Source organism: Plutella xylostella, chromosome 5 (genome assembly GCF_932276165.1).
Source record: "Plutella xylostella chromosome 5, ilPluXylo3.1, whole genome shotgun sequence".
NCBI classification, from domain to species: Eukaryota; Metazoa; Arthropoda; class Insecta; order Lepidoptera; family Plutellidae; genus Plutella; species Plutella xylostella.
In genome coordinates, this window is record NC_063985.1 from 11,850,829 (window position 1) to 11,971,320 (window position 120,492).

Sequence of the window (120,492 nt, forward strand, 5' to 3'; positions counted from 1 at the left end):
CTGAATGGTGAAAGTTCTAAGAACATGAACACTGAATGACCTAAGTATTGTATCTGTTAGTTACGGGACTAAAGATGTGCTTCACTTCGATTTAACTTTCACTTTTACTGTAGGAAATGGGCTTCAGAGTAAATGCAGGTAGGGCATCTAATCTAGACAAACCATAGAGCAACATACCTTTCACCGAGTAAGTTAGTAACTAGGTAAGTACTTAGTATAACTTTATTGTAGTACCTATAGGTTTAATTAAGTTTTATTTGACAGATCAGATACAAGCTAAAATTCAAATGAATTAATCGATATAAGTCAATGATCGATATAATTAATTTGTATTGTAATATCAAAAGCATGACAAAGATTTTCTAGACCGTTGCCCGCACTACAATAAAATTGCCTGGACCATAATTAAGTAGGAAGTTCCAGAAGCTACCGAAGTTTCTTTGTTTACAGTCCACATCTACCTGCTGCAATTATAAGCTAGAAAATTATACCCATTAGCGACATAATGCAGAAGATGACGTGGTACATTCCAGAACTAACAATCGACGATCGATGCACCAACCACCACCAGGTAGTGTAGGCCTGTGTCTGTGCTCGCCCTCCCCCCGCGGGCGCCCTGTGTGAGGTGAGCGAGGGGGGCGGGGCAGGCCCAGCCTGGCTGACGTCACCAAGACCAGTTTACCGCATACGACGTAGCACTAACACGCCAAGCCTCCGTCAATACGAAATCATAAACACTTCAAGCAAAGGTCGACTGCGAGTGAGTGCCGCACTGTTGGCTTACCGACCACCAGGCTACAGTGACCCCGGGCCGTGGTACCGACCCGCACCTTCACTTGTTTTGAAGAGAAACAGCTTCCAGAAGACTATTGGATTTTCAAGTACTTACAAACATTTACGTCAGCCGAGCGTCTAGCAAGCTAGCTGTTTCAAAACCAACCCTAACACCTGGTGCGAAGACTCAGGGCACCTAGGCATTACAGAGTTGTTTTCAACGTTGATGTCACCATCTGAAGCCTAGATCTGGGGGTGTGACCTACAGATATGAAGTGTTTTGTTGATATGTTAAATTGTGAACGTTTAAAATGTTTTTGTATGCGATCTTGACGCACCTCTGTTTGTATCGCTTATTTTACTACTCATCGCTCATAATATTATTATAGCAACACAACGAGCCTAAGAAAGAAAAACATACGATTGCGTTAGTGTTTCTAAGGGAGATAGTGAATGAAAACAGTCGCTATCTTGCTACTGTGGGGGTATTCTAAGTCCCCAAGGCGATAAGTACAAGTATCGATTAGCATACGTATGTGTATGCGCGTGTGACCGTAATATTCGCAACTTGTGTCGTCAGATGTGCAATAAACACTATGTTTTGTTTATATACAATAATTTACAGATATAATTTCGTAATTCGCTTTTATTGATTGGTTAAGTAGGTACTAGAGGCATTACTTACATGTTTATAGCACTTAATCGTGATAGTGTGATAAAACCTATATAACATGATTGTCTATTATATATCTAAGTACATGTATGTATACTATGTATGCATGGAAGATGGAATTAGCCATATAATCTAACTATCCATGCAATTTCGAAACCCTTTCGACATTCAGCAAAAGTTAAATTCAATGGTAAAGATAAAATGTCAAACGATGGTAAATAAATGGTTTGATAGCTTGGTATTGGCACATCGATAGCTTCGTATAGTACCTACACTCACGGGCAATGAAAAGGTTCCAAAGGTTGCAAAGGAAAAGTACTAATTACTCCTAAACAGAAAATTAAGGGTAGCTTAATGACGCCGTCTGCAACATTGAACTACATTTAAAAGAGCATCAGGATATTACTAACTAAAAACAATCATATTTGGTTCAAAGTTTAAATTAGAAGTTGGAAAAAATTGGGGTCGCTTGTTGTCGGCATTTTGTGAGAGGAACTTTTTGCCCGTGAGCTTGTACTAGTTATTATTCTGTGCCCTGAGTGTAGGTTCAGGTTCAGTAGTAGATTCAAAAAGAAATTGTGGATCCTGGTGTCAAGAAACTGTCCCCCCCCTTCTACTCCTCTTGGTCGAATTTCGACCACGGCGGCCGATCACAGATCGAACCCGGGACCTTCTCGTGATTATTTTAGCATTTTTTTTATAAAACGAATGAACTATTATTAGTATTGGTTATTTAATTACCTAAATATTACATTGTTCGTAATTATCTACTTAGGAATCTAATTTTAAACCAGATTAGGTACCTAAAATGCTATCAGAACACGATTTTGGTTCGTGGTTTGAGCGGGGTTATCACGAAATGGATGTGAAATACGATTCTAATCAGTTCTCCGATTTACTGACTCATCTACCAACAAAATATTACTAGTACAAATAAATTGTACAATACGTTTTATATTGCTTGTATAGTATAGTACGAATTGTTAGAAAAAACAAGTGACTAGTAGTTATCGGACGACGTTTTTCGTAAATCTTACAGGAAATGACAAATGCACAGACCAGCCTATGTTTATAGGATTGCTAGGTAGTGTACATGGTACCCCATAACTTTTCGTAAGTTCGATCCTCTAAGGACGGCAAAACGTATTTATATAGGACGGTAACTGCTGGTTGATTATGGAATGTTTATGGTTGTTCTGAGTGTTAATGTTACTTATATTTTTTTTTCGAAAACCGTCGTTTTTTTACTTAAATTAATGAACCGCAGTACTTAGTAAATTACGGAAATACTTTTGCGTTTGTGATGTTAACGATATGATTAGCTATTTAAGTTTTTCCAATTAGGTACAAAGGTTAATTATCTGAAAATAGATAGCTAAGTAGGTATAAGGTAGAATGCTAAACGATTCAGTTTTTGCTGTGTCAAAACAATAATAAAGTGATTTGAGTAAGACCGTAATTTAATTATTATAATTTTGTAATCACTAGAAAATATTGATGTAGGTGATTTAAGTATTAATTAAAGTGACTATGAAGTAGGTAGGTACTAAACCTAAGTAGCTAACTAATTTTAATCAGAGTCTGTTTTAACTTATAAGTTCCTTCCCTGTAACTGCAACCTAACCCAAGCATGTAATCCTCAATTTCAAACTTTTAACCGAACAGTTGTTAACCAAAAAGGTAGACCAGAAGGCACAGGCATAAAGTTCGAAATTCTTAACACCCCTACTTTCTACGTCGGTGGTTAGAATCCGCACGACGACGGCAGAGAGTAAATAAAACAGGTGATTAACAACTTGAAGCAAGTAGCGACTGCAATTCTAGATAAGTTGATAAGCAAAGGTAGAGAGATAGCCAGATATAGGAATGTTACTGCAAGGAGACGATAAGAAAAGAAACAATCATTCAACCTCACTCCTATCAAGGGGGTCACTTTATATATAAGTATACTAAGTATATTGACAAAAAACTAAGTTTCAGAGTAAACTAAGTTTGAGCGAGCCACGACTCTATCTCGTTTTATTAAACGTGGCGATAGCAAGGCAGCAGACAACTCTCGTTCGTTCGTTTTTCATCAGTGTAGGTAGAGTAACCCTCTAGCCTACCTGTATACCTATTGCAGCAAAGAAGTTAGGTAGTTATAACCCACCCACGTCTAAAATTAATTATATTGGTTCAGCTGAATAAACGATGTAAGTGTAATGGTTCTAGATGCCTATTTAGTATCATGATATATGGTCCCTAGGAACTGACTAACTATTATGTCTGTGTCCATCAACTTACCTGCCTAGCAACAGACAGTAAAATTGTTAACAAAGAATGTTAGGTGCCTACAGATAATAAAAGTAAATACAATATAATATATTATGGTTAGGTTATTTAAGTAGGTATATTAGTTGTAAGATTTGCTAAAACAAATGTTAAGAGCGCGTCACGCCAACAAACTGTTGTACAGTTTGGCGTTTTTGTTTTTTGTTAAGTGTGTTTATTTCTACTGAATAAATAACTATTTAAAAAAAAAAAAAAATTCGCGACTCAGACTGAAATTACAGCCGGTTACAGCAAGGTTATTTCACTTAGCTATTTTGTAGGTATTTCAGAATAGTAGCGGTGGCGGGCATGTAGTATCTTTAGAGATAAGTATTTGGGAAACCCTTAGCCATTAAAGAGTAGCGTATTCAGAAGCGTTATTATCCCTTAATATGGCATATGACTACTTCAAATATTTTTTCACGGGTTTTCGTCCTTAACTCGATGGGATAAAGTTCCAAGACCATGACTGTGTGATCCATAATAAAATACTTTTAGATAGGGTAAGCTTGTATTAGGTACAAATGTTACCGACAGGGTCGCTTATCAAGATGTCATACAAGTTCCGGTGAACCGCTTATCGACAACCTATCGACAGGTGGATCGTATCACGAATAACTGGTATTCCTTGATACTTGATTCATGCCGATACGGTGACAAATTATTCGGAATCTAAAGTATTTAAGTAGATAACAATGCTTATGTGCCACCAAATTATAGAATAAAACAAAACAAGTCACGTCAAAATTCCTCATTTAAAATATTGAACACCTGTAAGGGTGCTTACATAAAGAATTGGGTTCCCTGTATCTACCCGTACCGGTATCTTGATTAGGTAGCGCTCACTGAGAGATTTAAAACCGGGTAATGCTCTAGCGTACTCGCAGAAAGATAAACAGCAGGTTACCGGTACGGGTAGATACAGGGAACCCAGTCTCTCTATGTAAGCACCCTAAAACTTATGCATGCAATAAACGACTGAGTATTGAGTCTTATTCCTAAATAATCGCTAAAACTCAGTCTATAGCTCTGGATTGCTCTCGCAGGACGAAAATAGCTTAGCTGTGCATTATTATGCCATCAGATTATGTATTACGATGATATTGCGGGTGCGTATTTACCTAGTTACTCGTATGTATCTGCTAATACCTATATATGAGTCTTCCCTTACACCGCGAATGTTATGTCAACCCAGACTGCGTAGGTAGCCTAGATAGAGCTCGTGTTCTAGTCGAATTTCAAAATGAAACTGTGGTTACTGACCTAACGTCAATAATACTCGTAGCATTCACATGAGAGTCTCATCATGAATTATTCAGCAAGTAAGTAACTATTGATAAGTAAGTGAAAATCGAAACCGAAACCATATCAAAATCAATCATGCAAGTAAGTTGGTATACTTATACATAATTTCACAAAGTAGGTACCTACTTACTTAAGTGATACATCGCCCATAATTTCGTTCTAGATACAACCCCAATCCCAGCACAAACGACCTAAGTGACTATGCCTTACCTAGGTACGCTAGAAGTCTGCAGTGGATCGATGCGTCTTCTACGCTTCATTTCGGCGCTCGGCACAAAGTTCGATCGTATTTAGGGTTGTCACTCGGCCAAGAGCGAAAGGGAAACCAGGTGGCGTGTTGTTGACACCACCGAATTGTGCCTAGAGTTTTCGCAACTTCTATGCAGTGAATGTTGTTTTCTACACGCTATGGTATGGGAGTCGATAGGTACTTACTACATCTCTCTCGTTGCCATGTGTGTCAGATAAACACTGCGCATATAAAATTAGAGACTGATCTATCAGAGGATAAAATCGTACTGTCACTAAAAGTTACAGACAGCCTTCGGGCATTTGTAAATTAATGCTATGCAAGTACATATGTAGGTACTTTATTTATCACATTGATAAGTACTGTCATTGAAATGCCCACCCTTTTTTAATTATAAAAAGAGAATTAAAAATATCTGATAACAAGAGACATTTGCAGCATATTTTTAGATTGAGATTAACACGAGTTCAGTCTTATCAATCACGATTAACCCAATCCAGTGAAACATATTCAAGCAATAGGTAAGTAAGTAAATAGATTATTTGGTCTTCTAGAAGAGTTCTCTCCGTGAAGATCATGGCGGATCTCCATCTGGCTCCGGTCCGCTGGACAAGTGGATAGACCATACATGATGCAGGTATATTACATTAGTCTATCGGACACACCCTCCTACATACATAATTAATTAGGCATGTAGCTGGAAAGATGCCCGATGAAAATTCTGTTCCTAGTTTTAGAATGTAATGTCGTAATTTTAGATTATTACTGATCATCAGTTGAAAACATCTGGACTATTGGCAAATACCATGCCATAGCAGCAGTTACTCAGTAGCCCATAATAGCAGGGACCAACATCAGGAAATACCATAGCCAGATCGATACTGTGTGGCGTTTTTCCATTTCCTAGAATTACTAAGCAATTATTACCTCAGTTATTTAACATTGAATTAACGACTTTAATAACTCCCAGCTAAGTACTTTTGTTGCATCATCCGCTTAGCCCCTTTTAGTGTGTAAACTAGAAATTTCTACATAACAAGTTTTTCCATTTATTTCATTTGACCTTATCCTTCACCAAATGTGTTGATATTGTATTGCATAATTTACAATGTAATGAAAGTTTTGCCGTCTAGATTTAATACACTCAAGTACCTACATATTATGTACATTGTTCGTCCATAAAATATAAGTAATAATAAGGTTTAACAACATCGGTAAATACTAACATCCTATTCGTCATGTAGAATAATATTATGAATAAATGTCGATGATTCTCAGAGGTGTGGAAGGCGTCACAGGTCTGTTCAACACTGCCATGTTATGTGTTTATCCTGATACTCAACCAGGAAGTTATCTTTATGACTGGTAACTAGTTGAACTCTTTCATTGTCTATTCAATTGTGTTGAAATATTTCGCAACCTCAATTAGATATTAGATAATAACAACGTGCTCAATCATTACAACTGATCATCGCCTCTGTTGAATCCTAATCACTGTACGCTACTGTGCAAGATCTGATAACCGAACGGCCATTGACTAACCTCAGGAAGGAACGTAAAAGAAACCAAGTGAATTAAAAAGAAAAATTAAATTTATTAAATTAAATAGCTTGCAATTAACTTACGACGCCCCCTCGCGGCCGGCCGCGTATCCTATATGTACAGCTCGGGCCGCTACCACTATATGTACACCCGCGGGGAGGTCAGGCTCGAAGGACGGGGTCGGGGGCGCGGGCTAGACGGGCGCGCCCACCTCGGCCTGGTAGTGCCGCGTGAGCGTGGCGGCGGCGGCGGTGAGCTGCTGCAGCGAGCGGCGCAGCCCGCGCAGGTGGCGGCGGCACGCGGCGGCGGCGCGCGCTGCTGACTCACGCTCGTCTTCTCCTTCAATGCCGGAGTCTCCCGCCGCGCTTGACACCTCGCTCTCCGTATCACTGACATCGGACACCCTCCTGCCCCGCTCCACTCGCTCCTCCTCCCCGGTGGACCACAGCAGCTCGGTCTTCAGGTCGTTGAGCATGGCGTAGAGGCTGAAGGGGTCGTCGTCGCCCTCCTGCGGCAGGTCCATGAGGCGGCTCGGCACCAGCACGGTCTCGTCCATGGACGTCACGGTCTTCACGAACTTCTCCATGTCGTTGAGGATGCTCTGCTTCGAGAACTCCGTGTCGTCGTGCCGCGCGATCCTTCGCAGGCTGTTTCTGTAACAATAGAGAGTGGATGTTAGTTAAGTGGATTTTTTTACTTGGCTAAGCTATACATATGATATACAGCTGTTAGACTTTGTCTAGACTTTGGCTAGACTGTAGTTATTTTGGTCATTTCACAAATTGTGGAACGTTTAAACAATTCCTCTCATTTTAGTTAAAATAGTACCAAATATTCTAACCATGAATATTATCTACAATAATTATCATACGGAATTACCTCTCATGTGTTATGTTTATGTATGACTGAGGAATGCCAATGAATAAATACAAATGAACCCAGCGGAGGCCATCATAATATAGATTAACAATACTTTAACTCAATTATTTTCTTTGTGAGCTGTTAATGACCCTGTGTTTTAAGAGGCAAGTACAATGGGTCAGCATTGTTCATTATGAATATGTTGGCCCTTGCTCACCAGCCATTGTCAGTTCACAGGAATATTCATGATATGCTAATAAACAGAACCAGAAGGGCAAAATGGCCAATAATCTTGAACCAACAACCATTTAATGCACATTATCAATTAAACTAAGTGTTTATACTATCATCTTGTGTGATGTATGTTGTTGTATGAATAGGTCAGTTCTTGTTTACCCCGTGCCAATACAGAGATTCTTTACATCATCATGACATGAAAACATTGGTACATGAACATGGTAGTGCTAAGTTCAGTCAGATTAAAAAATGTTAGTTCAGCCAAACCTTTAAAGGTATTTATTTTGTTACATGATTGAATCAAGTAATGTTCACATTGAATTGAAATTTTATGTTTAACATCAATCAGTTAATTTAAAAGAAAGGTTTTATTTGAATTTCATAAACTAATTCCTACAAACCTAACTCATAGTAACCGACAGAAGGAAAACTAGTAAGGTTTCCTTTACAGGGTCATTGTATCGACCATGAATCAGTGACCCTGCGACCAAGTCACCCTAATACCAGGATGGCATAACAATACCACAGCTGATTGAGTCATGATTATCACTTGATAACCAGCTTTGTGACTCAAACACTGATAATATGTATATTTATCACTGCGAGCAGGTACTTAGGCTTTTACCTGGTAACTACAATAATAATGCACTAGAGAGGTCATTGTTTGTTATGACCTGTGTACATACATCATACTATTGTAGTAAATCAGTTTTGTACCCATACAATGAAAAGTTATGTAGTTATTTTACAATAACAGTTCAATCATCCATTTCATGACATAGTTTTAATTCTCAAATCAATTGAAATCAAGTTATGACAATGAACATAATGTTGCATCTTTATTTGATATTTTAGATTCCATACTAGGTACTTTGATTCAGCATAAACTTCAACTCACTCCTACTTTTAATGAATTTCATAATAGGGTAAGTCGAACCAGCTGAGAATTTAACATTGAGATTGACCAACTTTTGACTGACCTCGATAGGCCGGGAGGCAGAACATGAACTTTTATTTGGATCACATGTAATGTATGTAATGTAATGTATGTCAGGTGAAATTAATATTTAAACTATTTCCTGACCTTACTCAGTTCAACTAACAATACTTTACACAGTCACACTCTATTTACTGTTAGTTATGTTTTAAATCTTAAGAAACAATGTTTCATAATATCAGACTATCAGACTGATGTAATAATCTCATGCTCATGAATATCATGACTATTATGTGAGAGATTTTATTTAAACCAAGATTAAGTTTTACAGGTAAGTACAACAATAGCCCATTTGATGGTCAACTTTGCAATAAGAAAGCTTCTACAAACTACCTACATTACACAGTATAAAAAGTGAGAGGTAGTAAAGCAATTTTCTCAATAAATCTCAACTTTATGTTCACATCAAATCTCGGATTTGCTTATGTAAGTGCAAGCCTAGATTCAGACATTGTGAAATAGTTAGCAGGCACATAAAGTATGCTCGAGGTTGTTTTAAACGAAATTCAAGGTGGGCAGTTGATTGAGAATTCACACCAGTATCACTTCAAATTTTTGAGAGTGAGTCACTTGGAGTGGAGGCAGGCACGCCCTCGCCTGCACGCGGTGCCGTGATGTTGGCGGCTGGCGGGGCGCAGGGACCCCGGGGCACAAAAACTAACGAGCGTGTTCGATTATTCTCAGCAACTGACGCCACAAATCCTTGGATTTCATTCAAACACGATGCGCTCGTGACGTGACAATCCAATCATGCGTTTTACAATCCAAATGCAACGTGGCTATAAACGAAGTGCACTTCTTAAAATAGGAGCCCTCGTGGCCCAAATAATAAAGAAACACGTTCACATTTCACAATGTCCGAGGGGCTAGGCGGCGATAGAAAATCATCGGCCATTGGGACAATCCGTACCTGCTGCTCTCCAGTGTGGATGAAATATCTGTGTTGAACGCCATTTTCTTGTGTTATTTAATTTGCTAAATATCACTGAACACACACGTTTCAATTTATTATAACAATGTCACTAACTAAAACTGACGAAAGCAATAAATCGCGGAATACGAAACGAACGTACAAACGACCGTACACGACAACGAGTTTTGACGTTTTGAAGAGGTGGGGAGCGTTCCGCCGCTTTTATATGACGCGATCATACGATGTCCAAGCGTTCATCAAATTTTATCAGTTTACTATGAAATGTTTACTCTTATGACCACGACAATGATCGTGAATGGAAGGAATTAGCAAATAGATTTTTTATAAAGTATTGACTATTGTAAACAAATACAGTTTATCTTACAAAAATGCGATGCGACAGAAACACTTGAACACTTCTTTTCTTTTCGTGTTGCGGCTAGCCAACAGGAACGTCCCCTAGAAGTCACACCACAATCGGGGCCCATGATTGGCTACGTTTCAATGCTGCGATGGTGTTATTGGACATAGGATTGAAGGGGTAATTTCTCTTTGCGCGCCTAAATTCAAAGAAGTTTCAGTTTATTTGAAAACTTGGTGGGCCGGTCCATGTGGTATTTGAATGTATGTTATGTAGTAAGTACATACCAAACCTAACTGGTAATTGGGTAATATTATATTTAAGGTCCCATGAAATTAGGATCCAATTAACGTACCTCTACCTACTCATTTAGGTACATTAATCGACTTTCTTTATTCCCTGCTGACGTACGAATTTACGTAGGTAGGAACTTAACTTAAGTAGGTGTGTACTATAGGTTTTTTATACATTTAAGCAATTAATTAATTTTCTGAATAATGTTCCACTCCAGTTCAGAGGTCGGCCCGATTCTATTGTATTTAAATTGTGACCGATTGATCTTTTATTCCCACTTTTACATTAGCTTATTAAAGTTGTTTTCTAGCAACAGCGATAGTTTATGCAAGTAGAAAGGTAAGGAAAGTACCTAACTACATAGGTATAAGAAGGTACTTACTTACTTACTCCGCTGGCTCAGCGACCCGAAGTGGATCTTGGCCTCAGACACAAGAAGTCGCCACTGGTCTCTATCTATAAGAAGGTACTTACTAATAAAATTTATAGTATATACATTTATTTATTGAGGAAACTTTCTGTATGTAGGTGTACCTTTGTACTTACCTAGCTTACACATAACCAAATCAAGCCAGTGCTACAACAATCTAATACTTTTAAATATTTATCGTTTCTGAGTCTGACAAGAGTGTACCTATATTCTTTATTTCTTTTGACTTTGGAGATTATAAACATCGCCATATATGTATATACCTACAAAGACTATGTAAAACTCATAGGTAGGTATCTTTTTTTTTTTCAATTTTTCCATAAGTTCATACTATTCACTTAAGTACCTAAATCAGGGGTCGGCAAGTAGTTTTAGGTAGAGTCCGGATATTGGTCGAAAATTTTTAAAAGGTCCAGAAAAAAAAACAACTGATAATAATTAAGTAAGTACAGCTATTTATTACTAAAATTAGTGAGAAAAATTGCATCGGCGGTCTTGAGCCAGGTTTTTATAGTTTGGTTCTCGTGAAGAACAGCAAATTCGAAGAGTGTCTTTTAAGTGAGCGTCTGGTAATCTCAAACGATATTTGTTTTTCGAAAAATTCTGAAAATTTTGTAAAACATGTTGGCAGATAGATTATTTCCATTTCATGTGACGCCTTTGGAAATAACTTGGCAGCAAGGTTTTTTGCTTGGCAGCCACATCTGTCCATTCGGCGGCTGCATCAACTTCATAGGGTAACAGAGATAGCTTGCCCATCTCTGCAAAGTCTTGGAACCTTGTGGCGTATGCGTTGCTAAGATCGGCCAAAAATTTTGTAAACACTGCAATGTCTTCTTCAGAGTTCTCCTTATAATTATTATGATCGTTATAAGTTCCTATGAACAGAGCGCGGGCGGCGCGGCAGCGCGATGTTTTCGATCGATATGGATGTTGTAAAACAGATTAATTAGATTAGGTAGGTGCTAAGTTAGATTGGTTCAAAATATTACGTATTTATTTTTACTTGACATGAATACATTACAATATTTGGCGGTCCGTGGTTCAACCTTTCGCGGTCCGCAAACGGACCGCGGTCCGCCTGTTGCCGACCAACGACCTAAATGATTGGAACTTGGAATGGTAAATAATACTTCATCTCAACAATACCTACTCGTCGCCGCCTCCGGTCGAAGGATCCCAGGAGTAATTTTGATCATTATTTATCGAAGAACACTGACACTTACCTACAAGATCTACAGTGAAGAGATGGAGACCAGAAGACCAGAATCAGGGAAGTCTAGGGATGCCTCCCGGCGGCATAAGTACAGGGCCAATGACCTTTGTCAGGTAGCTGGGAGAGGTTGAAACTGGAAGAGGTCGAGAGGATATTTTATAGTGATGTGAAAAGTGAAATGTAAATGTACCTCTGCCTATCTTGTAAGGGTGTATACTGAAGAGTGGTTGTAATCAAATAATAATACTATGTAAATTTTAATTAAAAGTTATTGTTTATCTCGAAATACCGCCTCTAACCAACGACAAGTAGTGACATCTACTTTAGATTTTATAGAACTACAATTAAAAATGCATCTAAACGCCATCTACTAGTAATTATAAGCAACTTGATCATTTACTTATTTGGTGTACTGAAAAGATAGTGGTGTATAAATAAATATATAGATGGCGCTACTATTGCGTTAATTTTAGGTTTTTAAAACTAAAATGAAGATGGCGCCACAGTGATATTTAGTTTCAGCATATTGTGGGCTTGAGAGTAGGACGACGGCGCGGCGACGCGACGTACACACATTGTTTCAAAAAATAACTTTTTGAAATCGGTAATCATTAGCTTTTAGCTATTTAAATGGAGAAAAGGTATTTAGATTTTCGACATTGACAAAAGCTCTTGCGAGTTTTTGTTGATGTTACAGTCGTACTTACAATTTTTTTTTGTAAGTTTTGTCACCCTTTGGACTATACCTAACTGTTTTAATTGTGCTTTTCGAAGTGGCAAAGAGCAATCGCATGATTAGTTACTATAGCATATGTGTATTATAGATAGATACTGATACAGACGCTCACCATCAACAACCGTATGAAAAAAAAAAAAAAAAAAAAAAAAAATGAAAAAATGTTTATTAAGCCAAAATATTTACACAGGTTATCTTAATAAATGTTAAGGATATAAAACAGTTATAAATTATTTGGACCAGATTAATAAAACTATGGTAGCTGGGGTTCTCACACTAGGCTAAGCCTGTGCCGTGAGTAACCAGTAGGCAGACTGTAACATTTGAGAACAGGTGGCTTGTTGTCAACATTTTGAGTAAGATTAGGGTGAAAGTAGTATATTTGGTTAGCATTTAAGATACAAATCATATGGTAGAAAATTAAAAGTAAGTAAAAACAAAACTAAAATAACTTAAATAACTAAGTAAAATAAAAATTTAAACATAACATAAAATCCGTCAATGGTTAACAAAAACAATGTAATTTTATATAATAGTATAAAATACCTATACGTATGTAGATCCTATGAAATAGGTAGAATATAAAGTTCTTTGTAGTGTGTAGTGTTGAAATAGATACTAAGTAGAAAAATGAAAATATACATATAAATATGAGAATATATAATATTAGTAAATAAGTTAAAAATGTACAAATACTTAAATATAATAATATATTGTTATGTAGGTAACTATTTAGGGATGCATAGAATGTTTTCTGTTTCTTCGTAATCTAGAGTAAGTAGCCAGTTAAAAATAGTTATTTTTGCTTCTTTCTTATTGAGGTCTTTCAGGTTGCACTGTTTATATATTTTGTTGTATATATAGGGATGTAGGAAAGGTGCGAATCTTTGAGCGAAGACTGTTCTAGCGGTGATAGGAACTAATCTAAATACTCTTTGGCTTGTCATCTGGCTGTAGGTTGGCAAGTTCATAATTTGTTGGTGTTGGGAAAGTGATACTTGGAAGATAAATAGTTTTCTGATAGTTAGGACATTGATTTCTTTGTAAAGGGCTGTGGTAGGGTATCGAAAAGGTTTCTTAAGCATTACTTTTAAAATTGATCTTTGCGCTCTTTCTAACGCAATCATGTTAGTTTTATGTGAACCTCCCCAGCATCTAATGCAATATGAGAGTATTGATTGGCATAAACTGGTATATACTAGCTGCAAGGTATCTTTAGTCGCCGAATTCCTAAGTAAGCGCATGATGTTTATAAGTCTGCGTCCTCTGCCAGAGAGACTTTGAATGTGTTTTTGAAATGAAAGTCTGTCATCAATAATGATTCCTAAATACTTAATGGATTCAGCTTTATCTATGGTTGGACAAGAACAAGAGGTTAAGAGAGGTGAGACGTGATCACAGTTATGAATATGGATTGGGATGTTAAGGTCAAGTTGAGAAGCAGCAGTTTTATGAAAGCAAAGATATTTGGTTTTGTCAGTGTTGAGGGTAAGCAAATTTTTAGAGAGCCATTTAGAAATTTCAGATAATCCTGTTGAAGTTCGTGTTAAAGCAGACTTCCAAGAAACACCGTTAAATATGATTGCAGTATCGTCTGCATAGCAAATGATGTCAGCCTCAACATTTGAAGGAAGAGCTGTCGAAATATCATTGAGATAGACTAGAAAGAGTGTAGGACCCAGTATACTGCCCTGTGGTACTCCGTATTTAATTTCCATGGGATTGCTGACAACTTCACCAATTTTCGTGACTTGTTCTCTGTCAGATAAATAACTCGAAAACCAGTCTAAGGCCACGCCTCTGATACCAACATTTTGAAGTTTTTGTAGAAGAATTTTACTAGAAACGGTATCAAAGGCTTTGGCCAAGTCAAGGAAGGCTCCTACGCAGCAGTTTCCTTTATCTAGATGTTGGGAGACAGAATTAATTAGGAGAGATACCGCATCTTCGGTTGATTTTCCATGACGGAAACCAAACTGAGTGTGAGAGAGAATATTGTGAGATTCCAAATATTTTACAAGTCTAGAGTTAACGATTTTTTCTAGTAGTTTTGATAGAACAGAGAGCAAAGAAATAGGCCTATAGTTAGAAGGGTTCTCTTTATTACCAGCTTTATGAATTGGTGTAACAGCTGCCATTTTCCAGATCTTTGGGAATATTCCATTTGAAAGACTGAGATTGCAGATGTGTGCAAAGGGTTTCAATATGTAAGGGGCTAAATGTTTTATTAATGTGTTTTTGTGACCGTCAAGACCAGGTGCACTGTCATTTTTAAGTTGTCTGATGTAGTCTAAGATTTCAGTTTCATCAGTAGGGAGCATGAAGAAGGAATGTGATGGTGTAATGTGTGATTTGGCTAAATTAGCAAGGTTAATTTCGGTTTCATTTTGTTTTTCTAGGATATCGTTTGCTAACTTAGCCCCTATAGTAGTGAAGTACTCATTACATTTATTAGCCGACTCTTTAGAGGTTGGGCAAGAGTTAAGTAGTTCGGTTGAAGAGGTGGCTTTGGATTTCGAGAAGTCACAAACTTCACGAATAGCATTCCAGAGTTTCTTTGTATCGTTCTTACCTTCTGATAGTATTTTGTTTTCGTATTCTGTTTTAACTTTGAAGGATTAACTTTTAAAGAAGATTTGACTTTGAGGAAACCTGAAAGGATTTCCGTGTTTGTATTGTATTTGTTTGATTCAAAGTTGAACGGCGGCGGCGAGTAGGTAGGTAGGTACTCGTACTTGGGTTGTGGCCGGTGATCAAATTAAGCTGACCGGCAGGATAGACGCGAGCACGCGAGCCTCCACGGTGTGGAAAATGACCCCTTTTTTACCCTAACCCGTTGAGTTAATGCCTGAAACCATTTTAAAAATAACAATTTTTCTGTGAAAAAGCAACAATATGCAATATGCAAAAGTACATAAAACAACTGAAGTTTCTAATTAGGTAAATGATCACAAAAATAGAAGCAACATTATAAAATAAATAGTCTGTATATCATTAGTTACATGGATACCCATGTCACTGGCTAGCGTATTCTCAAATAAGTAACTGATCAATCTACATTACCTAATGTAATATTTCCGTGTAACCTGTGTATAAACCCCAATTTCTCCATAGTCGATTATCTAACTGACCAGGGATTGGTTTTTCAATATACGTCATCTCCATATAAAAATCTTGAGAGATGTGTCAAAAGTCAACCACTAATACCTGGTTATGCTTTAACCGACTATGGAGAAATTAGCACTAAGTAAATAAATAATTTATCTATCTATCTATTAATCCGATAGTATTAAAAGTAATAAAAGCGTGTTCTTCACTAGCCCAGCCGGGATCCGCGTGGAGAGCGGCGCAGTATGAACGAGTCGGCAAACAGCCGGCGGGTTAAATATCCACCAGCATTACGGTAAGTAATTAAATCTCAGCCAAATCAACATCCCGCACAGCAGGTAATACGGACCCAATGGTTTATGCATAGTGAATGGTTGAACCATATTCGAACGTAAAGTTTCATTAACCGACTTTAAAAAAAGGAGGAGATTCTCAATTAAAGTAAATGCAACTATTGAACTTTTTAGAAAAAATAATTAAAGTCACATTAACCTCTTTTTATATTCAATGTCTTGCATTGTATCCTAATAAAGTAGATTATGTACAGTATTTACTAATACTTCTACAAAGTTTTCAGAACAATCTTGTCTGGCGTTTCAGTAAACATAATCACAAACTAAATCTATTACTTTCGAAATTTTCCACCGAAATACAATAAGAATAAGAAGAAAATTAATTTAAACGGTTCACCGGCCACAAGCAGTTATAAGAAGAGCCCCTTAAGTCAGCTTAAACCCAGCTAGAATGAAATAGTCCCAAGAAAGGGTTTCGTTTTAATGCCCATCAGAAAATAAATGCCCAAAGACAATAATGGCGGATTCAGAGATATAAATTGTGAAAAAATATAACCGAGACGAGAACGGGGTTATAGGGATGTTATTGATAAAGCGAGCATGTCGATGAATTGAGATTATTGAATGGAACGGTGACGACACAGTGTTGTGGTGCTGCTTGGGAGAGGCCTATGTCCAGCAGTGGACGACTACGGGCTGATGTTGAAGATTGTGAGGACAGATGCAGAATATTGTCATGCTTGAAGGGACTTGTCAGCAGTGGCGATTAAAGGCGATGGAAGGGCGTTAAAGATTGATGGTTATATTATTTAGTTATAAAAAAATACCTTAATATGATTTACGCTCATAAAATCGAGCAGCGCTGAATTTGTGCTTTCAGAATCGACATCATTTGTTTGGTTATAATTATAACTTAAAATAAAATCCATCGATACTTTTTTCTGTGAAAACTTGTACCCCATCACTATCGACAAAGACGGTCGACTAGCGAAACAACATAAACGCGGGATGTACAAATAAATGAGCCGCCCGATCGCTGTTACAAAACAAAGTAATACCCGCTCGTACAGTGGAGGACGAGTCACACCGAGGCGGAAAAATACGAGGGTTATACGTTTGTAAAGGTGAGGTAATACTGTTACACACACTTTACACAGTCGCAGCTGCTTGCTTAACAATGTGTCTTATATTGAACGAATAAACATTTTATTGTTATTGATAATAATGATTGATTTTATAGGTAGTAGTGATTACATGTTATTTATAACGATAGCTAACCTGGTGAGTATAGTAAAGTTTTTAGGTGGCTATAGAAATGAGAACATTAAGTATGTGAGCTGCGGATTCCCACAGGAAGAGCTTTTTACACGATAAGCTCATGGAAAAAAAAAACAAGTTTACGTGTAAACAAAAATATTATATAAGACCACTTAAGTATAGCTTTTATCCTCAGACTTATTGATTCGGATATATCTTTACCTTATGTTTAAGAGGATAGATAGATACTAAAATATGCACGAGTCAATATCATACATACATTTCTGGGAAAATATTTCACTTCAGTATTTATTCATAATGATATCGATGTGAGACTGTGACTAGGAGATGGTTTAACTCAGCAAAGTGTTTCGCTTCTGTCTAGCGCTGTCGTCATCCATGCGTCTCCAGCCACTTGTCTGATGTCATCAGCTCAGGGCTGGTAAGGTCTTCCTCGCTTCATTTTACCACATGGACCGCACCATTCAGTTATTTCTTTTGTCCATCTGTTATCAGTAAGTCTTGAGATATGTCCTGCCCATTTCCATTTTAGTCTTAAGTCTGATCAGTATTTTTGGATATACATATCTATACACGTAAACACGGATAAGGACTTAATTACAAATTATGAATCAAACGACACAAAAATGATCTCCGTGGCAAATCAAACAGACGCAATCTTCAAAAAGATTACACAGGCAATTAGAATGCGCTTCCAATTATAGAAAAAAAAACGCGTCACGTGCGCGTTCCCGGCAAGAAAAACTGTCGTCCCCCGGGAATGAGAAAAATGTTGTTGACACAGCTAAGTAGCGCTCTCATTTGAATACTGCCTAATCCCAGTTATGAATAAAGAAACGTCTCCCCCGCCTAATGAACGGAACGGGCCGGGATTAAAACCCGCAGACCTCTCCACGTTACACTTTTAATTTGAAAGAATCTTATTATTTCCTTTTGTTGATTTAAGCCAAGGCGGAAGACGTGACCTGCAGTGGAAAAATGCGATTGCCATCCAAAGCCAACCGTTCAAATGTACGAGATTGGGGCTTAAAAAGTATAATGGACGCGGAGGGGGGGGGATCGGCGATCTCGGGGGGCAAGATGGCCGATTTGCGATTGAGATGAGTCCCCCCCCGACCGCTCGAGCGGCATAATTAAATCGACAGTTACGTAAGTAGCGAGCGCCAACGCGAAATGAAGCGGACATTCAAATGTACTGGATGTTATTGTTACAAATTCTACATTTGTGTACATTTTCTTGCGTTTGGTCGAATATAATATATTATACTCGTATGACCGGTAAGCAACATAAGTAATAAAGAACTTTAACTGTGCAAGATTCGTAACAAAGGATTTTAGCTACGCGAAATTCGTAGCCAAAGCTCTAGCTACGACGCCGCTACGGATGCTCGTAGCATTCGTAGCGCGTAGTGTGCTACGGCGCGGCGTAGGCGGTACCTGCGCTTTTCTCCCTGTAAAAAGACTGATCCTGGCTGTTATATATTCAAGGTACAAGTTCCAGCTTTAAGCCATTCGCCGTCTTGCAGGAGGAGCTTTGAACCTAGGTTCTGTGCAAAACAACCTATCAACCGCGACACTTACATCCAAATGTCATCCTTAATGGCTTCTTTTAAGGTTGGTATTGGGGTGGGTTGTTAGAAAGATATAAATAAAGGTGGTTGGCGGTTTGCTGGAGACAAACCTGATCTGGTCACGTAATGAAAAATGACAAAACTGGTCGCTATCTCCCGCCGGATCTGCCGAGTAAGCCTTATGTAGCCGCCCTGGTGTTTTTTACATTATTACTCGTATGTAATATGGTCGGTTTATTGGTGATATATAACAGTTTAAAGTATTATATGCGTTATTTACTCTAGTGCAAGACAGAAAATAAATAAACAATAACTCATTAAATAAACAAAATTTACAGAAAATATAAATACGATAATTATTTATCTTTGAACTAAACCGATGACTGAAAAACAAACCGACGAGCCACGAGCGTGCCTTTGAGCGCTAACCGAAGGAAAAGTTACAAAGTATCGGGGGGTGACCGCAACCCCCCAAAAAATACCCCATAAAACGGGGGGGTAAGAAATTTCCAGCACACTCCGAAACCTATAATCCTTAATAATCACCTTTACAAAGCAAAGATTAAAACGTTTTTAGACCCTCCCCTAAGGGGGGTGTTTGATATGCGCGACGACGCAAAGTGAGATTAAGTCATTATTTTTCTTAAGCTCCTCTCTTGGTTTTTCTGAGGAGTTTTTCCTTTGGACTTTTGATGCGAGGTTCAAAGACTTGTGTTGGAATTTACATAACATTCTTAAATAAATTGCGGCGGGCATCCTCCGGGCTTATACAGACTGCTTATTTATTGAGCAGGACTCAGACTCGTACTTGTGTAAATTTGCAATATTTTTGAAACGCCGTGTCGGCGTGGCGTTTTTCAGTTCATGCATCTGAGCAAAGGAGTAGGGGTTACCGTTTGGCCTGAAATGGACGATAATGGACTGTATCTGTGTGTTTGTTAATGCGTTAGTCATAATTATAGTTCGGTGCGGTCATTCCTGATAGCTGTAAATAAGTTTTTTTTTCAATCTACATACGTACGATGTACTCTCGAAGTTTTTGTCACTAAAAGAGACGTTGTAAATAAAAAACACACACACACACACTCACGCCTTGTACTAATGTATTCCCTTGCTGTAAATAAAAAGAGATAAGTAATAAGTATGTAGGTGTGTGTACATTTTAACAAAACATCTTCCAACCCAATTAAAACCGTTTGATATCTTTACAAACGGAATATATTTGAACTTATTAGTAAAGTCAAGACAAAGTATAATAATTATTAGGCGTTAATTAGCAAAGTAATACAAAATCTACCTAAAATAAGAAAGAAAAGTTTTGACATTGCTGTTATAACAGGCTTAACAATTAAAAAGTAAGTAGGTACCTAGGAATCTGGATAAGTGGGAGCTGGATGGGTATTTGGAACATTACTTGACTTGTGAGACAAACGGATCCCACCACAACCTCATTTGGAACTTATGTTGAGGTGCCGGCACTTCAGAAATACCTCTTAATTTTTCCTCATGCGACTATTAACCACTATAATTTTTATCGAAACTTAACCGAGTTTATCGACGTCGATAACAGACCCGTGAAGAGGCAGCAGGTGTTAACATCCACCCTACTGTATATCTACAATATCCTATATATCGGCAACGATGATCTCACCTGCGCAAGTACACACTTCAGCTGAACACACCTGAAACATATTACTTATATGTTAAGCCGCATTTGTGTTTAGTTAAGGTAGAGCATAGCTTAAGGCCCTCTGTATGCCAGTGAAATACAGAAATCGTTACAGCGATGTCACTTAGGAAATTGCCGAACATTATTACCTGAGAGTCAAACTTAGAACCTAAAATTTTACCTTTATTTTACGTTTGTAAACCATAAAACTTAAATGAATTATTTTATGTAATTGTTTCTTGAACATTCTAAACATGAGCTTATTTTACATTCTTTGTATGAACGGCCATGGCAGGTGAAAATTTTTCATTGCTCACGAATCTTATTAAAACAGCAACATACACATACAGTGAACTCACTGAGGGTTATCTTGTGCTCTGCAATATTCCTGAGAAACTGTTTGATTGTTTAAGGTTAGGGACAGAGCATGTGAAATACGGGCCTAGTAAAGCACAGCCAAGTCGACTTGCGGTTAACACATTGCGTCCTTTGAATACGGAGCTAAGGATTATTGACTTAGTGCCAATTTCTCCATTGTCCGTTAGAGCATAACCAGAGAGTAGTGGTTGACTTTTGACACATCTGTTATGAATTTTATATGGAGATGACGTTTAATTTATAAATCAATCCCTGTCGGTTAGATAACCGACTATGGATAAATTGGCACTTTGAGTGACTTTTAAATTAAAGTACTACTTTTAATTAAATTAACACTCAAATTTTAAATATATTTTGTGCTAACAGTTTAATGCTCTGTTCCTGTCAAACTTCTACTGCCTGTCATCTCTAATGATCCGTTGGTTTACTCTTTACTGGAAACCCATGCATAAAAACATAAATAAGTAAATGAAATGAGTAATAACATGGTTATACTGTAAGGCATTTCCAATAATTGCTTGTTATACGTACTAGAATAGGTTTACCGCTTGTCTACCGGCAAGACGTGACGTCACTTCCGGTGTGGCTCAAAAACCAGCGGAAACAGCTTTAGCGGATGCTCCCAGGAAAATCACATTTAGAAAAATAACGCGCGGTTCTAGATTCAAAAGGGAAGAGCTACCTATATGCAGATGTAGAGGCATACACCCCACTGATGGACCACTAAAATCAGAAAAATATTTCTAGTACTTTTGCCTATTGTGCCTCTTATTTTGTAATGTAATTATGTTGTGTGTTTTTCAATAACGTCATATTGAATTGTATAGTGAATACACCCTTAAAAAAATACGCCAAATTTTTTTGTACCTCGGATTTTATATCCCAGTATGCACCTCCCGAATCTAACAAATAAAATCAAGGAATGTGAGCAATACATCTTCCAAAGATATAAAACTTTTACACCGGTCTACTAAGAACAATATTGCAAATTGGTTAGGTCTATATTGCTACAGGCGAATATATTACGTATGCATTTTATTCACTTGCCTATAAATTATAACAATACGCAACACACAGTACCTACAATACAAGGGGGACATGTATCAGTGACCGAGCTGCAAATTGACAATAATTACTTTCGTAAATATTATTTCGTTTTGACTTCGCGATGAGGCCCTAGCGATTTATACCAACCCATAACCCCGTTAAGTTAGCAGACGCCATCAAACTACTTCTATTTACAACGAGATAGGTGTACCATTGTTGTCATTAGCACCGACGTAGCTACACACGCGGGTTGGTCGTTAACTGTAACGTGGTAAGGGATAGATCAGTGTGACTGGAGTCGTGGTGTAAGTGGTCGGTGGATGTCCGGTCCGGTGTCTGATGTCTGCCCGCTGTGCGGACAGTGGGCTGAATCGCTGCTGTGTTTATCTGTTCCTTCGATATTCTAGTGCTAGGCTGCTGGCTGCACAAGGTGATTGTTATTAATAATAATAATAATAAATCCATTTATTGCAGGCATCAAGGGCCCATTATTGTTAGCTATCTTTTTAATAGAGTTGTGGTGGCGTATTATTAACTTTAACGCAATCATCTGCACTTTAGGTATATAATACTTACTGTTTCCGCGAAAATGATAAAATAAAATAAATAAATTTATTGAAATACTATTGGTGCATTTATGTAAATTGCAAATTATAATTTTTTCATAATAATTACATAATATCATGTTCATGTTCTATAACACCTTTTTACATTGATGACCGTGATGCTGAAAATACAAAAAAAACGGAGCCACCGAACTCGAGGACATAAAAAACCGTTAAGTTTTCATTAAGAAGCTACTCTCAAAAGCGACAGAGAATTATCATAATAAATCTACCACGCACCATCAATCAACGCAGATGACTTTACTCAAAAGGTTTCTAAGCCCTGGCTTTCATTCGGACTTTTGTACGCGATTTCCCTTAACATAATTATGTTTGTTAATTTTCTTTTCCACTGTATTTTTTGGCATTGTTGTGGAACGGCAAGGACCTTTCGGAGTAAGACTTTGAGGATGATAAATGTAACGTTTTGTCCTTTCTCTACCTTTAAATATACTTCCGACTTCCATGATCTATAAGTACATAATTACAATAACTAGGCCAGTTACATAGTTCTAAATTATTTACATAATTATCATGATCACCATCGCCACCCAATCATTTCGAAAACTTATTTTCTATAGTTCTCCATGGACATGATGAAAAAAGAGCTTTACCCCGTATTTTCGAAACATACCTACCTATTGTAGAAATGAAATACTCAAGATGTCATGCAAAATACTCTATCCCAGACAATGCCTAAATGAGCTGACTCAGTCAGTAGCATTTTAGTCGAGCAGATCTCGCAACTCTCTGTGAATAAAGCCGAAAATGCTTTTTGCTACAAATTAATTTCAGGAAAGCTAAGATGTTTCGCTCCCGGCTGCTGCAGGCTCATTTATGTAGTTTTAATTCTGCCATTCTTTAGATGGAGTCCGACGGATCTTCTTCCATTAGGCGTCTGGGGGGGTCACTCTATGTGACGAAAAACTAAGTTTGGAGGTCTGCTGCGCGAGCCATGACTCTATCCCGTTGTATTAAAAGTGGCGATGGTACGACAGCTCTCGTTCGTTCGTTTTTCGTCAGTATAGAGTAACCCTCCTGTTTCGAGTACGGGCTGGGCAGGCTCTTCCTTATTGGGTAGCTCGACTGTGGAACCATTCGCGTGATAAAGGTTCTTTTAAGTTCTCTTAGTAACTTACAGAAAATTTACCTCGATCGTTACGATTCAGATCGAAGTAAATTTAGTATTTTATATCCATTTTAAATTAAGGTCAGAGGTTAAAAACTCCAGTTTTTTATTAAGTAATTTGCACATACAAAACATAACCAAACATATTATTATGTCACCCATCTTTAAGGCCTTGGTCTCCTATTTACGCCGTGTGTCGCGTCCAGCGTCACGCCGTAGGCCGCGTCACGATGCTCACTATAGAAATGTACTGATGCGGTCTCCCTCACACGCCGACGTTGGCGCGTAGACGTAGTGAGCATTGTGACGCGGCCTACGGCGTGACGCTGGACGCGACCTACGGAGTAAATAGGAGACCCGGGCCTTACAGGCGGTGTCCGTGGTTGAATGTCGCGTCAGGAGTGGCCCGCAGTGGCTGCTCAAACTCAAAAGAGGCACAGTTGCAGTCTTCATTTCAGGAGTGGGTCATTTGCCAACTCATTTTATCTGCTCATATATTTATATACAGGGTGTTTCTAAAGTCGTTCACTAAGCCGAAACGGGGAGTCTTATTTTTTTCTTTCGTGAATTTCAAAAAGTAGTAGATCAAAAATGTTTAGAATGAACGTATCCGTGTATAACAACATATTATAATTTAAACTACATGCGTTATCAGAAAAAAAAAATGCTATACCTACCAGAAAATATGTACTCATATGTATTACAGCCATCACAGAAGCCATATGTAGGTATGTATAGAATATCATTGAAGCTATCAACAATCTGAATACCATCTAGTAGAGAAAAAAAAACTGTGAAACTCTTATATAAAAATATCATTTAGATTTAAGTCGACTTGGATCGTTTTTCACTGGACCCACAGAATTATACATACCTACATGTTTCTTAAGACTGATGGTATATTGTTATAATGTTAAACGGTATTTAAATGAAACGAAAAGGTCCTTAAATTTTATTTTGATCATCATTGTTGACTTCCTTCTTTTTTGATTGATAGTACTGTTAATTAAGAGTTTTTTACTCCTGCTTTGATGAATGTTGTAGAATTTGGCTGTAATTAATTAACTTTGTGAGAAATATAGAAACATAATAAGTATAATAGGTAATAATAATTATATTATTCTAATATCTGTGTATTTTTCTGACTACATAGACAAACTTATAATACTAATATGTTCACGCTTGAAGGCAAAGAAGTAGTGTAGGTAAATACATTTTTTTTTTTTTTTTAAGATTTTATTAGGACTCCACAGACTTTATGTCCGTGCCTTTTTGAGAGATCAATATATTGTGAGAGTTTGGTTGTTTTTTGTCTTCATCTTTTAACTACTCACTACTCAATGTGGAAGCTTATAATATAAATATTTTATCTTTTATATATATATAGGTAAATACATTCACGTGCAATGAAACAGTTCCATTTTCAGAATGCAGACAACAAATGGTAACATTTTTTTAACATTTAATATGAATATTGCAGAAGGCGTCACTAAGTTAGTTTTCTCCGTTTAGGAGTACCTAATTGGGTGTTTTCTCAATGGAACTTATTCATTGCCCGTGAGTGTAAGTATGGCAACAACTGCTCTTTATTATGTAGGTATACCGAAACACTCTCTTTTAAGAAGAAGAATAGACAGCCGGGGATTGAAGTTATTATGACTGGATAAAGTGGATAATCTTGTCACCACGGTGACCAGCTCTAGCCCAGCTCTAGTGTTGTTAGAATAAGATGAAGGAGACAGACCATTATTGGTTATATCTTGAGTGTTATTCGAAAGACACCGTTCTAAATTCCTCTCTCCTTTTTACGATTGCGAATAAATAGGGTGGCTTATTTATTTATTCATTTATGGTCGGTTAATTCGCCGAATCCATATAATTACAGTCAGCATTAAGATGATTCTCCAGTTTTGCGAACAGAGCAGAGAGACCAAGTAATACTTTCATAAAGGCTTGGCCATATTAAACGGCGTAGTTTTCTATGCGATTTTGCGATTATTAACTTTCACACTGGGGTTCCGCTCATCTCGCATAATCTTTATTGACCAAAACTCATTTCGCATAACTCGTATGGTCTAAACTTTTTTGGCCGAACCATCACTTTGCCAAGACTTATGTGGCATAAGGCTCGTTTCGTCTAAAACTCTTTAGGCACAATCTTTAAACACCTATGTTTCGTTTGCTCAAATTTATGTTCGTCTATACCTATGTATAATCTTGTTTCTCCTAATGTTATCTTAATAAATAATATATTAAGTATGTAGTAAATGTACAAATGTACAAATGTAGGAGAAAAATTGTGGTATTTTTCTCCTACATCCCGAAAATCACGATATTGTATGATTAAAAAATCGAAAGTTAACTACCAATATAATTATTACAAACCCCATGAGATCGAAACCTAAAAATAGGTGCGACGACGAGCAAAGCGAGCAGGAGCGTGTTAGGTGCACATGTTCATCAAAACCAAAGCGGAGCGCAGCGAAGCGGAGCGGAGCGTTTTCCAAACAGCGGAAACAATACAAGGCACCAGTTTGCGTTGTGTAGGGAGACGCTCGGTCAAAGTTAAAGCCAAACGAAAATTATTACTTTGTATAAATCTATGCCATAGCATTATTAGGCTATTCAAGATTTGCCCATACCATTATTAGGCTAAACAATGTTATGCGAAATAACTTTTTACGAAACGAGATTTATGCCATACGATTTTCGGCGTAACGAGACTTTGACCAAACGTTACTATGCAATACGAGATTAGGGAAATAAATCTTATGCCAAAAAAGGTAGAACCTTCACACTGCCATTAAATGTCAAATAAGTATTTCTTTATCTTTATCTTTACAAGGTTTTCCCGCTATGGAAAAGGATAAAAGGCAGCGTATTATTTTTTGCATAAAAAAACGATCTTGTTTTTGATTTGAGTTAAGAATGCCCGAGTGCTCCGTAGCCAAATAGCGAAAACGGTTGCCTTATACTTTCGTCATGTCTGCCGGTCCGTCTGTTCGTCCGTATGTCACAGACGCTTTATTCCAAAAGCTTGGTAGATTGTAGCACTCTAAGGGCCAGTTTTTTGATCCCTAGTTAACTCAACCATTGGTCAAAAATGGCTACCATTAGTTAAAATCCAACAAAATTCGTATGCAGCTGTCATGTTTGACAAGTGACTTGAGTAAGGCTAAAGTCGACTACGGATCAAAAAACTCGGCCTAAGCCTGTTTCCCCGTAAAAACGGTGATTACGGCTGGCGAACTATCACGTGAGTATAAATGTACAGCGAAAAGCGGGTGACTCGGGGATTACAGTCATGAGCATATTATATTATGAACATTATGTATGTAAGCCAGTTTCCTACTTATCTCGGGGTAAAAATAAAATCGCAAAATTGCAACACCCGATGTGACTGTACGTCGCCGCTCAAATAAGTACTTTAAAATGGTTTAAACTTTCAAATGTTCGGACGCTGGCAGCTTTAATGGCTTTGGCATAATTAGAATTACTCACTTTTGCCTCCCGATTTCGTTTTTGTGAGAAACGTAGCATAAGAATAAGTACATAGTAATATTAAATGCTTTTAGCGTTAAGTCCGCCTTTTGGTCACTTGTTATTATAATATGTATAAAAGGAGAAACTGAATGACTGACTGACATATGAACACACAGCCTAAACGGCTAAACACAGGCATTGTGTGGGGTGATGCAGCTGATGCTGATAAAATTTTTAAGAAACAAAAAAGAGCTCTTCGTTTTATTGCTGGGACTCCCTGGGATCATCACGCAAGATAATTGTTTGTAAAGTATAAAATACTAACTGCACCATGTCTCTATAATATATATTAGAGTATATTAGTGCAATAAATAAATAAAAAAACTAAACTATGGGAAAGAACTTTATAGTTCAGGGTAGAAAAAATACATAACTACTTGCCGATTCATATGTTAAATAAATAAACTACCTATGTAAAAAAAATACTTTATTTTATTACACTACTGTAATGTTAATGGTAGGATTTTTTATTGATAGGTGAGGGACTATATGCCTATATTATAATAAATAGTTAGCCCGGCAGGATAAACGGCGGTGTATTGCAATATATAATGTGTAAATAAAATCTCTCATTTTTCAGCTGTGGTCGGATGAAAAGAAGCTTCACTCAGTATGAAAAGACTTCCCATGAAAGGAAATAGTCCTGGTGACATTAAAATGAGAAATATATAATATTATCGTTAGCAAATCGTTAGCCATCGCCGGCGAGGCCCCGCTTCCTATCAATCGAGCAAACAGCTCATGTAATGACTACTGCACTAGGGCTGCCAATTATTTATTTAATACTTTGTAACAAAAATATAAACATAAGTTAACACTCTCTCGGCACAAGCTAGCTTGTGTTAGGGTCCACCAACCCGCACTAGGCCAGCGTGGTGGACCCTCCCTTCATTGGAAGAAGACTCATCCCAGCAGTGGGGACGTAAAGATTGTGATGATGATATATTAGGCAAAAAAAATAATGTTTTGTACGTTTTTGCATTACAATACATCGCCTTAGCACACTCTCACATTTACAATATCGTTAAAAACGAACTCAACCGAAAAATTCAGTACCCATTTTAATTTAATTCGTTGCATTCGTAATCCATAAAAAGAGGTTAAATCATGTCAAAAGGGTAAAAAAAGATGGAATAGAATAGAATACTTCTTTATCGACAAATATATAACAACAATTACAAATAACAAATAACAATTCATAATACAGTGGAAACAACGCAATAGGCGGCCTTATCGCTAATATATCGCTGTAAGATATATTTTTTTAACCAAATATCCGAAAGTCAACAGTCAACCCTCAAATGCGCAGCTCATTTAGTCGTCTGCAAGTCCCGCGGCCCCGCGATTAATATCAAGATGTACGTCTCGAAGCAAGATAATTTAATAAGCGACGTATTTAGTGCGTTCCTTCAAAGAGCATCGCGTATTTATTGACATTATTGCCCCGATCAGGGCTGATGGCCGGGAAATAAGGCTTTTAGGACGGGTTTTATGGGTTTCGGTGCTCAGTATTGTAATGGGGTTCAAGTTAGGGAATAACACCGCTGATTCGTGTTTTACTTCGTTAGAAATTCCTTACATGTAAAGTTTTATACAATTTGGGGCATTTTTTTAATGTACACATTCATGTGTTCAAATCAGTAGTCTAAACCGTCTGCTCTTTTCGAAACAGTCTGAACTGGCCAAATTTTGTTCTACAATATTTGGCATTTGAAAAATCCTCGGTTCTCTCGAAGTGACCTTATACGTAATCCGTACAAATACACATTAAATTTATTACATATATACTTTATAATAAGACTATCCCTTATAAAAGTCTATAATCAATATTCAAAACAAAATATAAACTCAAAGCATAAGGTTATTTGTATTCTAAATTTCATTACACATTTCTCTCATAAACCGCGGGGAAAATCCGACACACACCTGAATTTCATTTACGATTATTATTTCCACTCGTATCATCTACAGAGACAGTGTACGGGGTGGAGTTTTATTAGTGAACGACCCAAGAAGTCTGGTATTATGGACCGATTGGATAATAATATGGATATTCCGTGAATAAGTAAAATACACACTTATAAAAGATCGCGAGCTCCAATTTCGCCCCAAAAAGTTTTTTTTTATTCAGGGCTCAGAATATATAATAGTATATGTTTTATTTAATCCAGACTTTCAGCTTAATTTAATCAAAAGTGGTGCAGTAATTTGCCCAAGATAGAGTAACAACCATCTATCTATGCATCTATACTTGCAAACTTTTACGTTCATAATATTAATGCGATAGGTGGGTGGATCACTAATAAAACTCACCTCTAAATAGACAGTGTATAATAGCACCGTTTCTATTCAGTTTGTTCACGTGGTCTGGGAGACGCCGCTCCGAGTTTTATCCAAACGTTTAAATGTTGCAATAAATATACACAACATGCTTAATAAATACACACATGTTTATTTCGTGTACATTCGCGGGCGCCGCGTGTGGAGGGGCCTTTAGAACTTGCTACTTTATTAAAGTAATTAGAGCTTTTAATTTAACGATGATAACGAACGTAATTTTAAATCTAAAATAACTGCTCTTAACTATGGGTTGCCAAAGTTAATTTACCTAGGAAAATAAAAAAAAAAGCTACAAAAAATTAAATAAAAAAATCTTTAGCGTGTATTTTTTTTAAAACCAGCCAAAAAAGGTAGTAACACCGAAGACTGTAAAAGCCTTATAGAAGACGTCTCCCAGCATTGAGCGGTGCGACCAATATTGCACAGACTGGGACACCGTATCGATTCCACGTCGAGTGTAGTACGGGCACTGTCGCTTGACAAGGTATGGTATAAGTGCATGAAATGTCACCGCAAATGTCGCCATTTTTTCATAACCTTTAATTTAAAATTACGACAAAATAGTCTCAATTCATTGCACACGAGTGTACCTTTGCAACACGCTAAGAAGAAGAAAAATCTGACTAGTAATGCCCTACTGTTTGCCGATTAATAAAAGTGAGATTACATATTAAATCAATAATAATTTATGTTATTTACCATCGAATTTTACATTTTACAGTCATTTAGTTATCGCTTTACTTTACGCAGTTATGTTTTTCAATAAAATTAATAAGGATCTTTATTTATAAGTACAGTATTGTGCAAATTAATGTGAACACGAGTGAAAATTTGAAAAAAATACATTTATTAGTTCTAAAATAAAAAAAACTGATTTATATTAATACAATTTAAGTTATTTTAATAGAAAATGGGTCCTCCCTGGCTTTTATAACTTCTTCAACACGTTTTGGCATAGAATCGACATGATTTTAACAGTTTTCTGATATTTACTGGTCTAAAAAACTTGTATGAATTACAGCCTCAATCATTTTAGTTTTTCTTGTACAATCCGTTTTACGAAGTCTGACTTTCATGATGGCCCACTTATTTTCAATGGGATTAAGTGCCGGTGAGTTCTCTGGCCATCCAAAGGCATGATATTTTGTTGTCCTTGAAATATTTAAGCATAATCGTGGACACGTGGAATGGAGCCGAATTTTGTTGAAAAACTTATTGACCGTTAGCATGAACTTTTCTTAGTTTGGGGCTGTTTTTCTTATATAGGTACCGAATGACTTGTGCCCATCGAAAGGGTGATGGACTCGCTAAAATACAGTGACTTGCTAGAACGGAGATTAGAAGTTTAACTAAGAAAATTTAATGATAACGGTCAATAAGTTTTTCAACAAAATTCGGCTCCATTCCACGTGTCCACGATTATGCTTAAATATTTCAAGGACATCAAAATATCATGCCTTTGGATGGCCAGAGAACTCACCGGCACTTAATCCCATTGAAAATAAGTGGGCCATCATGAAAGTCAGACTTCGTAAAACGGATTGTACAAGAAAAACTAAAATGATTGAGGCTGTAATTCATACAAGTTTTTTAGACCAGTAAATATCAGAAAACTATTAAAGCCTTGTCGATTCTATGCCAAAACGTGTTGAAGAAGTTATAAAAACCAGGGAGGACACATTTTCTATTAAAACAACTTAAATTGTATTAATATACCTCTGTTTTTTTATTTTAGAACTAATAAATGTATTTTTTTCAAATTTTCACTCGTGTTCACATTAATTTGCACAATACTGTACTTACATAGTGAATAAAACTATTTTCTATAGCTATATTTATGTTCGGTCATAGTACATACAGTATGTATACAGACACAAAGACACAGACCCAAAACACGTACTTTTTAGGGTTCCGTAGCCAAAATGGCAAAAACGGAACCCTTATTTTTCGATATATGTATGTTTGACGTAAATAAATCTCCTCCGACCACTGTATAACGCACGGACTGTACGGCGACGCATCTGGCTCGGAGTCGGTCTATATGCTGTTACTTAGTGTATATCTGTATATTTATGGAGTATACCATCGAGAGAAACGCGTTAAAATAAAATAAACATTCGTATGGATTGAAATAAAAACAATAAAAAGCTCGGTAATTCTTTGGCAAACAGATACATCTGTTTTATTACGTACTTGGGCGTAGATTGTATGATTAAGTAAGGAATAATTATTAAGGTGGTAGGTACCTACGGTGAATTCTATGAAATATGAAAAGGACTTCTATATATGTATTTATGTACTGCGGAAGAGCCATATTGTATGTCCCCATTGGATTAAAAGAGTAAAGGATTTCAGTCTGGATAAAACAGCCAGGTTATACTCACTAGTCTAACAGTTAGGAAATTTCCCATAGAGTCCCTTGATAGCAAAGGTTTGGTTTGCCCTATTTAAATAAAATTACATTTCGGCTGCTCTTAGGTAAATGTACCTATACAGAAAACAAATGAGTTTCTTTTGTACACACAAGACATAAAATGATTTATTGCCTCATTTTTGTTCCGACTTGCAGAACAAAAGAGTATGTTTATAGAAACAAAATTTTATTAACACAGATGGGAAAAGTGCTTAGTCCACAAGTCGGGCTAGATTCATATTTTCCGATCTAGGAGGCATGGCTCGTTGGTCTAGGGGTATGATTCTCGCTTTGGGTGCGAGAGGTCCCGGGTTCAAATCCCGGACGAGCCCAACTTTTTACCTAAAAAGCTGTGTTCGTGGATACACTTTCGAGCAAAAAAAAAGTTCCATCAACAAAATGCCTGGACCAAAAATGTCACCAAAAAAAATTTAATACAATATTTACATTGTTGGTAATAACCGACCGAATGGCGTAGTGGTTAGTGACCCTGACTACTGAGCCGATGGTCCCGGGTTCGATTCCCGGCTGGGGCAGATATTTGTTTAAACACAGATATTTGTCTATTGTTATTCTCAGGTCTTGGATGTGCCCGTAAAATGGCAATAGGCCCGCCCCCTATTACATTGGGACTAACATAACACTGGCGAAAAGTGGGTGCAGCAATGCACCTCTGCCTACCCCGCAAGGGAGTACATTAGTACAAGGCGTGAGCGCGTGTGTTTATTTTTGTTTTTGGTAATATTCAGGGCGAAGCGTCCGTAGTCGAGATAGCTTTAGTAATTGTAACTTGTAACTGATCACTTTAAGCTCACATGGCACGGTCAGCCATTGGATGGGTGTCCGATTTCAAGTGGTTGTTTTCTGGACGCTTCCGTCATTCGGACGGCACGTTAAGCAGTTGTTCCCGTTTGCTGTTTCGGCAGAAGTCGTTAAGCCTAGTAAGCGCCTTTGGCCAGCTTGAAAACATGTGACAGTCGGGTTGACCACTTACCCGACAACTCTCTCAGCACAAGCTTGCTTGTGTTGGGGTCCACCAACCCACACTAGGCCAGCGTGGTGGACTAGGCCTAAAACCCTTCCTTCATTGAAAGGAGACCCGTGCCCCAGCAGAGGGGACGTGATGGGTCGTGGTGAAGAATATTGATGATGGCTGGAAAATATTGCGAAATCAAAAAGAAGTACCTTCTAACATTGTAGTAATTAGTGTCAAGGTTAAAATTTTACGTCTAGTGTCATAAAATAAAGGAAGAACGATAGGATTCGTGTTAAATATTCAACTCTCGATTTATTATATATTGATGCTGTCGTTTCTAAAAGACAAATTCTAATTTTAAAACTGTCTGTGCTGTCAAAACTTTAAAATCTTTGTTTAAAGAAGATAATGTACTACTTTTTCTATGAACTATCCAGAAATCACACCAAAGATGAAGACAAAATGATCTAAATTCTACCGATTCCGGATTTAATTGGTGTTTATTTTGGGCAAGGCTTGGTCCTGTGAAATGGCGGATCAACAATAACATGCGCTTGCGACCCTCCGACCGAATAGCAAGTCATAGTTGCATAGACCTTCATGTTTGTAGACAGAGCACTGATTATTACAAAGAATATAGTTAGAAGTAGTACTTCACTCCTTCTTCCATGTTAAATAGTTATAATTATGTTTTTAGATTTGTACAGTGGTTTTTGTAAAAAAATAATTAGAAAATATTCGTTTATAGAAGAAAAAAACCTTTTTTAAGGCATCTTATACAACTCTGGCGTACCAATGGTATTTCAATTTTCAATTTTATGATTATTTACTCATTTATACACATTTTGAAAAATGTATCCTTTATGTTATCATTGAAAAATTGCTGTGCTTACTTACTTCCTTATGTCACTTCTATCCAGTTCCTACTTCACTCGTCAATACAGAGTCAGGTATTGAAGCGCGCCGAATTTCCCGGAATCCGGCAATGATCTGGCGCATACAGAACAATACACCACCACCATTAGCAAACAACAACACCAAACAAACCCTAACACTTACAGCATAAGCCAGAAACTCCTACAACCAGATTAAAGACACTTACGACGTTTTTAAATAGAAAAGGATAAGATTGATCGAGTGAGGTGAGGTTGAGAGATAATCTTTGGCCGAGATATAAAAAAAATAGTGACTTGTCAAATTCTAAGCATACTGTGAACGGATTTTGGGGATCGATCGATTTAGTTTGAGATATAGGAATACTTCATTCTGGCTATGCATGCAGGTAATAATAATATGATTCATGATTAGTCTCATAATAATTTATATTACCTATGAGTTTTATTATTTTCATGCCATCTGAGAAATCAATTCAGGTCCGATTTTACGAGACGGTTGAATGTGCGGGCATGTTCTTCTTTCTTTCTTTCTATAGCGAGACTAGGGTATGTTACTAGAGATGGTCTAGATTAGCCACTCAGCAAATTTCGTGAAATATTTCGCTTAGATCAAGACGTACTTTACGACAGTAAAAGTCCACAGATACAGTTCTCAGGTAGACCAGGCATGTCACCTGTCTCTGCTCAACTATTAATCATAATCCGGGAAGGAGTTTGAAGTGGTTTGAACCTTCCACTTTTTTGCTTAAGCTCATCCTTCTCAGCGGGCGATGATACTTGTAAAGTAAGCAACATTTAGTGCCAATTTCTCCATAGTTGGTTAGAGCATAACCAGGTATTAGTGGTTGACTTTTGATACATCTGCCAAGAATTTTATATGGAGATAACGTATAATTGATCAACAATTCCGTGGTTACGATTTAACCGACTATTGTGAAATTGGAGCTAAAGCTTTTAAAAAGCTGTAGGTGTGTAACGTAGTGGTAAGTTGATCTTGGCTAATCCTCCAAGTCTGAAGACTCCCTCCGGCCCGCTGGACCGACGACCTTAGACAGGTAAGTGGTGGCTGGATGAGGAAGACCAAGAACAGATAGATACATAGAATATTATTTATTTGTACACAAACAGAAAATAAATTACAAAACTTATACACTAACACATAGGTACAAAAATGGTGGTCTTATCGCTTAAAGCGATTTTTTCAAGACAGTCATCTTAGCCAACAGTATTGTGGCGTTGCTTGGGAGAGGCATATGTCCAGCAGTGGACGGCTACGGGCTGATGATGAAGTCAAAGGTGTTCAACCAGTGCGTCCTGTCGGTGATGAGTTGATGTATGGTTCAGAAACGTGGAAACTAACGGTCGATGATGAGAGGTGTGTTATTAAAACACAGAATAATTGTATTTATAGAGTATGGCTCCCATTAGTCTAATATACACTACCAAGCTTGGTAGAATTAAAATACAAAACTAAACTTATCATACTTGAGTATTATAACTTACAGTATTTGCAAACAAAACATACATGTTATATGCTTGAAGACCCGCGCTCAACAAGATATTTAATCTAAGTACCTTCCCACGCAGCAGTTAGCAATGAAACAAACACGTAAAGAAATGATTTTCTTCAACTTAAAAAACGTAGTCTGGGCATCCAACGGACGAATCTGATACCTATTCCATGCCAATAAGACTTATCTGCTTAATTCGCGTTGTTCGTCACGCGAATTAGTCGCCGTCATATAACTTGGTAGGAGATAACAACCCCCCCTGCCCCCACTTCAGTTACCCCCCCGCGTCTGTGACCTTCAGCTGTTTGGAGATTATTTCTGAAGGAAAAAATAAATATGCTTAACTGTGGTTTGGGTACAAATTTTGGAATAAAAATGGTTCGAATTCAACCTTTGACTGAAAAGGGTTGTTATAAGTTTGGCCTTATCTACACTAAGTAATAAGCACTTAGGTATTAAGTTTGCACTATTTTCGGATAAAAGGTTCATTTCATACAAGATCTCAGACATAAAACCACAAATGTGTTACAGAATCTCGCACTGCATCCACAGCCCATACATTCAAACTTCCATACTAGCACCAGCGTCTAACAGAACTGTCACACAACCCAACAAAACCATAGACAAGCCACGTAACATAAAGCCACGTTTCCACTCCGCACGGATGACACACAGATAAGCGAGCGATCGAGCGGTGGGCGTGGCGGGACCCCGCCCCGCTAGAAAGAGACGTATAATCTGCGGGTTAGCGGATAACCCTAGCCGCGCATTGGCTCGGCCCACGCGAATGCAGATTAGAGGAGGATAACTGTAGTCTTATGTACGGAGGAGGTTGTAGGAATGAGGTTACATAGCGCAGTAAGGTACATAAAGTCTTGGTGTAGTTTTTCCCTGTGTAAGCTGTCTTTAAGGTTACGTAGTAAACGTATGGTATTGTCATACCAAATGTTATCACTTTCTTATATCTTTGGTCTGACATGCAAGATAGATATTTTTTACCAATTATTTTTTTATGACGTCATGTAAAAGTGACCACAGTGTTAATAAAACCTACAGGTATACCTACCTAGCTGTAAATTTATTTTAATTTTACTTGTATTCGTAATTTGTTTTGCAAATAGGCCAACAAATCGTCCAACTCTGATTTCAATAAGCACTGAAAGAACCTTCACAATGGAAACGGCAGTGTATGGCGTATTGTAGGTTATGTAAGGGAGGGGGGGGGGACGTCAGTCTATTGTTTTAAGCTTCAGTAGTTTCCTTGCTCTGACCCAGTTTAAGACTGAATCGCAGCTTTGAGATAACGATTTTTAACCCATCCCAGCCACTTGAAGGTGTTATAAGTGACAGATAATTATGTTTGTGGAAATGGGTATACCTAAGTAGGTACTTTAGATACGTGTATTGTAACGTAGTTAATTACTTGTTAGGTTTTCTAAAGATTGTAGGTGCGTATTCGGATCTATAATTGCACTTACACACAAACTTATGACACCTTTTATGTCGGCAGGTCGGCGGTTAAGAATGTACTGTACACACTAGAGCTGATTATTCATACCAAAGAGTTCCGAGCACTAATCAAAAACGTACACTCACCTTTAAACAAAGATTATGTAAACGCCACTTAGAAGTACAGTGAATGCTATGTCACCGATAGACACTCTCAACTTAATATAGCTCTTACAGCGCTCGAATTACGATCGATTCCTAACTAAATTGGTACACGGAATAAGTCATCCACTATATGAACCTATACCTTTTGTAACCAACTTCTATTTATCGGTCCATCCATTTATCTTGGCATTTTGGACTTTAAATATTGCTTTATAAGACGAAAAAGTAGAATAGATATAGGTACGTAAATTCGAAGAAGTGTCAAAGCTATTTCGGGTTTATTTAAAGTGCGTGAGTTGTCACTAAAAGTAGAACTTGTTAATGAGATAAAAGATTTTATTTTGGGTGCTAATAGGCACATCTGTTGACATTGTATGTAAGTACAAACATGTCATGTACAGTGAGGTACATGGTGTAAAAATCTCTATCTATAATGGTCCTTGTGGACCATTGTCATAAGCCATGATACTCAAATACTGTTAAACTGTTAAATACCAAAAAAACAGCTGTGTGTGTCATTTAATATTATTTCATTACAGTATTTAACTTTATTATAAGAACAGCGACCGAATGGCGTAGTGGTTAGTGACGCTGACTACTGAGCCGAAGGTCCCGGGTTCGATTCCCGGCTGGGGCAGATATTTGTTTAAATACAGATATTTGTTCTCGGGTCTTGGATGTGCCCGCAAAATGGCAATAGGCCCGCCCCCTTATTACATTAGTACAAGGCGTGAGTGTGTGTGTGTTTTTTTTTGTTATAAGAACAGCCGGATTTTTGAGTAGATTTCAGAGTAGGTCCAGTATAATGGGAATAATGAAAGTTCTTTAGTCAGAGTTGCTGGCAGTACCTACTTCAGACATACAGAGCTAATACTGGAATGACAGATATAATGCAAATTCAGATCGTTATTGACCCCTTTCTTAGGACTTCATAGGTATATAAGTGGTTTACGACGCATTCCCAGATTTACGGAAATATACAAAAATTCTGAAATGTCATGTGACCATGAGAATTTATATTGACGAAATAACATTATTGAAAACGGAAATCGCACATTATTCATTGAAACTTTCAGTGAACTCACAACAAACCGACCTGACGAATAAATCCACCGACACCACAATTACATGGACCTTAATGACAAAAAACCTCCCACCTAAAAAGCTTAGCGAAGGAACATCGTAATATCCCTAAATCACGAGTAAAAAGCTGCTAAAATTAAGACAAATTAAGTACTTAACGGAAGCGCGAAATAAGGTAATATTGTGCCCTGGGTATGAGTCTAAGGGCACGTACAAAATTATGGCAAGCCGTGACATTTTTTTTGCCAAGCTTTCGGTGTGAAACTCGTTGGACCACGGCATTGGTTTCACTTTATTTTTGTTTTAACATAAAATTGGAAAAAAATATTAATGGTTATGTCGGTTGTGAGAACTTAGTTAGCGAATGTTGTGTCGAACCTGCAATGGACAAAGTTAACATGAAATTAGTGTAAAGTTATGAAATGATTTGAGTACTTTGTGACAACATTTGAAGAAAAAAGTGGTCTACAATTTTATAAGTACCTATATGATACGCAGGAAGTAGGCTAATAATATTTATATAGTCTTGTGTAAGAAAATGTGAATTTTTCAATAGGTTGAGTTTGATACGACACATCTTTTAAGAAGAAGTATTGTTGCTAACGAAATAATGAAGTACTAAGCCCACTTAACACGTTTGCTAACAGTAAAATTTTCAGATATTAAATTTGAAGAAGAAAAAGAAATGCTGAGCTCCTATGAGTTTAAGCCCATACGGAAGCTGCTATGATTTATATAATGAATAAAAATGTTTTCGTGCCGCCATTTTACAACAAGCCAGGATACGGCTATTAGTCTGTGATGCGATAACTTTTTTTAATTACACTATTAGAGAGTGTTTCCGTTAATTGACGTTCGATATTCAAATTTTAGCGTGAGTTAGTGTTATGGTCTGTGAGTCATCGTGAGTGGAATCTATGGTAAGAGGAAGTTTATCGGTTTTCTGCGATGCTTAATTTTAATACGTATCTATAATAATTATCATTTCATTCTACGACCACCGAATGGCGTAGTGGTTAGTGACCCTGACTACTGAGCCGAAGGTCCGGGATTCGATTCCTGGCTGGGGCAGATATTTGTTTAAACACAGATATTTTTTCTCGGGTCTTGGATGTGCCCGTAAAATGGCAATAGGCCCGCCCCCTATTACATTGGGACTAACATAAACACTGGCGAAAAGTGGGTGCAGCAATGCACCTCTGCCTACCCCGCAAGGTAGTACATTAGTATATTAGTAAGGTGCAGATAAACCTGACTCCCCTCAGAAGCATTGTTAGTATGAGAGGGGGGTCAGGTTTCTTTGCACCTGACCGTACAAGGTGTGAGTGTTTATATTTTATATGTATATTTCATTCTATTTACTAATTTTGTACCAAATTAGTAAATAGATTGTAATGCAATAATTATGTAGCCAATTTAATTTAGAGAGGCACCTTTAAAAATGCATATGGACTCGCTTTTAAGTTATGAGGCACCAGTCTTCCAGTCCATCCTTGCAAATCTTTCGAAATTAGAGTACCATCGCATACATACATTACAAGATTTACATAAAATATACCAAAAAACTAATTTATTTTACATTTAAGCAGACAAACGTAAGCATCTAAACCATAAAGATTGCCCAACAACAAAGTAAACACACAGACGGACCAGCAACAATAACACGACACAACAAATTAAGACGCTCTCAGACGCTAGCCCAGCAAATTACAAGTGTAAATAATCTAGAGGCCGCCCAACCGCCGGCGTGGGATGGGCTCTGAAAGCGAAAAAAAAAGAAAACTCGTTAAAAATAGCGGCTTAAAAAGAAAAGCGCTGAAACGGGCGAGATCGGGGGAGTTCGGTGGGGTTCGGGTGTCGTCGGGCGGTGGGACGACTGCCGAGAGCTGGGCGGGGCCTCGGCCAGTGCCGCGCCGCCGGTCGGCCCGATCTGACGTGTGTCCCGTTGTCGCGTCATGTTCTGTGACACTTCGGCATGTTAATGTGATCAACATGGACTTCCAGAGTGCAATGGAGACCTTCGCTGAAGCATGGGCGGCCGCCAACACGGTCAAGACGGAGGCGGCGGAGCTGGTTCAGGTCAGTGCTAGTGGCAATCGGGGGTAGTTTTAGAGAAAAGTTTGTTTACATTGCGTAATTTTTATGGGGTGTTGTGATGGACGGTGGTGATGTTGGGTAGGTATAAGTTTTTTTTATATTAAGTGTAAGTACTATGTATAATTTAAGTACTATTTTTTTTACTATGTAGGTGATAACAACTATAATAATGTACATGTACCCTACATGTGGTTGCTGAAAATTCAGGAAAATTAAAATTTTATATTGAGGTAATAATTAAAAACCGGCAAATGTTAAACAATAATTTGTTACCCTAAATAAAAATAACATACACATTACCCACTATTGTTCGTTAAATACTTAACACCTTCGCTGCCGGTATGGCCGGTATACCTACCAGATTTTTTAAACATAATTATGTGTCCATAGAGTGCCCCCCCAAATATAAATAAAAAATCCATAGTTTCTAACATAAATTTAATATAGCAAAAATTTTATTATTATAAAAGTACCTTTACAAATGTCACAATTTACAATTTTTCTTATCTCCAGTTTCTAAGAAAGTCCAAGTCAATAAAGTATTTTTATTCAATGTAGGTAGGTAGATTTTATTCTTATTGAAGTGCAAATGCAATTTGAAGACCAACTGGTTTAGACTGAGATAGGTATTTGTTAATATGTAATATATTGATTAAATCATTAGCTATGTTGTGGTTTCTTTGCGAATTATTACATTAAGTTTTATCTCATTCCAAATAATTATGTTCATTAAATCTCTTGACATAATATCTTCATCTTTTAAATTATTGATTTACACTAATGACATAAACAATCTTAAGTTTTTTTGCATTTTTTTCTTAACGAGATGCTACTTAGTTCTTAGAATTATTAATTAATATTTAAATATAACCCACAGTTCAATGTTATGAACAAATATCTCAATAATTAATGAAGGTTGATTTTTCAAATGATTGAACATGAGTAAAATACATATTAAGTACTATATCGAAATTTAATTAGAAAGAAACACGTTATGAAAAATAAGTAAATTTTCTTAATCAGTAATTTTTTTGAATTTATATCTAACACTTCGGTACCTACATAGATACTTAATAAAATTTATAAATCTAACAAGGGCACAATCAATCGAGTTGCACAAATTGCGTTTTGATACGTGCACAATCCGATAAAAATCCATAAATTGAAGTTTGTTCAGATTATCGCGTCGGTGCTTGAGAGCGCCGTGTAATCCGTTATCGCCGGATTATGTTAGCCTCCGATAAGCCATATTGGTTACCTCGTGATTGATATGCAACGCTTGCGCCTAGCACTGATTTATACAATTTGAATGAAATTTTATATTTGGAATTTTATACGTTGTCACGTGAATAGACGTTATAGACACAAAACAGTAGATATAGGGTACCTATTCTGAATATTATATGCAATCTGTAGGAAACTATATGAGATGATAGCTAATTGTAATCTATCGGTGATCATAATGTAATGAATCTTAAGCATAAAGGACATTGCCTCTGGTGATTTAAGATTTTATGAAAGGGTTAGTTACGATTACAATGTAAGGTAATTCCTCTGTATAAAATTAGTAAGAAATAGCGAATTATAAACATTTATATCATTTTAAATTTATTTATTTATTTATTATTTACTTATTTATTTCAACATAAATTTAACAACAAAAAAACAATGGATTCAAATAACAGAGCCGTTGTGTTAAGTGTTAACACATTTTCAGCTCGAAGTGGGAGTGAGCCCAATTAAACCGTTATCAAGACGGTGTTTTTTGATCATTCAACTCATAATTTTTTAGCACACCTTGTTTGTAATAACCTGGTACACGTAAGTAGGTCACACAAACTACATCAGTGCGGCTGGTAATAAGTTTTTTTTTGTTTAGACAAATCATGCGCTGTCTTGATTAAATGTTTAGAGCTTAATAAATAGACTAAACTAACAATAACTTGATGAAAACTTACCTAATCAATAAAAACATAAACTAGATATTTAATGTTAACTGCATAAATTTATCGAAAAATTAAACGTAAAGCCTATGTACGCTAATTATTTACAAAATAATAGGTAGGTACATTACACACAGTAAAATAGTGCTATCAGGTACTTGATTAAAGAAAATGTTGAATTGTGTTTAGGATTGTGCTTACAATGATCGTTTAAAAACTCGGCCAATAATATTCCTTATTATCTCTACCGTTACACATTCCGAAGCGTAGTAGGAAAAAAACTCTGTATTAGTTATATTCGGCATATTGATAGAAAGTTGGCTCGTGCCGCGCCGACAAAAACTCTCATCCGACAGCTTATGGCCTATCAAACTACAGAATAAAACCTCCAGCAGACTATACTACGTAACAATCAAATGCAAAACCGATTTTAAATTGTCACGTGCTTTCTAACCGTCACAAAGTGGCATAGAGAAGATAGATTGTGAGCTCGATTGAACAGGTTCGAAAATCGAACGGCGTGTTCCAATATGATTTTATAAGGTGTGAAGGCGGTGCACGGATACAATAATCCGTGCTATTACACACGTACTGTGGTGAAATATTCTCGGTCCAATTTGTGGTGGGTTCCTCGACAATGGAGGTTTGGGACCTCATCAGCGGACGCGTGCCGCCCGCTTTATGACGGCTGAGTGTCGGATAGCTGAGTAGGTACTAGGACAGTTCCGTTATCTCAATTTTCATCTGTTTTTTGGACATCGTGTAGTTTGAAAGCTTGGTTTGGAGAGTTTATCTCTGACCATGAAGTATTTTAAAAGATAATAGTACCTACCTGTTTACTTAATTATTTTTAAATCATGTACCTACTTGTACTCAAAATTAAATTATTGATTACTTTTGAATAAATTTAAATGAAATTTATTTGAATCCATGTAAGCCCAAGTACCTATTATTATTTACTTCTAAACAATCGATTTCGATTAAACTTATATAAAACCACCGTTGTCCAATCCACGTTCACTATTGTTAAATGCAATAACCCAAATGAGATCGCTTCTAACAAGTTACTTACTTTGACGTTTTAATACAACATACCTGAAAAAAAGAAACGATTAAAAAAGCTAATTATAATGTCTCTACGTGTCGGCATGTGAGGCTAAACTGAGATTAATTTGGGCTCCTATTGTTAACCGTTCTCGCAACTTGACCGAATTTCGATTAGTGGCAGTGAACGTGTTAACAAAATTACTAAACATAGCTTTGGAATAATAAATTGTTGTCCTTGTAATTGTTATTTCAACTAGTAATTTTTACTATTGCAACAATACCTCTAACCGTGAATAAATTTAAAAAAAAGTTAGCGCAGAATGGAATTCACATTTCTTGGAGCCGTAGCCCGCAACTTTGATCAACCATAACTGATAGTCTGGTTATTGCGGGTTCAGTTTTTTGGAGGAAAATGATTAATATGAGGGATCAGCGGCAGGAGCAGTAGCCGGGGGTCCGTGACCGCAGCCTCCTCACGAAAACTCACAGTATTGCCACACTGAAATATTATTTACCATAAATTCTACATCATTGTAAAAATTAATTACCTCTAATGGCCAATTAGACCGAAGAGGAGGTAAAAAAAATAAAAAAAAACGCATGCTTCGATCAAATCAAACAATTTAATAATGGCTCCTAAATTTCGAACCTAAAGAATTTCCGATCTTAATCTCGCAATGCAATCTCCAATCGATCCAAATATCGATTCCAGATACAAAACCTTTATTACCTCCGAACAATCTAATAACAAGTCGAATTACCCTAAAAATGCGCAATATTTGCGCTGGCAGCCCTAAAAAGCGGCTTGCCCGCATCGCGCGGCCGAAAACTAACCATAAATTACTGGCCACTTGCTCCGGCTGATGACACCACGCTTTTTTCATCGCATCCCGGTGTTGCCACAAAGAAAAATGCGATACGAGATTTTAACGAGCCATTCTTAATACAACATTCATTAGTGTATTATCCCGATTCTTTGCTCGTACATTGTAATATACCGCGGGGTTTTAATTGAAATTGGTTGGGTAACGCTCGACTTTTTGCCTATTTAGATAAGATTGTAGGCGAATTCAGAAATTGTTGTAACTATGTGAAACATGTTGGCATATCTGGAGTTAATTATACGTGCGTTATGCACGCATCAAGTCATGAGATCAAACAAACACCCTCTAGATAAATTCGGTTCGTTAAAAAAGATAATGAGCTAGCAGGTAGGTATTCAAATACTAAGTACATACTTATAACTATCTCGTTATAAATCTGAGTATATGAAGCATTTAAATGATCTAAACAAAAACTATCAAAAACTCACACTTCGCCGTAAACGCCACTTTTAAACTCCAAAAAAATCAGTCTTACCATAAACATACAGGCAGCATGAAATCTAAAAATCTGAATTACCGAGGGCAGTGGTTGCTCAGTGGCTTTTCGGTTAATAAGTGGTGTTCCGATCCCGAGACCCGCGTTCAGTAGCCGCGGGCGGGTAGACACGGATTAGTGACGTGGAGGAAGCTGCTTGGGATGTGAATAAATTGACTCATTCTTGTAGGGAAGAGTGACGGAGTTTTAGTTTTGCTACCTTTTGAATGGGAAATTTTGTCGGTGCTGTTGGTCAAGGTATTTTTGTCCATTTGCAGGAATTATAATAATACTATGCGTTTTTAATAAGTAGGTAAGTACATTAATAAATTAAAATATGAAATAACCTCTTTGTGATGCGGTTACAGCTGAATATGATGTCCTTCGTAATATGCGTATTAAATGATAGCTACGCACATTCTGCAAGCAATTAAAAATATTAATTACGCGACAACAACACGCGAAACCATAAAAAAAACAATTAAACCATAATTCAGTTGCGTTAAAAACGTCAGTTATAGATACCGATAGCCGACACGACAAGACGCGTAAAAATAAAACGTTTCCATAATAACAGAAAAATACTGGCAGCTTTTTACATATTCATCATTATACAACATACCTTTCTCCGGGTAGGCTCTACGATTATGTTGTTTTTTTTTTAATTTTTTGCCCCCCTAATTATGCAGATTGATTCGAAAAAGGAATAAATTTAATAAGTTGCGTTGGTGCACGCGTTATCTGCGCACTTGGCTGATAATCTGCGGCGCTCGGTCGGCGTAATTGCGCGGCGCGGGCGCACCGAGGGATGTATTTTATGCCGTTTTAATTTTTCAATTTCGCTACTTTACCTATAAACAGGAGTGGAAGTAATGTGTCAAGGAATTTGAGGGGTGTTTGTGGAATCAGCTGATCTGTATCTTTTGCTGTGAAAGGAAGAATGCGGCGGCGGTATGAGTGTCAATTTCAAACAGATTTGTGTTTCTGTAAAACAAAAAATATTTTATAATATACCTCAACATAAAAAAAACTCATAACGGCTGAACCGTTTTGAATGAAACATGCCGTGATCACTATTAACACGTCATTTGCTTAAACGTACACGACTACCGTACTATTACGATACCTAAGCATAATTATTTTGAATACGTAGGTACTGCGACTAATGTTAATCAAAGTGGGTATATTAGTTTCTTTGTTAACTAAATAATAGGCTGGTTTATTGCGGTACAGATTTCTTTAGATTAGTTTGAAATCGTTTCTGTTATTAGTTTTGTGGTGTAGTTTACTTTAATTAAACTTGCAAACATGTTAGTATTACATAATTATAATTAATTATCTACATGTTATGTAGTATTTACTCCATTGAAACTTCAGGTGTTCTGCCAAGTTTTTCAGCATATAGTATTAAATATTTTTCACCATGAGGTAAAATTTCATAACGTAACTTTCGATTACATGTTGATTTATATTTATGATTTAATTTTCAACTCATTTTCCCCAAGTAGAATAGTAAACGAACACATCTAATTCTAAGCTACCCAAGAATTCACTGCAGTAGGTACATTCAACAATCCGCTCGAGCGCAAAATTTAAACCAAGTCTTAACTAAATCGGCACTTAGCGGAATCGGGTAACATTAGTGGGTGTCTCTGCTGTGTGTATGTATGTATGTAGGTATGTTCGCCGACAGTTTTGCGGAGTGCTAAGAAGGATCATCTGAACACCTGGAGTAATACAATTAATAATGCATTATGGGATCTCGGCCCGATGATGTTGTCTCGGGAGAATTAGTTGAAGTGTGTTTTATGGGACCTCCGCAGCAACTGAATTAAACAAACGTTTGGGTTAACTACGCAATTATGTCGGGTTATACGGTGTTATTGAATTTCGAAGTTGGATAGGTTTGTTTCCTAGTTTTAGAGTTTAATTTATGTTTTTTTTTAAGTAGAATAAGTTGTAATTTTAGTAGTGTAGTTTGTAGTAACATTCACGAAGAATGTACTGATGTAGACTGAAAACCCGAAACATGAAACCTTATAACGCACCCACCATTTCACCGCGTTCATGTATCCTCAAATACGAGTAGTTACATAATAATACGTGAAGAATTATCACGACTTGCGTCTTCGTGAGGGCGATTACTTGCGCGGGGGGGGGGGGGGGGGGGGGGCTTGGATCAGGTTGAAAACAGCCAAAAACTGGCCCCGTCTTAGCCTTGAATGGTTTAGCCCTGGGACATGAGCAAATAGCTGACGAGGCCTGAGGCCCGCGCGCCCTGCATACAGAGCATGCGAGCCAGGGAGTAGAGACTCCGTGGAGAATGTTAGGGCAAAAAATGTTTTTTGGAAAGGAAGTTTTGGATTGCGGTACGATAAACATATGAATGCAATCAGTTAGTACATTCATTTTATAGTATTGATTTGCAGATATCCATTAATATTTGTCTGAATTAGTCTAACTTTGTTTTAATCGAACCTATGAAAATTTTACCCATAGGTACTACCTCAACCTAATCATAAATTAATATAGGTAGGTATGTTATAACCGCATATACCTACTGATAACCTGTACTGCCTTTTATTTAATTGGAAACTTAAATTAACAATGTAATCATTAAAATAACAAGTTTTAAAATAACTTATTTAACAGACCCCTAAATTCCAATTAAAAAAGACTACTGTACTGAAATCTGCAAAATGACATAACACACAAAACAGATAAGTAATTTAAGATTTTTTAACTCAATTCGTCTCCACCGCACCCCTACTCCGGACTTGCAATGGAGTATTTCGTATTTGCCTCATTTTTTATTTTTTGCCAGTTCGATTACTTGAACGCGATCTCGTTGCGGCGAAATTCGGGAGCGTTCGCCGCCGAGATATTAATTATTGATTGACGTCCGCGCGCGGACGCGTGTACGCGTATAAACGTGATCGAGATTATAGGGAGCATAGGCCTCGGCTCATTACGTCGGGATACTGCGGGAGAGACAAGCCAGGCGTGGTTCCTTGCTTGGCCAAAAATTCGGACTTTTGCCTGTCAAGAATGAGTAGTACGTAATGTTTTTATTCATCACGACCCATCACGTCTCCACTGAAATGAAGGAAGGGTTTTAGGCCTAGTCCACCACACTGGCCTAGTGCGGGTTGGTGGTCACTGGAGAAGGTATTCATAGGTGTTTGTTGTGGAAAAATTGTATGCCTGGCTCTAGTTAGTCTAAAATAAGTATAATTATGATGTCATAAATCGACCAATAGTTGTTTTTCTGGTTCACTTTCAGTAGTTTGACCGTTGTTGTCTATTCTAGAGGAATACTCCATACGCTAACCATGAGTTCATACACACAACAATTAATGTGATTTCATTGTAAGCTCACTGGTTGCGTCCAAACTGGACGTGTGTGTAACTCGCGTGATTCGCGCGTGATCGTAATTTCGTGTAGCTCGGTTACTTTGTGGATTAACATTTTTTTTCTTTTCGTGTGTAATTTGGGCGCTGTCTGCTCCTGACGATGGGTGGGAATTGGGGTGCTCCTTCTTTACAGGAGTTGTTTTTTTAAAGAATGTAATAGAAGATATATACTTACAATGTTTCTTACAATAAAAAATAAACAACCTAAACAATACGGAAACATCACGGGAATGTTGTCATCGAAACTGACTATGATGCTCGCAGCATTAATTTCCACACTGAACATTGTCTAGGTTAGACAAATACAAAATAAGTAGATTCAAACCAAATTAAACAATACCTACGTTCACAAGCCCAGCCACCAACATAATAAATGAATTGTCAGTTTTTTCGAACAATACCATCGCTTAAAACTCAACCCTTAAGTAACATAAAGCGGTGGTTACAATAGAAGCATCGCCCAATCGCGTTTTATATTTTTAGCGTCGCGATAGCGAGTTCAGATAGGAATCAAACAATATTAATATTATAAAGTTTAGAACAAAGCTTTTGTTAATTACTCTAGAGCTAAGGGCGTCAGCTGCTGGCTGGAGAGCTCGGACAAAACTACTTCAAACCCCATTTTTAATCCACGCTTAGTGCTGCGGCTGCTAAAACTTAGAACAACGTAATTCGCTTGTTTGCAGTACAATTTTTAGGTTTGGCCAAAGTAACAATTTTTTTTAAAAGTATGCGTTAATATACAAAAAAAATATTATGAATTTTATAAGGTTAAAAAAAAACAGTTATTTTCTCCAGTTTTGGTAAGATATTTTGTGTTATCATTATCAAAGACCACTTATTCCAAAACATTTATAGTGCAATCACTATCATAATTATGGTCATTTAAAATTTCGTATAAGCAAAACCAGAAGAAAAAAATAAGTTTCCTTTGAATTTTAAAGGTAAAAAAAAATTGGTACGAATAATACGCATTCGGCAATGTTTTTTCTGACGCAAGTTCACAGTTTACGCGGTATAGGCTCTGCACTCTGCACCGCGTATTGTCCCAAAAACAAAGCGTCGTGCGCACCACTTGAGCTTAATTTGTGAGTGCGAGTTAGTTGTGTACGCGGCCTTAATCGTCGACTAACAATGTCGGCAGTGGTGCGTGGAAACCCGCCCTTAGCCGAGCCATGTGGCCCTGCGACCAAATTTTGAAAACGAATTCTGACGAAACGGGGAAAGGGTAACCGATATAATGATTAGATGATTACCTATAAACCGAATTTAAAAATACAGGGAGATGGTTGATTTTAACTTTATCGTGATATAAAAGCAAGAACGCTAGTTCGTGAAAAATGTGTAGTGTTACAAAAAAGTTATCCATTGTTATAACATTATTGTAGTTCTTTGTAACGACCTTACGAACTTAATACTTTGTATTTATAATACAGCCATAATTTAAACGACCTGCTATGACATCGCGACTAACGGCCAAGCAGTACGAGTAGTACACTGCATGCAAATAGCCTATAACTAGCTCCACACTCCCTACAGCGACCTGACTGAAACAAACAACGAGCAAAAACACTATGTCTCAAAACAAAACCCATCAATAGGCAACCCTCACATTCCAGCGAACTGTTAACATGCATTTATTCATCTTTCCACGGCAATAGCTGGTGCGTTCAACCCTACCCTGCGTTAGTAGATTATCGTCAAATGTATGAAAAAGTTGGCTATAGTTGTATGTAAATTGTATGAGAAATGGTGACCCGTGGGGGGGTGAGTGATGCGCAACGCGTGAGCAATCATCGCGATCGACGACTGCGCAGGCGCAGGGCTGGCGCAGGGCTGGGACACCTGCCGCCGGGGTCGCCAAGTTTACGTGACAGATACAGATAATCGATTTAGAATTGTGAATCATGATACGTAAGTGTCTAATCCTTAGACATAAATCTTTACAGTTTAATAAAAATATAGCATATAGGCGAACTTGCAATACTCGTAGCATTCTCTTCCATCTTAGCCTTGGGCGTTGTGCAGAAAGTGTAGATGTAGTATGTATCATAGGAACAATAAAAATATTAAAATAAATTGTGAGAAGTCCTGCTGTAATTCAAATACCGAAGTCCGAAGTGGCAACCCTGATGGACGCACCAACTGTCGTTTTCACATTGACAGAAACCCACACAGGCATACACTCCGGTTGACGAAACGATTGTTAGAGTGCTGCCAGTTTTTAGGAAGACCCCATTGCTGGATACGGAATTTAAACTTGCACAAACCAACTCACTGCTACAGTTTTTAATCTGCAATGTGCCGGTAATGGCGAGCCAGAGCCATGCGTGTGCACAATAAGGATGGTGGTATGATAAGCTCGTAATAAATTAAAATATAAATGTGTAAAGTTAAACCGGAGAAAGTCTAAAACGCACTGGCATTGTGGCGGAGGGCAAAAACTGGTGCGTCCGCACTCGCATATTTTTACAGAAGGCGTTATCGCAAGCGAAATTTTTAATTCGCCGCATAATTTCGTAAAGATTACGGAGATAAAGCACAATTATTAAAACCGTACGAAAAAATTGCGCATACATTAGCGTAAATACATGTAGTGCAAATATATGCGCGCGCGCATTCTCACGCACACACCGAGATCATATTTCGATCGTAAATAATTGTTTCGTGGAGGAAGTTGCGGATTCTAGTCAACGGAACGGTCTCCGTTTCGGCGCACGCATTGGGGGGGTGAAGGGGTACTAAATAAACTATAAGTTTAATATTGTCATGAATTTACTGTATTGAATCAGAACAGTCGCTAATTATTAATATATAAGCGTATGTGTACGAGTTTGCTGTTGATGACGAAGACTAGCTTGAGACTAGTTTAAACTTTGTTTAGAGTGAGCACAGAGCTTACGAGCTTACGAATGTTCCAGGTAGATATTTCAAATTGGCCTAGACTGAAAGAAATCTACTAAATAAAAATAAAATATTAACCAAGACGGGACGTCGCCGTTTTCGGGAAGAGGACACAAGAGAATGATTGTATGCCATGACATCCCTCTCTGCTATATGGCGATGCTCATAAGGCCTAACACAAGAAGTAACAAAAGTTTTGCGTCGCGCTAACTCACATCGCGTGCCTTGGAGAGCGAGTGCGACGGATAACTAAGTCTTGACGTGCATGTCTTGAGTCCTGTGCTAGAAAGGTACTACTAGCACAGGACTCAAGACATGCACTTCAAGACTTAGTTTATGGAAATTCCACGCTATACTCGTAAATGAAATCTTTCAGGTAGCTAGCTGCGTTGATTACGGCTTGAGAAAATACTATCGAAAATACTATCTTTTGTCAAACAAAAAACTAATTACCCCTGTAATGCTGCGTGCACGCATGTACCAGTTATGTATTTAGTAATTAATGTGTTTAGTAAACTATCTGCCGACGATCTTTTACATATTATGTACATACAATCTGTATGATATTATACTGTATACTTAGGTAAATGTTGAACTAAAATAAATATAATTATTGTCTAATGGACAAAATGAAAGTCATATTATAATTGGGAAGTTGGACCCCATAAAATTTCCTCCGTATCATTATATTATGTAACCTTTATCAATTTAGGGTATAAGTACCTAAGTACCTACATTACTAAAATAGAATTTTGTGCTTTTGAAGCTTGCAACCAATATTACTTTTATTTAAATATTTACACGTAAAAAACACACCGTATGATCATGTGAACCATGAGGCATACCTTTTTCATAATCATCAACACCATTAGATCAATGGTCTGCATCATCCCTTTACTATTCACCCCATGAAAACTGCATTCGCGTAGCTCGATTACGTAAAGAAAGAAATCAAATGAAAGATTCGCAACTGGTTGGGAAACTCGTCACAGTCGCGCAACTCGTTTATCGATCTATCGGCGGATGCGTCGAGTCGATTAGCATCACCACGCTGACCGTTACGCGCCAACTTTTTTGAGAGAAAAAACCATAATTATAATCGTGCGTCCTAGTATGGGCTACCTGCACTTGTATATGCAAATACTGTGACTAATTAGGAGGGAAAACTAAAAAAAACTAGTCGTTTTGCGTTCAACAGTTCATTGTCGTGTTGGTATCACATTGTGAGAGTCTCCCGCGATTCTTTTAAAATACTTAGCCGGTACAAATCCGTTGTTTGTCAAAGTGCTGGAGTTTTTAAGCAGCTTAACCCTGAATAGGGGTCGGGAAGTGAAGGAAAGGGTTCTTATAGAATGCCGGCAATCGTAATTTTAATCTCGGCGAGCAAATTGGGATTAATTGAACTTTTTTCGTTTTGGAACTCCTTCGTCTTTGTGTCTGTGCGTAAGCGCGGTACGTGTCACTCTTGTAATTATATAGAGCTATTTATAGAACCCCTAATTCAGTTTTTCCGCTCAACTATTAAAGTTACTAAGAGCATTTCACCAAAAATGCTTCGCAGTCATCCGTGACTATCTTTTCGGAGGTGATAGACTTTCAGCTCCCCATTTCACATTGCATACAGATTCGAGGACACTGATTCCGATTGTTGACACAGAACATATCCACTTAAAATATAATAATCATTAGATTAGATAGCATTATTCATTAGCAACTACTGGTTTACGAGTGACTTAGCCCGAATGCGCAATTTTAGCGTTTAAATGATTAAATCAGAATAATACCAGTAATTAGTGGTTTTATTTCTGGTATTTTTTAATGACGAATTGGGAATAAGATAATTATCCATCAAAGATAATTCAGTGTTATATCCAAGTAACTGACCACTTTATCGCATCAAAATTTAGCATTTTAAAATTTTGGGATGGTAAACTGCTGCGGGAACAGCTCTATATGTATTCGCATTAGCTCGATGCATGCAAGCGCCGAATGATTCGAGTTCTCGCAAAGGGTGAGGTGACCGTATTAGTTTAGGTATCTATATCCGACGTCGGTTACGCGCTCTCAGGTGTGACTGACGGAAGCACCGTCATTATCCTGCCCTCATGCAGGACCATAGTGCGTGCTACTCACTCACGCACGGCACACAGGTGCAACCGCGCTACGCAAGGAACAACCCCTTAAGCGAAAACCACCTTTGTGTGAGTGCGCTACAAGAATGTACGCGAGTGCACGCACGTCATTTGTTTCGAGCATTGTTTGCGTGTGTGGGTGCGTTTTATTAAGGGGATTAGACTAGCTTTGTACTTTTTATTCTCGCGACATTGTTTTCCCTTACTATGAATTTATTGCCGTTTACGGATGCGATGCGAAGTCTTTTGTTATTTTTGTAACGTTTTTATTACATAAACAATTTGCCTGTGCCAGGAGGTAATTTCATTGCTGTGTAACCGCAAACTAGGTTTGTTGGGGCTGGAGGAGAGGCGTGGAATTAATTGCTACACGAGGTTATTAATTAAGTATGGTATGCAAATTATGCAAAACACCATGGGATGGGGTGTTTCTTACGTAAAAAGCTAAACGTAATACAATTATTCAATAGAACACTTGTTGTTAAATTGTCAGGTCTTTAGGTCTAGCCTCGGCCATCAGATACTGCACTAATACTTATGAATAGAATACAAATTATGTAGGTACTTAGTAGATTGGAATCGTATTTATGGTTATGGTTAAGTAAATAATATTATGTGATGAGTAATTAATTAGAAGGAATGTTTAGATATAATATAAAAATATACATATTTTACGTAGATATTCTAAAATCCACATAAAAAAATTACATTGAATAATTTTCTTGCAAGTTTATTGAAATGTAACATACATTCAGAGACACATGCCAATTACACAGTGATCCTACACTCCTATTATTATCCACATAAGGGCGGTAATTGAAAAAATAAGTGGATGGATAATAATGTTTGATTATACCTTTTACCAGGAGAAATACATATTAAATAGGAGTATAGAAATATTGTGGGGACTTGTCATTCCATTGGCATAGTGGGAATTGCAATTTAGTTTTTGTCGAGTTTACAAGGTGCTATTGCTGCTTTTTAACGTTCAATGATATCGCTACAATAATTCAATGGCAGTTTCAAACATAAATAAGTGGGTAGAGAATTAAGCTATCGTATAAATAAGGATTAGTTAGGTAATCTTATTTTCTATCATATAACGTAGGATGTTTCACGAATGAAATTATTCCATATTACTGAGAACTTTACCTTTTAAAAGCTATCTAGGAATTCTATAGTAATGATGTAAAGATATATTTTGTTCTTATACTTATTTTTACAGCCCTGTGTATTTAACCCTTATATTAATTAAGCGTAAGAATGACTTGCGAGGTAAACCACTTTTCTACTGAACAAAAAGAGAAAATTGACGTCACTACACTTCATCAAAATATAGAGCTCTGACATCAGTGGGGATCCAGATTGCTATGATTGCATAAGTGGTTATATTTAGAACCAGCACTGATTAGACTCTAGCGCCTTGTAGATCGTTAATCCCGGTAGTGATGGTCTTATCACGGAGTTTTCGGGATTGATGATGTCGTCTAGATGATGGAGTCTTAGCCCGCTGGGTACCAGGTGAAAGTGAAAAGCATAATTATTGTGAGTTTTAAGAACACACTGAATACTGAACGAGAAAAACTGTAAGTAGGTAATTTAAACTTTAATTTCAGTAATTCGTTCCTTGTTTACAGTACATAAGTATAGTATCTATGAATGATCCAATAAACATGATTTAACAATACCAGCATTAAAATGTGCCTACCTGAGAACTTTTATCCATAATAATTATAATTGGGTTTGTATTTTTTGTGTAAAACATCGATATTCCGTAATTACTTTTGAATACTAGTCCAGCATAATATTCCTAATCAAATTATCACAATCCCTGACGCTTCTACTGCTGGGGGACAGGTTCCAAAGAAGGAACGGTTTCAGGCCTTAGTACACCACACTTCATAGCCTAGTGCGGGTTGGTGGGCAGGATTGATCTTATCTTAACTTTTGTGGACCCAGAATTAAATCCTGGAATTTCGGGACTTCACTCACTTCACTCCTTCACTAGCAGTTGACACGGTAACCCGGGCCTAATATACGCAACTATCTAGGAGCCTAATTGTGGTCGCGATTGCGATCGTGACGCGGCTCCGGCTGAATTGTTTTAGAACGATAAATCTACGCTCAGCCAATTGCTGGTTCTGGGAATCAAATTAGGCACACGGATGAGCGGGAATTAGACACGATTAGTACAATGGAGATAGGCTCGGGAAGCTTAAACGTAATTGTAGGTTGGTGGTGCTACAGTGATTATGAATAATCTTGGAAAATGTTACCTACATCATAAATTCATAATTTTAATTGACGATCTCAGAATAAATACTTCGTCCTCGCATACCAAAAAATATGTAATAATCCTTCGCTCCTATTTCGTTATGTATTTTGGTGCTGTCTCACTAAACGCCTTTAAAAAACTACGTACAAATTTAATTACAAATAATTATTGGTAATAAAAGTCCTTTGAGTTATTATTGCAACATTGATATTCAACGTAAGCGATTATCTGTTTGTCGCGCTACTGGGGTCATCGAGTCTTGTCGGTGTAAACAAGCGCAAATAAAAAACGATACTCGATAACGTTAAGCGCAGGTGCTAAACACTGCAATTGTGGTTACGTAATTAGGTTTTTTGTAGTTTTTTATTGTAAAGCTGTCAAACACCCTTTGTTATAAAATTGTGACGGATGAAAGTTTTTACTTGTTTTTTGTGTTCCCATTGCGCTAAACATTTAGGGCTGTTTTACATGTAAGTCCTGTAACGATTGGTCTATAAACGTGTACCCATCTGTAACGTAGTACAAATAAAGCTTAGAACACAATGCAAGCCTGGATAGAGACGGAGGCCTATTTCGGCCCATTGACGTCACAATCCGATTGTCACTTATCTAGAGTTTGGTCTGTGCTTTAAATGTGGCGTATATTGTGGCACCCTGATTCTGGAAACGTGTTTCTTGTTTCCATCTATTTTGAATATGTTGATGCAGCTTTCGTTAATATGCAGCACTATTTATTATGTGAGTGTTTAGTTTGGCGTACGCGTACATTGAGTTCGCTCGATAGCTCTGTAATTGTTATTTACTTATTGCATTTTAGGTATCCTTTTTCGAGTTTACTGACAACAAAGTTACAAAATCGCTCTTCAAAACATAATAAAGCTGAAAATCTTAAATTAAAAAATGAAATATAAAACTAAACAACAAAAGCCCTGCACCTAGCTTCAACGAAACTACTAGAAGCCTCACGAGAGTGAAAAGCCATCGAATCGGGCCGCCAGCACCATAGATTACACCGACGATCGGCGGCCAGTTATCGCGGCGAGTAACGGAAGCGATAAACGTCCGATAGCACGTAATAGTGGTGAGCGCGGTGTGTCCCCGCCCTTATCACATGTGGGAACTCTGTGAGCAAAGACTGCTTGTGGTTTACTTCAAATTGCGTTTCCTATTGGCTCCCTCGCTGTTTCGGCGCAATTAGGCTGGTCGGCCTGCGTGCTGCGTGCTGTATTCTGAACTAAGACGAGGTTATTCACAGGTCAGTTTGCTTTCAAGGGCCGTATGCAGATTGAATGGCTGACTAGCAAATTAATGTTTATATAAGACAGAGACAGCTATAATTTTATTCCGCAGATTGCATTTATCTGACCATTGAAAAATCAGCCCAAATAATGATGGACCAATAGATTGGACTACATAATACATATAACATATCGGTTGAAATAAGGAAATGATACCTATAACTTAAATGTAATTGTTAGTTTATCGCCGAGATAACATAAATAAATGGTTTAAGTAGTGTATTTAGCTCATTGTTATTTTTAAAGTACTTTAGAGTGATAAGCTTAATCATTAATCGGTAATCACAACATATTATTTTTATGAGCGGAAATTCTACGTCAAACAATGTTTGATTGTAAATTGTAATTATGTATTTGAATTTATTGCTCGTCATCTTCATAACTACCATAACCATATATTTTGAGTATGCAGAGGTGTAGGTATAGCTTTGGGTCTAGATTTTTAGACGAAATACGAAGTTTAGAGTGTCGGCGTAGATAAAGCTCAAAACAAAGTCACATTTCCAATACGAAAAATATACATATGTATTAAGTAGTACTTACTTACCATTCATTTAATTCGATTCCAAAATACGAAGAAACAGAGACAGACAGACTTGTAATGGAACAACACTTTTTTCGGCCAGCAATGAAACATAATAGTGATTGACGACTTTGACGAGTAATCATGTCGTAAAATGATGTGTGGAACAAATACACAAATACAATAAACCGAATAGTATTTAATGGCTAGATAACAGATGCATTGACCGCGCCCGAGCTTCGGAAAGTTCAGCGGGCATAGTACATAATCTTAGTGCTAGGGTTGCCAGCTTTTTCACAAGCTAATTTAATGTGTGGCCGCCGATTGTTCAACTAAATGGATTGACTACATCCTGATGTCTTGGACTTTAAACCATTTTATACCATCCCTTTTGATAAAATAAAATATCGGTTATTGTTATTAGTATAGGTATGGTTGCAGCAGGATTATTTATATTCTAGGAAGCCTATAGGTGATCTAAGTAGGTTTTTTTTGTATTGTATTGCTTTCTTTCTCTATCTATTTGACAGAGCATTTGAAACATTGTACAACTTCAAAAACACTTGCTTTTGCATGAACCTTAACCCTGGCAGCCCTAGCTAGTGCAGTGTCATTGGTCGTTTATCTCATCCGACATCCCTTTACAATACATCAACAGTGAGTAAGAGCTGCAGTGATATGCGCAGACGCATCCGAGAAACGCAATCCAGGGTCAACGACCCCTAATCTCTGTTTTGTATGAGAGACTCGATCTGTGGGGCTGGATGGATGGCCAATAAGTTGTATTGTTTGGGTTTAATTAATTCGCTTATTGAATATGTTAAGACGAGGATATATATTTATAAGTTTAAGTTTAGGAATACCTACAAATACCCGAGTATAATAATATTATGTTTAGTCGTCGTTTCCTAAAAATATTATCTTTAGTAACGATGACTATATCCTGACTATTGAATGTAGGTATTAATTGTTAAACTGATTGAACATTACGTGACAGGGATTTAGATCATCAATCTAAAAACATAAGACAGGAATCCATGGATTACTTAAAAATGACTTGGCCCACGGGTAGGCATTGGCAATAGTCAAAACAAACATTGACTAAATGCCATTGACACGTCTCCGTCAGGTAGATCCTTTACAAATGGACATTCATCTTCTAAGTTACCGTTAGGGATAATACCCATCTTGTTTGTAAAATTTTGACGTAATGGGATAAACTAAACAAAAGATATGGATATAACGATTTATGGAGGGCTGGGCATTTTGACAGAAAAAAATATGAAGCCTTGTTTTAGCGACAGTCTCAGATGCCCTATCGTGAAGTGAAAACGAAATAACATTTACGAAGTGATTAGGGTGAAATTAAATACACTTTGAATCCGATAATCACTGTCAAAACAAGTTCGCGATAGCTACACAGATCTCATTGGCTTGTTGATCGAAGTTAGATTTCAGCTAAATAATGAAGATATACCATATACCTACTCCCTATGAGAACCCAAACCTTATGATAAGTTTAGATTGCGCAGTGTCTAGATTAAGTTAAAATATTGAACAGCTTAAGTGGGCTCAGTAAAAAAAATCTACAGTACAAGAAACAGGCCGGTAAGTCATGTAGCAAAAAAACATCACAAAACCAATCCGACTCCGGCACCCTATCCGTAGAAGGTGTAAAATATACATTGTCTAAGCGCTATAAAAGTCAGGTAAGCGCTACCTCACTTACAATAACGTTAATTGCTTTAACGTTAAAGCGTTTAAGCCGAAACTTATTTTTCCAACAATCCAGGATAAAAACAAGATATGCCCTTTGATGTTGTCACCGATTCTTTGTCACCTCTTTTGAATTTCGGATGGTTTTATTTGAATGCGTCGGGAATTTTGAAGTACAGATCTAAGTAAGCAGTTATTAGTTCGTTTGGATTATTCCGTAACGCATCTTGGACTGTATTTTAAACCTAACACCTACAGTTTCTACAGTTTTTTATGACATCCTGGATAAATACTAACTTATTGGTCACACAATACGATTAAATTATTTAAATTACAAAACAAACACAAGTCATGGATTCCCCTACATCCATGGGAGCCGGCTGGTCGGGTTAGTTTAAATTTATGGCGTTGGGGCGTTACACTTGATCTGCTGTTACATTTCCTTGTCGAGGTAAAAGGTCCCATGAGGTCGCAGTCAGCGAAACGTACCCATGAGTCTCATGACAAATATAAATATCCCGATTTTTTATTTTTGTATCTTGTATCTTGTCACAATTTCATATTAACAACCAATTAATAAAGTACTTAATCGACAGTTTTTGGACCAAAATTTTGGCTAGGTATAAAAGTGTGTGTATAAAACTCTCTCAGCACAACCTTGTGATGATGATGATATAAGTGTGAAATGGTTTTGTTTACATAGGTTGCGTTTTCTAATCCTCCATTTTTTCCTGTAAGTAATTTAATTATGTAACTACCTAAGTACTTACAATTTATTTACTAACTACCACAGAAAGACTTAAAAGCTAGTATCTGTAGCCATTTGCCACTAGGCAAGTCTAGGAAGATAGAAATACCTAACAGGCCAACCAATTTGGTGGTCAAATGCATACCTACCAAAACCTTTTGTGTGATAGTAAACATAAATACCACTATCTCTTCATCCGGTCATAGTGAACGATAATAATAATAAAATGATAGTGCGCGTTGGCAATATCTTCAAATTAAAAGGAAATTGATGCGGCTAAAATATTTTATTAGAGGCATGTAATTGATTTGTTATCCAAATAAATACGGTAGAACTTCCGTTTACACATTGATCTTACTAAAAGGCTGAATAATCTAGATAATTTACAATTTATACGTAATTAATTATTATTAAGTATTATTAACAGCCACAAAATGTACCACTGCAGAAGCCCTCATGTTACCACCACCGTCAAACCGTCGGAAGAATGTGCTCCAGTTTAGTTCCCTCTCTCGACCCGAAATCTATTCACCTACTTTCATAATTATTCAGTCATCGATGTCACTATGGTGATGTTGCACCGGCCAGACGTGACGTGTCTGTATGCTAGTGTTGGGAATAATCGATGATTTCACTTCTTATTGATAGTTTTTATCCTCAGTTATTATCAGAAGTCGATACATTGCATCAAATATATATGCTTGATTTTCTTTAAATAGAAGATAGATTGACTATGGATTGTTATAATATTTGTGTTCGTCGCTACCTACTGACAAGCTATAACTATCTAAGTTCATAGCTAATGCATTATGTTATCAACACTATCAGCTATAATAACTATCGATAGCTAGTCGAGAGTAAATTAGAGACATCCTGCCAAAAGTATTTATTCACACACACTTATTGCAACCTATGTACTCATATATGTATAACATTCATCGTAAAGCTATGTAAAATCTACAGTCTTGGGGAAAGAAACATGACCCCAAATGTTTAAAATTTTCCTTAGCATACATAGTACCCTGATCCATGCAGGTTATAATCATAGTAGAATATCGATACTTTATAGCCAGACTATCGATAGATGTTGTGGCAGCACTACCGTATGCGAATCGTAAGCGTTCGCAGAACCGGCGCCAGAATAATAAATGCATTGTGCTACTATAAAAGAATCGCCTGTCCGGATTAGTAGAATGTTAGCTGTTACGACTAAAATGTAATACAATGAGTGGGCTGGAGACATGCGCCGCTGTGATTGGCTGTTTCTGGACTAATTACTTTGGTATAGTCCATAGTATATACATGTTTCACATTGAAGTTCTTTGTGGTGTTATAGTTTTGGCAACTGGCTGAAGGGTAGGCGTCCATTAGGTTCGTTGGTGCAACAATTGAGCACCACACTGTGAAGGCGGTTCCATAGTATTGTTTAATCAGGATAGAATCCAGCATCAGGAGGTTCTTTTAATTCAAAGATGTTTTTTTTCAATAATTTAATATTATACGTCGTTCTACTCTTCAATATTTTCGACGCATTACTATTTTCCTAAATAACTACTCATAGATGCATTATTTAATCTTTGGCGAAACAAGCTTCCGGTATGTACTTACCTTAACCAAATTTCGGTATTTCTAATTCTAATCTCCTCTCCATCATGTCCTGGTAAATTACCCGTAGTGGTGGTCATTGCCCCCTATCGGCCGCGCCCGGGGCCGCACGCACTTCCGACTGCGGATTTGCCAGAACCGGCGCGGGCGCATCAAAAGAGCGCAAATTTCGGCGGCGCGCGCGCAGCATTTGAATACTCCAGACCGCCTTATGGGAAACGCCTGACCAAAAGGGATGCCTGCAGTTGAAGCTCTGCATCGAAATTAGGCCTGTGACGGTGCAGTCTGCGCGTTTAGACGCTTTCGGATGCGCAGGAGTTACTAAGTAGTGGTCGGAAATGGTTAAAATGTTGCGAAAAGGCAGACGTTGTGTGGCGTTCGTGTGCGATATTTTTATAACTATTCAGCAAGGGTGGTATCAAAAGATATGTTAACAATTTCTTGTTAAGTATTTTATTCTTTTGATGTTACACTACAACGAATCAAAACAACAACATGTCATAAATCCACTTGAACCCGCCACGACACACACGAGACATGTTTTTGCGGCGACATTAAGCCCCCATATAGATGTCCCGTCGAAATTAAACAGCTAATTATTAATTATGATTCGTTTCACGAGCCAGTCCGAAAAAAGGAACAATTTAATTACTCAAAAATTTCGCTTAATTATGAGTTTTTTCTTTCCCGATTCAGTGTATCCGAGGCGGGCCACACGGGCTTTCTTGCTACTTACCTCTCACGTTTTTGAGTTGCTGTAATATTTAAATTGGTGGCATAACTCCGGAGGGCACGCTGGGCCTGGGAATGCGCTGGCGGCTGCCGAAACCAGCTTCTGAACGCATTGTGGGCTACCGTCTGCCGTCTCCCTCGCTCGCGGGACCTGGGGTCACTGCAGCTTGCAAAAACTGCGGTGCTGCGCTGACCACGATTCTATCTCGTAGTATTATACGTTCCGATAGCATGACAGCTATGGTTCGTTCGCTTTTTGTTAAGCTAGAGTAACCGTCCTGCTGATGATGCCGCCAGCTAACACATCCCGCCTAAATTTTGCATGGATGCGTCGCGCATGCGCGGTGCGGCGGCGGCGGCGGCGGCGGCGGCGGCGGCCACGTACCAGACATTACTGCTCGATGCATATTAATCGAAAGGGAAGTTTTGTTAACAATATCTAATGTGCTCCGCGAACGCCCGCGGCACTCTTGAAGCTTTTTTTATTTATTTCGGCACCACATTTCAAACTCGAAAGGTTTCGCAATGTTTAGTATTCGAGCACTCGGCGATGTTAATGCCGATTTTATTGATGTAATATGGCATTGTCTATGAATAGCGGAATATTAAACGGGGACCTACATCCGTTAGTTATAGGAACCGTTTTTTAATTTGCTTTGCCCTTGTACGGTTGTTATGGAAAGTTAGCTGCGATTGTGCCTAGATTGCCTAGATAATGTCTTGGAGTGCCTACTTATCTGGGTTAGTTCCATGTTAAATCATATCAAGTAACGCTTAGCGATAATCACGATTAAATCGTCTAAAGGTTTTGTTCATCGAGTAGTTTTTAATCTGGAGTGGCTCATGGATATATACCTAGTATCTATCTAATTAGTTACCTACATATAAATTCATAATAATAATATAAAAAAGTGCAAGCATTTGGATATGGATTGGATACCTATGGCTGTAAACATTTTAACTGTGATCTTTCGTATGACATATGTTGTCACTGAAATGTAAAAAGAACAAAGAAGTTTTGTAATCTAAATTTTTAAAAAAACTTAATTCAACTAACACATGATTAATTAATTATTATAGTGTCCTAGAATAGACTACCATATTATTTTATTTATATTTGTATCCTAGAAGGATTTGCTTGGAATTCTTGGAAAGTTGATAGGTAATAATGAATTAGATAATTAGCTATGTTTTAAATGTCCTTAATTATAATAATTACTTATCTGTATAGTTCTATAGGCACTGATAATACTGAAAGAATCATTTTTAATATCCGTATCTTGTACTTGAAAATATAATAACTTATCTTTTAGCTACTCAACACTTTCATACCTATTAGATACACTTAAATACACACCTACATAGTCTACACACACGAACCCTCAAATTCATAGAAGGTATTTTAAATTTACAGCAAGGTTAAAATTTACATTGATACACACTAGTTACCTACGACTCGTCCAAAAGATGGAATTCGTATGATATACGCAACGTCAATTTTAAACCTATAGTAAAGTGTCAAAAAGCTTTATAAATTTGAGGGTAAATATTTATTACGTTTAAATAAACTAAATAACTCTTCTTCATCTGCCTAGCCTGTTCCTTATTTGATAAATAAACAAAAGAGGTCCTACCAATAAATGTTCATTATTCATTATTTTATACATACACATAATTATGCTCACCAACTGTAATCCCAAAAGGGGTAGTCACTCGTAAGAGAGTCGCCCGCTTTTCGCTGTACGTACATACTGGTACCTACTCACGTGATACATAGGTAGGTCGTGCAATATTTTATCAAACAAGAAAGTCATCGCCTAATCTAACCACCGCAATCGCATAATCATTGCGATTAAGGAGGGTACTTACCTCACACATCCTTGAATAAAAACAAATCTCAGTGATTTGTAAAACAGTGATAAAAATAATAACTTAATCTTTATAAATTTTATCGATATCGGAGATAATCCGTGATAGAGTGCGTAATCTGATTGATAGGCCGCGTTGTACGAGTAATATGTCGTGCTTGTGGTTTAATCCTCAGATTTCTACTCGGTGTAACGAAAGATAGCAAGCAGTGATTTAAATTGTTCAAATTAGGTAAAAACAGTTGGCATTGTTGACAGAGGATTAAGATTAGAATAAAGTAAAATGTTTCTGACGACAATCGTAATAAATAGTGATGTACATGGACCCTATCGCGAAGTCAAAACGAAGTAACATTTACTTAGTGATTATAGTGTCAACACAAGTTTTCGGCAGGGGGCCAGTTATGAAGTTAGCAGCGAATGCACGTTTGTATCTTGTCAAACTAACCAACCGTTTATTAATGCTTTCAAAGATTGACAGTTTTTTAGTTTGAAAATGAAAAAGTGTAAACACACTCAATTTCATAAGGACGTTTCGATCTCGCCGGGGCGGCCGGCACATCCCTACTTCAACCGACTACGGCAGGGCTCAGCACAGATTTGTTTTATCGCCATTTTATTGTTGAAGTTATTAAATTTATTTTATTTGTGGACGACTGTGATTACGCAGATAAAACCACGAATGACTTATTGTTGCTCTATATCTTTTAACCTCTTGTCATTGAAAATTAGACCTAAACAGAGCGGGTGACGGTTGTGGTTTGTGCGACTTAGCCGGGGGATTTGTATGGATTATGTGGGATCTAGATTACGTATTCGGTGAATGTTAGCGGAAAGTGAGCGATTACGGAAGGATTATTTACTTACAAAGAGGAGGAATAAAATTACTGAAAAGAAAAAACATTTATGAAATTTAAGTGATTCATATATAATAGCATGTTGCATAATATTATTAAATTGATATAATTATACCATTATATCTACTTAGATTGACTTGTCATCGAGGATTACAGTCGTGAGTCGTGAGCATAATATGTATAGAGATGTAAGTATGTATATTTTAAGGTGTTTTGTCGAATAACCTAAATACGTTTAATACGAAACGTGTAGTCTAAACTAGCCTGGTTTATTGCAATCAAAACTTAAGGTACGTGTACATAATAACGAAGCGCTTTCACCCGCTAACCCGGCCGCAGCGACCGACGTGTGTGTTAGCAAAACCCGAGCAAATGAAGTTAGCACGTTGCGAGCTAAAAAACCGTTTCGTTAACAATTTGTTCTACAATATACGCGTTTGTGTTGATCCCGTCCAAAACAGAGCAGATGCACTCTAATTACGACATTGTGGCGGGCCCGTGGTAATTGGATGCGTACACGCGGACGGAATTCGACTTAACCTTCTTTATAGATCTGTGAGAAACCGTATTCATTGGAAAATTCCTATTGTGAGCTCTTAATACGTTTCACATAAGAGTTAAAATTTGCTGTCAGTAAAGGGTTTCCCACTAGATTTGCATGTGGATTTTTTATGTTAATGACTAAGATGGAGAGGAAAAATACTGAATCAGTGATGCTTGGGGAGACTGAATGTCTACCGTTACCATAGAGTAGGTAATCTTTACAGTGTTCATTCTATGACGTTGTCCATTATATATAGATGTAGATAATGTTAAAGATTCATACATAAACTGTAAAGGAACCTACTATCTGCGTTCGCCTTAACTACATATCTATCCAAACAAATAAACCTCCTAAGCACAAGTTCAGTAGTTTCACAATTAAAGCTCGTACAAATACAACAGCTGTCATAAAGATCTCTTCTCAAATCCGTGGACAGAGCAGTATCTCTCAGCTACTAGCGCCACCTGGTGGCGGCGGCGAGGAAGCCGAGGATTAGCCCGCTCGAGTTTGAGTTGCAGCTTACGGTAGTCAGTGTGTATACAACCTTAGATTACGCTCGGTGTTTAGAAAAATGCTTTTGACTTAATGCGTCTGCTTATGGGTGTATTTTTGTAAAACGTTTGTTTCTTTAAGAAAGTCGGGTTGGTAAGACGAACTCTTGCCTACCAATAAATATTATCCTCCTGACCCCGAGAGGTATAAATGTATGCACTGTTCTTAAATTTTAAAAAAATTAAAATTTTAACTACTGAACTGTTTTGTCACTTTGTCAAAGAACAAATTGTTTAAGGGATAGGTACTTTATAAAACTTTAAAGGAATAACAGGGATACTCCATAAAACTTTTAATATAGGTATTTTTAAACTATATATTATATTTTTTTTCAATGTCCTACTCATTGCACGCCAGGTGTCAGGAGGTAAACTAAAATGTACGTTATCATTACTAATTCTGTATGGCAAACAATACTTCTGCTATACATAGAACGCTACGTTTTATGCATTTTTTTATAAGTACCAGTACTCGACCTTTTTTACATAATGCATTTAATTTCACGATAAACTCAGATGATCTGTTGGTAATTGCTGAAAATCACACTATCATGATTCAGACCAAATTAAACTACGTAAGTATATCTACAAATGGGTATCATTAAGCTACGTCATGTTCTGTTAAACTTTTTTTATTTATTGAAATGAGATAAAAATGATTGACCTCCGTCTTGGGTCACCGAATCACGTGTAAAATATAAATTATTTTTAAATCTTTATTAGTTAATCTTAGTAATGTTATAAAAGTTATTTCCAGGGTATTTTTTTGGTCCTAATCCCGCGGTGTTTCAACTCACTGTTTTTTTTCTGGGACCTGTACCTAATGTACTGCGGAAAAAGTGTTTTTTTTCGTACTTAATTTTTTTATGATCTTCTTTCGGGTCCGCAGATCTCTCAGCACATGTATACTCACCAGAATCTATAACAATGAGTTGTTGGCAGTAGATTCAACAATATCACACACTACGTAATATGTCCGAAATAACCTAACCAACATTAAAAACCCCCGACATTCAACACTAAAAGTCGCATAATATTTGAATGGCTGAACCGATTTTCATAGGTAATACATGGCTAAGTACACTCGGGGTAAAACTACCTATGACCTTATAAAACGAATCGAAAATCTGTTCAGTTGTTTGGGGGCTACCCTACCACAGGCACCCCTCTTTCCGTCGGAGGTTAATATAAAAGGTGTTCTATGTATAAGTGTCACAGTTACTGAAACTGATTGTACCAGGAAGCTTTTGAGATAATTTACGCAGTACCTATTGACTTGGAGCTGCTAAAATAAATAGACTCCAAATTTATAGAATGCTCAGTTGGAAACAATAATAAAACCAAAGATGATGTAAATTAGCAATGATTTTCATCAACGACCGAAAAAAGAGTTTGATGATTATCTTTATAATAATACAAACTCATGTTGATTCTACATTGCACGTGTAAGTTTTTTTGTCGTAGTAAATATCCATTCATTTGACTGGTCAACATTTATTAGGGATAACCGATAACCTTAGATAAAACATGAGTCTTTTGTTTCTATAATCTATTCAAATTTACTACTACGTACTTACATATTTAGGAGTTTGTACAAGATTAGAATATTTCTTAAATTAGGTAAAAGAATATTACATTTATTATATTAGTATTTTATATGCATAACTAAACTTATTATTTAGGTCCTATTCCGGCAAAAGAAACAATTGCATTATTTAAAGTGCCACTATACAACTAGTAAACTTTGCAAACAAAGAATTAAACAACATACCTACAATACACTTGTATCTAACTAATCTATGCACAGGAGGTAATTAAAAGAATTAAATGAGAAAAAATAAATGTAATAAGGAAAAACCTCGGCTTAGTGTGGTAGCCTCGAAGCAAGGAGCAGTTGACAGCCCAAGAATTAACAGAGATAAGCTGTGTACAAGGCAAATAACACTCGTTACTGGTTGCGACATTATCTTACACAAATAACTTTGCCATAAATTATTTTGAGCCACAGTCATAGACAACAGTTGTAATGCGCGTGTCAACTGTACAATCTCACTTTTGAGTTTGAGCTAGAGATGGCTATGAAATGCGAGTTTTTACCAAAACTCTTCAAATTGATTGTATTTCGTAACAAAAACTGAAATAGTTACATGTTTTATTCAATGTGCTTAGTTTATTATATTTTTTTTGTATTAGACATAAAATTATGTACTTAATTGTTTACAGTTTTTTGGTTTTGAATAATGAAAACAGTGCCAATTTCTCCATTCTCGGTTAGAGCATAACCAGGGAGAAGTGGTTAACTTTTTACACATCTGTCATGAATTTTATATGGAGATGACGATTAATTTAGATAGATGATAGATAGATAAGTTATTTATTTACTTAACACAACACATACACAGGTTACACAGCAAGATTTCTAACATAATTTTTTTAGATTACATAAACTAGGTACTATTTAGGTATAAATCAATCCCCGTCGGTCCCAATTAGATCGGATAAATTAGCACTTAGTCTTTATGTAATTTAATACCCTGCTATACTTTTATATTATAGCCAAACACGATAAATATTTACTAGGTACAATAAATAAAAATATTGATGTCCTGATTCTCACATTCGATATTCTTAATCAAATGTTTGAAGCGGAAGTTTTATTTACTTCAGATAAAAGTTTAATTAAATTTTCAATAATAATTATATCAAATATACCTAATGTCATGTGCTATAAAACATTATTGAGAAACATTTTACTTACATAGTCTATTAATAATACCTACTTATAATCATTTGGGAACGCATATACTTACATACTTAGTAAATATTATACATACCCTGAAGCAGTCCCTATAGTTTTGAATTACTTATAACGGTTTTTATTAACTACGTCATCGATCTTAAATCTATGCTTGAACTGGGAAATTAGGAGGATGCCCCTATGCCATGCCATATAAAAAATGTAAAGTCGAATAATTGAAATTTACATAATATGTCGCTCTATGTCGTCTTTAATGCAATGTCTCAGTTGAAATATGGCCATCCCTCTATTAGATGGGGACTATTAAGCACACACACACACACACACACACACACACACACACACACACACACACACACACACACACACACACACACACACACACACACACACGTAGGTATCTTATGAGAAAAGTAAGTGAATAAATGCACCTCTGCCTGCCCCTTAGAGGATTATTGTGGTGATGTCAGTGAGTTAAGTGTAAATAAGAAACGAGTAAGTAGCAGTTATCTAAAAAGATTCTAAAGCAACATCTGTCGTATCGTATGCCACAAATATTGATTTTAACATCATTAGTCCCTAATCACTTAAAATTGGAAGCTACACAAATAACTTCACTTCTAAGGATTACTTTAATGAGAAGATTATTAAGTGACTTTGACTTTGCTTATTTGTACAGTTTCACTCTTCAGATAAAGTTATCGGGAGTTCGTTAACTTGACAAGCTACAAGGGATTTAAACTGTTATAACTATTTGTATCAAATAATATTTTACAATACAAACTGATATTGTATAACATTCATTCATTCTGTTGAGTTAAGTAGACAGTAATTGGTGAAAGAAAGTATTTCAGAATGCATTAAAAAGTGACCAACAATTCTGCATAGGGAAGCTTTTTTTTTAATTGACTACGTGTGTTGTATAACCTTGTAAATTTTTACTTGATTTAATTTATATTTGGTAAGTCATCGACCACTGTCTTACCACTGTATGTGTTTATCTTATTACCTCACTACTTACAAGATTAACCGATGACATTTAACGTCACCATACCAACAACGGACCGTTAAACTACTCTCAACATAACTTATCCAAGTTGTCAACTGCCATCTCATCAAACATTCAGAGGCAATAAAACGGCAGCAATTAACAGCAATAACTACTAACAACCATACACTTACGGGCAGAAAAACTGATAGCACTTCCCCACTTCCCCCCATTGTCAGCGCCGAAACAAAAAGCGTTCATGTAGCCACAAACAAAAAGTTCAGCGCACATATCCATTCTAATTGTCAGAACGACTAGCAGTGATTGCTGCAAGACTTAACACATAATACATTACAGTTTATGTCACAACACAATCAGCTGGAGGACGAATCAGGCGAGCATCGTAATCTAGGTTAACAGGGGTCAAACGGCATCACAAATTCCAATACCATATTAAACGTATCTGTGGCGCGAAACGCACTGACAGTTCTAGATTGTCGTTGATCAATCCGTGCTGCGGCTGCGTTCGTGTTGACGCTAATTTTCCCGCCGTTCACTCCAATCAGGGGGACTGTCACAGCTTCTAATTGGCGGGAATTGATTTTAAGTTCCAGAAGAAGATAAGAGTTCTTCTCTGCCTTCTCTTTATTGGACACTGTTCTGACTGCTCCCATATTGTAAACTTATATACCAATAAATTTCTTAATATTATTAAATGTATCGGACAAAAACATCGATCTTGTTAATCTCCTAAGTCTGATAGGATAAAACTTTCTTTTTCTTCAGGAAATCTTCAGGTCATTGATGATATGAACTGCTCAGTCTATTTTAAATGCTTTATTAGGTCTCAATTTTGAGCCAATGATACTTGTGATTGTACGTATCAACTCGCTGAGTTACCAATTTAAATCTGTTCCTCCTTAAGTGGTTTGACTTTTCTTTAGATTAGAATAAACGATCATGTGACATTTAGGTGTACAGTACATTACCTACTCTATATCTTTAAAACTTTAGCCAAGGTAAATTTCCTCTAGAGCTTTTCCGAAATCCGAAGCTGAAGCTATGCCAAAATGTTATTGATTGAATCAGCATAATTTTCATTTATCTTTAATTAATCTTTATATACTCGTATATATCGTATATACTTTCTTATTGCTCTCACGTCTGTAGTAACGTTACGCTTGCGTTATATGCAAATAGTATGCGTGTGCGCATGCCATCAGACGACTCCATCTTGGAATAATTCATCGCCAACAGTTGCACTCGCCTATTAGGATTCGATGCAAGGGACAGAGAAATGTATCTCACATTTCATTTACATTTTATTTGTGAATGGATGTAACTTTTTAATTAAGTATACTATTACGATTTTTTTCTTACTAGTAAAACCTCCAAAGTACTTTGTAAAATATATTTTTATACGTTTGATTGACAGATGCTTATGCCTGGCCTGGGGAACAAAGTTATTTTTTCCTTGAATTCCTACAAATGACAGATAACATTTATGAATTTGACAGCTGTCATAGGATCTTCCTATATTCGTATATGGGTTCTTCCTATATTTTACAAAGTACGAGTATACTTACCTACAACTTTTATTCTAGTTAATTAAAAAACTGGCCGCTTTTCGCATCCCCGAAAAAAAACCCACCTCTTATGCAAAGCCATAGAATAAGGATTCAAATTAAATTAAGAAAAAGAAGAGATTTTCAAATTCCAAACTGTTTTCAGAACTTAGCCTCGAACCTAAACGCAAAACCATAGAACAAGGATTTGAATAAAAAGGAAGAAAATATTTTCAAATTCCGAACTGCTTCCAGAACCTGGCGTCCGACCTCCGCCGCAGCAAGAGTCCGCGGCGCTCGCCGGAGGAGCGCGGGCGGCCCCCCTCCACCCCGCACGCCCCGCACACGCCGCACACCCCCCACCTGTCGCCCAAGAAGGAGGCCTTCAATAATCTGCTGAATAAGAACGTCTCTGGTAAGTGCTTTGGACTCGTTGGTAGATTGTAAGGATCTTATATGAATCCTCTTACTACTATGGATACTACTACTATTACCAAGTTATTTTAGTTTAAAAAAATATCTAACACTTTTATGTCTCTATTTTCGCAATTTTCCTATAAAAGTACATTTATTTTATATTATGTGTTCTGGATGTGTACCATCAAGGAAAATTCGGAAATCAAAACAACGAAGCTGGCAGACTTCAAGCGTCCAATTAAATGATTCCCCGATTGTACCTTCACAGCAAATTATTTATGTAGTGTTTGTTTTCGATACCACTGTAAAACAACATTGTGTGCTTACAAAGAAAGTGCATTTGGAACTTTAAAATAATTAAAATGTTCTCTAATTCATCCATTTATGTCGAATCACGGTGACCCTCCCCTCAAACGAAAGTACAGTCGGATTCATAAGTACACACAACAAGAAAAGACAGCCCACTTAATATACTTATAAGTAGTTCTTTATTATAGAGTCTATTTTAAATGACAAATCATTTCAATAAAAAAATCTCTATAAGTATGCAATGATGCAAATGAATAAATAATAGTTATTATGATTATCAATGGCGGACCAGATATACAACGTCACATACTTCACATCTCACATCAAATGATATAACACACAATACACAATTTCTGCTGCTGACTGTACCCTGTGTAGCCGGATTAGTGAGGTCGTCAAGTCCTGTCGGTTTATGTTGCTATTGAGTTTAAATTAAAATATTCTTTAATTTACTGATGTGGAAATTAAATATCTTACAGTAGCTATATAGGAATCATACCTAGGTAGGTATATTATTACAGTAATGATATTTAAAAAAAAATAACAATATAAAACAATGGAATAACTTCTCATGTTGAAATAAGTCCTCATTACTTATATGTACTATTATGTACATATGTATATGCTTATTTAATAGTTCTTTGAAACTTTTAAATTTATCACAGTAGAAAAAATATTCGGAAACATCGATCAAATTGATTCCATACACTTAGTTGCACTACATCTCATATTAATGGTTCCCTCCAAAGCCCTACACTTAATTCTCTCTATAATAATTTTCCATTCAGGCTCGTCTCCTTTATGAATCGTAATCTCTAAATCTCTTCCAGTCGTCTGTCCCTTTCTATCGCTCCTAAATCCTTATTCTGTCCCGCTCTAGTTCTTTTACCCCTTAAATCTAATCCGGCACATCCCGTCTGCTCAATGCTATATGCAACAAGCCCACACTCACACATGTAAACGTATTAAACACACACATGCAAAGGGTAATTTAAAAGACACCTTTGACATTTAAATTGAACGTAACTTTCCGAACGGTCGATTGATTTTGACAGCACGCCAAAATTTTATAACCTAAAAATTTATTCGCCTTCTTCTTATCTAAATTGTTCATGATTAAATGATTATTTATGCTATCTTTAATTCTCTATAATCTTTTTGATTGATAAATAATAAGATTATACAAATGTGAAAGTTATACGCCAACGCATTAACGATCATATTTTTTATTTTATTTTTTAAACTGACGCTAATTTTGGCAACCAGGTTGTTTTTATCCGACATACACATGCTTATATTTAAATAAATAATCGCTTTAATACGACAAAATATAAAAAAAACCAAATCGGCTTATCTGTATAAAACCACCGTTCGTGTGTGGTACAGTTACCAAAAAAGTTACGTATCTTTAATTCAGTATTTTTACACTATTTACTAACCAGCGTACTACTGTAGTAGTATATTTTTAATGTTGCATATTTGTGATAAGTGCAAATTTAAAGGATTGATAAGTATCTACAGACAATTTTTTTTAAATAAAATAAATAAATAAATTATAAATAATTATTTGAAAACAAAGATATTTTTAACTACGAGGTGTATTTAAATACTTACGATCAGATTTCACACAAAGATCAATTCAAACCAATCAAACACAAAAAAAAACACCTACCAATTGATTAAAACAAACTTACCTCCGTTGCAAACGGTACCCAGGTACGGACAGACAAGGAGCCACATATATCTCGGTCTCAGGCTAATCCGTCCGACATTGTGCAATCGCTAATCGCCGGATCGGACGATGCGATCCGACCGATTCAAAATTAATAATGATTAATCGCGCCCGATTAAACGAATTAGGTATTAAATCGCGCCTTTGACATCGGACCGCTTTGGTATGGATTTTTTTATTTTAGACTTGTTGGTTTAAGTATGTAAGTACTGGATTGGTTTTGTGGGATTTCGCTGTGTTAGCTATTTCGAGGTACATGAAAGGATTCTTCCTAAAAAGGCCTTAAATTTGCGAACTGTAGGTGAAATTAAATCTAGGTTTATAAACTGGTACCCTTGACAGCCCTCTTGTTCGAAAACAATCGACTGAAAATCGATTTCCTTTTTAGATAAACTAAAGTTTTTGTTATAAAATGTTGGCACAATACCCGTATATAGTGATTAGGATTAAAATCTAATCTGCCATTCATTGCGTTTTTTATTAAACCCCTGACCCTCGTTCACACAGGGAATACAAAGCGTATAACACAGCTTGGTAACAGATACACCACTTGGTTTAACTTGAAGAAATCTACGTAATATCATTGATTTTAGAACATTACTGTCTTATTAACTTATTATGATTATTTTAATATCCAAAATTGTATATACTACTTATCTAGCAAATTATAGCAGATCGCGATAATAAATAATGATGAATAATCGCAATGCAGCTATATTTTATGCTTTACAATGCTTATGTAGTATTTATAATGTGTAAGTTCTAATAAATATTACGTTAAAGTAGCGGTCATGATGGATTGCATTTTTGCGACGTTGTGTGGTGGTCGGTGGCAATCGGTAGCCTATAACATGACGGTATATGGGTCATAAAAATGTCTTATAGCCACTGAACTATCTAAGCAACACTCTGTGGCGGGACACAGAGCAACGGCGCTTTATCTCCTCCCGACACGGCGCTGATCCGCGCCCGGCTGATCCGGATTAGCTCCGGATCCCGACTCGTGTGTGCTTGCTTTACCCCGCCGCGCCAGTGTGTGTGTGTGAATGTGTGCGTGAGTCGTCATTGCGAGCTGACGGCACAGATTACTTGATTGTTTATTGGGTGTTGGTGGCCGTAACCGTAATGGATTTTGTTTACAGGAATCATAATGTAGGTTTTAGGTTTACCTAGTATCTCTATGATCATTTTATTCATGTGTCTTGTCAATGGAGTGATGGTAAGTCGTAAATAGCTATGTGTGGTATAAGTTGCACTTACCTAATTTTATTAAAACTACACGTTTATCGCTCTGTATTAATTAGTGGTATTTTACGTGGTAAAATATTTCAGTTTACATTTACTTTTTGACTGACTTTTTGTCCAAATGTCTACGCAATATTAATAATAGTATTCAAAGAACCCTCTCACATAAGTTCTGTCTCCACATTATTCATAGGGTTAGTGCAGAATGCCCTCTCAAGAAATCTTGATTCATTCGGCCGGTAATCCGGCTTAGCTCTGATCCGGGCGCGGTAGTGTGCGTGCACCCTAATATGTACGTGAACTTGAATGCTTGTGCTTGTATGTTAAAGTTACCCTACTCTTGTAGTGTTTTAAATGTCAATTTTTAATACATCGTTCTAGTTGTAATTTCTGTTTACTTTGATTATTTTCTTTATGATTTTGGTATTCATATTTTAAGTGTGGGTAGATCAGGTTCAAGATGAACTAAGATGTTTTTGATTAAACATTACAAAGTTACTTACACTTTAAGTACCTAATTAATACAAGATTGGTATATGTATACGGTATGGTAATCATTTAATTCCTATGAATTTACATGTGCTATATTAGACAGAGCACACCTTTTAGGTACTAGTAGTAGTTAGCACGCGGCACTTTGATGACTTTACAGTATAATTATAATTAACCTATTATAAATTTTAATCGTAATAATCCTCTAGACCCTAGATCCTAGGTTCCCCGATTCGTCCTCAATTATGACCGGAGCCACTCAAGTTATTCAGTAAATCCGGCTCGGCGTAATCTGGCCGGCTACCGTCTCCGAGGAGCGTAGCCTAATCCGGTCTTATCCGGACTAAACCGGACTTAGCTTCACATGTGTGCGCGCCTTTATACCTCGCCCGGGCTTTGTTATACTCCGTTCACTGAGTGTTGTCCTTCCATTTCGATCGGTTTTGTAATTTTAGTTGTTATGATTTGATGGATTGGGATTAATTTGATCTGATTTATGTGACGATGTAATTTGGATTGTGATAACTTTGAATAACTATTTTTATGGTAAAAGGGGTTTTAAGATGTTAACTGACAAGTGACGTTGACTAGCCATGTCCTTAGTTTTTCGAAGTTCCTTTTTGGGGTTTTAAAAGTTATTTCGCTAGACGACACCTCATGTTAGGTATTCATGTTTAAAGCTTACAAATTGGTACTTTTAATAGTAAATATCAAAATATTATATGAATACTAGTTATATCTAGGCTTATTATTGACGTTTTATGAAGATCATAATCGATAATAGTTTTTCTTTTTACTTACGTACTCACTTAATAAAATACCATCTTCTTTGTGCTCTGACCCCTGAAGATGTAAATACATAAATCGCAAAGACCCATCAATCACTAAGAGATGATCTCCTCACTTCAGCCCAATTTGAGTCATGCATTCAGCTTAACTCACACACACACACACACACACACACACACACACATACACACACACCGCCAGCAATTCAACAATCGTTTTTAAATATCGAACGCGCGTGTGCGTTTTACGCAATGATAATTAATAAGAACTAGATGGAGGGTCAGTGAAAAAGAAACATCTCGAAAGATATCACCCCACTTCTACGACTGGGCTCTTATTTAGAATTAGTTCGGTTGCAAGATTAGTGACTTTATTCATTGTTACAATGGTGTCATTACGTTGAACTTAAAACGTTTTGACAGTAAACATAAAGCGGCCAGTTTTAACACTTTGTTTTTGGATCAAGATGGTGACAGACCATCCTGGTCGTATATTGTTAATATAATATGGCGGCATTTACTCACGCAATCAGCTGAGCCGTTGATCAATCGATAAAAAATCGAGTCGGCCGAGTCATGTGGAGTCGCCGGATCAGCGTGATCCGACCATTTGTCAAGATTACTGGGGGGTTACTTTATACTGACTAAATACGAACGAACGGGAGCTGTCGTGCAATCGACGAGATAGAGTCGTGGCTCGAGCAGCATCGCTCCATGACTGAGTTTTTCGATGTATAGAATGACCCCGCTGCTCCGGGGCAGGACAGATGCGGATGTTTGCTGTGGCGGACTGATCGGGGTCCTATTCTTGAAGTATGTTAACTTTTGTGCAAAAATATTTACTTAGGTATGCCGGGAATAACATTATGCTTTGTGAATGATAAAATTAAATTTTAAATAGAAAATTACCTAGGTACTGTTAGTTATAAATTATCTACATAAGTACTTATGTATTATAATGTATAATACCCTAAGGCTTAGTTACCTTAGAAAACCGCACATAAATTCTGCAGCCCCGAATTTAATCGCTCCTCTAAGGGCCAGGAATCTTCAGCTTAAACCATAGAAGTGAAGCAAAGGGCATTCCCTAATCAGTGGGGCGAGTAAGGGCCCGAACAAAATCTTAATCCCTACAAAGGGTTAGGAACATTATCAGATTACACTCGCAAGAAACGTGGCTCCTTAAAATACGGTTGCTTGGGACATGTCTTGGAGATTATGAAATACGGGCACTTGTGCACGCAGGTAGTGGAGCCACATGCCGGTCTTACCCCGGTCTACCTTACAAATATTGGAGTTGCTAATCCTTTCGCTGTAAGTTCTGCTAGCATCTGCGTCCCGGGTAAGGTACTCTACTTATGTAAAATACTATTGTATTATTTAACAAAATATTACATCATAATTATCATTTATAGATAATACATCTGTTTATAGATAATTCACTCTTTACTTTTTTTACAACAATGATGATGATGATGATGTAGAATCGTGGTGTAACGGATAAGGTCTCAGCTCTTAAAAAACGGCGATACGGCTACCTATCACGTGAGTAGTACAGCGTTTCTTTCATTAGTACACCAAACCCAACCTATGAATATGAAAACATCACTGCGTAATATTTATGACATTCTATTTAATCTGTTACAAGAATTATGATAGTATAGGGAGAGTCACAATCGCTGGCAACACCAGAGCCGCCATAACTCCGGATATCATCAGACTTATTCTCTATTTACGACGATCCAGCGTTTAAATCAGTCGCAGAGATGAAAGCACGGCTTACCCCGTCTCTATAATCTGTGACGCGAAACAAGAACAATATATTTTTAGCTTCAAACGCGAATCTTAAGTCGCCTAATCGCGAATTTGGCGTGGACACGCGCCTTAAATTAAAACGGTCGTAGGGTTGCCAGCGCGGAATTTAATTGCATTTTTAGGGGTATCAAATTACTAATTTTATTCATCAATTTTAATATATTTTTTCAAGTAATGTATCAAATAAAAAAGCAGCAAAGTAAATACTGATAGCTAATTTTGCCAACGTTTTTTTGATTATAAATAATTTTTCAAACTTTATAACCTTAATATTATGTAGGTATATTTCTCCTAAAGTAACGATGCATCAGATATTTCTATCCTTTATTGACAATTCAACTGTTTACATAGGAATACCCATTAAAAGCTTTAGAATGCTAAATGGACACCTAGCAAGCATAACTTGCCTAATATGAAAAAAACTTTTAACAACCAATAAATTATTATTAAGAAACCAAAAAATCATTTATATTTTACATACACATTTAACCCTCAATTTGTATAGAGCACAATCCACATTCGACCACTACCGGCGTGCTCGTGTGATCTGATAAGATTCAAATAAGGGATTAGAGGGGGACACACTGAGGATTTGAGCTCTAACCCGGCGGGTGGGACAGAGATAGCTGTACGGATTATCTTGGTTGGACCGCGGTCTTGTCGTGTGAATGTGTGCGTAGGTATTTAGGATTGACAGATTAGGAAGTAGCACATATAGGTATCTAGGTCCTGTATATTTAGAACACGGTACTATTTTAACAATTGTATACTGAAAAATTTATACTTATGTGAGAGCATTATATTTTGTTGGCCTATGCTAGCAAAAGCATTACAAAAATTAAAATAAAAACCTACCTTCAATGCCTACAAAGTACAAATGTCTTGTCTGAAGACCGCAAAATAATAATTTATGAGTAAATCACGATTAGGTACGTACGAGCTAAATAAATTTTGCTAACCATTTTTTATTCAAGGAATTAGGAACACTGTTGAAACAATAACACAAAAAAAACCGTTGATAAAAATGAAATAACACACGGTGTGTATTTTCATCTCGGGATTACGTAAAGTCGGGATTCGGGATTGGGATCGGGCAAATCCCGGCTCGGCAGTGTCCACCCTTTTTCCGGATTTTCTCGCTCGCCGGCCGACATATCATATTTTTAAAGCACGCATGTGTTTTGTTTGTGTTACAGATATGAAAAGTTTTTATAGCTAAATTTTTTCGAGGAAATAGAGAAGTGTTTTTTAAAACTTAGGTTAGTTTTCCAGCGTTGGCATCCTGACCTAAGATTGATTTATTGTTGGATACGTAAGACTTACTTAGATTTTTTAAAATATATTTTTCATATTAAAACTCCGTCACTCTGAGTACTAAGTATGAAGCCATTAGCATTAAGTCCACCTGATTGTACATAATTACTTTTGTGAGTATATTGTGCAATAAAGAATAAATAAATATGAAGACCATTGAATAAAATCATGCCTACTAGGCACGTATCGCCATGAATAACAGAACAGCTGTCGAATAAGAAATACGTAATCTGATTTATTAAAAAACTATCTATTGTACAAAACTTTTTTTATTTAGTTTTTTTTTCCTTTCCGTCGAACTAATCCTAGCTTATCTCTAGCATGCAGTACGAACCTACGATAATTGGCGACCACAGAGAAATAACTCTTGTGACCTTGACATTAAGACTCTTTATCGAATGTACGGATTAAGTAGCGCTCATCTCTGAACGGTAGGGGTTGGATGGGGGGTCAATGAACCTTTCAACCGCGACCTACCGTATACGTTTGAATATTGCCAACGTTTTTTTGATAATAAATAAAACATGAGTAAAGATGTAACAGTTTATGTCTGTATCGATGATAGAGCATAACCAGGTATTAGTGGTTGACTTTTGACACATCTGTCAAGAATTTTATATGGAGATGACGTATTTAAGTGATCAACCTTTCCCGGGTTACGATCTAACCGACTATGGAGAAATTGGGGCTTAGAGAGTCGGCCCCCGTGGTTGTGTATGGTCAAATATTCTACAGGGTAGTACAATTATCGACATGACGCATGTACAGTTCACGCACGGACTCAGCTCAAAGGATTACGCGCCGCTGAACTAAACCGATTTGGATTAGTAAAAAAAAATAAACTTGGTATTAAATGTGGGAGTGTGAAAAAAGTAAAAGTAAATTTATTTTACAATATTAATTTCAATTTTTTACATATAAATTGCATTCAGTGTTATTTATTTAAATTATACTGAATTCTATTTGAAACATAGGTTTTTAGATAAGAATTTAACTATAGGTACCTAGTACCTACTCACTTAATTAACTTACTGTTTAAATCAGAGAACAACTGTACGATTTAAAAAAAACTCTGTAGATTATCTCATAGTGCACTTTAATGTTCAGGGATTTAACATTGGGCTGAGTTGGATTCGCGCTCCATTTGGACTAAAGATTATTCATCATAAGTTATACAGGATGTTGCAAAATATGTATACCTAAATCGAAAATTGAATGGAGGGCTCTACTAGCATTAAGTCCCTCGTACTCTAATTTTGTAATATTTGTGCAATAAATAATTAAATATGTAAATGCTAAATAATAATGCAGCACCCTATGTAAGTTCCGTGAAAATACAAGACATATTTACTATTATTATTTCTATGCGAAAATCTGCTGTGTTAAACATAGAAAGATATAATAAGTAGACTTGATAGGAAAGCATAAGTCTTCCATCACCCGTCATAATATTAATTTATAAACCTTCCTACAAATACCCTGAAATATATCTCGGAAATTATCGCATACACACCTTTTCATATAAAAATGTGCCGTGTTTTTCTTTGTATCTACTCGTAGGTATCGCAAAATATTGACGAAATCACAAATGGGAAGATCCTTTGATGAAACGCGTAGGGTCCCGATTGACTTATCCAATATAGTTAATGCCCTCCTGTGAAACAAATGACTGGGACACGTTTCTATGCAGCAAAACATACTTATGGGAAAGTGATTAATTTCCCTAACACATTATACATACTATAGCTACCTTTGTTTATCTACATTTTTATGTATTTATTTTCTTCAGTCAGTCATCAAATAGAGTTATTCACTTACGTATTATACATAGGATATTGCAAAATTGGTAGGTATAGGAAGCTGAAAGATGGTGATTCTGAAGGTCATTTTAAAATAAATTGTTCTACGACTTTCGAAAATAACTTCTGAATTAAATTTTATGTCTAAATGTCTATACACTTGAGGCCTATAACTTTGTAATGGTCTACTACAAGGAAGTTGAATAAATCTCGCATATTCATACATCTAGTCTCTATCCCGATCAAAACATACATGCAAACGTTCATTACCATTTCAAACATCGATCAAAATAAACATCCGAACCAATACAAATACAATCTGTCCACGGTCATTCAGTCTATGAATGCGGCTTCTATCGCCCCCGCCCGCTCCGCCCCGCTCCTCCCCGCTCCGCTCCGCTTTGCTCGCTAAAGCCAGATTTCAATAGACTATAATCTCACCCTAATGAATCTCGAATCCGGATTACGGCGGCCCCTATAATGGCCAGTGACGGCGCCTGCAAACGAACCGACTGTCCGGATAGTTGGAAAGAAAACCTTTGATTGGAGTCCCGGTTTAGACTAATCCGGATTAGCCGGCTGTAATCATTGGTGCGGTTGTGCAATATTCCCGGATGCCTGTTTCAGTGAACTCTTTAATGAGGTGAAATATCATTTTATGTGATTTTGATTTAGTGTGTTGAGTAGTTAGGGTTTGGTAAAAAGGAAACTTTATGCTCCATGTTTGTTCTTTTTGCTTTAAAACTATTACTGAGACCAGTAACACCTTATTTATCAGCACATAACATATTATCATAAAATACCTTCCCCAACGAAATAACCGGTACAACACAAACACGTAACCAATACAAGTGCTAATTCGACGTCTGATTCTACCAATAAATTGTGTCAGGCGCACCGGCAGCTAATCCTGTATTCGCAGTAGTAGGCATTAGGTGGCTTTGGTGGACAGATCGGCGTCACAGGGCGATTCGAAATTACCTAGCAATTGGACGGCGGGAGAATGGCCCGGCTAAATCGGCTGCAGACACTTTTATTGGCCGGGCAAAGCCGGGCGCCGGCCGGATATCCGGCGCGCTAATCCGGGACCCGGGCGCTAATCCCCGCCCGTGCGAGATATCTCGGCGGTACAGAATCGGTTATCGGCGAGTAGAGGTGACACTCTTTTGAAGTTGTGACGCTTGTGATGTGCGTGTAGGTTTCATATAGTTAGGAATAGAAGATTGAATAGTGATAGGGCCACAATTCTTTGTCGCACCTTCGTCGTCCTTTAGCGTCAATTCACACGTACCACAACCACACCACGTCGCAGCGACAAAATGTGGTCAAGCTGTGGTTACGTGTGAATTGTGTGACAGCGGCTTTTTGCAGTTGCGTTGTGGCAGCGACAAAAATTAATGTCGATGTGGTTGCGTTGTCGCTGTCATTGCGATGTGGTAACCACGTCGTCGTGTGCAGTTAGGGTCAATTCAGACGTACCACAACCACACCACAGCCACAACCACACCACAACCACGCGATGTGGTCGGGCGTATATTTTGTATTGACAATGAATAATCCAATTCACACGTGCCACATTTTGTCGTTGTCATCGACCACCTGTGTAATACGACCACATCGCAACCACATCGCAACCACAACGCAACCACATCGCAACGGCAACGCCGCCACGTGGCGGCGGCACCGCGGCTACCTGTTCTCCGTATTAACTGCATACAACCACGTGGGTACCACATCGCAAAGACAGCGACAACACAACCACATCGACATTTTGTCGCTGCCACAACGCAACTGCAAAAAGCCGCTGTCACACAATTCACACGTAACCACAGCTTGACCACATTTTGTCGCTGCGACGTGGTGTGGTTGTGGTACGTGTGAATTGACGCTTAATACGGAAAACAGGTTGCCGCGGTGCCGCCGCCGCGTGGCGGCGTTGCCGTTGCGATGTGGTTGCGTTGTGGTTGCGATGTGGTCGTATTACACAGGTGGTCGATAACAACGGCAAAATGTGGCACGTGTGAATTGGATTATTCATTGTCAATACAAAATATACGCCCGACCACATCGCGTGGTTGTGGTGTGGTTGTGGTACGTCTGAATTGACCCTTATTGCTTTATGGCATGCCAATGACTTTAGAGGCGTGTGACTGAGATTTGGCTACCAGGATTTCGTCCTGAATTCCAATTTTTACAACTTTAAATTGCCCTTTTTAACACAATACCGTAAGTAGTTTATCTCGTCACTCAGGGAATGAAAGCCGCACCGCGTATAAGGTATTAATATAAAATTGGGTGCAAAAAATGAGCAGATTAATTGATGTTTTTATTGGATAGTGCCGCGGCCGTAATGCGAGAAATTGAACTCGTGCAAATGAATATCGCAGGTTATTAATATCGGGCGGATACCGACACCGGCCGAATTATGAAAAATATAATATTATTGTCAGTCTACTGAGCAGACCACTTCATATCATGGTGCATGGAGGGCGGTGCCGGCGGGTAGCTGTATACTTGTATAGCTTCTGTATAGTGTGTTGGCGAAGATTCTGAAATTACATAATAGTTTTTCAATTGTTTTACAACAGATATACATATATATGAAAACTGGGTAAAACTATTTAAGATACTAGTTTCTTTCAAACGTGAAGAAAAAATTGTTAATTATTATTTAGTTTGAATGTATTTCCTGTCTGTTTCGCTGTTATTGAAGCGAGCATACTTTGAATCGGCCTAACATAATAAATTCTCTAACAAAGTTGCAATGAACATTATCCATTCAAATGGAAGCTCGCGAAAACGCGAAAATGCTCCAAAATATTCCATCATTACTCGTCTATTTAGAACACAAAATTATATTTCAGTGCTCACATGAATAGGCGTTTCTATTTTACGCTAATAGGGATTACGGGTTCTGTTCTAGTGCATTTAGTGTACTTCTGGTAAAATTAATTACTTACCAAATCGCATACGGCGCACAAACGCTCGCGAATTATTTGAAAACGTTTCAACGCAGTTTTGAATAGAGAGTAATCGCGGCGCGTTTTGTGGGCTCCAGACTGTCTGGGGCACGCACTGTGTAGGTAGGGTAGGATGATGAAATAATTAAAATTTAATACGTTATGTACTTTAGGTAAGCGTCCACTTTTCGGCACCGACGCAGAAGATATCAATGACACACTCAATTCTAAATAGCATGTTATATTATACAACTGTTTATTCTGAACAGCTTTTGTTCTGCACATGACAGCCATATTGGTATTTCTTTCAAAACTCGTATTTAATATATTAATATCCTAAACAAAGTTGTCTGAACAGGCTTTCACTTACGAATAATATCCTTATTGCAGCACCCTGTATAGAATTGACTTTCAAATGGCTGTCCATAAGCACAGCCCAGCCAGAGCCGGGAATCCCCTCAAATCCGCATTCGAACTAGCCTCAATTTCGCGTATTGTCACAAAATAAAATAATCCCTATTGAAATGGTCGGAATGAGTGGCAAATTAGTAATTATGGTTCGCGGCGCGGCGGCTGACATTAGGACCATTTCGGCGATAATGCCTCTAAGCCAGGAGCTCACGCGCGGTACAGGCGCGCACAGCGGCAGTGCGGGATCGCGGGCTGGCGGTGACTGTACCTGGTGGATGGTACCATCGCGAATATAAAGTCAAGCTGACAAAGCCATTAATGGTTGTCTGGTAGAGAATTCTATAAGCAACAAGGTCGTCTTTTTATAGAGTTGAGGTGCAGGTGAAGCTGCGCAGGACAATCTATGCAGTTGCTTGCTGGGTGTTAGTACTTGCACTTTTTTGAATTCCTACAACCTAGCAGTCAAGGCCATGTACAAAAGTTTTTCTAACAATAAAATTTGGTTCTCGAACATTAAGACTATAGTGATTTGTTTATTTGCCGGTAGCTACCGCACTGTTGTCTATCGGGGGATGTCCAGCGCGAGGTATTATTGCATTCTGCTAATTAGTAGCCGCGCAGCCTCCACTGAGCCGCTCAACTATTGCGGGGATATAGTTGTGAGGTCACCTTCGCGAGTATAAAATTACCTTATTAAATTTTAATAAAACTATCGCTTTGCTAAATTGTGGTTGTGTGCACTGTCCCGCCACATTTTGCTTTCTTTTTAACCGACTTCGAAAAAAGGAGGAGGTTCTCAATTCGTCTGTATGTATATATTTTTTTAAACTCACCATATATCTCTCCTAGCCGTATTCGTTCAAACTCCGTGTTTTATAGTTGCTGAGGGTTCCGCTGGTGTGCCCTCAAGTGACTTATATAGCCAATCTTGGCTTGGAACGTTCGTGCACACTGGGCGCACGTTAAGACACCGTTTACATAATTATAGTTTATGGCCGCTGGTGGTCGGGCCTTTAACTCCTTTGAAGACAAGAGGATACTTGATCTCGATACGAAACTCACCATATTCCACCTCCAAACTATGTCCACGGCAAACCGTTGAGCCGACTATTTTCACACACAGTGTGCCACTTTTACACACAAAACATGTAGGATAAAATGTATCCCACATTTTTTTGTGAGTCTATAGAAACTTTCTCAGTACTTTCCAAATAAATAATAAAAGTGTCTATTTTTCGCCGATACATTAACCGTTTGTTTGCCTCAACATCAGACATTAATCTTAAGACATGTATCTTGTACGGATCCTCGGCCTTCCAAAGGCTAAATAACTGCAGCTTCTCTAAACAATATTAGCTTGAAACTTTTCGCGCCCACTAACACTAACATTGTCGTTATATTCGGGCGCTAACGCCGCGCACTGAGTGTGAATGTCGGTGGTTTATTCAACTCGTCTCTATTATCTCTCACTGCGCCGATTAATTCAAATGTACGTGTCGATTAATCTTCAAATACTAATTATTAATAGATTACTCGATGTTGCGGGCAATGAATTTGAGTTCACTTTGAGTTAAACTTGGATAATTAAGTTTGACGCAAGTCTCTCGAGTCGAGTGGAGACCACGAACAGGCAAACGCAGCGTGGGACGCCCTCCTGCCCGCTGGACTGACGACCTTAGGCGGGTGGCGGGTAGTGGTTGGATGAGGAAGGCCGAGGACCGAGTGTTGTGGCGCTCCTTGGGAGAGGCCTATGTCCAGCAGTGGATGATTATTGGCTGATGATGATGATGAATTAAGTTTGTGTTTTTTTAAATAATAATTCTACCATCTTTTGTTTGTTTATTAGAGATATCAACAATGTATAATACTTGCTAACTGTATATTGCTGTCAAAGCGTGACGAAAGCAATAAAGACAGAAATTGAATCTTAATTTCAGGGTTGGTGCAAGCCACCCTTAACCACTCCCTGACTATAATATGTAACCCAAAGCGAACATATCAAAGTAAAAGAAGCAGTTTAAAAGCATTTCATAATTAACTACCCCTTTCAAACAGGATGTCCCTAAACAGAGAAGTTAGTACAGAAAATTGTCGCTAATCCAATACAGGCGGAGGCTGCGGGCTAAGCAATCGAGTTAGAGACAGCCCTCCAATGCAATGGAACATTCTGGAAGTTACTCTTTTGTTTTCGATGTAGACTGCTGTGGCTTGCGGCCCGCCAGGTAGGATATTCAATTACTATGTTTTTGATAGGGGTTTTAGACGGCTTCACAAAAGAAGGAGGTCCTTAAATTGACGCACTTTCCAGCCTATTATTATTTTTTGCTTACTCTGTACAGTGACATCGATAAATTGGTATTTATTTTATAGATGCCTTGCTTTTAGCATGATCTGAGTGAAGACAGAAGGCCCACAAGTACAGAGCCTAGATTAGCTCCGCTTTACTAACAAGACGGCAACAATGTATATCAATATTGTATTCTGCCGTACATACGTCAATCTATGAACAAGAAACAAGGCATATACATAAATAGTACATACCCACTTGAATAGGTGTACAGAGAGTGATATAGTGTATTGAGTGTTAGAAATATTTAGAAAGGATGTGTAGATCTGGTTGAAAAAAGTAAATACCTTGGTAGTGCCTTTAAACTTGAAAATCTTATTCATTGGCCTAAATTTAGCAGTAAATACTGTAAAAGCATGAAAGCCAAAAAAATATGGCGGCTACGAAATACTACGCGCTACGAAAAAGCGTAGCGCTACGCAACTACGAATAGGGCTACGTAGCAAAGACATTTTCATGATCCATTTCCATTAAAATTTAATGAATACCTATTCATTAAATGTATCTAATAATAAATAAAATGTACATTGTATCTAATTCTATGGAATTAATAATAACGATTACCTTTATTTATTTAAATTAATATAGGTACATTTTAATTTGTCTAACATAAACAAAACTTGATTTAGAATGGCCGCCGTCTCTCGGCTTCAGATTACCGTCTGTCCGGTGAGACACACATCTACAACAGATCTATTATTTACGTACGGACATCACTAGTGATGGGGTAGTGACGGGTGCCGGGATATAAACTAACGGATAGATGCGAAACAAGGAGCTTTAAGACAAAGGTTTGTGGTGCTAGACACCGAATAAAGAATTTGTGTCTTTATCTCTATCAAATTAAAATATTTTTATTTTTCGTTCATAGACGTATATTAAGTACATATATATAGTTAATAGGTGACTCTGGGAGGATCATTGCGTGCACACCATTATTATACTGTGTATAATGACTTGTTGACTTTTACCAAAATATGTTAAACGTTGCCTATCAAACGCCTGCGAGTACAAAATGTATTTAAAATGCAATTCAAATCAACTTTAAATACCTTTAACGTTTGGCAAAAGTCACTCTGAATTCTATTCGAATGTATAATGTTGATATCACTCTCGGTTACATAAATTTTGTTTAATTTCATCCTCTTCGTTCCCATCCCTAGCACCCTAAGATCTAGCCCCAGACGGACCATGCAAACTCTGGTCTTAACCAAAATTGGTACACCCTTAAATATTCACAATTGTAGTCTAAGCCGTGGTCTTAAGGTCGATTTTCGCTCAGCTGAATAATTAAAGCATCTTTGTTCGACCGTTGTCCAGTGAAGATTATGGCTTGACCACCTTGTCAGGTTTGCTTAGATGCACTTTAATCTTTTGAGCCGGACCCTGAAGATAATTTTATGAATAATCTACGCCTTTACTATGATTACGTTAAGGCCATCGGCATATCGTTTGCATAATTTTAATCTGTTACTGCATATATATTTTCTGTCATTTCTTTTCTGGTGTGTGCTGCCGTTTTGTGCTATCAATGGTCATAACGTAAGTCATAAATCTTTATATGTATGAGGTATTAAAACTATTTTAAGTAGGGCACATACTTACCTCTACATAAATAATACATTGACTTAAAATTTGATCTCAATCCTTACTATCCTTAATCCTTAATATCCTTAATCCTTAATAATATTATAAATGTGAAAGTTACTGTGCCTGTCTGTCTGTTACTCTTTCACGCCAAAACTACTGAATGGATTTGAATGATATTTGATATACAGATCGTCTAGAATCTGAGAAAGAACATAGGCTACTTTTTATCGCGGAATTTCCACGGTAAAACTTTTTAAGGCGAAGCGAAGCTCGCGGGAATAGCTAGTAACAGAATAGACCAGGCTCTATAGTTACCGACTAACGGAAGCTAAAGGAGTAAAAACACATGGATTTGCCGTAACCCAAGCCTAAGCCTCAGCCGACCACATATGAAATTATGCGTATACGGTTCTAATCCTTAAGGCGCACGTAATATGTACCACCTTCTTAACCTAACAAGATTATCGAAGGCATTTCATGGTCGGATCAGGGAAGCGAAGCCACAATGTCGTATCTACAAATCGTCAAGTTTTCATACATTTTTAGACAATTGTATTTTTTTAAAGTGTATGATCGATTAAATGCATTTGTTTCATTTACTTATTTTTTTAAAATTAATATTGTAATGCATTTGACAAGACAAAGCAAGACAATTAAATTTATAAGTATGTAATTAATTAAAAAGGAAATAATAAATCAATTGATTTAAATTATGTTATGTGTTATGTTAACAAGTCATAGAAGGACAACAATTCCATCAATTTGAAATCAGTAAATGCTCAGAAAAATACCTAACCAAGATTATTACATATAATGTAATTTTGTACAAACTTATCAGAAATTTCGAACCAGCATATTTCTATCCGACAATTTTTTGTAATTTTACACTTACGTCATTTTACTACCCAAGCCAGCAGTCACAAGGCGGCTAATACGGAGATTTTCTACGCAAATGAGATTAACGGTTAACTAGACGCGCTTTCTTCGAAGAGGCTTCGAATGTAGGCTTGAAGTATGAGACGGATCATTCCGTTAAGTAATTCAATTATGCAAGCCTGAAGGATGATAGACGGATGTGAGTGAATTAGGGGCGGAACAAGATTTACACGTAAAAGGTGCTAGTTTAGGCATTATATTATCAATGTGTACCCATACGCATACTATATTTTTTATACCTCTCTATCTTTCACTTCATAAAGCGAGTACCTACTTAAAATGAATATACCAAAATTCAGTTTTATTTCTATTTGAAAATGAAGAAATAAAATGCCTCTTTTAAGCTTGCTTTAGCTATCTTGATGACTTAAGCTAGTTTGCTACCAGCCCCACTATTCTTTTCCTCCCTGTATTTATACAGTATACTTTGGAATAACCTATTATTGACTTCCACAAATCGACACTTTGTATGTAATTCTACTCCACTGGTCTAACTCGGCGTGTGCCACAAACATCCCCCTGACACAGTGAACGTCACACAATGCTGTTCATTTTGCAAGTTTTCACCCGCTGACACACAAACACACACACAGACACACCGACACACAACTGACATGTCCTCAATAGATCTCAACACAATATACAGCCTTCACAAGAATAGACGCCCCATTTCGTAAAGTGTATTAATTAAGACGCGGCATATCGTGTGAGATACATTTGATCGTTTTTAATTTGCATGTCACACGGCAAAGTTTAATTGGGTCTCGGCGTATTTAAAGATTTTGTTGATGTTTTGAGCATTGTGTTTGGTTTGCGGGGAGGGTGTGCTAGAATATAATTATGTTATCTTTTCTGTGCCAACCGATACTAGTAGATAGGAGTAGCAGTAGGAGTGGTAAAAAAAGGCAAATTATAATACTATTATTATAATATTATAATACTATTTTGTAGAAAATTAAACCACATAAATTTTCCTTAATGGTTTTATCCCTTTCTTACTTTTTTTAATGAACCACGTGTAACCGATAATAAATCAATTCAAATTCAGAATAAATATACAAAACATAAGTAGGTCATCTCAGTTTATAATCAGTAACATTATCTTGGCGGGATGATCAGTCGCAACATTAATTTAAGCAGATAATTGTGATATTTGACGAGTGTAGCGGAAACCGTCAGTTTGACGGCTGATTGTTATCTCTTGTTGGCAACTTTCATTGAAAACAAGGGGGTGGCGGGATCAACTTCACATTTAGTGTAATGTTTGGGGAGGGTACAGCAACAATTGGTATCGTACTATATTTATTGTAAACAGTGAACTATGGATGATAAAGTAAGTATAGCTGTGTGCATTTTGAAATTGTTTTCCAATATATCCGTCAGTGAAATTAAAAACATTTATCATTGTTTTTTGTGGTTACACCGTATTTATAGTCTGAAAAACCAAATAAGGCATATACCTACACAGGTACTAAGGAACCATAAGACCTAAGATGTAGAGAACCTTTATTGCATGAGTTTCATAGTCGTAAAGGTGAAAATAAGTTGCAGCTAGCTCACCGGGGTACCAGGCGCTAAGGACAACGAGGAGGTACGTCTAGCGCTGGGCTTGAGAGCTTAGCCCGCGAACTAACTTTATAAATAAAATCTCACAATTGCGTAGAGCACAGAGAATAATAAACCCGATGCAGCTTACTTTGCTGTGACTAGGGAAGACGAGTATCGTGTTTCGTCTTTAACCGTAGCCAGTAGGTAAGCTGCTAGGTTTTCGGCTTAGAAGTTATTATATTCAGATTTAGATTGATGTTGAACATAAAACTTTATAATTCAATGCAAGGCTCGTAAATTTTTATTTAACTTGTTATTTTATATGCTTACCTTAAATATGCTTGCTCAAAGTTATCGTCTAAAATAATTAAAAAGCCGAAAACTACAATACAAAAGCCGAAAGTTCGTAGGTCGTGGACCCCTAGTCTTGACATAAGCTTCGGCTTTGGTCGGCTAAGACTGGAGTCAGGTTTCTAGACGAGGCTAGCTGATATGTGCCTTGTCTGGAGGAAGAAGGATGTAGCGGCTAATTATTTTCAGGATTAATCTATTTAAAATTAATTATTGAAATATTAAGTACCTTACGAATAAGGATGATATAAATTCTTATGGCTGTGCTCACTGCTTACTGGGTAAGTAGAGTTTAGAATGGTGCTCGCACAAATGTGAAGCACTTACCTTTATAGTGATTTATCATCAGAGTCAGAAAGGTATTTATGAATAAAGTAAATAAAATACAACTTTACGCAAGCATTCAAAATATCGCGTGATTTTTCAGCGTGAAGTTTTTATTTCATTCGCAAACAGATTAACTCATAATCAGTGAGTCACACGAATTAAGATGAATTGAGTTTTTATATGTGCGAAATTCACTCGGGCAACCATTTCGGAGGAATTAAATACTTATTTTCACGTCAATATAGTAAGGTAACTGTTGTTTTACTGCGTTTTAATTTACATTTGGGTACTAGAGGCCATTCCACTCGCCACTATAATACAATATGGTAAGTAGGTACATAGTTTAGTATAACTTAAAGGTATTTCATTTTAACCTTTGAAAGCCGCATCTCTAGCAACACTACTCAAAACTTGAGGGGTCAAGTGTAATGGGATTAAGTAGAACCGTACATACGGTTAACCGGTACCCGGATCATTCAGCCCGTCGCCGGATGCAAGCGTAAATGGATTTCACTGAATTAAAACTTTGCTTTCTGTTTGTGTCACTATTTCCCTCGGTAGTATTTCTTGAAGACTCTTAAGATATACCTATTCCTTTTAAAGTGAAGTACCTTTAGGTTTGTTACCTGCGAATATTTAAAACTGATAAATATTCCTATTGCTAATCACTAATAAAGTATAGAATACTCGATTTTAAATATACTTAAATCATTTCTTATATAAACATCACTGAGAATTAGCCAACTCAAAACAAACAATTTCATAGCTCGCGAAAAACCTAATTTGTAATTTGCTTACAGCCTCGACTTGTTAACAGGATAAGAGAGTTAATACGTACAAGTAACAACGACATAAAACCTCATTAGATGAGTGTTGCCAGCTCGGGCCTAATGAGCCGAGATATCTACGCGGTATTTTTCACGAGTGGCAACACCTTTGATCCGCCATTGCTGTGGGAAGCGGCTGAATGATCGCTTGATTACGGACAATTGTTATGCTAATGATAATGGGTTTTGTTTGTCTCGATAACTGGCTTTAGGTTAGTGAGTTGTTCTTGTAGGGTAGGGAAAAATACCAAACTTACTAACTCAAGATTACACAACTTATTTGCTACCTATGTACATATAAGTATTTCAGTACATGAAACTTACAGCACATGCATTTTATTCGGTTTGTATTGTTGCTCCTACTTATAGTATTTGTTTTAACCAGTCATAACAATAACACTACCCAAAAGTATACCTACATGTAATGACTATTAAAGCTGTACTTATTGTTTACGTCAGCAACAAAAAGTAGGCTACAAACAAGTACGCGTACAACAATAATGACCGTGATTACCGGGCCGGTTGTCCGGCTTCCCGGTCCGGCACGCGACGGCTCATCCGCTGTAACCGGATCATCGTCCACGAATGTGCAGCTCAGGACACGCGAATCTGTTTGTCTTACTGACGGTACCTAGTGAAGAACCGTCAGAACAACAACCGAACTTCGCGATAGCCGCCCTGGCTATGTAAACGAAATAAGAACGAACTTTTACGAAGTAATTAGTGTCAAATTCTATAAATTTTGAGTCCAAATATGGTGGTCAAAACAAGTTCGCGATAGGTAAACATAGCTCTGGAACAGTTCTCAACCACCCGCCTTTAAATTCGTCTGTCACAACTCAATACCTATTACCTAGTGACTATTTTTCAATTAATTCTAATAGGTACCGACTCGAAAGGCGATTGGTTGAGAATGCTACTTGGCTAGCCGCTACCAGTCTAACCATTGAGTAATTGTAAAAGAGAGTAATGTGCTAAGCCGCATTAATGTAAATCAATCCCACATGTGTATATAATTACAGCTTCACTCACCGACAACGCGTTAACTCTAAAAACAACTTCATCGTAATCCCAATAAAGCTTCTACAAGAATTCCCTTAACCTCTCCAAAGACTAAACTCTTCATCAGACGGCACAAATCGAATCCACCCATCTAATTACTCCCCGTACGAGTCGGATAAGTATTTCACAAAATACTTAACTTAACTCCGACTTAAGTACTCGCGTCTCTTCATTGTTGATTCTCAAGTTAGGGGGGTTATTAAGTCCTGAAAGAGGGTATCTGATTCGCTACATACCTGCTAAGCTCGACATGTAGACGAAGTCTGGATTTCGGCTCCGAACGCAATGAACCAGTGGCGTTTGAGAGATTAAAGGGTTATGAAGTTTTGTGGTCTAATTGGCAGTTTGGGGAGAAAATATTATAACGTAAGAGTACACATAATATCCAGGAATGTCCTTAGGCATTACAAACCATCTTAAATGTCATTAGTTTCAATTCCTCGCTATATTCAGAAACCTAGAGTCATGGCGGAATACAGATAACGCAGCTCAAAAATCAAACTTTTCCAAGATTTAGTTTTTCCCCATAAAGAGCTCGAGGAAGTTTGAAGGCTCAGGAGGCCACTCTATCTTTCCAAAAACCAGAGCTGTTATTCAATTGGTACGTTTAATGAAACTGTAGCAGGGCACCGAAACTTAGATTTCTCGTTAGCTAGACTGACCCCTCAGCGTTGCAGCGCCGCGGCTTAGTACTTGTTGGTACAAAGTTTTAATTCTCACTCGCATGGGAGAAGACGCCACTTGACATCCTCCTTTATTAGGGATATCGACCTTTTTCGAGAGCCTCTCGGGCTGAGACCCAGCAGTTGCAGTCTTTGTTCTTTTAGGCGATTAGGCGTTCGGTATCTTCGAAGAGCTAAGAATGAATTGATCTGTCTAGTATTAACCGTCTAATGCAGAAATAGGTTTTCAGGAACGGTTCTTTTAATAAGCATTTTCTTATGTAGGTATCTCTCTACAAACAAGCAAAGAAAAAATAATATTGCAACAGCTTTATAATATACCCACATATCCCCAACACACTCACCGTGTTAACTAGCATCAGCACACGACCGCAACGAGCCGCGGAAACGGCGAGGGGAGGTCCGGGAAAATAGGCCCCAACGTCTTATCGCAAATCCGGCATAAAATTAAATCGTATTAGTGTCGCATCGGCGGAAGACGCGCCTCTAGATGCGGTGCGGTTAAAAATTTACGCGATAAATTATTCTCTGCGACCCGATGTGTTGTTTGGATTAATTTACCTACGAGTGAGTGATATAATGATGTAGGATATATTTAACCGGATACCTTCAGATAAAGTTCTCAGGCAATTTTAGTAAATTTATGAAAAACATATTAAAATCACATAATAATATAAAAGCCACCTTATATATTAGATATTTAAAGTGCATATAATTAAAAGTGCACCATGCACTTGACAATTTATTTAATCACTTTAAAAGCACCAATATTATGAAATAAGCAGAAAGGTTTTACTAAAACCAAAAACCCCATATTTAAATGAAACGTGCAAATATTTACCAAATCCTCGACTCTGCCAACCTGCTGCGAGCTCGACTAATATTTAAAGATTAACTGCAAACCGACACTACTCCCGACACTTCAGCTGAAAGACTAACTCCGCTGAAAATGTTGATATTCTTAATTCTGCTTTTGCCTCTGCCCTGACATTTCAATTACAGAAATATTGTACTTGTGTTCTTAAATGTAAATTAAAATAAACAACGTATAAAATTGAGTAATATTAAACTTAAATTGGGGTAAGAAAGTAGTGTATTTTATTTCAAATTTACTTAATTACGTTATGTATAATTGTATATATAAGGAAAGAAACGTTTGTCTTGAGATACACCATCATTGAGATTGCACTGTCAAGTTTTGTTGTTTTTACTGTACTTCAAAGAACAAAAATAATAATAATAATATAACCAAAACAACGTCTTAGCCCCGTGATTACCGAGAGCCCGTGTAGAGACGACGTTCCGTCGAAATAATAATTAATTTCTGTAAATTTCGTACGAACACCAGTTAGCCCCGGATCACGCTTGTACAGATATTCACTACTTGCTGTGACCCCTTACTACGAAGTGGATAACTTTTAAGATGCTGGCAATAATGTTAAGTTTCGCTTGTGTTGTAACGACAGTAGGGGACAAGCAGGGTGAACGGGTTACGGCGGGCGTGCCTTGTGATAATGCCTGCGCCGGCGGTAGGCTACGCAAATAACTTTATTATCGCACCGAATTTGACAGGATTAATAGCAATTTTGCTATCACTTGGTTTATTTACTTTATCAAGTATTTATTTGGACGTTGGCTAATTACATGAAAATAATTTGCACTTCCTCTTCTTTGCGAGGATGATTAGCCAGTGCACTTAGGTATACGTTATATACTAAGTGTTGACCTATTACAATAATTAAGTAGGTATAGGTATCTCACCTATATCTTAAACTTTAATAGCGACGCCATTAAACCTGTACCAATCTCAGCCTCATTTATTATTCGAGCTTTGAATAATTTAATATTAATAGACTAGTGTTCCCGTCTCAGATCCTAGGGATTTAACTGACCAAAGGCGAGTCTACCGGGTGCGCGACTAAACCTCAAATAATCCACGGGTCATAATAACCCGGCAGCGACCCAACTGTGCCCAGTCTCCCCTACACAAAGAACTTGATAATGCAAAACTATTGAAAGTAACTTTACGCGATTATGAGGCTTCGAAATTTTAGTGTTGTTTCACCGCTTAGCTTGCGACACAGAATGTTGAGCAGGTGCTGTAGTTACAAATGTTATTTGAATGTTAGTTTATGTGTAGTAGATAATTTATCATTTTGGACAAAAGGAAGGCCTTTATTATTCGTAAATCTAAGTAATGTTCTTAATTTTGATACATATTTTTGAAATATGTTTTTGTTTGAAATAAGTTTGTAAATGTGATCGAATAAAATTTACCAAAATGAAAGGTTTTATATAATAGTTACTGTCCTTCAGATCAGATGATAATTACAAGTAATTTACCATCTTACCGGAGTGACCCATCCGTCTGCCCTCTCTCCCACCTGTGCCGCAGAAACAAACTTTAATCACGATCGCACCTACGGTATTACTAAGAGATTATTGCTGTACCGCGAAAATAATTGTACTCGTATAGGTGCCCGACCGCCAATGTTTTGTTGTTCGAACACCCTATTGAATATTAGGCATGTAAATTTCCCCGAGGCAGGTTAGATGGAACAGTATTGTTCCGAATGCCACAATGTTCGCGGCCGCAATTACCCGATTTGTGATTAAATACTGCTTTTGATGAGCCCGTGACGGTTTACACGTGTTGCGTAGGAGAGCTCGATTATTTGACGGACTTTACAGAAGAGATTTTGTTTTAATTTTACGAGCTCTAAAACAATTAACGGGTCTGAGAGCCACGTGGAGGCGACAGTACACATTGCTGAATCAATATTGAGAACTCGAAGCAAACCTCTTAGAGAAGGCGAAAAAAATATGCACAGAAACGGCAAGAACTATTTAATATTGCGCTAAGGAACAGACAAAGGGGCGCTAAAAGCGAGCGGCACAAAGATGCTCCATCCGACGAACGAGGATTAATTATTATTTTAACATTTTGAGCAATTTTAGCGGAAACGCGGAGTTTTTTGCCGCCTGCTAACTAGTCAAAGGCATTGCTTTTTCGCCTGAAAAGTTGCTAAATAATTAAGGCGGCTTTTAACGACGTTTTGACGTCTGAAGACTAAGTAGCTGCTGTTCCAGACGTTGCGTTTTTTTTAAGCTGCCGTTATTTTGTGCAGCCACCGCGGTGAGAGTCCGCTCTAATGGAAGTTGTTTTTGCCGGAAGCGGATTTTCTTCTTAAATATTATCATTAAGTACTATCCTAAGTTTAGATCGTGGTTACCATTGAAAACCATAGGGACTACTCCTTGAGCAAGACTCTCTTAATTTAGGGGAGTTACTACTCTTCCTCGTCACGGTGAGCTATGAGCCATAGAAAACGATGCGGCGTATCTCTCACCTCCAACAGCGTACAAACCTCTTCCTAATGAATAAACTGACGTTACAACAATCATCTCATCAGATGATGACTACTCTTCCACCTCTAGCAAGAACCCTAAGCTAGACCAGAACAACACAGAACTACATACATCTTCTTCCCGGTCCACTAAGTGGCATTCAATCCATATTCAAACCCACTCCTCTAACCGCTCCCTCTTCTTCCAGGCAAGACCCTGCCAGTCCACTGCGTGGTGGAGTCAGTCCCGTCCCTCGAGGAGGGCTCCTGGCGCCGGCGGGCCGCGGTGGAGACCGACAGCTACGTCATAATCCCCGCGGCCACCGCGTTCCATGAGCTGGTGCCGGCTGCGCTGATGAGGCTGGGTTATCCGCATGAGATGGCTGCTTCTGCTAAAGGTTTGTACCTGAGGATAAGATGAAATCTTCTTAGCGATTAGAGAAAAACTAAGGTTTTTTGTTCGTTCTTGCCCGCGACCAGGCAAAAGTAGAGTCGACTTTTAAAAAATGGCTGATAATGATTGAATACCATGCATGTATAGATTGCACCCAGTGACGTGCCTTGGGAGAGGCCTACGTTCAGCAGTCTGTGGACTGCTATAGTTTGATCATGTAGATCACTTAAAAGCCATTAAAGTTATCTAAAGAAAACTATACACCAACCCTACAACAAACCTCAACAGCCCCACTAACTAGCACCCCTCCACAGGTTCAGTAGTAATCAACAACTGGAAACCTTTACCCTTCGAGCGCATCTCCGACGGCCCACTAGCCACGGTCGGGGAGGTTCTCGGCGAGCTCACGACGGTGGCCACATTGAGGATCCAGCTGCTGAGACCGCGGGCCACGCCGCTGCAGGACATCAAGGATAAGCTGCTCCGGCTGTTGCTGGTGCAGAGTAGGCCGCTGCTGATGTCTACTGGCTGCCCGCTCGATGAGGTCAGTTGATGAATAGAATAGATTGTGATTTTGTTAATTTAGATTGCGGGGAATCAGAGACTGATAAAAGTCTGTTATGTGTTGTGTCTGGTATACAAATGGGCCGCCAGGAGGTGGGCTGTTTGCATACATATTAATCTTAATGGTTAAAATATGCTAGTAAAATGTATTAGTAAACTAACCTCTTAATAAATTAGTAAACTATGTTTTGAGAAATAAAAAGTAACGTTTAACAATATTGTATAACCTGCCATTAACGACTGCCTACCGAATCTAAGCCTACATACAACATAAATTCACCTATAAAATAACTCCGTCAAAAAAAGATAAATTAAACCCACATTAAAATATCTCAAACTCCGACACCCCGGCAAACATATTGTAAACAAACCGTGATTTCTTCCACGCGACTGGCTCGCTACCCTCGACCCTGCAGTTGTCAAGCGGATCGCTTTAGCCTCTCTTTCGAACCGCATTAGCCTCATCTTGACGACAGGGGGGTTATTCTATAATACGACGAACCAACGAGAATTGTCACTCAATCGGCACGCTTATTAAAACGAGGTAGGGTCGTGGTTAGCGCTGCAGATTTGAACTACGTCTGTATTTCGTTCCGATTGCGTGACAATATACAGGGTGTTCACGTCAGTCACGTGACCAACAAAGTTTCTATGGAAAATGTAATAATTTTTTTTTCGTGAATTTTCAAATTCTGATTTCAGTTTCGGGCTTAGATATAACATGCTGCACATGTAGGTTTCGGCTTAGTATACCCTTTTTGCAACACCCTGTATTGTATTGTTCGTTCGTTTGTCAATTTAAAGAGTAACCCCCCTAGGCATGGTTGGCTTGGCAAAACCGAGTCCATATTGTTGTGAGGGTGTGTATTTGTGTAAGGTACATACATAAATGTTCAATTCTCCTGACTCCTGCTTCTAGATAAATATTATTGCAATCTTTATAGAACTGTATAATAGTCGATACAATTCCACTACATAAACAACATCATTTACGAATTCATTGTTTTATGAAATCATTTTTTTTTTCTTGCTATAGTTTTAAGTAGCTCTTACCTGTGTAGAATTCTTTATAATTTTGCAATAATTACAATTATAGGTACTATTTAGCCGTAAATTTTTATGAACCTATTTGTGAGTGCTACAATCTTAACAATAATAAAAATCTCCACAATATCGCCCATTGAACCAAGTGCTTATTGTGGCTGTAAATCATTAGTGGAATCGCCCCGCAGTTTAAACCTTTACCCCTTATTATCGGGGTGTCTATTGTTCCTATATTTAAGCCTGTTCATTGAAATTAAGGTCTCTGAGGCTTACATTTGAAAATGCTATTCAAAATCTCGCCCACTGTTGTATTTATAAAACGTTATTGAAACTACAGGATGTTGCGAAAGTGGTATAGTAAACCTAAAGGGGTGACTCAGGGGGTCATCCTAAACGGCTTTTGTTCTACGACTTTTGGAAATTCATACAAATTTGTTTTGCTTTTCCTCACAAAAAAAGCTAGTAACTAATATTTTTTTTAATAGGTAATCAATTTTTTTCGAATTTCCTACAGCTGTAGAAAGCAAGTTGATAAAGTACTATACTTACCCAATTTTTTAACATCCTGTATAAATCATTGTTGAAACTATAGCGCCCGTCTACGGTTTTGGTTAAAACGAAACTCATTGTTTTAAAAGGATTTCGGGATATTAATTGGTAATTTATCTTTTATTGTTCGTATTTAAATTTAATGCCACTCAAATAAAGCGTATTGTTTGTTTCGGTCACTGAGGTTTTATGCGACTAAAATAATCTTTATCGGCATTGTTCTCTGCAATTATGAAATTAATGCCGGTTTATTTTTACTTCAGAGATACATCAAATAAAGAGTTTAAAATGTTATTTCAATTAAATAAAGCTTATTCTGAATCATAAACAAGGCCTAGTATTAGTATCGTAACTCGTAAGATAATGTATAACCAAAAACCGTCTCGTAGAATAATGGAAATTCTCCTATTCATGGTCCATCCATAGCTATGCAAGCCTACTGGACAAGTTACTACCACATTATATACTAAGTAAGTATCAACCTTAATTTTATTGATATAATAATAATAAAATATAGCTACCTAAATTTTATTGATTTAATAATAATGATGATGATCTATGAGTTCTATGACAGTGGCACAGTCTGGGATCACCCCCGCCCCCCCCCCCCGCCCCTGCAGCTCTCTGATTAATGGAGTGTAACTCAAATAGACTCAGCACTTGGCCCTTCGTTTTTGCTCTCTAAAACTCAGCTAATCAATTTAATGGTCAATTTGCCTGCAGGTTGGTGTAAGGGCGCGTCCACAATGTTAAAAGTATGGAACGGCTCTGTTTATTTTTCCGGAGACCCGATTGATTAATTAAATTGTAAATCATTTATTCATATTAATATTGAGTAGGTAATTAGGTATTTATTTTTCTGTATGATGCTGTTTGATTATGAATGTGTGTTTGTTGATTATATCCGTAACTGTACTGCTTAGCGTATTAGTGATGATTTCAATATTTCTTCCTGAAATATTAATAATTAATTGAAATGCTTTTCGACATTTCCTCCTACCCACATTTTACGCTGTTTATTTTTTCGAAGTACGTAAAGTGTTGCATTTTGAAGTTTTTTTTTTTCTCAACCTCTAGTGTCCCACTGCTGGGCAAAGGTCCCTCCTTGAACTTTCCACTTATCCCTTTCTTGGGCCTGCTCACACCATTCCGTGCTAAAATAGTCCAGGTCGTCCCGCCATCTCCTTCTTGGTCTGCCTCTGCGCCGGCGGCCGTTGTTGGGTATCCATTGGGTGGCCTTTTTTGCCCACCTCTCCGGCTGCATACGGCAGAATTTTGAAGATATAGTGATTAAATTTATATATGCTTATGTAAAACTAGCTTTTGCTTAAACCTTCCTATTAAATCACTCTATCCATTAAAGAAACCGTATCTTAATTTGTTGTAAAGTTTTAAAAATCTTAGCATACCTACATACCTAGATACAAACACATCCGAAAACAACTTTGTTTTATACTATGTATTGAATAATTATACACTAATTTCACAATAAAATAATTATTCATAAAATTTAATTTCCCTATTACCCAGTACATAACACTGTACGCATAAACCCCTACTCACAACTTCGCAGGTTACTCCTCTAAGTCTTCGCTAATAGGGATGATCACTGAATTAAAGAAGCATTTAATTTTGTTTTGATGTTTCATGTCTTTCGACAAAACATCTTACCGGTTTATGTTTTCTCGTTGTTTGCGCGCTTTGAGGGATTATTTAAATTCTCGTATTAACATTGTGATATAATTAGGTAAAGTAGGTAGGTACTTGGAGATAATAATATCTGGAGTAAGAAATGGTTTTAATGAATGAAAAGAATAATTATAAATTTAAAAATAAGTCAAGAATATTATATGGTGGTTTCTTCAGTGCAACAAAACAAATAAGTAAAGGGGCTGAAGCAAAACAATATTTGTAGTCTTTAAGATGCAGATGTTACAGTAGAAATAAAATGGTTTCGTGTCTGAATAGACGTATTTATCCATTAACAAGTGGTAGCCACAACAAAGCCCATATACTATAATCTTAAATAATTTCCTTATTCCCTACACGGCAAAATTTAAACGGAACCTACCTATATCAGTAACAAAATGATAGAATATGTAAGGGTAAGCGCACACCTGCTCGGATTTCCATACATAATAAATTTAATTGAATCTTCGTCTCATCCGACTAGCGCCTTATTATATTTTCTAAATAATCTTCGATGTGAGATGTGTAGGAAAGGGGTGCAGGCTTAATGAGCACTTTCAGTATACATGATGTGTAGGGCAAGGATTTGAAAATTGAACAGTGTGTTAAAGATTACTTTTTATTTGATTTGATAAAACAACTACAATTGGAAATATATTTTTTAGAAACAAACAACAAACAAACACTCACATCTTGTACTAAAGTAGGTACTCCCTTGCGGGGTAGGCAGAGGTGCATTGCTGCACCCACTTTTCGCCAGTGTTATATTTTTTTTATAATTAACCAAATGAAAAGACGCTCATACTCTGCTCTTTACCTACTCCTGGGGTAGGCAATAATAGTGCATTATTGGTACCTTCTTCTTGTCAATGAAAACCGTCAAAAAATACCAATAATATTATGAAAAATATATTTGCCGACCCAGTAAATCCTTTAATGCATCGTGCAATAAATGAACCGCACACAATCCAAAGTGCCTCATTCTACAGGATGTTCAAAGATTTACTAAAACCTCCTCAACACTTGCCCATTCCCTCCCCTCCCCTCCTATTCCCCCCATCTTACGAACTTCGTCTCGGAAGAGGGTTAAAACGAGTTCAGGATGTAGGCGCGCTTTTGATCTTATTAATACCATAAAATAATGCTTTAGCTATAATCTAATTAGACGCGAGGTTAGCAGAGCTCGGGAGGCTTTGGAGTGTTCCGGTTAATGGTAGCTGTCAATTTTTGAAAATGGAATTAAATAGAAGTACTGACTTTGTAAGATATAGCATGAATGTATAGATAAATATGAAATCACATTTCCAAATTAACTCATTGTAATTTGAATATTGATCCGTAATAAAACATAATTTAAAAATAATTTTCACATACTAATGGTACTTTACTACCCCTTTAAACATATCTGAAAACTGAAACAATTGTACTGACGATTTAACAACTAGTAACTTTTCCATTTGATCCGGGGCAATTCTCAACCGGGGCATTCCCACTTATCTCAACTCTCACTTCAAAGACAGCCGCTGGAAGTTGCAAATGACTCAAAGGAATCCGCGAGTCGCAGATAATCAAACACCTTTAGCGGGAAATTCGTGGGGTTGCCAGGGTTAAGGAAAATGGGAGATTTCATTATATTAAAGTTTTCATTATGGATTCACTGCATATATTTGCAGGTTTAATTTAGACGGTTGTGCTTTAAAGTTACTTAAAATATTATCGCTTAAGATTTAAGATTTTTGCCGGATTGATGTCAGGTGTTCGCTGTTCGATAGCAGAGACGTGTGGAATAAGCATGAAGAGGCCTTTGCCCACCAGGAAAAAAGAGGTCTTAAGTCTATATTCAACTATTTGGTAAAATAATGAAAGCTACTTATTGAATACTGTAACATTTCAAAATCAAAATAAATTACATTATGTTCAGTATTGATAGTAAAATGAAACAAACTGTAATAATTATCAATTTCAGCTGGCAACACAGATCATGGCTGAGCGGCAGATGAACTCAGGTTCAAGATATTACAATAATTTATTGCGCGCGAACTCAGCCGCGCCACTGAAAGTTTTGACGCCCGAGGAACACTTTCCGAAGGCTTTTTGCTATAAGGGATCAATGCGAGACGATAAATCTCCCAAAAATTATCCTCCGGGGCTCTTAATTAAAACGAGTAAGGCGAAGGCTTATCATAAAGTTTCTCTCTTAAGCTATAGACTGTCAAACGCCTCCACCCTTAAACATGTCAGCCTGTAAAATCTAACTCTAAAACTTCTTAAATTCTCCGTAAAAATTCAGTCGGGCTTAAATAATTCTATTCGGCGTTTACACAGCGAGTGACAGGGCAAAACGAAAATAATACTAAGTACGCAGATAAAACTAAGCCTATTGTTTTCTAAGATGTCTTAGTTGGAGTTTATCAGCTCGTTCGCAATCACACACCGTATTACGTGCTCACTCGGATTACACGTGACGAGATACCGCGGCGCCAGCTCTCGTAAATCTTCCGCAAAGCCACGCAGACAATATCTGGAAAAACAAATATGGCCTGATCTATTTAAAAATATAACATACAGAAACGGATTAATGCATCAGCCGCGCTGACAGGTTTACAATTCCGAGGAGGCTGCGCCCGCGCACTCCGCGACGTTTGGCGACAAGACAGCTAGTTTGACGTCGTAATCACTCGCATTGTTCCGAGTAATCTGCCAGATAAGAGCACAGATTTCTGTTGCACAACCAACAGTTGGCGCTGTTTAAAGGTGGAATTATAATCTGACAGGCTTCTGCTTTGATTGACTACGTGTTTTGCGATTAATGTCTTCGTCAAATATTTAGGTCGGATAAACAGAAGATCGGAGATTCCCGCGCGATAGCGTGTTGCGTTGTCCTGCGCTTGTTAGCTCAACTAGTTAGGAGACACATTGTAATGGAGCCACTTAATATTTGTAACTTTTTGTCGGCGCCTACCTCGCGCGCGGTGGGAGGATACTAATTGCTTAGACGCCCTTCCCCACATTGTCTTACAGCAAACTATGATTGAAGTTTCGGCGGCGGCTGCGGCGCGCACTAACAGCAGCGCAAACACGGGCCGCGGCCGGCGCATGACACACACATTAACAACCGGCCTAATATTTTCATAATCTAATGGCGTTGCTCTGTGAAACAATGCTCGCTGTTTGCTCATCCAATTATCTACCCTTTTACTGGTTAGACTGACCTCTTTAAAGGCTTTAACACCGCTCTAAAACGGTGTAACTGTGACTTGTGAGTAACGTTAGATGTGTGTTCCAGGTGACGCTGGCGCAGATCTGCCGCGGGCACGAGCGAGCGCCGGGGCCGGGGGGGCACGAGCCCGGCGAGGACATGCGGCGCCGGTTCGAGGCGTGGTGGAGCGCGCAGGTGTCCCCCCGCGCGCCCTTCAGCCCACGCCGCTACCCCTCGCCCGGGCCCAAGGCGCGCTCGCCGCCCGAGCACCTGCACCCCGCGCTGCAGACCGTGCAGGCGCAGTACCCCACGCAGAAGACGCGCATGCGCACGAGCTTCGACCCCGAGCTGGAGCTGCCCAAGCTGCAGCGGTGGTTCTCCGAGAACCAGCACCCGAGCCGCCAGCAGATCCAGCAGTACGTGCGCGAGCTCAACAACCTTGAGTCGCGCCGCGGCCGTAAACCCCTAGACGTCAACAACGTGGTCTATTGGTTCAAGAACGCGCGGGCTGCTCAAAAGCGCGCGGAACTGAGGAACATCGGGGGCCTGTCGTGCCACCTCGGCGTGAACGGGTTCACCAGCCGCAGCCACAGCCCCACCAACGGCTCCATGCTGGCCGGCAACGACAGCTACACATCCCAGGACCACAACTCCATGAAAAGCCCGATCAGTCCCGGACGGTATCCGATGTCCGTGATGTCTGAAGACAACTTGTCGAACGGAGGGTCGGACTTGGAGGACGACGGCGTGGAGGTGAGCCAGGACCTCGACAGATCTGACAGCCCGGAGGCGCCGCTCTCCCTGTGCACCACGAAGAAGAATAGCGATGACTCGGACGATAGGCAACGTGAGTCGCCGAAACCTCCGGATATAATTAAGGTGAGATCATAATCCTATACACCCTTGCCTTGACACACTCCTCATATTGTTCTACTTCTACAAAGGGCTAAACATGTTTGCTAACAGGTATTCAATGCTCGTTTCTGTTTGTCGCAGGTGCACGACATCAAGCAGGAGCCGCGGGACCTGAGCAAGCCGGAGGCGGTGACCCCCCCCTCCCCCGCCAAGACCAGCGAGAGCTCGCACAACAACAACAACCACGAGGAGGAGAACGGCGGCGACGAGCCGGCCGACGCGTCCGACGACGAGCCCGAGCGCCGCTACCCGCCCTCCCCGCACCTCGACCGCCTGCCCTTCCCCATGGTGCCCAACCACCCCATGTTCGGCCACGGCATCATGTACATGAGCCAGTACATGAGCGGCTTCCCGGGCGTGGGGCCGGTCCCGGGCGAGGCCGCCGGGCTCAACCTGGCGCTGGCCGGCGCGTCGGACGAGCGCCGCAAGCGCAACCGCACCTTCATCGACCCCGTCTCTGAAGTGCCGGTCCTCGAGCAGTGGTTCTCCATCAACACGCACCCCTCGCACAACCTCATCCTGAAGTACACGGAGGAGCTCAACCGCATGCCGTACCGACAGAAGTTTCCGCGCCTCGAGTCGAAGAATGTCCAGTTCTGGTTCAAGAACCGGCGCGCCAAGTGCAAGCGCCTGAAGATGTCGCTGTACGAGCCGGCCTCCCCCGGACACTACTCGCACCCCGCGCACGCTCATTCGCTCGCGGAACGCAAGATGGTCTGAAGCTCTCCCCTGATTGGACGGTACGCACCAGCGAAGACTGCGATTGGTTAGTGTATGGTGCCATGTTAGTATTACATTTGAACTCTAATGTAGGATATGAAGTCATTAAATCGAGTATTTATCTTTTACACGAGGCATTACTTGTGTTTAGACAGCTTGAAACGAAGGCGGTCTTTATGTATCTTGTCTTACATAAGAGCTTCGACGTTGTTAGAAGTAATTGTATTGTAAAGAACTATTACTCAAAGTAAATAGGTACATTTCAATTTAGTTTGTGTGTGAATCTCATCTTTAAGTGTACATTATTAATATACAAATACACACCTTACATCACTCAGTTTATTTATTTAAAAGATACATTAGCTGTACAGAATCTGTTATTTAATGTAGTTTTTTAATTATTTTAATTAGGTTTAGTCTTACGGAACGTTCCAATTAAGATTTGTTTTAATATTGTAAAATACCTATGTGAGATCGATACTCTTCAATGATAATACTTTATAATAAGTAATTATTATAATCTTACATAATTATAGTATAAATTATCAGTATAAAGTTATGAGTCACTATTAGAGATTAATAACATAATAATGCACATGTAGAACTTTCTAAATCTAGGGCTTGTTTCACCACTAGGAGTGTATGTTGTAAATTTTTGGTGGGACTTGCCTTTAAGTAGGTGTTGTCTGACCAAACGTCAATAGATCTCGATGGCTTCGTGGAATCCATCTCTGTATTTTTGCAGATATCGTCTAAGACCCGTTGATGGTTGGTCGGGTAATGTGTAATAATTATAAAATGTGTATAAATTAGTCTCCTGCTTAAGGCGATGTGATCTGTGCGTGCTCGCACTCTATTCATTCCATAAAGTTATTATTTAAAATTTTACGTTATCCAAAGATTGACTAGCTGTTGTTGTATGGTGTCTGAAGATAAGTGCTACGACTAAAATGATGCTCAGGAATATAATTAGTATGCTTAATACTAGAAAAATTACAGTATTCGCGCATTTATACTACGACGAGGCTGACTCATCACTATCGTTTCGTAAACTTTAGGACTGTTTTTTAGTTTATAGGCAACTTTTTATAGTTATAACTTATATTAAAACATCGTTTTGTTGTTTCCATGTTATGCTTGTTTTGTGACGCTGTGATGACATTCCCAAATATTGTAAATATTTTTTTTTATAATATTAATTGTTAAAATAGGCTTTTTAGTATTGTCACTAAGCTCACACGAACAATTTAGCATTTACTGTTTAGGTAATGAAGATATTGGCTAAATGTTTATTCACTTCAATTATATAAACGAAACATAAATCGAATATAATACAATATCAAAGTTTTGTTGTTTTATTTTACTGAGGTAAATTATATTTATTTAATACCTAATTCATTAATTGATTTGAAAATAAACGCAAGATAATAATTAACTAGTGTTGCCACGAATTGTGATTTGGCCGAATACCGAATACCGAATATTCGGCCGGCGCTCTCAGCCGAATACCGAATATGCGGCCACCGAATATTCGGCAGGTGATCCAGTATAATTCAATAAGTTGAAGATTTATTTAAAGAGTGATCTTCTTAAACTTACGGCAGATCCGTACAACTGGTGGTCAACTAAAAAAATACTAATACTGATAAAAAAAAACTGATGTTGTATTCAGGTTTTCGCAATTAATGATTGTTTGATAGTTAAATGTTTCGATTAAATAGTTTTTAATTCCCTTTTGTAAGATATTTGCAACTTTTTTAAGTATTCGGTACTCGGCCGAACACTACTTACTATTCGGCCGAATACCGAATACTGAAAAAACTGGCCGAATAGGCCGAATACCGAATAGTTGCCGAATATTCGTGGCATCTCTTTAACCAAAACTAGAGTTGACCAAATCTAAACGGGGACATATTTCACCCAATAAACCGATAGGTTCAGGCTCGCCGACTTTGTTTCTAATAACAATATATTTCTAATATTAATAATATTTGGCTCGCCAATAGCCGTAACAGTCTACACCAAGAATTGGACTTAGGCTGTGCCACAATCAACAAGATATAGCGGAGCACTAATAATATAAGCATACGAAAGTGATTGATTTCTATCATATGAACGATTCGTTACTTACTATGACTGTTCACTATGGTGAAACTTATATTTAGGATCCTGAAATTATATTTTTGGCCTTACGGATTTTCATTAAGTATTCCTGTACTTATCTCCAGTAGGTTATTAGAAAATGCTCTTGACATTAAGACCACCTTGTGTAAGTTTATATCCTATATCTGTGCAATAAAGAGGTAGTCTTGGATGTGCCCGTAAAATGGCAATAGGCCCGCCCCCTATTACATTGGGACTAACATAACACTCTGGCGAAAAGTGGGTGCAGCAATGCACCTCTGCCTACCCCGCAAGGGAGTACATTTGTACAAGGCGTGAGTGCGTGTGTGTGTAAAGAGGTAGGTAAATAAATCATTTTTTTTGCTGCAGATTAAACAAATGTTTTATAGTAACTACCATCAATCAGAAAAATACATTTAACACTTCAAATTCCGAAATGAAAACCGCCAGCCAATCCGCTTGCAGCTTCACCTCAAACGGATCCGGAAGTCGAGAGTCGAGCGAGACAGACCCAAATCACCTGTCATGGCGGCGGGAATCTTCGCGCGATAGGCGACAACCACCTCCCGATGATATCTGCAGATTCAGACATCTCTGTTCCGTCGCAAAATCTTGCTTTTGGGGGACTGTTTTGGCTAAGTTTTCGGCTATAGATTTGGATCGCCTTGGCAGTTGGAAGGAGCCGGTTTGAAGATATGCAAGTTTGCTATTGTGTTTTGTCAGGCGGTTTTAAAAATATTGTTGTACAATTTTCTATTTCTGCAATCTTTGTAAATATTTTCTTGGCAAACCAATACAGTAATGATTAGGTATTTAAATATATATTTTTATATAAACTTAGGTTTTTGTCCTAATCTATTTCTACATAACACAAACAAACGGCTTGTAAGAAAAGCCTGCGTGGTTTTTAGATCTCAATTTCACAATAAATATGCTTAGTAGTTGCCACTCACTAAGGCACTTCCACCTACAATCCTAACTAATATTATAAATGCGAAAGTAACTGTGTCTGTCTGTCTGTTACTCTTTCACGCCAAAACTACTGAACGGATTTGAATAAAATTTGGTATACATACGGTATAGACCCTGGGAAAAAACATAGGCTACTTTTTATCCCGGAAATCCCACGAGAAAACTTTTTAAGGCGAAGCGAAGCGCGCGGGAACAGCTAGTATCTAATAATAATAATAATTCCACCCCGTGTATTTTTGATTGCTAATGTATCGGTGGTAGCTGATCTCAATGAGAATGCATGCCGAGGTCTACATTCGGCATTACGACCACACTTCACGGCTTACATAAGTCACATTAAGAAGTTTTTCTTCAGCCCCCGGAGGGTTACTCTATACTGGCGAAAAACGAACAAAAGAGAGCGTTCGTGCAATCGGCACATTTAATACAACTAGATAGAGTCGTGGCTCGCGCAGCAGCTCCGTGAAACTTGGTTTTTCGTTATATAGAGTGACCCCCCTGCAGTGGCAGCGTTCAGTTCATTGGGACTGTTAGGGATTTAGCCAATTAGGGGGATATTGCAGATCTGTTACTTGGAACCGAGCACACATACAGATTTTATTACTTATTCTTATTCTTGAGATGGCTTTCCTTGTATATCGGCTTGAGACGTCTTCACGGAAGTGCGTCAACTGTGGAGACAGGTAATGCAAATTACTTACGACCTTATTTTTTCCATTCATGTAAGTAGGTAGTAGGTATGTATTTATTTAACACAAGCATAGGTACATAATCATCGCTGTTAACTTGTACCTGATACCATAGACAAAATTTGCAGAGATAAAATTCATAATACCTGTATTATTTCTGCGAGGGACTAGTTTTTTAAACATACTCAGAAATTAAAATTAATTAGCAAGATCATCATAGTAGTCACTTCAAAGCATTTTATTTAAACTCATAAATAAGTCAATATCTGATATAATCTACACGTATACTATACGAGTAAGTGTTTTTGTTTACCTCCCTATATTTTTATCTTACAAATAACCTAGAGAGTCTTAAAAAACGCGCAAAATGTCCTCTTTAATAACAGTTAAGTTATTAAGTTTTAATCTTAACAAACGGCCGTTGCCGGAGCCCGGCATTTATGTTAGTTAACCGCGGATTATGACGTCTTGTAATATAGCCATTAGTTACGTCGATGCGCTGTGCCGGTACAGTGAAACCGGACTGTAGTGGAGATCATTCAGAAAAACACTCACGAATTGACGAGTAATGAAAAAGTTCCAGTAATATATGGAACGGCAATGGCATGTGGAACTTTTTAATTGCTCGCAAGTATATTTGATCTTAGGCTAGTTAGGCTAGGGTTAAGACAGACAGATTACATTTCGTGTAATACCCCAAATACGTAAGTTAATGCATTTGTAATTGTGAGTCTATACATTAAGTACTTACTTACATTTTATTTTCTGAAGCGCAGAAATTTACTGATGATTTTTATGACGGAGAATATGAATCGCCCAAAATATGGTTCCTAAAATAATCTCATAACCTAGGGCTTATAATTTTTCTAACTAATTAGGCGTTGTATTGCACATTTTTTATAAAACTTTAATAGCTAAGTGTTGTTGGTGTTGGATGCTTTGAGAAGACTAGCTGAAGCGCTACGGCGGGCGACAATAAAACACTAAGCCACGACTCCGAACTAAGATTTACTCGAGACACTTAATACCTACACTGTGTGGCCAGTACTTAAACGCGTTTAGCCCGCGACAGACAAACCGAGGTGTTGTAATGTTTATGTGTGTATCGGCGGCAATGACCGTACCAGTTTTGAGCGAAAACATTGATTTGTTTCTTTCAGAGTGAATGCTGCACCTAGAGATACAGAATTCAGTACCTATGAGTTCCTTATTTAATAAACAATCAAAAAAAACTATTATTAAGTAATTTACTATTAAGTAAGTTACTATTAAGTAATTTAGTAGGACTAGATATTAAAATTAAACTTAACAACCCCTTTTCATTAACCTAACTTAACCTCGTTGACTGAATCCAACGGATTTAACTGTCTAGTTTTCCGTCATCTCATTATTAAAATCCAGACTGCATTTAGAATTAAACCTGTGCCTTTTTAGTTTTCTGTCCCCTGGCAACACTAAAGCAATATCATCTGAGCGACTAGCGTCCGCTTAGTTATGATACAACAAGGGACGCTAAGCCAGGTCTTACCGAAGATACTATTAATTGACATGACGTTTTTTCTCCTCAGACATAAATAAGGGAAATCCGTGCTCCTTTCTTTGAGATATTGAGCCGAGAGAAACATATGACAGAGGGATAATTGCCTATTGGTCGGAAAGAGTATTTGGCTTTTGTTTTTAATCTCTACACATACAATTTAATAAGTATTTATTCTATTTTTTAAACCATACCGAGGCATTAGTCCAAAATAAGTTGCTGATAGCTTTTGCACGACTGGATCATTTGTTGTGAATAGCACTGATACACTAGTACTCTTAACTAAAATCTAAAGACGAAGAATACCACATTCAACCACCCTCTATTTTTTTTCGGGGGTAAAAATACTATTGACTAAAGATAATATACATAATATCCATAAGTCATATAGCACTAATTTATCTTCTCCATGCCAGTAAGCTATAACTCAAATATAATCCTTCTCCAGTGACTCAAGTAGATGAACCACCCCAACATATCCACCTTTCATTTTCCTTGCTAAAACCTACTTTCAATAATAACAGTATTTCTGCCCTTACACACTAAGATCTCTCGCAGTCACAGCATAGAAAATATACCCACAAAACTGAAGCAAAACTTGAGGTAAAGCAAACTCTTCGTAGCGATTTCCGTAGGCTACGCTTGTTGTTAAAGTAAATTGGTCGTTAAGTGTAAGTGGTGTAAGACATTTTTCGCTCGGCGTAGCGTCTCATCGCGGTCGGCGTAATCTCAAATCTCCCGGTGCCAATTTATTTTCATTAGCGATCATCCTCGGTTAATTTTATTCCCTACTTACGCGACTACGGGATCTCGCCGGGCTGGCTAAGTGTGGAGACTGACTTATTTCCTACATAAAATAGAACGTGTATTATTAGTATAGGAATCGATTGGCATGAAAAATCGAATTCTTGCATGTACGCCCCTATGGTATGGGTACGCCCGCGATTACAATACAATACAATACAATACAATCCTCTTTATTTGCACCAAAAAAACAGAATCAATACAAAATAAAACTTAAAAATAACAACAGTACAAAAAGGCGGCCTTATTGCTTATAGCAATCTCTACCAGACAACCTTTGGATGGAAGAGAGTTATATAAATTAAAAAATAGGATTAGAGGTAGTTGTGGTGCAAGAGTATAATACACTACATAAACACTACATATACTAAATAAACAAATAAAGCAACAAAATAAATACAATATATATATACCCATATAATACTATATACATATACCTACACAGAATGATACATGATATACAGCAATAATATATTCAACTAAGGCAGAGACTTTAGGTAGTGCCTTTTGACCCCTTCTTTGAAGGAAGCCACAGAAGGTGCACGTCTTATTTCCTCAGGAAGAGCATTCCAGAGCAGTACGGCCGTCACTGTGAAGGAATCGCCGTAAAAGTCAGTTTTGTGCAGCGGAACTTGCAGACGCAAGTTCTGTGCAGAGCGAAGTGTACGGTCATGCGAACAGTGCCGAAACTTGAAACGCTCTTTTAAGTAGGGAGGAGATGCTGGGTTAAACAGTATGTTGTAAAGTAGTGATAGTATATGCGTATTCCGTCGAAGGCGAATAGGAAGCCACTTGAGTTTAGAGCGAAATTCGGAGACATGGTCATATTTACGTAAACCGAATATAAACCGTATGCAGAAGTTTTGAAGTCTCTCAAGCTTGTTAAGTTGCTCCTGGGTGAGATCGAGATAGCTGGCGTCGGCATAGTCAAGAATTGGTAATAATAGAGATTGCGAAAGCGCAATCTTAGTGGATGTTGGAAGGAAATTACGCAATCTCCTAAGTGAAGCAGCAGAGCCAAACACTTTTCGGCTGACTGATTCTAGTTGAGGTCCCCAAGACAAGTATTTAGTAGTATTATCTACTTTTTACTTCCGAAATGCTAAGTATTCATGTTAATAGTATGTAAGTATCGATTGCTTAATATTAAAAAAAATATCCGGACGGGTTGTCGCGGGAATCTTGGAAGATGGATGTTTAATTGCCCATCGGATGGAATGCCAGCCAGTGGTTTGAGCGCAGATATTATATTTTTGTTCAGTTTTGGTTGTTTCGTTGTCATGTTACTTAAGTATTATTAAATAAAAACCGGCCAAGTGCGAGTCGGGCTCGCGCACAAAGGGTTCCGTAGCAGCAATTACAGTTAAATCAACCTATCTCAAAAACTATAAGAGATACTTTGATCAAACCAAAAATCGTTGAAAGAGTTAATTAGCATGCATCACCTCTATTTTTTTTAGAATTTTATACCCCGTAGTTATAAAAATAGAGGGGGGGGGACATACTTTTTACGACTTTGAGAGCTGATATCTCAAAAACCGTTCACTTTAAGAAAAATGTTTTTTAGAAAACTTTATATCATTTTAAAAGACCTTTCCATTGATACCCCACACGGGTATGTACATCGAAAAAAAAAATTTCATCCCTCAGTTACATGTATGGGGGGCCCCACCCCCAATTCTTTTTTTTACTATTTAGTGTCATATTTTTGTAGCGGTTCATACAACACATATTCCCATCAAATTTCATCACTGTAGTACTTATAGTTTCCGAGTAAATCAGCTGTGACAGACGGACAGACGGACAGACGGACATGACGAAACTATAAGGGTTCCGTTTTTGCCATTTTGGCTACGGAACCCTAAAAAGCTATTTAAGTTTATATATTCATAAGCATACCTAATTAGGTAAGTATATTCTTATTTTTATCCGGTTGGCACGCTTGGACCCGGCCACCGGAGTTCTCTTTTCTCCCAAGCCATACCGCCGAGGGGTCTCTGAACGCGAGTGCGGAGTGCCGCGCCGCCTCCACACTCGCGCGCCCGCACTGGCCTCTGAGCCGAGATATCTCGGAGCCGCTTAATTCATTTCTTCGGGATAATATTATTTTTTTACTCCCTCCTTTACGTTTTTTGCGATGTCGATCCCGGCTTATTTTTTATTCATTGGCCTTCCAGCGAATTATTTTCGGGGTCGCAATATTCGTGACAGTTCGCTTGCAAACGATGAGCAAAGTGAAAAAAAAAATTAAGACGGTTTTCTGCTAAATTAGTTATGAAAGGATGGAGGCTAGATCAAAGCTTTTTAAAGTGGAAGCTTATGATGGCGCCTGTTGTATGTATTGAAGCTTATTTGATTTTAGCGCTCTGGCCGTCGCGTCGGTGACAACGGCAGAGCTTTTAAAATGGTGATCAGTCCATTTCATATGCGTTTTTTCCGGAACATTAATCGCACCTCTCGGATAATCTTAAGTTTATATTAACACGAAACACTAGGCGTAACATTAATAACATCATGGAAATCCGGAATATTCTCAAAATGCTTTGTAACTGTTTCTTATGGTTTTTATTTATTTACTTTGTCTTATTTTAATATAGCAATTTAAGCAATAAATTTCACTGCTAGATAAATTACTTTCACCATAATAAAACCTTAAATCACCCTCAATAAAAACAAAAGCAATATAGATACCTAAAAACCAACAGAATTAATTACACCAACAATCAAATTCCTTTAATCTGCACCTAAAAACCTAATTAAGGCCATCATTTTATTTAAACACTTAAGGCGGGAAACAAACCGAGTTATATTTTTAACGAGGCCGCATCATTTTTTTAATTACATCCCCAAGGAGGCTGCTAGTAGATCGGGTGCCTAATCAACCGTTTAGGTAAGTAAAGAAGGAATTGAGACATAAAAGGAGTCCCCACTGAAGATATCCAACCTCCCTGCAGGAAATTAGCTCTTTAAAAAAGTAGCGACATTTGACAGCGAGCGCAGAGTACTGTACAGAGAAAGAGGATTACGTTTGGGATGTTTTTAACTCCCGACGGAAAAAGAGGGCTTTATAAGTTCAACTTTGTCTGTACTTATGTGTATATCTCCCAAACGGCTGAACCGATTTTCGTTAAAAATATTAGGGTGATAGGTAATGTAACTCAGAGTGTCCTTAGCCATGTTTCATAAAAATCGGTTCAGCCGCTTGGAAATTCTGTCTATCAATTAAAAAAATCCATTTGTTCGAACTCCGGGTAGATTTAATTTGGTATTGGTGTGTAGTTAGTTCAGTGAGTTTACTGGTTGCATTTTTTTTTCTGAAGACTGTTTGAAATATTTCATCAAACATACATTATTAGGTCACTGAAAATATTGTACACTATGCAAGTGACGGACATTTGAGATGATAATCGCAATGTCATAGACATCACACTTCTATGAAAAAAACAAATGCAGTATCTTTTTTAAATTAATTTCAAACTTGGAACAAAGGAGAGCGTTTCCGTTGCAATGCTCATTGGATGCGATTGTTCCAACCTCTTTGTTCTGTTGTCGTTTTAATTTTAATTTCGAAATTCAAACTTGGGAAGTCTTGAAAATCATAGTTTTGTTTCTATTTCTTCTAAAGTTTTAATTCTTACCGTTTGTTGTAAGTATTAAGAACACGGTGAAACAGAACATAAATTCAAGTTTTGTAACTTAATTACTTATATTTGTTTCAGTTTTTTAATTTAAAAATATTTTTACTACCTGTACTTAATGGTGAAAAAACACAATACGAAAGTTCTAAAAGTATGATTTCAAAATGTGAAACGCTAATGGTAGAACTTTACGACACAGATAAGAAGTGCAAGCGCGTCTGTGTATTATAGATGCACATCTTTTATTGCAATATAAACCAAGATGGTGGCAGGAATTTGAGCTGTTATTGCGGATTCTATGCCGTTTGTATTTATTTACTACCCAGATATGCAGAAATTATTGTCATCTTTTGAATACGATAGTACAACCTACTTAAAATTCAACCGTATCTGTGGTCGGCTTCAACACCCAGAGATCCCAGGTGTCCCCTCCAGTGGTATCGACTGTTGGTTAAATCCGTTATTAGAGTGATCTAGCTACCCAACCACACAATAAGTATAATTATAAAATGCGCCGAAAGATGGAAAGTTACGTAAGTTAAATAAGTGGGAGTAGGAGGGAGTATTAACAAACATATTTATGTATAGCACGAGTCTTTCTTATTATTATTTCTCTATCTACGCGCCATAACACATTAAAACTGTTTGCTACAATAATTGAATTAGATGCTTTTTTTTAAATAAGTACTTATAATATCGTCAAACATCTCCCTAACTATAATGAAATCTAAATACCCTACGCATTAAAAGCCAACGACTTAATTCCAAACCCCTGAATTTATCACACAATCACAGAATAACCTTCGTGGCTACAGATATACTTCTGAACTGTAACAGACATTAAGTCTCATACAGAAAATTCAATAAAAATCTAAAAGCCAATCTTATCTGGAGAAGAGGAAATTAAGAAAGAGCGGAGAGTGTCTGACACGGTCTCTGTTCAGATCTGGCACGAGGGATGGGACACAATTACTTTATCGATAACGGTATTTATCGATAAAAGTAAAATAAAAGGGAAAATCTGCTCACGAAGCTTTCCGTAGTACCAATAATAGGGGGGAGTATAGCCTAACCATTATCTTATTTGAATAAATCTATTTAAGCATTAACTTAAGTTTTAAGTCTACCTATCAATGCCAATTCAGCCAATCATAGTTCTAAATTTCATACACTACGAAGTTATACATAGCTATTTTGTTAGTAGTGCATCCAGATATAAAAATTATATTGAAGTTTCTATTACAGATTAAATTTCTGACCGCTCTATGCAAAACTCCAGTTGCAACATCTACATTTTGTTAATGTAAAAGGATATTTCTAAACACGATTAGACCAGTTTATATAAAAAAAAGTGTCAGTAAATGCCATAAAAACGCTTTCTAGCGGCAAACGTCTACAGTTTTAAAATCCAAAACACCTAAAGTATACTAGCTCGTAAACACCGTGTTTCACAAAGAGGCTACTGAAGCTTTGATTTTGAGTACAATTTCACTGCTCTTGCTCTATCGATATCGGCAACCGCGCCCTGTCCCCGGACATCCCTCGGCCATTTTTAAAGACGTCACCGCTCGCTCGTCGTGCAGTCGAACAGCACAAATAATTCCAGTGACGGCGGCGACGTCGGAAGCGGCCTTATCTCCACCCAAATACCGGTTTGTTCCATTTTTAAACAACTCCCGTCTTTATTTGTGTTTACCCCCGCGCCCCAGGGTTAGGATGTGGGAAGATTTTTGACATGTTGCGGTTGAGGAGTTATGCAGGGTTTTTGGGTATGGCGATGGCGCATTATACAGGGTGTTGCAAAATTGGTATACTAAGCCGAAACCTACATGTGCAGCATGGTATATCTAAGCCCGAATCTGAAATCAGAATTTGGAAATTCGCGAAAAAAAAAAAAATTTTCCCATAGTAAAAAGTCACGTGACCAACAAAGTTTCTATGGAAAATGAAAAAAAAAATTCGCGAATTTTCAAATTCTGATTTCAGTTTCAGGCTTAGATATACCATGCTGCACATGTAGGTTTCGGCTTAGTATACCCTTTTTGCAACACCCTGTAGAACGAATAAAAAAAACTCAACTTTATTATCAAAGCACCATTGCAAAAGTTTCAAAAACAATTTAATGAACAGTTTCTTAACATATTTAGCACTATTAATGTTTCTTAACATATTTAGCACTATTAATGTTTAGAAGGTAATTAAGTTATATTAGTGTCTCATATCAATATCTCTGAAAACTTAAACCTTAAAAAGAAAACAAATTACTTAAGTTTTCCATAAACTTGCCGTATCCCGTATTTTTGTACTCCACAATCCTTACCACATGAATAGAATTGGCATCTTAATGTTTCGCTCAGTTCCTAAGTCATCATGTTTTTTTTAAACTCTGCAGCAAGATAAGTAAGGAGGTAGGATAATAAACACGAGCTTATTGTTGGGAAAGTTCCGGGGAAATTCCAAGGAGGTTGCGAGTTTATTATAAAATACTGGCTGCTAATGCACGTGTTTATTTTTAAAGGAGCTGTGTATAGAACCTCCTTTCGTTCTTTAACCAAGATACATCTTTGAATACTCAGGTAAGTAATAACTTTTTTGCTTTTCCTGTAGAAAACTGTTTTTATGTTATGTATAAAGTGATTTGCTATGGGTTCGTCGCGTCGTCAGCCAATCGCAGACATGCTGGACATCGGCTCGCATAATAAGAAGGGATATCAATTATCGACACATAAATAAAATTTTGTCAAATCACCTACACAAAGTGAGTTAGCGTAAGATAATAAATCATTTTCCAATTCCCCAACACACGTGGCGGAGTTTTTCGGACTCCTCCGACACCTTATTGGGGGCCTCCTTAATTCTTCACTCATAAATCTCAACTTTAAGAGTATAGGAGGAAGGGGGATTAAAGATCAGTATAAGATCTTACGGCGCATGAGTTATGGCGCGCTTAGCGGTAGCATAATAAATTTGCGTGAAAAGTGTTAGTGAGACGGCGGGGAAAACGTTTTGTGCCGCGATTGCGTTTCTAAACGACAGTTTTATTAAAAAATGAAGTAGGATACATCGTTTATACAGTGATTAGAACACTGTATGAATATGTATTTTAAATTTGGTTTTTGAACGGGTTGAACAAATAGATAGAAACAGGAAAGTATACTTATAAGTAGTTATATTGTCGATCAAGATGACTTGATGACAATATTCTGGATCCAGTTTCATCATAAGCAATTTATTCATGCGTTCAGAGATCATTCGCTAATTTCTCACAAAATGACCGACAAAACATTGACATGCCGTTTATCAAATCAGCTAAGTAAAACATAATATATTATTAAACTTTTCAAATGATTACATGATGATAAGCCTCTATTTTCCCATCCCTACTCGAAATCTCGGCTCCCGGTATATTGTGACTTTAAGAAACTAAGAGGAGATTTTCTTAGCCTCTGTAAATTAATTCAGATAATGATTAATGGGTCGTAATACTCGCTATCTGTGCGGGGGAACCGCCGCCATATTTACATAAAGAGCATTCAATGTACTTGAGTTTAACTGTACACGTACGTTGTTTTCTTTCTTTCTTTTGTTTTTTACTGTAGGTATTTCAATTCCTATAGATCCTTATCTATGGAAGTTCGGACCAGAATTTATAATATTCTCTAGTAACTAGTAGAAGGCATATCACATTATGAATATGAAGAAAAAGAAAAACATGCATGCAGTCGTTTGCATATTATGTGTTATTTTTGTAGGAAAGTACATTATTTTTGTTTTATGCTCATAAACAAATGTAAACTTACCTCTTTACTCGTTCAAAAAGTTTAAAACACAAAATGGCGGCGGTGGCTCATTTAAAAACAGAATCTTGAAATAAATTTACTTCCGCGACATCCGGCGCAAACATTCGTACATAAATCTGGAACGTATCTCTCTCTGAGTTATCTCCTTTAGTAGACAATTGCAAGCATTGTGGCACAATAATAAAAATGTTGAATAGCCCGCGTAATGATATTGTTACTGGCGCTGCGGAGGGATGGGACAGGGTTGGAGCCGTTCGGATATGGATGAATTATTTCA

At 37.6% G+C, this 120,492-nt stretch overlaps 2 protein-coding genes and 1 non-coding gene across 3 annotated transcripts; 2 read left to right on the plus strand and 1 right to left on the minus strand.

Moving 5' to 3' along the window:
• Positions 1-6,886: 6,886 nt before the first annotated feature.
• Positions 6,887-10,075, minus strand: LOC119692401 (mid1-interacting protein 1A). Its single transcript, XM_038112972.2, has 2 exons — positions 9,860-10,075; positions 6,887-7,507 (listed from the first exon to the last, which is right to left on the minus strand). The coding sequence occupies exons 1-2, from the start codon at positions 9,901-9,903 to the stop codon at positions 7,048-7,050; spliced, it is 504 nt and encodes a 167-aa protein (XP_037968900.1). The 5' UTR covers positions 9,904-10,075; the 3' UTR covers positions 6,887-7,047.
• Positions 10,076-32,533: 22,458 nt separating this feature from the next.
• Positions 32,534-32,605, plus strand: Trnap-ugg. The gene has a single exon. It is a non-coding gene; the product is annotated as a tRNA-Pro (tRNA).
• A 7,640-nt stretch (positions 32,606-40,245) lies between these two features.
• LOC105394151 lies at positions 40,246-107,995 on the plus strand. Its single transcript, XM_011565991.3, has 6 exons — positions 40,246-40,432; positions 71,533-71,692; positions 97,787-97,975; positions 98,286-98,515; positions 105,104-105,895; positions 106,013-107,995. The coding sequence occupies exons 1-6, from the start codon at positions 40,346-40,348 to the stop codon at positions 106,649-106,651; spliced, it is 2,097 nt and encodes a 698-aa protein (XP_011564293.3). The 5' UTR covers positions 40,246-40,345; the 3' UTR covers positions 106,652-107,995.
• The last annotated feature ends 12,497 nt before the right edge of the window (positions 107,996-120,492 follow it).

What these genes read in the sequence shown, in the direction of transcription:
- LOC119692401 (XM_038112972.2), bottom strand. Translation starts at nt 9,903, where the DNA reads ATGGCGTTCAACACAGATATTTCATCCACACTGGAGAGCAGCAG. An exon ending in TCCACACTGGAGAGCAGCAG is followed by an intron (nt 7,508 to 9,859) that starts GTACGGATTGTC and finishes CTATTGTTACAG; the next exon opens with AAACAGCCTGCGAAGGATCG.
- LOC105394151 (XM_011565991.3), top strand. Translation starts at nt 40,346, where the DNA reads ATGGACTTCCAGAGTGCAATGGAGACCTTCGCTGAAGCATGGGCGGCC. An exon ending in GATGGCTGCTTCTGCTAAAG is followed by an intron (nt 97,976 to 98,285) that starts GTTTGTACCTGA and finishes ACCCCTCCACAG; the next exon opens with GTTCAGTAGTAATCAACAAC. An exon ending in AACCTCCGGATATAATTAAG is followed by an intron (nt 105,896 to 106,012) that starts GTGAGATCATAA and finishes TGTTTGTCGCAG; the next exon opens with GTGCACGACATCAAGCAGGA.